Source organism: Clarias gariepinus, chromosome 9, assembly GCF_024256425.1.
Source record: "Clarias gariepinus isolate MV-2021 ecotype Netherlands chromosome 9, CGAR_prim_01v2, whole genome shotgun sequence".
Lineage (NCBI taxonomy): Eukaryota > Metazoa > Chordata > Actinopteri > Siluriformes > Clariidae > Clarias > Clarias gariepinus.
In genome coordinates this window covers 34,780,019-34,924,197 of record NC_071108.1, presented here as the reverse complement: position 1 = coordinate 34,924,197, position 144,179 = coordinate 34,780,019, and the positions used below count along the sequence as shown (strand labels likewise).

The 144,179-nt window shown below is 40.4% G+C and overlaps 4 protein-coding genes across 7 annotated transcripts; all 4 read left to right on the top strand.

Annotated features, from left to right (window-relative positions):
- Nucleotides 1–49,837: 49,837 nt before the first annotated feature.
- LOC128530192 (H-2 class II histocompatibility antigen, A-U alpha chain-like) lies at nt 49,838–120,690 on the top strand. 2 transcript variants are annotated; one of them, XM_053503960.1, is made up of 5 exons: nt 49,838–49,949; nt 51,253–51,501; nt 52,989–53,270; nt 53,998–54,127; nt 120,605–120,690. In XM_053503960.1, exons 1-4 carry the CDS (start codon nt 49,892–49,894, stop codon nt 54,117–54,119), a joined length of 711 nt encoding a protein of 236 aa, XP_053359935.1. In that variant the 5' UTR covers nt 49,838–49,891; the 3' UTR covers nt 54,120–54,127; nt 120,605–120,690. The 2 variants fall into 2 exon arrangements, with proteins under 2 accessions (XP_053359935.1, XP_053359936.1); XM_053503961.1 differs by lacking the exon at nt 120,605–120,690 and adding an exon at nt 54,224–54,316.
- LOC128530196 (H-2 class II histocompatibility antigen, I-E beta chain-like) lies at nt 57,197–71,174 on the top strand. Of its 2 annotated transcripts, none has more exons than XM_053503966.1 (6): nt 57,197–57,220; nt 57,367–57,639; nt 57,911–58,192; nt 58,454–58,567; nt 70,293–70,333; nt 70,457–71,174. In XM_053503966.1, exons 2-5 carry the CDS (start codon nt 57,426–57,428, stop codon nt 70,313–70,315), a joined length of 633 nt encoding a protein of 210 aa, XP_053359941.1. In that variant the 5' UTR covers nt 57,197–57,220; nt 57,367–57,425; the 3' UTR covers nt 70,316–70,333; nt 70,457–71,174. The 2 variants fall into 2 exon arrangements, with proteins under 2 accessions (XP_053359941.1, XP_053359942.1); XM_053503967.1 differs by having other exon boundaries at nt 70,448–71,174.
- LOC128530194 (H-2 class II histocompatibility antigen, A-R alpha chain-like) lies at nt 117,510–120,720 on the top strand. 2 transcript variants are annotated; one of them, XM_053503964.1, is made up of 5 exons: nt 117,510–117,642; nt 117,998–118,156; nt 119,974–120,255; nt 120,374–120,503; nt 120,605–120,720. In XM_053503964.1, exons 1-4 carry the CDS (start codon nt 117,585–117,587, stop codon nt 120,493–120,495), a joined length of 621 nt encoding a protein of 206 aa, XP_053359939.1. In that variant the 5' UTR covers nt 117,510–117,584; the 3' UTR covers nt 120,496–120,503; nt 120,605–120,720. The 2 variants fall into 2 exon arrangements, with proteins under 2 accessions (XP_053359939.1, XP_053359938.1); XM_053503963.1 differs by having other exon boundaries at nt 117,908–118,156.
- Nucleotides 120,721–125,016: 4,296 nt separating this feature from the next.
- Nucleotides 125,017–127,742, top strand: LOC128530190 (H-2 class II histocompatibility antigen, E-S beta chain-like). Its single transcript, XM_053503958.1, has 6 exons — nt 125,017–125,089; nt 125,252–125,524; nt 125,754–126,035; nt 126,311–126,424; nt 127,050–127,090; nt 127,204–127,742. Exons 1-5 carry the CDS (start codon nt 125,032–125,034, stop codon nt 127,070–127,072), a joined length of 750 nt encoding a protein of 249 aa, XP_053359933.1. The 5' UTR covers nt 125,017–125,031; the 3' UTR covers nt 127,073–127,090; nt 127,204–127,742.
- The last annotated feature ends 16,437 nt before the right edge of the window (nt 127,743–144,179 follow it).

Sequence of the window (144,179 nt, the reverse complement as noted above, 5' to 3'; positions counted from 1 at the left end):
CTTGTGATTTCTTTTGAATTTTTTGTGAATAAAGGCTTAAAAGCAACTGACATTTACAGATTGTAATCACACTTTGGTAATGAGACTCTTAGCTGCAATAAAACATTTGAATGGTTCGAATGTTTTAAAGAAAGCTGTACATCGATGATCCTGACCAAGGTGACTCTGAACTCTCAGTAAGGTGACTCTCGTGAACATTCAGTAAGTGGAACGCCTGATCGATGAAAATCCTTGTCACCAACTTGTGGAAGAGACACATCTGTCGGTGTGTTTACATTATACCATTACATGTAAATGTTTACAACATTACAGAAAATTGGCTTGCACAGTACATTCCTGACCTTGCTCCAAGCCATTTTCACATTTTTTGGCTATTAAATGAGTTCCTGGGAGGCCAGTGTTTCAGACATGAAACAGGCAGTCCGATCATGGCTTCGATGTACTGGCACAACTTTAGTTAGTTAGTTAGGTATAATTAAATTATGCAATTTTAAAAATCACACTGTGTGAATTTGTGTGAATGGTAACCTATACTGGATTGGTGTCTGATCCAGTGTGAATTCTTAGAGTGTGTTGAATAAAAACCCTTCAGCTTGAGTACTATCATAAATTTCATCAATAAAACAGTTGCTGAAGTTGAATTTATAAGACATAAAAAGGATATCTCCATTATTATATCCCCTCAGCTAACATCCTGGAAGAGCAAATAAAACTATACAAATTATTTTATAGTAATTCATAGCATTCAAAAGCAATTATACTGTATTTACAGTTTTTTTTTTCATTAGTGTGGTCCAGTACAATGTTCAGGTAATTTGTGTAAATGTTAACATTGTTATACTACTTTCACAAAAAGAATATAAGGTTTTGAGCTTTCAGATTTTTGTGCTAATGAAAATCTTAATTGTAATTTTTAAAGTGAAATATTTGACATGACAGTGTGTGTGCAATTCTTCTTTTTACATCTGGTTTTTTTTACATACAGTATGTCTGTCAGATCTGCACCAGATCTCAAATGTTAAGCAAGAGAATAAAAGGAATTGTGTATTTTTCTTCACCTGTGCAGAATTCAATGACAATTAATTTTAAGGTGCCCATACAATCTGTTTTAGATTTACCACTCGTTGTTGGTAAAGTATCAAATGGACAGTATTTGTCCCACTGCAGATTCTGGTAAATTCTGCCCGATGCTCTCCATGTTTTGACAGCATATGTTGCCATCAGGAGAATGATGGATGCATAGAAGTGAACCTTGACCATAAGTGAGATGTTTTGCAGAACCATATAGTGCAGTGTGTATGTGTAAACATTGCTTTAAATAGATGCTTTCTTTAAAGAATACTATAAAAAATAGATAGTGTATACAATGTATCTCAATATAAACATAACTGTTCCTGGAAAAATCAAAAGATATGAAACTTAAAAAATTTATCAGCCCTACATTTAATCCATTATAAAAATTAATTTGTCACATGAAAGAAGAAACATGTAAAGATGTGATTAGTGAGAAAAGCAATCAAGAGGTGGTTGTAACTCAAAATAAGATGGACAGATTCATAGATGTTCATAACCCAAAAACATACTGTACAGAACCTAAAAAAGAAATCACAAACCTAAAGATTTCACAAACTGGACAAAGTTAACTGAACTGGACTAAGGAAAAGCAACAAGAAAAAAAAATTCTTGGAATTGGGATTGGGATTCTCAGTTCCAAGGAGATTAAAATGAGACTATCATTAGCACAAAGAGCTACATTTAGGAGAAACCCAACAGCTTGTTGACATGGATGCATCATTGTGGGAGTATTGACATGATGTGGGGATGTATTTTATCAGCAGAGACTGGGTAATTGTTCAGGCTGATGACCAATATGAGGGCAATATGATGTTTGGTCTTTTAAACAAGCTGTAGTTTGCACATCAAATAATAAAACATACGAAAATATGGAAAAGCTTGAGGTTGTTCGATACTATTGTATAACCTACGTATGTGTGCCTGTTCTCATATGACTATTGTTCATTATACAAGCATAGCCTGTCAAAAGAGTCATACAGTATATTTAATGATGTCTTACATTTAATAATGTTATTATGTATCCAATAAATCTGTATCTAATAGTTTTTTTAAATGATGTACCTACTCTTTACAGTATAAAGCTGTAATGTTACCAGCAATGTCATGAACAAATGACTATGGTCCCCTGTTTTCTTGATTGATGTGCATGTATGTACAGCATTAACACACTACACCATGTATATTGCGTTATTACATCACATGAAGCTACTATTTCTGACATTTCAATTGAAATTAGCTTAATTAAAATGTTGCTTATTTTCATCCTCATGTTTCATGCCAAATCTTTCCAAATATTATTTCCTCGGAGACTAATAATGTCATAATTTTTCTCCCTTGTAATTGGTACACACTCAGAAATGTACATCAGCAACAGGGTTTGATTGTTGTGGTTTCAGTAGGTTTTTGGCAGTGTTTCAAAATTGTTTGGTATGAGGGATGTTACCTATTGTACACTTCACAATCAATAATTGACTCATCTATTTAGAATGGTTGTAAGGTAACTTTATTTAAGCTGCAGCAGTGGTATCTCAGTGTGTTAATACACGATCAGAGGTGAAGGGGTTTAAGCCACAGCTCAACCGATCTGCCACAGACTATGGGTGACCGGGGAAAAAAAAGCCCCGACTGAAGCATAAATACAGAGGCTGTATACAGTTGACAGAGTTGGCTCTATTTTCTGAGAAAACATATATGCTTTGGTGTTTGCAAGTCACTTGTTAATGTGTTCTATCAGTCTGTTATGGCTAGTGTGATCTTTTGGTCATTGGAAACAGAGCTTTTGGAAAACCCCTTCCAAAGTGAAGATTTTCCAAAACTCTGTTTTCAGTGGTGTTGTGTGGACAGGGGAAACTAAGATTTTGGCTTATTGTAATGTCACCTTGTGTGCTGATGATGTCATTGTCCGTGTGCCAGTCTCCTTGATTTGACTTTAGCTTTGTTTATAAGAATATTTTTGCAATTCCAGACTTAAGTACAATAAACTAGTGACTGGGTTAACGTTGCATACTGGACTTTTTACTTTTTCACACCCAATTACACACATTACATTAAAGAAGAGAGGTGCCTGAACGTACTATGAAGCTTACTGCTGCTACATACAAATCTCCGAAGACACAGACAGCGACGACAATTTTGGATGAGACCCAGTCGGACATGGCAGAACCGGTAATGACGTTTTGTTTAGGCTTCTGATTGGCCCCCTGATTAGGGATGCTCCTGACAGCAATTAACAGGGCGTTTTGCATTTTCATGTGGACAAAGTATTTTTAACACGTAGGTCGTGTGGACAGAATTATATAAATATTATATTGGATTGGCTGAGAGAGATGCTGCTTTTTTCCGAGCTCCACCAGACTGACCAATTTTTCACCTGTTTCGAAGAGTGAACATATAACAGATAAGTATTTTATAGTATTTTATAATATACTCACTCGAAACACCTGTTATATCGCTAAGCTTCAATTGTTTTGCAGCACACCGCTTTTAGCTGGCTATCCCATTAGCACGGCTAGCCCGTTAGCCCGGCTATCACGTTTGTTTAAGCTTTTTAACACCGATTATCTCCGTTTTTAAACACCATGCTGGTTGTGTCTCTGAATCTGAGTGTAGGTAAGGATACATCAGAGCTATGCGACCTACAGGTGAAGCTGGCCCAGCTCCAGCAGCGGAAAGCCAAGCTGGAATCATCACGGACCGACGCTCACCTGTCCCAGGTAAATTCTCGTCATGACACAATTTCTTCGACAACCTCAATCCCGCGTGTTTCTCAGCCCAGGCCCAACGCACCACGGACACGGCCCGCTCAGGTTTCCTTCAGCCGGGCGCTGGGATACTACGAAGCCTGGATACAGCAGCAGAGAAAGACGTGCGCCAGGCCCCGGATGAGGACATCTCCCTCTCTGCCGCCACCCGTCTCCGAGATCGCAACCCGAAACCGCTTTCTGTACATACAGTATACAACCAATATATATATATATATATATATATATATATATATATATATATATATATATATAAATAAAATTGTCATTTGTAAAGTCTCTTCACCTAGTCTTCTTCTTTGTCTTTCGCTGGTTCCCTTTCAGGGGTCGCCATCTAATGCTTTCATCTAATTCTATTCTCTGTATCCTCTTCTATTACACCAACTGACTTCATGTCCTCTCTCACTGCATCCATAAATCTCCTCTTTGGTCTTCCTCTAGATCTTCTGACTGGTAGTTCCAACCTCAGCATCCTTCTACAGATATATTCACAATCTCTCCTCTGAACATGTCCAAAACATCTTAGTCTGGCCTCTCCAACTTTATCTCCAAAACATCTAACAGAAGTTGTCCCTCTGATTAACTCATTCTTGATCCTATCCATTCTTGTCACTCCCAAAGAGAACCTCAACATCTTCAGCTCTGCTACCTCTAGCTCTGCCTTCTGTCTTTTCTTCAGTGCCACTGTCTCTAAGCCGTAGAGCATTGCTGGTCCAGAGCATACCTCTACCTCTCAAAATTTTCCTCTACCTGTTCCCTGCTGTCGCTACAAAGCACAATGTCATCTGCAAACATCATAGTCCATGCAGATTCCTGTCTTACCTCATCTGTCATCCTGTCTATCACCAAAGCAAACAAAAAGGTGCTCAGAGCCGATCTTTCATGCAGACCCACTTCCTCCTTAAACTCTTCTGTCACACCTACAGCACATCTTACCACTGTCTTAGTGCTCTCATACATGTCCTGCACCACTCTAACATACTTCTCTGCCACTCCAGACCTTCTCATACAACACTCTCTTGGCACCCTGTCGTACGCTTTCCCTAAATCTACAAAGACACAATGCAACTCTTTATTACCTTCTCTGTACTTCTCCACCAGCATCCTCAAAGCAAATACTGCATCTGATGTACTCTTTCTAGGCATAAAACCATATTGCTGCTCACAAATGTTCACCTCTGCCATTAACCTAGCTTCCACTATTCTTTTCCACAGCTTCACTGTCTGGCTCATTAGCTTTATACATCTATAATTGGCACAGCTCTGCACATCTCCCTTGTTCTTAAAAATTGGCACCAATTCACTTCTTCTCCATTCTTCTCGAATCCTCTCACTTTCAAGATCTTGTTAAACAAACTAGTCAGAAACTCTACTGCCACCTCTCCTAAGCATTTCCATACCTCCACAGGTATGTCATCAGCACCAACAGCCTTTCCACTCTTTATCCTCTTCAACGCCCTCCTCACCTCACTTTTACTAATATTTGCTACTTCCTGTTCCACAACAGTCACCTCTTCTACTCTTCATTCTCTTTTGTTTTCCTCATTCATCGACTCCTAAAAGTACTCCTTCCATCTTCCCATTACCCTCCTGGCATCTGTCAGTACATTTAAAGCTCTATCTTTAATCACTCTAACCTGCTGCACATCCTTCCCATCTCTATCTCTCTGCCTCGCCAACCTGTACAGATCCACCTCTCCCTCCTTACTGTTCAGCCTAGCATACACGTCCTCATATGCTCTTTGTTTGGCTTTTGCCACCTCAACCTTCACCTTACTCTGCATCTCCCTGTACTCCTGTCTACTCTCTTCAGTCCTCTCAGTGTCCCACTTCTTCTTAGCTAGCTTTTTTCCCTGTATACACTCCTGGACTTCCCAATTCCACCACCAAGTCTCCTTGTCCACTTTTCCCTTACCTGATGATGCACCAAGTACCCTCCTACCTGTATCCCTGATCACATTGGCTGTACTGTAGTTGTCCAGTCAACTGAAAGCACCTCCTGACCCCCCATAGCCTGTCTCAACTCCTCCCTGAAGTCTACACAACATTCTTCCTTTCTTAGCTTTCACCACTTTGTTCTCTGCTCTGCCTTTGTCCTCTTCACCTTCCTCACCACCAGGGTTATTTTACACACCACCTTTCTTCAAGTTCAAGTTCAAGTTCAAGTAGGCTTTATTGTCATTACAACCATATACAGTTAGTACACAGTGAAACGAAACAACGTTCCTCCAGGACCAAGGTGCTACATGCAACATAAATTTACAACATAAATTACCATAGACACTAAACTAGCTAACCAAGAGGCCTAGTTAGCTGGCTAGCAGAGACAGGACAGATAGACCTAACATAAATTACAACATAAATTAACAGTAACTAACTAGCTAAGTAACATTTTTATAGACAACATAAAGTGCACGTGCAAATGTGCAAACAAGAGCAACAACAAAGTGACAGTGCGCAACCACGACATAACAGAACATAAAATATGGTGTTGAGGTAGTGGGTAAACATAAACATTCCTTAAAACAGCAGCAAGAATTGAGGAATTAGTGCAAAATGTAGTCCAGTAATGATCATTGTGCAAAAGATTGTTAAAAACAGTGAAGCATTTACAGGTTGGTGTGTACGATAATTTGGTGGTGTAGGTCAGTGTGTCTGCACTTGTGTTGATTAGTCAGTCCAGTCTCAATATTTTGAGGTAGTTGAGTTAAGCTGTGTGATAATGTTTGTGTTTGTGTGTGTGTGTGTGAGTGTGTTTGTGTTTATCAGTCCAGTCCCTTTTTGTTGAGGAGACGGATGGCTTGTGGAAAAAAGTTGTTGCACAGTCTGGATGTGTGTGCCCGAATGCTTCGGTACCTTTTTCCAGATGGCAGGAGTGTGAAGTGTGTGTGAGAGGGGTGTGTCCGATCAGCCACAATGCTGGTGGCTTTGCGGATGCAGCGTGTGGTGTAGATGTCTTCAATAGAGGGAAGAGAGACCCCGATGATCGTCTCCGCTGTCCTCACTATCCGTTGTAGGGTTTTGCGGTCCGATATGGCACAATTCCCAAACCAGACAGTGATGCAGCCGCTCAGGATGCTCTCGATAGTTCCTCTATAGAAGGTGGTCAGGATCGGTGGTGGAAGCTGGGCCTTCCTCAGTCTTTTCAGAAAGAAGAGACGCTGTTGGGCTTTCTTCTGTAGGGAGCTGGTGTTGAGGGACCAGCTGAGGTCCTTCTCTAGGTGGACACCCAGGAATTTGGTGCTTTCGACGATTCCCACAGAGGAGCCGTTGATGCTCAGCGGAGAATGGCCGCCTCGTGTCCTCCTAAAGTCAACAACCATCTCCTTTGTCTTGTCAACATTTAGAGACAGGTTGTTGTCTTTACACCCCAGTAGGGGCCCCAGTGCTCAGTGTGGTGGTGCTGGAGGTGCAGTTCCCGATCCGTACTGACTGAGGCCTACCGGTCAAAAAGTCCAGGATCCAGTTGCTTTGAAGACAGAGTCTCTGGTCCTCAGAAGTGCACGCACCTCCGCAGTAATCCACGGTTTCTGGTTGGGTCGTGAGATGATGCTCTTGGAGACAGTGACGTCATCGGTGCACTTGTTGATGTAGCTGGTCACTGATGACGTGTACTCCTCCAAGTCAGTGAAGTCGCCGTAAGTTGCAGCCTCCCTAAACATGTTCCAGTCAGTGCACTCAAAAACAGTCCTGAAGAGCAGGGATGGCTCCTGCTGGCCAGGTTCTCACCTGCTTCAGAACCGGTTTTGAGCACCTGACGAGTGGTCTGTATGCTGGAATTAGCATAACAGAGATGTGAGGTGGGGGCGGGGCTCTGCCCGATATGCGCCGGGGATGTTTGTGTAAACAAGATCCAGCGTGTTTTTCCCTCTCGTTGCAAAGTCCACATACTGATGGAATCTAGGAAGCACTGACTTGAGATTTGACTGACTTGAGCATGGTTGAAATCTCCAGCAACAATAAACAGTCCATCCGGGTGTGTATTTTGCAGTTCACTGATCTTTGTATACAGTTCCCATAGCGCTTCCTTAGCATTAGCGCTAGGTGGAATGTACACTCCGATAATGAAAACAGTGGTGAATTCATTATCGGAGTGTACATTTCTGTGCTGTCTGGCTACACTCTCCCCTACCAACACTTTGCAGTCACTGATCTCTTTCATATTACAACGTCGACACAATATGTAGTCGACCTGAGTGCTTCTGCCTCCACTCTTATATGTCACCCTATGTTCCTGCCTCTTCTGGAAGAAAGTATTTACTACTGCCATTTCCATCCTCTTTGCAAAGTCCACCACCATCTGTCCTTCTACATTCCTGTCCTGAAGACCAAACCTGCCAATCACATTTTCATCACCTCTGTTCCCTTCCCCAACATGTCCATTGAAGTCTGCACCAATCACCACTCTCTCACCTCTGGGGATGCTCTGCATCCCTTCATCTAATTCACTCCAGAATGTCTCCTTCTCTTCTAACTCACATCCTACCTGTGGGGCATAACCACTAACAACATTGAACATCACCCCTTCAATTTCCAACTTGGGACCCATCACCCTATCTGATACTCTCTTCACCTCTAGAGCATTCCTTACAAACTCCTCTTTCAGAATAACTCCTACTCCATCTCTTTTTCTATCCACACCATGGTAAAACAATTTGAACCCTGCTCCTAAGCTTCTAGCCTTGCTAACTTTTCACCTGGTCTCCTGGACACACAGTATATACACCTTCCTTCTCTGCATTATATCAACCAACTCTCTTCGCTTCCCTGTCATGGTCCCAACATTCAAAGTTCCTACTATCACTCCTAAACTCTTGCCTTTCCTCTTCTCTCTCTGCTTTCGAACACACCTTCCTCCTCTCCTTCTTTGACCAAAAGTAGCCCAATTTCCACCGGCACCCTGTAGGTCAACAGCACCAGTGGCGGTCGTTGTTAACCCAGGCCACGACCGATCCAGTATGGGAATTATATTTGTGATTCGCATAATTAATCTGGGAATTGTTTTACGTCGGATGCCCTTCCTGACACAACCCTCTGCATTTTTCCGGACTTGGAACTGGAACAAGAAGACACTGAATTGCACCATCAATGCTGGATAACTTGCTAAATCTAGTTTCACTAGTTTCTTTGGATGTCAATATAGGCTCACACAGCGAGGAATAACACTTACGAAGAGATTTTCTAGACAGCATTTATGTTGTCCTGCTTGATGCAACACTTGACAAGACTACATTTACTAAAAAGCAGTAATGGCTTTTTAGTTCTTACATATCATAGCCATAACATATCACGATTACTACATATTTGTATTTGTTGTGCTCAGAATATTTGTTGTATTTAGGTGAAAGTGGATCTTTAGATTGATCTTATTAGGACAAACATAAGCATAAATGGTCCTTGGAAACATGAAATGAAAGTTGAAAGAAAATGCATGAGTAGAAGTTATTTCATCTCCCTTCTAGACCAAGAAAGTATTCAGCACTGCACTATCAGTGAAAAGGTCAAAATCTATAGACACATTACAGGGAAGTGTGAATTAAGTGAGGTGACTAGAAAATGATGCGCCACAAAAATGGAGGAAAAATGAAAGTCTACCCTAAACCCAGGTCATCATGCACAGTGGAACTGCTAGTTTTAAATCTCTTGTACCATTAATTAAATGAAATTCACACCTGCTTTGCATGGATGTTTTTAGCACTGACGTTATTAGACTAGAAAGAGTTTACCAAGTATCTAGAGCACTTGTTGATCGCAGGCAGGGTACAAAGCTGTCATCAGGGTAAATGTGGCTGCTACATTTAAAATATGAAACATACAGTATTTTTAACACTTCTTTGTTTGCCATATAGTTATACATATTTTATCAAATCTCCTGTATGAAAATGTTTAGTAAAATAAACCTAGAATGAACCTATATTACCCCATCTGCCCTGAACACCCTGTGACATGCTCTAGGCTCCCTAAGTATATGTCTGCTGCCTTTGTTACAAGGTTTTTGATGGTCTGAACCCCACATTTACATTTAGGCCCCATCTTTGCCTCTTCTTTGAGAAAACATTGCATGAGTGTTGTGTTTTCTTGGTTTCTTTTCACAGTTATGGTAGTGGAATGTTGGGTGTTTTTAAAAGAAAAAAAGTACCTGGTTTGAGCTTAAGCATGTACAGCTGCTGCACCTCACCTAGGCAGCTATGTACCATGGGGTAGTGTGCCTTAAGAGTCAAGGGCTACAATTGCTGGCAACCCAAGTAATTGTGTGCTCAATTTCCTAACCATTTTAAGTCTTTTCAATTTCCTGCTTGGCCTATAGTCAGTTTCACTCTGGTGAATCCAGCTACGCCCAGAGGAATTAATTCAAGACCAAGTAAAGGTTTCTCAGAATTCGAACAAGCTGGTGTGTACAAAAAAAAAAAAAAAACTAAAAAGATTGTTAAAAACAGACTGTGGAATATGTTCGCTGTTCAAGGTTCAGCATTTGATGTCACAGAGCCAAGAAAGAAATTCTTCTCTTTCTCCTCTATGTCAAATACTGTTTTGTCCATGAAATACAGTGGTGTGAAAAAGTGTTTGCCCCTTACTGATTTCTCTTTTTTTTTTTACGTTTGTCACACTTTAATGTTTCAGATCATCAAAAAAATTTAAATATAAAAGTCAAAGATAACACAAGTAAACACATCATTCAGAGGGAAAACAAAATCCTAAACCACATAGCCCTGTGGAATGAAAAAAAAGGTGAAAGACAATGACTAACTAAACTCAGGAGCCTAATTAGGACAATTATTAAGAAAAAAAAAAAAACCTGAGCACACATGTGACACAAGAACTCAAAAACAATAAACACCTATCATTAACAAACCTACAAAAACATCTGCAGGGCTACCATGTGCTGCTAGGGAACTACCCTGACATGTTTTCTCATATGTTATGCTTTTCTTAATATAGATTATATTAGCTTATTATACTATTCTCATAATCAGCAATTAAAAAGTGATTTGGGTTGTTTGTTTGTTTATTTTGTTAGTGTTTTTTGTTGTTTCTTTTTGTAATATAGTGCATTAGTTCTTCCAGTTAAAGGCTAGAATCAATCTGACAAATGCTTCAGATGATCAGGTGTCTGTCTGTAAATAAACATTCTGACACCTGAACACACCAAGGCATCATTTTAAAATTTCCAGCAAAACAAAAAAGAGATGTGCTCTTATTATCATTTTTAACGGTTTAACTGGTCTGATTTTTCTAATGAGGAACAAAGTAGAATTTCTTTTAAAAAGCAGAAACAAAGTTGCTCAGGTGACCTTGAACTCGACTGTTCTCCAGCCATATCACTTTAATCAATGATGCTATAGTGCAATATAGAGTTCTCATTCATTTATAAACATTCAGGGGAACTTACACACAATATATTCATTTCCTCATTCTCGTGCTAAAGTTTGGTATGCTGTGTGGGATTTTTCTAAACCGGTATTACCCGACTTAGTTTACCACATGGTACCTTTATACAGTATAACAGATATATGTTTATACACAGAATTTCCTCATTGTTTGGGTTATTGTGTCATGCTTTGTGATTGTTAAATAAAATTTCTTCCTGTTGACTGCTTTAAAGGGTTCAACCTCTTTGAGTAGGGCACATCATATTAAAATAAATTTTCAAATAAGAATTACTTTATTTACTTTATTTACAGGAATATACATTAGCTTGGAAGATTAATGTAAGAACAATCCGACATTCAGACATACAAAAATAAGCCTTTACACACCACAAACTATATTAGAACAACTGTAAATCTCTATGTTCATTCAAGCAGCATCTAATCTGCCAGTTCTTTGGCAGAATAAATAAAATACAGTAAATAACAGACAGTGAATAAAATGCAGACACATTTCAACAGCTTCAGTAATGTAAACCTCTGGTAAGGAAATTGAGCTATCAATGACTTTGGTTGTGTCATGGCTATTGATTAGTATTCAATTAATATTGATTAGACATTCAAGAGTCTTTGCGGAGAAAAAAAATCCAGCAAGCAGCACTTTTAGAGATGAAAATGCTTTATTTGTGAGGAGACTGGTCTGAGTTGACAGGAACGCCATGAAACAGAGCAACAAAAGCTCAGGTAATCTCAATTGGTGAGGACTTAAAAGAAATAATTTTGTGCAGTTGCACATGCATTCCTATTAATTTCTTACACACACTTACACACACAGTCATTGGGGGAGTCATTGGTAGCTCAGTATGTTAGGGCTCTGAGTTACTGATTGGAAGGTCAGCTTAATTTTAACATTTAACTTAAAAAAAATTCCTTGAAGGAGAGAAAAATACGGCATGGGAGGTGAAAAATACATAGTACTAGTCCCCTTACTTCTACAATTTGCTCAAGCTGTCTCAATCTTATGTGAAAATCATGGCAAGATCCGAACACAAACTGAATGTTTTTACATTATATATCATTTCAGACCAAACTGATGGTAAAACCCAACGATTGTCTTCATGCTAACATGCTTTTTACACTAATCTGTATATAATTCTTCTTCCTGTTTGCTTGTTCTTCCTCTATTTTTGTTGTTGGCATTTGGCAACCAGCTTTTAGGTGCAACCTGCTGGACTTCGTCTTTAAGGATCAAACTTCTGGTCAAGGATTGAATTTTGCAGATAGCTTTTAGGCATATTACTGCCATCTGCTGGACTCATCTGTTGCAAGATCTTATAAAAAAAAAAAAAAACACTTATTTTTTCTTGCAAAAAAAAATCAAGATTTAAAATTTAACTCAAAAGTGCTCTGTACTACATGTAAATGAATAAATTATAAAATTTATGGGCAGACAAGAATGGGCATGTGTACACACACACACACACACACACACACACCGTGGGGATTTTAGAAACACCAGTTAGCCTAATAAACATGTCTTTGGACTGTGAAGAGAAAACACACCAAGCACAGGGATTACATGCAAACTCCACACACACAGAACTGAGTCAGGAATTGAACCCACCACCCTGTGTGTGTACACAAACGATGGCGCTCGTGAGGTCGGCTGTCGTCACGACTGCTTCGACCACCTTTTCTCTGTATTTGTTTTTTAAGTTAGTTTTTAGTGTTTTAAAATCGGCAAAATTACCACCATGGAGTAGATTAGTTATGATAGAGACACTCTTGTTTCTATTGGTATACAATGTACTCACAATTCGACGTTTTTAACTCCGGATCCAAGCTGGCCGAGTGAGATCCTGAGGGAAAACAAAGGACGCGGCGCGAAGCGGCGGCCCCGAGGGAATGAGCCGGCGTCAGGAACAGGCTGAGAGCCCGTGAACACCGCACACCTCTGCCTAGCATCCTGCTCGCCAACGTTCAGTCACTGGAAAACAAGCTCGATGACCTCAGGGCCAGGATAAAGTTCCAGAGAGACATTCGGGACTGCAATCTCCTCTGCTTCACCGAGACATGGCTGAACCCAGCGGTGCCGGACCACGCCATCCAGCCGGCCGAGTTCTTCTCGGTTCACCGCATGGACAGGACGCGGGACTCGGGGAAGTCAAAGGGAGGCGGCGTGTGTTTAATGGTGAACAGCAGCTGGTGCAACAGCGTGAGCATTGTTCCTCTCACACACTCCTGCACACCAAATCTGGAACTACTGTCCATCATGTGTCGTCCTTTTTATCTACCTCGGGAGTTCACATCGGTCATAATCAGTGCCGTTTATATTCCACCACAAGCCGACACGGACACTGCCTTATGCAAGCTGCATGAGGCACTCACACAGCACCAAACACAACACCGGGACGCTGCGCTTATTGTGGCGGGGGACTTTAATAGTGCGAACCTCAAACGCGCAGCGCCGAACTTTTATCAGCATATCACCTGCCCCACCAGGGGCGAAAGGACACTGGATCATTGTTATACAACGGTCAAGGACGGTTACAAGGCACAATCTCGTCCTCCGTTTAATAAATCCGACCACGCCGCCATCTTCCTCATGCCAAAATACAAACAAAGGCTGAAACAGGAAGTTCCGGTTCAGAGGGAGGTCGCGCGCTGGACGGACCAATCGGTGGCCGCGTTACAGGACGCAGACTGGGACATGTTCCGAAACAGCTCCGATGATGACGTCAGCGTGTTTACGGAAGCGGTTGTGAGATCTCGCACCGCTGCCTACAACACGGGACTCGCATCGGGGGACATGGAACCGTACAAGGCTGCGTCATACAGCGTCCGGAAGGCGGTAAAAGAGGCAAAGCAGTGCTACGGGAGGAAACTAGAGTCACAACTCCAACAGAGTGACTCTAGGAGCCTGTGGCAGGGATTAAGGACAATTACAGATTATAAAGCAACAACATCCGGTATGACGAACGCGAACGCGACTCTGGCAGACGAGCTGAACACTTTCTATGCTTGCTTCGAGGCTGCAGCTAAAGACGCTAGCGATGCTAATGCTAACGGCTGCAGGCAGGAAGTCACTGCTAGCACCGGAAGTGCGTTCATCATCACCGAGCATGACGTGAGGAGAGCCTTAAAGAGAGTGAACACCAGGAAAGCAGCAGGACCAGACGGCATCTCAGGCCATATCCTCAGAGCCTGCGCAGACCAGCTAGCACCTGTGTTTACTGAGGTATTCAACATCTCTTTATCTCAGTCGGTGATCCCCACATGCTTCAAAGAGTCCATCATTGTTCCTGTCCCAAAGAAACCACATCCTGCTTCTCTCAATGACTATCGCCCTGTAGCCTTCACTTCAGTAGTGATGAAGTGCTTTGAACGCCTGGTCAGGGACTTCATCATTTCTTCACTACCAGACACACTGGACCCACTACAGTTTGCATACCGCCAGAACCGTTCCACAGACGATGCAATCTCTCATCTCCTCCACACATCACTAGGAACACTAGGAAAGGGAATTATGTTAAAATTCTCTTCATCGACTACAGCTCTGCATTTAATACCATAATTCCCTCCACACTCACCACCAAGCTGGAGCACTTGGGACTCAGCTCTTCCATGTGTCAGTGGATCTCCAATTTTATGACTGGCAGACCACAGGCAGTAAGGATGGGCGGACATGTCTCAGCCTCACTCACTCTCAGCACTGGAGCCCCCCAGGGTTGTGTTCTGAGCCCCCTGCTGTACTCTTTGTACACCCACATCAAGTTTGCTGACGACACTGTCGTGGTGGGCCTGTTCACCAACAATGATGAGTCGGCCTACCTAGAGGAGATTGTAAATCTGGAGAACTGGTGCCAGAGGAACAATCTCCTCCTGAACGTCAGCAAGACAAAGGAGCTGATAGTGGACTTTAGTACAAAGCAGGAGAGGAACTACCAGACCCCCATCATCAATGAGAACCCAGTGGAGAGAGTGGACAGCTTCCAATACCTCGGTGTTCACATCACGCAGGACCTGTCATGGTCCTGTCACATCAACACAGTGGTAAAAAAGGCCCGGCAGCGTCTCTACCACCTCAGACGCTTGAGAGACTGCCCTCTAAGGTGCTCAGGAATTTCTACTCCTGTACCATAGAGAGCATCCTGATGGGAAACATTACGACCTGGTTTGGAAACAGCACCATGCAGGACAGACGAGCTCTACAGAGGGTGGTGCGATCAGCTGAGCGCATCATCCGCACCGAGCTCCCTGACCTGCACTCGATCTACAGCAAGCGGTACTGGACCAAGGCCAGGAAGATTGTGAAGGACCTCAGCCACCCCAACAATGGACTGTTTTTCTCTGTTGCGGTCTGGGAAGCGATTCCGCTCCCTGAAGGCCAACACAGAGAGACTGAGGAGGAGCTTCTTCCCGCAGGCGATAAGGTCTCTCAATCAATTCAATTAAATTCACTTCAATTTTATTTGTGTAGCGCTTTTAGCAATTTTTCATTGCCGCAAAGCAGCTTTACACAGTCAAAAGAATTATTTAAGTTTGTATGAAATGTGAATTTGTATGAATCAAAATGGTCACTTTGTCTCTGGTGAGCAAGCCGAGGGCGACAGTGGCAAGGAAAAACTCCCTGAGATGGTAATAGGAAGAAACCTTGAGAGGAACCAGACTCAACAGGGAACCCATCCTCATTTGGGTGAAACAGAAAGCAGTAAATGATCTGCATTTATACAGTGTGTAGGGTGGGAGGCAGTTCAGCTATAATAGCTGATGTTAATTTATGTTAATATGGAGTCCTAACCCTAACCCTGGGTTATTGAAGACCCAGGTAGACTTGTAAGAAGTTCCAGTCATGAACTATCGAACTGTCAAGTCCCCAGAGAAACAGTTGCCAACACCAGTCAAGGCCAGAACCATTTTCTAGGTAGAGAGAATCATTCCCAGACACCAGACGCATCCCAGAGAGACACACGGGGCATCCATGTGACGAGATCTTCAGCCAGAAGCGGGGCACCAGGATGGGTCAGACAGGTCCGGAGGGCAGAGGGAGTCTGGATCACTGGCAGCTCAGGAACGACATGTGTAGCTCGACAGAGAGAGAGAGAAAGAGTGAAAGGGGGAGACAGGAGGAGAGAGGAAAGAGAAAGTGGGGGGGAAAGAGAAGAAGAGGAGAGATGGCAGTTAGGTATGGTCACAGTCACACAATGTATAATGTGAATGTATATTAACTGTAGAGTGCAAGCAGAGACTCCGGCAGAACTAACTATGACAGCATAACTAAAAGGGAGAGCCAGAAGGAAACACAAACAATCACCTCACCGTCAGCAAACCTGAGTGATCAATGAGAGTGAGGAAGACATCATCCAAACATACCAGTTCACCATAATACTCTACGTCCATGAGTCCCCCAGATCTGCTCCTTTACCTATGGCAAATCTATTTATAAAAATGCTTGGCTAAATAAATAGGTTTTTAGCCTAGACTTAAACACTGAGACTGTGTCTGAGTCCCGAATACTATTTGGAAGACTATTCCATAATTTTGGGGCTTTGTAAGTAAAAGCTCTGCCCCCAGCTGTATTTTTCATAATCTGCGTTACTGACAAGCAGCCTGCATCCTTTGATCGAAGTAGGCGTGGCGGATCGTAAGACACTAGCTGTTCGCTCAGGTACTGCGGCGCGAGACCATTTAATGCTTTATATGTCAAGAGTAGTATTTTAAAATCAATGCGAAATTTCACAGGGAGCCAATGGAGTGAAGATAAGATAGGGGTGATGTGTTCATATCTTCTGGTTCTAGTGAGGACTCTCGCTGCTGCATTCTGGACTAGCTGAAGCTTATTTATGCATCTAGCTGAACAACCAGACAGTAAGGCATTACAATAGTCCAACCTAGAGGTGATAAAAGCATGAACTAGTTTTTCTGCATCGTTTAGCGACTATAAATAAATTTCTTATCCTGGCAATATTTCTGAGGTGAAAGAATGCTATCCTGGTAATATTATCTATATGTGCTTCAAATGAAAGGCTGGAATCAATAATCACACCAAGGTCTTTCACTGTTGCATTTGATGGAACAGAAAGGCCATCTGAAGTTACGGTGTGATCTAAAATTTTACTCCTAGCTGTATGCGGTCCTATGACTAGAACTTCTGTCTTATCCGGATTTAGCAGAAGGAAGTTAATTAGCATCCAATTTCTTATGTCCTGCACACATTGCTCAATTTTAATAAGCTGTTTTTTCTCATCAGGTTTTGCTGAGACATATAACTGTGTATCGTCAGCATAACAATGAAAACTAATACCATGCTTACGGATTATGTTGCCCAGAGGAAGCATGTAAAGGGAAAAAAGCAATGGACCTAAAACTGAACCCTGCGGAACGCCAAACTCCACTAGAGAGCATGCAGAATAATCACCATTTAAGTCTACATACTGATAACGATGGGTCAGATAGGATCTGAGCCAGGAGAGGGCTGTACCATTAATTCCTACTACATTTTCTAATCTGTGAAGAAGAATACGCTATTCTTCTTCACAGATTAGAAAATGTAGTAGGAATTAATGGATCAACGGTGTCAAAAGCTGCACTGAGGTCAAGTAATACAAGCATAGTTACACAACCCTGATCAGAGGCCAATAGAATGTCATTTACTACTTTAACGAGGGCTGTCTCTGTACTGTGATGAGGCCTAAATCCTGACTGATACAGTTCATGTATGCCATTTCTATGTATATATGAGCATAGCTGCTCCGCTACTATCTTTTCCAGAATCTTAGAGATAAAGGGGAGGTTTGATATTGGCCTGTAACTGGACAGCTGACAGGGGTCAAGGTCAGGTTTCTTAATTATTGGTTTGATAACTGCTAATTTAAAAGATTTTGGAACATAACCAATGCTGAGTGAAGAATTAATTATTCTCAACAGGGGTTGTTATTGCTGGTACTATCTGTTTAAGAAAATGTGTCGGTACAGGATCTAATATACAGGTTGATGAATTTGAAGAAGAGATGAGTAAAATGAGTTCATTCTCTTCAAGCGGAGTAAAGTATTCTAGGTTCTGATCTGACATGGCTAGATTAACATCTGCATCAATTACATTGTTCGGTTTCAAAACCTCAATTTTATGCCTAATATTTACAATTTTATTATTAAAAAAGTTCATGAAGTCCTCACTATTGCATGATGTTGTTGTGGAGATTTCTGCAGTGGTCTTATTTCTGGTTAATTTGGCTACAGCATTAAATAAGAATCTAGGATTATTTTTGTTATTTTCTATAAGAGTGGAGAAATATGTTGATCTAGCTACACTAAGAGCTTTTCTATAGTTCAGGATGCTCTCCTTCCATGCTATTTGAAATACTAGTAATTTAGTTTGACGCCATTTACGTTCTAATTTCCGAGCGGTCTGTTTTAAAGTGTGCGTGTGATCGTTATACCAGGGAGCAAGTTTCTTATCTCTAATCATTTTTCTTTTAACTGGAGCTAAATTATCTAAGGTATAGCGAAATGTCGACTCTAAATATTCAGTCACCTGATCGAGTTCTGTGGGGTCAGACGGTGATCTAATCGAAGTTGGGAACTCTGGGAGATTACTGATAAAACTCTGTTTGGTAGTTGATGTGAATGTACGTTTCATACTGTGCGTACATTATTACTGTGACACACTTGAATTGAGACAAGATAGTGATCTGAGATAACTTCAGATAGTGGAATTGTGAATAAATTTCTTATTCTTAATCCGAATAATATTATTAAATCTAAAGTGTGACCTGCTTTATGAGTGGGTCCTACTACACACTGATTTACTCCTACCAAGTCCAGTATGGACATAAATGCTGTTCTCAGAGGGTCTTCTGGGTTTTCAAAATGAATATTAAAATCTCCAGCAATTAACACTTTGTCTACAGAAACGACTAGGTTTGAAAGAGTACGGCCCTGGAGGTCTGTAAATGACAATTAGCGGGATCGACTGAGCTGACTTAATATAGTTAAATACACTTATGTTACTATAAAGAATTTCAAATGAATTAAATTTGTGTCCGTGTTTTTGTACAATAGTCAAATTATCATTGTGAATAACTGCGACGCTTCCTCCTCTACCAGTTAACCGAGGCTGGTGTATGTAGCTGTATCCAGGAGGACTAGCTTCATTTAGAGCCACATACTCGTCCTGTTTAATTCAGGTTTCTGTTAAACAGAGTATATCAAACTCCTGATCTGTGATAATTTCATTAACTATAACTGCTTTAGATGCGAGAGATCTAATATTTAACAGTCCTAGCTTCAGATCAGAGGTGCCAGCTGCGCATTCAGTTTGATCCGAGTTTGTGGTCTTTATGTTAATTAAATTATTAAAACAGACTTTCTGAGTCTTTCTAAATTTGTTTTTAGCTCAGGAAACAGACACAGTCTTAATACAGTGAACCCTGGGTACGACTCTATGCAGCTAGCAGACGGTTGGTTTAGTCTGTCTGTCTGCTCCCTGGCCTGGGCTCTGGATTGTCACAGATTAACTAGGCCTCTTCTGAGACTATGAGCTATACTGCAAGAAATGAGAGCAGCACCTTCCCGAGTGGGATGGACACCGTCCCGCCCTAACAGGCCAGCTTTGCCCTCAAAGGTCTTCCAATTATCAATGAAGCCCATGTTGTTTTCGAAGCACCACCTGGACATCCAGCGGTTCAGCGACCATAACCTGCTGTAAGTTATGTCACCACGTCTCATTGGGATGGGACCAGAGCATACTACTCCATCGGACATCGCCTTCGCTAATTTAAACACCTCTATAAAGTTATTCTTACTAACCTCTGACTGACGAAGGCGTATATCGTTAGCTCCAGCATGTACCACTATCTTAGAGAACCTATGCTGTCCTAGAGCCCTAAGATTACCTGCTATGTCCGGTGCTCTGGCTCCCGGGATACACCTAACCACTGCCGCTGGCGCCCCTAAAGGCTTAGCTAATTTCACGTGTCTCATTATAGAGTCTCCTATAACCAGAGCTCTTTCAGGTTTCTTAGCGGGTGCATCACTGAGGAGAGCAAACCTGTTGGACACGTGAAATCACGTCACATCACACAGGGGTAATGTCTTTTAAACATTGACAATGACTGGACAATCATGGACACATTCATGCAATACATATTTACATATCTGAAGCCATTGCACATATCACTTTATAGAATACATGTTTACCTGCCATTGCACATGACACTTTGCCACTCTGACACTTTAAGACATTTCAATGCCACTTTAAAACATTAAAAAAAAAATTATATATATATTTCCCCCCCATATTCCCATATTCTATTTTTGTGATATGTTTACATGCCCTTATTTGTACAGTTGTTAATTTTACTAGTTACATTTATTTTCCTTTGTATTTTATTTCTTTATTAATATTTATTCCTTATATATAGTTTTTTTATTTTCTTTTTAAGGTCACCGGCGGTCGTATAAGCATTTCACTGCATATCGTACTGTGTATGACTGTGTATGTGACAAATAAAATTTGAATTTGAATTTGTAGTAAGCATGTTATCCCTGTGCTTAGTGTGTTATCTTCCACATGGTGTGTTTTTATTCCACAAGACACAGTGCTAACCTTTACACCATGTGGTTATTGGAGCCTGCTTCTTTTACTCATTAAAATATAAACTAAATATTCTACATTGTATTTCATCATATATGTATCTTTCTAAATGAATACTCATAGAACTATAAGCTTTGTTCAAATGTAGCAGCAGCTGCATTTAGAAGTAAGTCAAACTCATAAGCAGGAGTCCTTAACAGTAGAATGTCCACATTTTCCTATAGTATTTACGACACTTAATGTATGAACACAAGTGCTGTAATGATGTGGGTTTGCGCGAGGGGCAGAATTGTGCATAAACTGTTCAGAACTAGCAGATCCGCAGGCTGCTACCACGCAGAGTTCTGAACAGGCAAGGGTGCAGCCATTTATACACACGGTTGCCAGGCTTTTGCCGGAGTTTTGTTTGTGCTTTGTACACTTTATGTACTGATTGTCACCGTAAGGCATCTCTCTCGAAGGAGTTTTATAGGCTAGCCGTCTTCGTGAGCGTCAGCCGGACGCTCTGGCAGCACCAGACGGGGAACATCTCCACAGTGTAGGTGCCTAGCCAGTCACTCTATAGGCCAGCTATAGGCACGAAGCCTTACCTCTGCTCATGGAGACATACAGTAGCCTGAGGCTTCATATCTGGTCCCTGATTTAGAGCCTAAAGAACTTGAGCTGGAAGACATGGGAGAGCCCATGCAGATAGGTGTCGCTAGGCTTGTCCCTCAGCGTAGCAGCTCACGGGCCTCCCAAAGGGCAAGCAATGCCTGAGACGCACGTCAATGCTGATATGTGAAGATGAGCCGCAGTCGGCAAAGGACGAGCAAATCCGTCAACAAAGCAAACAAATCCGAGTTGTGAAGCAAAAGAGAAAACGAGGAATGAGATAAACTTGGCAACGTGAAGACGTTCAAAATAAACGCAAGAGAATTGGGTTAGGGCACTCAATAATCTGGCGAAGAGACAGCATGCTGCACTTCCTTTTAATCAGAGGAAAATCAGCGCCGGATGAGAAACCAGTGTGTAGACAGAGCGCTCCACAATGCACACCACCATGACTAGACAAATTGAGACAGCAAGTATGTTTTTTGTGCAGATTGACACAACACAAGACATCAATGAGAGGCTTGTTGCAGTGGTGAAATGGAAAGCATCCACAGGACAGTATGTTCTAAAAAAGGATGAAGCTACACTTGAGCATTTGCATTAGCAATTCTAATTAGGTGCATGTATAGTGCTATACTCATGTGTTGAACTTGGTCTTGGCAGACACTACAGAGATCATGTTGGCAAGTGGATCACTTTTTTATATTTTGAATAGAAATTATGTTTTTCTTCGAGAATCATACCAGAAAATGAGATCTGGGAAAATAAAAGCAAAGACCCCAAACACAAACAACCTGGCCCCATTGCAGAACCAAGGTGGTGATTGAAACATAGCATGTTGAGGAAGATAGTTGAGGATTTTGGTAAGCCATGCAATGCAATGTATGTTGCTCTTCTCTTTTCAATTTCAGCCATAAAAGATCAGACAAATTTCAATACAAGTGCACGGGTACTGGCAAAAGGCTTCATTGAAGGCCATCTAAAGTACGAGACTATCCTCACAGCCAAGATCTTCCTGACGATAACTTGATGTAACCTTTCCAATCTTTAAATATCTGAAGACAAGTGGCATGGAACAGCTGAAAAAAATTAACAACATTCGATCAGAAAAGATCAACATTCGAGGAATACACAAGCAGGACAGGATGTGCCCAGTGTAGTGGGGGCCACCCCCCGTTGCGGCCCCAGACCATGTAAAAGCTGCTCTAACTTACGCCACTAGCTGATGCGGTAGACGCAAATCTGAAGAGCACGTACTGGACAAAGTAAGTGAAGTCTTTCCTGCTCCGAGGCTGTAAAGGCGGAGGACAGAAGGCTTCAAAACAATAGGATGCATGTTGGCAAATGTGTGCGGAGAGGACCAACCCTCCGCATCACATACTTGCTGCAAGGGAATACCTCTTGCTAGTGCAATTGATGAGGCGATTCCCCTGGTTGAATGAGCCCTGATTCCTAGAGGCGAAGTGAGCCCACACGCCTCATAGGAGAGGGCAATAAAATCTCTCACGCAGCTTGTGGCCCCGAAACATGTAATAGCTGCTCTGACTTACGCCACTGGCTGATGCGGTGGACATAAATCTGAAGAGCACGTACTGGACACAGTGAGTGAAGTCTCTCCTGCTCCGAAGCTGTAAAGGCGGAGGACAGAAGGCTTCAAAAACAATAGGGATGTCCGAACCTCTTAGAGAGGTAACACCATTTAGAAAAACCATCTTAAGGGTCAGACACCTGAGGCGCTGACTCTAGTGGTTCAACAAGGGGCACAAGCCAGAGGACAAATTTTTTCTGCAGAAACTCCAGCACTGAAACAATTCGGCAGTGGACTGGGTCTACCTGCTTCGTCATGCACCAACTTTCAAATATATTCTATTTGAGGGGAGGCAGTCCTAGTACTTAGAATAGTCTTAATTACGCTGGCTGGAAGACCAGCTTGACTTAGAGTCAGAGAGTAGTAAAGGGGACATTTGCTGATCTTGCGAGGCAAAAAGGGTCCACCTCCGCTACATGAAATTTTCCCAGAATGTAAATCGCCCTGAGGGACAGGAATCTGGTGCGCTAGCTATTTAGCGGCACGAGCACAGTCCGCCCTGGCGATTAATATATGAGACTGCCATAGTGTTGTCCACCCGCACTAGGACATGGTAGTCTCAACTGCTGGAGGAAGTGCTTTAGGGCCTGAAATGAAGCCATGATTTTGAGGCAATTGATGTGCCGCGCAAAAAGATGGCCTCTCCAGCTCCCTTGGGCTGGACGGTCATTTAAGACCCCAGCCCATGAGGGAAGCGTCTGTCGTTAGCACCTGCGACGACAAGACGGACTTAGAGTGGGACCCAGAGTCAGAAACCGGGGTCTGAACCACATACTGTATATATCAAGATCAGTTGTTCCTATCGCGGGTTTACCTTTCCTCCATGGCACGGGAAAGGGTCTGCCAAATATAATTTCATGTGGGGACATGTGCACGTCTTTTCTTGGTGTCATTCTCATTTCAGCCAGAACAGCAGGTAACAGACCAACCCAGTTTTTACTCCCCATGGTTTGCATTGCTTTAGTAAATTTTTCTTTCAGTGTCCTATTTGTTCTTTCTACTATACCTGATGACTGTGGATGATAAGGAATGTGAAAATACCAGGACAGTGAAAGATATTTACACAAATTCTGTGTTACCTGAGATGTAAAAGGTGTTCCTTTATCTGAGTCAATAGCATGAGGCACGCCATAACGAGGTATTATTTCTTTCGCTAAGACTCGGGTCACCACCTTTGCATTCTCATGAGCACACGGGAAAGCTTCCACCCACCTAGAAAACTTGTCTACCAAAACCAGAAGATATTTAAATGTGCCACATGCAGGCATATGCGTAAAATCATTTTGCCACTCTGCAAATGGGGCAGTAGGTAATGGAAGACTTTCGTGTTTACCTAAACCCTTTGTCACATTATTCTGAGCACACACCAAACATCTAGATATTAATGAATCAATTGTTCCAAGCATGTTGGCTATGCAAAAGAGTTTTTTCATATCTTCCTTAACCCCCCTTCGCGCGCGATGTGTAACACCGTGGAACTCGCGCATGAGGAACGGAAGACAATGAGATGGCAGGCACAAACGACCATCAGCACAATACCATAAACCATCAGAAGCAACGTAGGCACCTTGAGCTTGCCAAAAAGAGAAATCATTTGGCGTGGCTAAAGCTTGCAAAGACCATAAATCTACATCAGGAATCAAAGAGCTAGCAAGAAAGGATGTATTGATCAAATCAGAATCAGAGTCAGGAAAGAAAATCTGTTTTTGAGCTGCTTTTTTAGCAAAACAGTCAGCTAGAGAATTACCTCGCACTTCCATAGAGTCACCAGAAGAATGACCCTTAGTTTTTACAATAGCGAGAGTACTAGGTAGATGGCATGCGTCTATCAAATCCTGAACTAGAGAAGAATGAGAAATTGGCTTACCCTCAGCAGAACGAAAACCCCTGGATTGCCAGATGCGGCCAAAGTCATGAGCGATACCAAAAGCGTAACGAGAATCAGTGTATATAGTGACATCTTTACCCTCAGAAAGAACACACGCACGAGTTAGAGCAAAAAGTTCAGCCCACAGACTGCTTGGCACACATTCAAGGGCGGCAGGAAGAGAGCTGTTCTGTGAAGAAAGGAAACAATTATTTACATGCATATTAGTACGGTGGGAGAATGAAACTGAATCAGGCACTTCAACAGTGAGTTTCGCGCCAGAAAAAGTCAGGGACATGTGTAGCCTGCTCATTAAAACACGACCTAACAGATTACATTGTGGCTCCCATATCAACCAAGAAAGAGAATACGGAACCATCTATACATAATTCTATAAAGGGCAACTCATTAACCTGAGGTGACTCGAAAGTACAAAGTAACATCGCGGGGCTGGAACTCTGCGGGCATCCCTATGCATCATATGCTCCTACCTGCATCCCTGAGAAGGGATTGGGTCTATATTGCTGTTTTTGTTGTTGTTGTACTCGCTGTGGTGGCTGCTGGGAAGGATTAGGAGAAAACACCTCATTAGCATCATTCAATTGATTATACACATTTTGTCCACTACGTCCCTCATCTCGGGCCTTCGTGTGACATTCACGAGCCCAATGACCTTCTTTATAACAATAATAACAATAACCAGATCTACGGGGTACACTCTGACCCTGCAGACCTCCTCTACCTCTTCCACGGCCTCCTCGGCCTCCTCTACCTCCCTTTTTTCCACCTCTGTGTCCTTCACTTTCCACAAACAAACATGCCACTTGTTTATTTTTTAAAATACCATCTCCTTCTAGTGTTCTCACACGCTCACCTAATTTTTTTAATAGTCATTGTAAAACGATCTGACAATTGAAACTTTAAAATTTTCACGATTTCTGGTCGACAATTATTCAAGAAGGTGGTAAGGTAAAGTGGGTTAGGGTTTTCTTCAGGGAGGGGCATACCACCCAAAAGGGTCCAGGTCTCTCGAAACCGCTCAAGAAACCTGGATGTAGTCTCACTCTTTTCTTGTCTACAATTAGTTACCTCTGACTAGCTTGTTGACGTGCAAGAAGATAAGTAGTTAGCTCATCTTTTAAAAGTTTCATAGCCTCATTAGAATTACCCCAATGAAAGTCATATTCCTTCTTTTTCCGTCTTCCCCCACCCTCTACGTCAAATCAGCCTCATCGTACCCATCTCCCAAAACCGCAAAATAAAGCGGTAATCCGCACCCACGAGCTGACAGTGACTTAGAAGCCTTTATCAGCATATCAACAAAATGCAAAGGTTTGTTGGGAGAAGGGAGCATCTTAATAATGTCCTTCAGCGTGCTTACGGATGGTGGAAGGATTTTTGGACCCTTTGGTCCCATAGAGAAAACAAACGCAGTGTTTTCTTGTCGAGGTTTGGGGCAAGACCTCTCATCTGGACCTTCATCGTCCGAATTATCATCATCCTCACCATCAGTATCCTCGGGATCATCCGATAGAGGGCTGTCAGGAGTTTGTCCTGACACCTTCTTGGGAGTCTTTCCCTTTCCTGAGGCACACACTTCCGACGAAGGTGAGCACGGTTTTGTGGGTTCGGGGGAGACAGGCACAGATGGGCAGCTCACAAAAGGATTAGTGGGATTCAAATTAGGATAGATTTTCTCAATAATTAGTTGGTTAGATGCTGACGTTACTATGTCAGGATGATATGGAGGAGGGATCGGAAAGGTTGAGTGAACAGGCGGCTTGAATTTAGTTTCAGATGTGACCTTTGGAATCTTTTTCTTCTGTATTTTAGTTTCTTTTATGTCTAAATATTTATCCCAAAGAGCTTTCATTTCTACCCATTTTTGATAACATGAATCCATGTAAGGATAATCCCAACCTGGATCACCCATACTCTCATATATCTGAGAGTAAGCAGAGGCTAGATATTCAGGCTTAAAAGTACCTTCTCGTGGATAGGTTAAAAATTGAGATTTGATGGTTCAGTCCACCCTGATAAATTATCAAGCCATGGTGTGGTAAAGTAAGTAAGTCCACACCTATTCACCCAGTCACGCGGAACCTTTTCTGGGTCCGGCTTTGGATAAGTAGTTGTGTTCTTATTACCCATTTTATAAATGTGAATTAACCCGCGACAGAAAAAACCAATATCTTCAACAAACAACACACAATACTTTAACAAAGACAACAACAAAGAGCTCAACAAAGACAATAACAAAGAGCGGGCAACAGAATACAGCTTCCACACTATGCTTCAGTTCAAGGAACCTTTCAGAAGCGAGCGCGCGCTAAACAGGCGTAAAAGCCCCAAGACAATCCTCCCCCGTACTGTATATGGTCCAGATACCAAAAACCAGGGAGCGTGCTTGCTCTATGCTTATAGAGAAAAAAATTTAAAAGCAGCACTCACCTGATCAGAGGTATCCCGGACAGAGCCCCCAAATTGTAAGGATTTCTTGAATTTTGGTAGACCTCCTTTTGTCTACTCGGTGCTCAGCCTGTATTCTGTCTGTCCCGCCTGGTACCAGGGAACCCCTCAATGATACACACAAGTCAGTGCTCAGTGAGACGTTCAAAGTTTATTGTGGGAGACAGGAGTATATATACGCACACACACAAAGAACCAAAGAAAAGGTGGATGCAGAAGTGTTTACATCCAGTCTGGAATGCTTTTAAAAGATAAGGTAAGGAAGAACATAAATTTAGGAGTAGCTCTACATTTACGACCTTTAACATAAACTACTATAGAATGTGTTTATTGAAAGTACAGCTTGTGTCGTGAGAAAAGGAAGAAAATCACTATGTTCTCATGCACACAGAATACAATGAAACATACTAAAAATCAAATATTCCGTACAATTCCCCCCTTTTATTCACAAGAAATATCGTTGAATAAAACTCAGAGCTTTCAAGAAGTCGCCGGCGGATAATAGGTCATCGGACGCGGCGCAGGAACATAACCAGAAACATACTTATACAAAAGATTTTGCACACAGCGAAAAATGCATGGACCTAAAAGACACAACAACAATAAAATCAAATATTCCCTACAGGACACATTTGACAGATAATTCGAGAAGACATATATTCACTTATATATTCTTAGCAAATACTTTAAAAAAGACATTGCTCCTTAATAGCAAAACTACTCTAGCTCAGATCTGGTCCAGACATTTCTCAAGATCCCAGAGATCTGGTAAGAAAATTTGGCCCAGCTTACATTTTGCACGTGCTGACATGCCCCATACATTTTCAATGGGGTGACGTCATGCACAGTCGGCATGCTTCGCCATTTTGACTTGCGCCAGCAAGGGGTTTTAAACCAAGTTTTTTTTTTTTTTAATACAGCACATGGAGACCTGTAGTCAATCTATACAGAGATTAGATACAGTACATATGCATTAGAGATACAGTGGCTTGCAAAAGTATTCGGCCCCCTTGAACTTTTCCACATTTTGTCACATTACAGCCACAAACATAAATCAATTTCATTGGAATTCCATGTGAATGACCAATACAAAGTGGTGTACACATGAGAAGTGGAACGAAAATCATACATGATTCCAAACATTTTTTACAAATAAATAACTGAAAAGTGGGGTGTGCGTAATTATTCAGCCCCCTTTGGTCTGAGTGCAGTCAGTTGCCCATAGACATTGCCTGATGAGTGCTAATGACTAAATAGAGTGCACCTGTGTGTAATCTAATGTCAGTACAAATACAGCTGCTCTGTGACGGCCTCAGAGGTTGTCTAAGAGAATATTGGGAGCAACAACACCATGAAATCCAAAAAACACACCAGACAGGTCAGGGATAAAGTTATTGAGAAATTTACTACAAAAAGTTTGCTACAAAAAGATTTCCAAAGCCTTGAACATCCCACGGACCACTGTTCAAGCGATCATTCAGAAATAAAAGGAGTATGGCACAACTGTAAACCTACCAAGACCTAAACTCACAGGCCGAACAAGGAGAGCGCTGATCAGAAATGCAGCCAAGAGGCCCATGGTAAATCTGGACGAGCTGCAGAGATCTACAGCTCAGGTGGGGGAATCTGTCCATAGGACAACTATTAGTCGTGCACTGCACAAAGTTGGCCTTTATGGAAGAGTGGCAAGAAGAAAGCCATTGTTAACAGAAAACTATAAGAAGTCCCGTTTGCAGTTTGCCACAAGCCATGTGGGAGACACAGCAAACATGTGGAAGAAGGTGCTCTGGTCAGATAAGACCAAAATGGAACTTTTTGGCCAAGATGCAAAACGCTATGTGTGGCGGAAAACTAACACTGCACATCACTCTAAACACACCATCCCCACTGTCAAATATGGTGGTGGCAGCATCATGCTCTGGGGGTGCTTCTCTTCAGCAGGGACAGGGAAGCTGGTCAGAGTTGATGGAAAGATGGATGGAGCCAAATACAGGGCAATCTTGGAAGAAAACCTCTTGGAGTCTGAAAAAGACTTGAGACTGGGGTGGAGGTTCACTTTCCAGCAGGACGACGACCCTAAACATAAAGTAAGGGCAACAATGGAATGGTTCGAAACAAAACATATCCATGTGTTAGAATGGCCCAGTCAAAGTCCAGATCTAAATCCAATATCGAGAATCTGTGGCAAGATCTGAAAACTGCTGTTCACAAACTCTGTCCATCTAATCTGACTGAGCTGGAGCTGTTTTGCAAAGAAGAATGGGCAAGGATTTCAGTCTCTAGATGTGCAAAGCTGGTAGAGACATACCCTAAAAGACTGGCAGCTGAAATTGCAGCAAAAGGTGGTTCTACAAAGTATTGAAACAGGGGGATGAATAATTACACCCTAAAAAATGCTGGGTTAAAAACAACCCAATCTGGGTTGTTTTTAACCCAGCTGCTGGGTAACTATTGGACTAACTAAATTCTGGGTTAATTTAACCCAGCAAAATGGGTTATTTTTTTAACCCAGCAAAATGGGTTAAATATTTAACCCAAATGCTGAGTCATATTTAACTATAATGCCGGGTTAATTCTACCACATAAATTGGTCAAATGTTCATTTTAACTGGAATGTTGAGGTAATTCTACCTCACAAATAGGTTATTATTATTTTCATGTTTTACAGTGAATCTGTAAAAAAAAAAAAAAAAAAAAAAAAACTACCCACATCTATTAAACAGTTAAATTACTTTGATATACTGGTTTATTACAACAAAAAAAAAAACTTAAAAGTTTTGCAAACCATACATATATGCAATAAACAACATCCTATTAAATGTTCATAGAAAAACGTTTATTTTTCAAAAGCACAAGAACAGATAATCAACAGTGACATCATTACTATACTATTACTCACAAGGGCAGGATAGAGTAATAACACAAATAGGCTGAGGCAGCTTCTACAGAGCAGGATCTCTCTGTGACATTAGATATCTTTTCTGCAGAACAAAACTATCCAGCCCTGGTCTCATTGTAACATACAAACACTGTCTATGACTTTTCAAGTAGGCCTTGCTATTTCATAGCAACATTACAAAAACTCCTATACAGGTGCACACTACTTTAAATAGTTAATGTCAAAAATATAAAATGCCTTGAAGCACACATCCACCGCCCCAAGTAGTGTGCATTGCTCCAGAGCCTGTCCCACCAGAATGACGAATGCCTAAGAGCAGCGCTGGTCATCATCTCTCAACGTCAGGATGTACAGTAGGGGTACGGCCTTGACACTTCAGCCTGCTGGAGGTATTCCACCATGTTGGTGCCAACCTTAGAAAGAAATGAAAGAAAGTTAAAAATTTGTTAAATAACAAAGATTAAACTGAATAAGACTATCAATTTAATGCGTAATAGGATTTATACTAAATAAAAAAAATGACAAAGCTAGGGTATAGGTAACCTGAAACAAAAACATAGAGACAGCTACTACCAAAAATAAAATAAGCAAAATAAGCATGGCTTTTGGGATAAAGCTCATATAGATATTAGCTTTATCAGACTAGTTGGTCTTGTGGTCTGTGTTGATTTTAAGCTAATTACCGAGGAGATGCATTGTCATATCTGGGGTCATACTGGCACATTATAATCACCCAAATATTAATACTTCCATCTAGTAGTTATCTGTACAGCTGACTGATAGTTAATTTAGCCTGAGTCAAGCAACTTTGGTTAAAGAGGGCTACCTGGTTAGCTTACATGCAACAGTCATATTTGCATAATACTTGCCAAAGGGGGAAAGGTGTAAAATATTGTTATACCTCGGGATAAACGCGGGCGACTTTTGACCGCGGAGTAAATTACTAGCTAGTGAAAAACGGGAGGATTAGCAGGTGTGTATATTTGTGAGAGGGTCAGTGTTTTGTAACACCCCAGCATTTTATTGTCTCAAACTTCTTCTTCTTCTTTGTCTTTCGGCTGTTCCCTTTCAGGGGTCGCCACAGCGAATCATCTGCCTCCATCTAACCCTATCCTCTGCATCCTCTTCTCTCACACCAACTAACTTCATGTCCTCTCTCACTGCATCCATAAATCTCCTCTTTGGTCTTCCTCTAGACCTCCTGCCTGGCAGTTCCAACCTCAGCATCCTTCTACCGATATATTCACCATCTCTCCTCTGAACATGCCCAAACCACCTCAATCTGGCCTCTCTGACTTTATCTCCAAAACATCTAACGTGGGTTGTCCCTCTGATAAACTCATTCTTAATCTTATCCATCCTTGTCACTCCCAAAGAGAACCTTAACATCTTCAGCTCTGCTACCTCCAACTCTGCCTCCTGTCTTTTCTTCAGCGCCACTGTCTCTAAGCCGTAGAGCATCGCTGGTCTCACCACTGTCCTGTACACCTTTCCTTTCATTCTCGCTGATACTCTTTTATCGCACAACACACCTGACACTTTTCTCCACCCATTCCAACCTGCCTGTACCCGCCTCTTCACCTCCTTTCCACACTCTCCGTTGCTCTGGACCGTTGACCCCAAGTACTTAAAATCCTGCACCTTCTTTACCTCTGCTCCCTGTAGCCTCACCGATCCTCCTGGGTCCCTCTCATTCACACACATGTATTCCGTCTTGCTGCGGCTAACCTTCATTCCTCTGCTTTCCAGAGCATACCTCCACCTCTCCAAATTTTCCTCCACCTGTTCCCTGCTCTCGCTACAGAGCACAATGTCATCTGCAAACATCATAGTCCATGGGGACTCCTGTCTTACCTCATCTGTCATCCTGTCCATCACCAGAGCAAACAAAAAGGGGCTTAGAGCCGATCCTTGATGCAGACCCACCTCCACCTTAAACTCTTCTGTCACACCTACAGCACATCTTACCACTGTCTTACAGCTCTCATACATGTCCTGCACCACTCTAACATACTTCTCTGCCACTCCAGACTTCCTCATACAATACCACAGCTCCTCTCTTGGCACCCTGTCATACGCTTTCTCTAAATCTAAAAAGACACAATGCAACTCCCTGTTACCTTCTCTGTACTTCTCTGCCAGCATCCTCAAAGCAAATACTGCATCTAATGTACTCTTTCTAGGCATAAAACCATATTGCTGCTCACAAATGCTCACTTCTACCCTTAACCTAGCTTCCACTACTCTTTCCCACAGCTTCATTGTCTGGCTCATTAGCTTTATACCTCTATAATTGCCACAGCTTTGCACATCTCCCTTGTTCTTAAAAATTGGCACCAATACACTTCTCCTCCATTCCTCTGGAATTCTCTCACTCTCCAAGATCTTGTTAAACAAACTTGTCAAAAACTCTACTGCCACCTCTCCTAAGCACTTCCATACCTCCACAGGTATGTCATCAGGACCAACAGCCTTTCCACTCTTCATCCTCTTCAACGCCCTTCTCACCTCACTTCTACCAATATTTGCTACTTCCTGTTCCACAACAGTCACCTCTTCTACTCTTTGTTCTCTTTCGTTTTCCTCATTCATCAACTCCTTAAAGTACTCCTTCCATCTTCCCATCACCCTTCTGGCATCTGTCAGTACATTTCCATCTCTATCTTTAATCACTCTAACCTGCTGCACATCCTTCCCATCTCTATCTCTCTGCCTTGCCAACCTGTACAGATCCCCCTCTCCCTCCTTACTGTCTAGCCTAGCATACAAGTCCTCATATGCTCTTTGTTTGGCCTTTGCCACCTCTACCTTCACCTTACTCTGCATCTCCCTGTACTCCTGTCTACTGTCTTCAGTCCTCTCAGTGTCCCACTTCTTCTTAGCTAGCCTCTTTCCCTGTATACACTCCTGGACTTCCTCATTCCACCACCAAGTCTCCTTGTCCACTTTCCCCTTACCTGATGATACACCAAGTACCCTCCTACCTGTCTCCCTGATCACATTGGCTGTAGTTGTCCAGTCAACTGAAAGCACTTCCTGACCACCCATAGCCTGTCTCAACTCCTCCCTAAAGACTTCACAACATTCCTCCTTTCTCAGCTTCCACCACTTTGTCCTCTGCTCTGCCTTTGTCCTCTTCACCTTCCTCACCACCAGGGTTATTTTACACACCACCATTCTGTGTTGTCTGGCTACACTCTCCGCTACCAACACTTTGCACTCACTGATCTCTTTCAGGTTACAACGTCGACACAAGATGTAGTCCACCTGAGTGCTTCTGCCTCCACTCTTATATGTCACCCTATGTTCCTGCCTCTTCTGGAAGAAAGTATTTACTACTGCCATTTCCATCCTCTTTGCAAAGTCCACCACCATCTGTCCTTCTACATTCCTGTCCTGAAGGCCAAACCTGCCCATCACATTTTCATCACCTCTGTTCCCTTCCCCAACATGTCCATTGAAGTCTGCACCAATCACCACTCTTTCACCTCTGGGGATGCTCTGCATCACTTCATCTAACTCACTCCAGAATTTCTCCTTCTCTTTTAACTCACATCCTACCTGTGGGGCATAACCACTAACAACATTTAACATCACGCCTTCAATTTCCAGCTTCAGACTCATCACACTATCTGATACTCTCTTCACCTCTAGAACATTCCTTACAAACTCCTCTTTCAGGATAACTCCTACTCCATTTCTTTTCCTATCCACACCATGGTAAAACAATTTGAACCCTGATCCTAAGCTTCTAGCCTTGCTACCTTTCCACCTGGTCTCCTGTACACACAGTATATCCACCTTTCTTCTCTGCATCATATCAACTAACTCTCTTCCCTTCCCTGTCATGGTCCCAACATTCAAAGTCCCTACTATCACTCCTAAACTCTTGCCTTTCCTCTTCTCTCTCTGCTTACGAACACGCCTTCCTCCTCTCCTTCTTCGACCAACAGTAGCCCAATTTCCACCAGCACCCTGTAGGTCAACAGCACCAGTGGCGGTCGTTGTTAACCCGGGCCACGACCGATCCGGTATGGGAATTATATTCTTGATTCGCATCATTGATTTGGCAAATGTTTTACGTCGGATGCCCTTCCTGACACAACCCTCTGCATTTATCCAGACTTGGGACTGGCACAAGAAGACACTGGATTGCGCCCCCCCGTGGTTGCATTTTTATTGTCTCAAACAGTAAGATTAATAAAGTTCTAATGTTAATGTGGTTGCTAACGCTAGTAACCTAACTAAATGCTAGCGTCATGCTAATACTACAGTTACAATTTCGTCACCCTGCAAACATTCTACAGAGAAAGATAAAAAGCTCAGACATCTTATCCGTTTCTTTCACACACAGGTGGGGTTCTTTGGCTAACTATAGCAGCTATTGTCAGCTAAATTATCTTACCTCAGACCAGCCTGAAAGTTTAAGTGTAACCTTAACACGGTAATAGTAATAAATCTCACATATAGTAATAATTTTTCAGTCATATGTGACTTAAGTGAGTGAACATGTGTATACAGACCTTGTATTTAACGTAATTTTCCATTAAATGAACCGTCATCGGCGGTGTGGGAGCTGAAGAGAGACACGAAGCTCTGACTGACAGCCGCTGAATCCACCGGTGAACTTTGGGGGAGGAGCCAATCAAACTTCTACCCAGCAGCTGGGTTACACAAAAACTACCCAACTCTCTGTAAATAACCCAGAAAAATGACCCAACAGAGGCAACCCAGCACTTGGGTAGAAAAAACAACCCAGCGTTTTTTAGAGTGTAGGCACACCCCACTTTGCAGTTATTTATTCGTAAAAAATGTTTGGAATCATGTATGATAATGGACAACTGATGACGCCTCGCAGCTGGGATACGTGGAAAGTGGGGTGAATCCGTCGCATGGACGAGGGGAGAAGAAGTCGGACCGCGCATGGGTTGATTATCCTAGTTATCGTGAAAGGACCGACGAAACGGGGGGAGAGTTTGCGTGAGAGAGTCTTCAAGGGGATGTCCTTTGTGGCGAGCATGACTCGGTCTCCCACACGGTACTTGGGGGCTTTGATGCGGTGGCGGTCCGCCTGTTTCTTGTAAGAGGAGATGGCACGTATTAAGGTTCGTCTAGCGTGTAGCCATGTTTGCCTGCAGCGGCGGACGAAGTGTTGGGCTGACGGGGTCTCCACCTCTATTTCTTGGACTGGGAAGAGTGGGGGTTGGTAGCCTAAGCAGCACTGAAACGGGGACAAGCCTGTCGAAGCGGAAGGCAGAGAGTTGTGGGCATATTCGACCCAAGGGAGAAACTTGCTCCAGGCTGCCACGAATCTGGGCACGTCCTTCCTCAACGTGGACCACCAGAATCGTTGCTGGACGATGTAGAGAGTTCGGGCAGCGCCTGGGTGACACGATAGCTTGGATCCATGGGCCCACTCCAGAACTTGTGAGCGCAGGCGAGGGGGAACGAAGAGACGGTTGGGTGGGACATTGCTTGGTCCGGGCTCCTGGGTCAGGGCCTGCCGAACCTTGCTCTCTACGTCCAGTTCCATGGCGGCGACGAGGCAGTGGGACGGGAGGATAGTGTCCTCCAACGTGGGTTCCTGGGAGGGTAATGGGAGCTCAGTCCCCTCTAGCCTGTGTCTCCACTCCTCCAGGGCTAGCTTGATGGCCAAGAGTTCTCGGTCTCCCACGTCATAGTTCCTCTCAGCTGGGGTTAGCCGACGGGAGTAGAATGCGCATGGGTGCATCTTGTTATCTTGGGTGGACCTTTGGGAGAGGATCCCACCCACCCCAGTATTGGAGGCGTCAACCTCCACCACAAACTGAAGAGATGGGTCAGGGATAGTGAGAATGGGAGCAGAGGTGAATCTTTGCTTGAGCCTAGCAAAGGCTTGATCAGCTTCCTTATCCCAGCGGAACCGGGTCTTTGTTGAGGTTAGCGAGGTCAGGGGAGCGGCAATGGTGCTGAAACCTCGTATGAAGCGGCGGTAGAAGTTGGCAAACCCCAGGAACCGTAGGAGGTCTCGCCGTGAGGTTGGTGTGGGCCAGCTAGTGACAGCCTGGACCTTGGCTGGCTCCATCTCCAACATGGACGGGGAGATGACGAACCCCAGGAAGGTGGTGGAAGATGTGTGGAACTCACACTTCTCCGCTTTGACATAGAGGTTATTCTCTAAGAGTCTCTGGAGGACCTGGCGAGCGTGGTGACGATGTTTCTCCAATCCTTGGGAGAAAATTAAAATGTCATCCAGGTAAACAAATACAAAGGAGTTGAGGAAGTCGCGGAGAACATCATTAATGAGAGATTGGAAGACGGCTGGGGCGTTAGTGAGGCCAAAGGGGACCACCAGATATTCATAATGTCCCGTAGGAGTGTTAAAGGCTGTCTTCCACTCGTCTCCCTCACGGATACGGACAAGGTGGTAAGCATTTAGTAGGTCAAGTTTTGTAAATGTGTCGGCCCCCTGGAGCAGTTCGAAGGCGGTCGCCATGAGTGGAAGTGGATAGCGGTTCCTGACGGTGATTTCGTTGAGGCCCCTGTAATCTATGCATGGACGAAGGGACCCGTCTTTTTTTTTTACGAAGAAAAAGCCTGCCCCCGCGGGAGAGGAGGATGGGCGGATGATTCCGGCAGCGAGGGCCTCTGTGATGTAGGTGTTCATGGATTCTCTCTCTTGGCGAGACAAGGAGTACAGTCGGCCTTTGGGTGGAGAGGTGCCGGGGAGAAGGTCGATGGGGCAGTCGTACGGGCGATGAGGAGGAAGCGACATGGCTCGGGTCTTGCTGAAGACCTGCTGGAGGTCGTGATAATGAGCAGGGACGTTGGCGATATCTGGGGTGTACTCGGCCCTGGCGGTGGTAGGGAGTGTAGGGAGTGCAGAGTGAAGACATGACGTGGCGCAAGAGGGGCTCCAACCCGTGATCACATGTTTGATCCAGTCAATCTGGGGACTGTGAAGGGCTAGCCACGGAAGACCGAGAACTAAGGCGGCGTGGGACTTGTTAATAACGAAGAAGGAGATCTCCTCAGAGTGGTTCCCAGATGTTCTTAGGGTGAGTGGAAGGGTTCTGTGAGTGATGGCTGGAAGGGGGCTTTCATCTAGAGCTTGGACGGACAGGGGATGATCCAGCGGCATGCAGGGGATCCGTAACGCCTTGGTCGTCGCAGAGCTGATCAGATTCCGATCAGAGCCGGAGTCGATGAGCGCCTGCATGGGATGAGTCTGGCCGCTGATGACTAGGGTTACCGAGAGCAGTGGGCGTGGTTCTGGGAGTTTATCGGGAGGAGCGCCCTCTAGGGCTCCCAGTCTGACTAAAGGGCGCCTCCTTTTAATGGACAGTCCCTCAGCATGTGACCTGAGCCCCCGCAGTAAAAGCAGGCTCTTTCTAGGCGGCGGCGACGTCTCTCCTCATCGGAGATGTGGGTTCTGCCCAGCTGCATAGGTTCCTCCTGATTAATCTGCGCGCGAGGAGAGGAGGGACGGGGCGCCCTGGGGGGCGAAGGTCTTCTGGTTGGTGGCGACCTCTGGGTTGGCTGCCTTGAGCGAAGGCGCGAGTCAATCCTGCGAGCGAGATCCATGAGCTCGTGGAGGTCAGAAGTAAGCTCACGAGAAACTAACTCATCCTTGAGTGCCTCCGACGGACCTTCCAGGAAGACGTCGGAGAGTGCTCTGGCGTTCCATCCGCTTGAGGCAGCTAAGGTCCGAAACTCGATGGCATAGTCATAAGCAGAACGCGACCCCTGGCGGAGGCGTAGTAGCTTGGTGCCGGCTTCTCTGCCGACGTGAGATCGGTCAAAAACCCTTTTCATCTCTGCAGAAAAGTCAGCAAAAGTGTCACAGCATGGGTCATGTGCGTCCCCAGGCGGTGCTCCATTCCCGGGCCCTACTTGTGAGAAGAGTGATCACGTAGGCGACCCTGGATCTCTCTGAAGAGAAGGTGGAGGACTGCAGTTCAAAAATCAGAGAACATTGTGACAGGAAAGATCTGCATGTACCTGGCTCTCCGCCATAAGTGGGAGGGGCTGGCAGGCGTGGCTCTCGTGGAGGGTCCGTGGAACGTGCTACGGGCATCTGAAGACGTTGCATTTGGGCGGTGACGTCAGCGAGCGTCTGTCTGGTAGTGACCAGTTCCTCCTGATGTTTACCAAGGAGAGCGCCTTGATTCTCCAGCTCCTGCCTCATCCTGTCTAATCCTGCTGGATCCATCGTATGGCCAGATTATTCTGTCAGGACGATGATCACGGAGAAGGGAGATGTCCGTCGGTGCGTAGAGGCGGGTCCAGACGCAGGTGCAGGAACGAGGCGTTGTCTGGTCGAGGATGAGAGAGAGCGAGCAGAGCAGAGAAATCCGTCAGCGTGGCATTTGTGTTGAGCGTGAAGATAAGCCGTGGTCGTGGAGGCGCGGGTTGGGTCGTGAGCCGTAAAGTCCGTCAGCGTGGTGTCTGTGCCGAGACGTGAAGATAAGCCGTAGTCAAGAGAGCGCGCGTTGACTCGGGAGCCGTGTAATCCGTCAGCGTAGCAATCAAATCAGAATCGAAAGGCGAGGAGGGGAAAAACGAGAATCGGAAACAACTTGGCAACGTGAGGGCTATCAAAGTAAACGCGAGAAAACTGGTACAAGAGACACAATAATCTGGCGAGGATCCAGTGCGCTGCGCTTCCTTATAAGCACAGATAAATCAGCGCTGAATGAAAAACAGGTGTGCAGGCGGGGCGGAGCGGGGGCGTGGAAGTGACATGACAGCGTGGGAAAACAAGGGCGCGTGATGAGGAGCTTGACAGCGTGGGAAAGGAAATGTCAATTGACAAGAGCGGTCTTAGATCAGCGCGGAGCGCTGAGAGCATGACACAAGCGTTTGCGATAACTTACAACGAGTCTTTTACAGCGCTCTGGAGGAATTTTGGCCCACTCATCTTTGTAGAATTGTTGTAATTCAGCTTTATTTGAGGGTTTTCTAGCATGAACCGCCTTTTTAAGGTCATGGCACAACATCTCAATAGGATTCAGGTCAGGACTTTGACTAGGCCACTCCAAAGTCTTCATTTTGTTTTTTTTCAGCCATTCAGAGGTGGATTTGCTGGTGTGTTTTGGGTCATTGTCCTGCTGCAGCACCTAAGATCGCTTCAGCTTGAGTTGACGAACAGATGGCCGGACATTCTCCTTCAGGATTTTTTGGTAGACAGTAGAATTCATGGTTCCATCTATCACAGCAAGCCTTCCAGGTCCTGAAGCAGCAAAACAACCCCAGACCATCACACTACCACCACCATATTTTACTGTTGGTATGATGTTCTTTTTTTAAAATGCTGTGTTACTTTTACGCCAGATGTAACGGGACACGCACCTTCCAAAAAGTTCAACTTTTGTCTCTTCGGTCCACAAGGTATTTTCCCAAAAGTCTTGGCAATCATTGAGATGTTTTTTAGCAAAATTGAGACGAGCCTTAATGTTCTTTTTGCTTAAAAGTGGTTTGCGCCTTGGAAATCTGCCATGCAGGCCGTTTTTGCCCAGTCTCTTTCTTATGGTGGAGTCGTGAACACTGACCTTAATTGAGGCAAGTGAGGCCTGCAGTTCTTTAGATGTTGTCCTGGGGTCTTTTGTGGCCTCTCGGATGAGTTGTCTCTGTGCTCTTGGGGTAATTTTGGTCGGCCGGCCAATCCTGGGAAGGTTCACCACTGTTCCATGTTTTTGCCACTTGTGGATAATGGTGTAGGTGCATGTTATTCACAAGTTCTGACGCGTGTCTTTAGTTACACAGTGTCACTGACGACATCAGATGTTTCGTTGATTTCTTTGTCTCTTGTTTATTTTCAACATCAAAAACAACGGTTGTTACAGTTTCTTGCATAAATCCACTGTAGTCACGACAAGTCGCTTGCTGTGTTCTGTAGCTTTGATAGATTACAGTTACAACAACTTATTTTAGTGTATTCCTTTTAGCTTACTGTCTCACGTGGCTCTTTACAATCTTAAATCACTTATCTTCATTTCTGCGACGGAGCGAAGCTTTTGACTTTAATGAAGATAAGTGATTTAAGATTGTGAAGAGCCACGTGAGACAGTAAGCTAAAAGGAATACAGTAAAATAAGTTGTTGTAACTGTAATCTATCGAAGCTACAGAACACAGCAAGCGACTTGTCGTGACTACAGTGGATTTATGCAAGAAACTGTAACAACCGTTGTTTTTGATGTTGAAAATAAACAAGAGACAAAGAAATCAACGAAACGTCTGATGTCGTCAGTGACACTGTGTAACTAAAGACACGCGTCAGAACTTGTGAATAACATGCACCTACATTAAAGTCAAAAGCTTGTGTGCTCCACACCTTTCTGTATCCTTCCGTGTCTTAACAACAACTACAACTAACGTGCGTGATAGACATGGAACTGCATAACTGTGGGATGATGTCACAGAACAACACATGAAATGATGTCACAATACAAATTATATGTATGATACTTAATGCTTAATGCTTAACTAATAAACTGAAATAAGATAAACATAACAACAAATCACAAGAATGAAATATGGCCCTTACAAATGGCTCTCACTGTGGTTTGCTGGAGTCCCAAAGCTTTGGAAATGGTTTTATAACCTTTACCAGACTGATAGATCTCAATTACTTTTGTTCTCATTTGTTCCTGAATTTCTTTGGATCTTGGCATGATGTCTAGCTTTTGAGGTGCTTTTGGTCTACTTCTCTGTGTCAGGTAGCTCCTATTTAAGTGATTTCTTGACTGAAACAGGTGTGGCAGTAATCAGGCCTGGGGGTGACTACAGAAATTGAACTCAGGTGTGATAAACCACAGTTAAGTTATTTTTTAACAAGCGGGGCAATCACACACAGGGCCATATAGATTTGTTTTTTTTTTTTCCCTTAACAATGTAATCCTTCATTTAAAAACTGCATTTTGTGTTCAATTATGTTATCTTTGACTAATAGTTAACGGTTTTTGATGAGCAGAAACATTTAAGTATGACAAACATGCAAAAGAATAAGAAATCAGGAAGGGGGCAAATAGTTTTTCACACCACTGTATTTCCCTTATCCTTACAACCACACGTACCTTTTCCTGAGCCACATGCTTTCTTTCTCTCTCACACATACAATATATTGCCAAAAGTATTCCAATTCTCAATCCATAGGGTTTAATATGATGATGGCCTCGCCCTCTTTTAGCTATAACAGCTTCAACTCTTCTGTGAAGGCTTTTCACAAGGTTTAGGAGTGTGTTTATGGGGATTTTTGACCATTCTTCTAGAAGTGCATTTGTGATATCAAACACTGATGTTGGACAGCGGGTGTCTAGCAGTCTCTGCTCTAATTTATCTCAAACATGTTCTATGGCGTTAAGGTCAGGACCATCAAGGCCAGTCATGTCCTTCCACACCAAACTTGCTCATCCATATCTTTATAGACCTTGGTTTGTGCACTGGTGCGCAGTCATGTTGGAACAGGAAGGGGCTGTCCTTAAACTGTTCCCATGAAGTTGGGAGCATGAAATTGTCCAAAATGTCTTGGTATGCTGAAGCATTAAGAGTTCCTTTCACTGCTGAGTCTAAGTCCTGAAAAACAATCCCACACCAGTTCAACTACACTACTGCACAAAGCAAGGTTCATAAAGACACTAGGTGCTGAGGCCAGCCCGAAAGGGACGCTTGTAATAAAGTCCATCATGTGTAACACAAGCTGTTAGATCCCGTCAGGTGGGAGCAGCACTATGACAGACTCCTGCAAAATGTCCAAATCTACCACACTGTCTGCATTTTGACTGATTAACTGGGCATTTAGGGTAGTTTGCTAAATGTGATGAAGTGCCACAACGGAAGCATGTTTTTGCATTTTGTGAGTTATTTGATGACATCTGATGGATGAAGCTGTGGAACAGATTCTTGATTCCACCGCTGTTTTGCTCCTTCATGTGTGCCAGTATGCATCGATTTAAATGAAGTTTAAATCGATATATATATATTATATATATATATATATATATATTTTTTTTTTTTTGTATAGGTTTAGCTTCAGCTACTGCAGACTTAATTTGTCCCGCGATAGTAATTGCTTTTTGCAGAGTGAGGTCTGTCACCAACAGCAGACATTCCTATATACATGCAGAGAATGTGTTCTCTACAGTCTGATCTCTACAGTACGTATATCATCAAAGCATTCCAAAGTTCAGCAACAGGTCACACAGAGCAGCCACATACTGCACGGTAGGTTCACTGAGTCTCTGAGCATGCTGGCAAAATTTATTTCTCCCATCTGTCATGTTGGCGGGTCTTGTGTTGGTGTGTACGGCGATAAGTCTGCTTAGTCTTTTTATTGATATATTAAAGCAAAACAAAAGCTCTTTTCGAGGAGCACTTAGAAATCTTTAATATAACATTATTACTAGAAACCAACCATCAACAAAAAACATAACAATAACTAATGCTAGACCCCTGACTGAACTTCAGTCAGGCTATTTATAATAATTAACTTAATTACTTTCCTCGGTTCAGGTGGGTGTTCCCCTCACCTGACCGAGGTGCAGTCTGGGACATGAAGTCCAACTTAAACAAAACCACATATAAATAATCAGTGGGCGTTCGGCGCCCTCTAGGGGTTAACCCTTACATCATCGACCATATTCGCTTTTTGTACAAAAAAATGCCCATAAAACAGCTTTTTTGAGCCAGGCTCATATTTGTCATTGTGAGTGTAAGTGTATAAAAATCCTCAGTCCTTCTGTACCCAAGCAATGAATTTCAAAGCATGCTTTCTCTTCTCCAGAATTTCCTCTGCAGACAGTGCAGTCATGTAGTTATCCAACATACAAATCCATAAAAGGATATGGTCTGCTCACCGGGAGTTTCCAAAAAAGCAGAAGGGGCCAATATCATTGCCAATATGTTGTGTATTTGCAGTGATGAATCTCAGGACTGGAGTAGTGAACTTACAACTGTTTATTTCGACATCTTACATAGTGAATGACTTCTTGCTTCTTTCTCCTTCACATAACCAGTGCAACAGCAACACCTCCTGTTACTGTATGTATGTATTTTAATACATCACAAGCACCTTGACACTCCACGGCGGTATTTGCAAAATGTTTTGTGCACTGATGAAACTAAGACTGGAATAGTTGGAAAAAATGTCTGTACATCAGCTGTAGAAGTTGGGCGATACAACAGGACTGGAGCAGACAGAACGGCATCAGAAAAACAAAACCTTCTGGAGTGGCCGAGTCAAAGCCCAGACCTCAACCCAATAGAGATGCTAGGGAATGACTTGAAGAGAGTCATACACATGAGACATCTAAAGAATATGACAGAGCTAAAGCAGATCTTCCAGGAAGAACGATGTGCAGGTCTGATCCACAGCTACAGGAAGCACCTGGTTGAGGTTACTGCTGCCAAGGAACCAGTTATAAATTCCCAAGTTTCACTTACTTTTTCCACTATTGTTTTTTAGTTGTTCAATGGGTGCGTTCAATAAAGACAATGACTTTGAAGAAGATTAAATCACATTTTTGATTGTGTAAAGCTACTTTGCGACAATGAAAATTGTTAAATGCTCTATACAAATAAAAAAAATTATTTATGACAAATTAATGCAGAAAACCATGAAATTTCAAAAGGTTCATATACTTTTTCTTGCCATTGTAAAGCAATTATTTAAATATAGTTGCAAGCAACAATGAGCAGGCCCAAGCACCCTGCGCCTTCACAACCCTGGCACTCCAGACAGTGAGCACATTAAGACAATTTTAAAAAAAGGGGAATTTTATGTTAAGACATACAAAAAGCCCCAGATGTTGGGAAAAAAAGCATCACACTATGATGTCACTCAATGTAATGTCACACAAAGTTATTAATGACTTTCGGGATACATTTAAGACGTTATCACGGCTGATCCATTTGAGATCAAAAATCTCTACAATTTTGCTTTATCAATGTCTTAAGATCACATAGGCCCGGTTGTGTATGAGTGGTGGTGGTGGTGTGTGTGTGTGTGTGTGTGTGTGTGAGACATGTGAGTGTAAGTGTTTGTGAGAGATGTGTGTTTGTGTGTGTGAGATGTGGGTGTCAGTCTGTGTGAAATTAGTGAATGTGTTTGTTCGTGTTTGTGTGACATGAGTATTAGTGTGTGTGAGAGAGGAGTGTATCTGTGTGTGTGTGTGTGTGTGTGTGTGTGCGCGTGTGCTTGTTTTGTGTGTGATCTACGAGTGTGTATGTGCATGCGTTTGGGTGTGTCAGTCTATGTTTGACAAGTAAATGTGTCTGTGCATCTTTGTGTGTGTATGACAAGTGACTTGTTAGTGTGTGTGTGTTGCATGTAAATATTTGATCTGCGAGTGGTTGTGCGCGCGTGCGTGTGTGTGTGAGGGATGTGAGTAGGTGAGTGTTACCATTTTTGTTGTGTGAGTGTGTAGAATAGGGGGACTTTTTTCTTAAGACCTCCAAAAAGCCCCAGATGTTGAAAAAAAAATATTCATCACACTATAATGCAACTCAATGTGACTCAACTTAATATTATGTCACTCAATAAAATGTAAAAAAAAATTATTATTCACTTTTAGATTTTAGAAATTTAAGGCATTATCACGACTGACCCGTTTGAGATATCAAAAATCCCTCTACAAGTTTGCATCCTCAATGTCTTTAGATCACATCGGCCCAGTTTGGTGGCGATCGTATAAATTCCCTAGGAAGAGGATATCAAAATCCAATGCATTTTGCAAGCGACCCAAAATAACTGAATTCCCTTTGAGTTGAGCCCATGACATGCAATGTGACATGCAAAGTTGTTCGCCTCAAAATATTTGGAAGTGTGTATGTGTGAGAAAAATGTGTCTAGATAATAATAAGATGAATGAATGATGAATAAAATGTCTCTGATGAGCAAGCCAAGGGTGACGGCGACGGTGGCAAGAAAAAACTCCCTGAGATGGCAATAGGAAGAAAGCTTGAGAGGAACCAGACTCAACAGGGAACCCATCCTCATCTGGGTGATAACAGATAGAAATAACATCATGTGTGTTGTGCAGGTGAAAGTTTAATATAACAGAAGTTGTGTAGATTAACATGAAGTCCAGTTCAGCACAGGGAGTCAGTAGGTGCAGAGGGCAGATGGGGTCTGGATCACTGGAAGCACAGGAGCAGCATGCGAAGCTCCAACCATCAATCATAAAGCGGAATCCAGCTGGAGCAGGTCCTTTTCTGGATGCCTTAGAAACCTCGCAGGGTTGGCCTTTGTCTACTAAAGCTGGCACAATCACCAGATGCCTCGGGATGGGTAGAAAAGTACATAACAGATGGAGATAATTAGCGTAGTTGCCATTCAGGATAGATGTACTGAAGTATGAGGTTATGGGATGAGTTACGCGTATGCCAGATTAAAGAGATGCGTCTTGAGTCTACTTTTAAACTGGGAAACTGTGTCTAAACCCCGAACACTGTCTGGAAGGCTATTCCAAAGCTTTGGAGCTAAATATGAAAAAGCCCTGCCCCCTTTTGTAGATTTTAAAATTCTGGAAATTACAAGAAGTCCAGAGTTTTGTGATCTTAAGTGACGTGGTGGATTATAGCGTTTCAGAAGACTGGTTAGGTATGTGGGAGCTAAACCATTTAAAGCCTTGTATGTAAGTAATACTATTTTGTAATTAATTCTAAACTTAACAGGTAGCCAGTGCAGAGATGATAATATAGGTGTTATATGATCATATTTTCTGGATCTAGTGAGAACCCTGGCAGCTGCATTTTGGACTAACTGTAGCTTGTTTATTGAGGATGCAGGACAACCACCTAGTAATGCATTACAATAGTCCAGTCTGGAGGTCATGAATGCATGAACTAGCTTTTCTGCATCAGATACGGATAAGATGCTCCTAAGTTTGGTGATATTTCTAAGATGTAAAATGGCTGTTTTTGTGATATTGGAAATATAATTTTCAAAGGACAAGTTACTGTCTAATATTACGCCCAGGTCTTTTGCTGTTGAGCTGGTAGTAACAGTACATCCTTCTAAACGCAGGCTGAATTGTGAAAGCTGTTGTGTGCTGGTTTTTGGGCCGATAAGTAATATCTCCGGCTTATCTGAATTTAGTAAAAGAAAGTTATTGGTCATCCAATCTTTTATGTCCTGGACACACTCAGTTAATCTAGACAACTTGGGTATTTCATCTGGTTTTGTTGAGATATATAATTGGTTCTCCATTCAGACGGTTCTCCATTCAGATCTACAAAATGGTATCGATCAGACAGGTATGGTCTAAACCATTTCAATGCCTGTCCCTGAATACCTATGTGATTTTGTAAGCGATCTATGAAAATATTATGATCTATAGTGTTGAATGCAGCACTAAGATCAAGTAAGACTAGTATTGAGATGCAGCCTTGGTCTGAAGCTAAAAACAAGTCATTTGCAATCTTAACTAGTGCAGTTTCTGTACTATGATGGGGCCTGAAACCTGACTAAAATTCTTCTAGGATGTTGTTTTTCTGCAAGAATGTGCATATTTGAGCTGCTACTACTTTTTCTAATATTTTTTATATGAACGGAAGGTTTTAAATCGGTCTGTAATTTGTTATTTCATTCGCGTCCAAATTAGATTTTTTAAGTAGCGGCTTAATAACTGCCAACTTGAAAGGTTTAGGGAGGTGACCTAGACATAATGAAGAATTAATAATGTTTAGAAGTGGCTCTCCAACCGTATGCATCACTTCTTTTAAAAATCTGGTGGGGATTGGGTCTAAAAGGCACGTTGTTGATTTAGCTAAGGTGATAAGTTTATAAAGCTCTTCCTGTCCTACACCTGTAAAGCACTGAAAATCTAAATGTGAAGCTTTAGGCTGAACTAGATCATGAGATGCTATTAGAGGTTGAACCTCCGTTATTTTCTTCCTGATGCTATCGATTTTATTATTAAAGAAGTCCATAAAGTCTTCACTACTAAAATGTTGTGGAGTACTCTCTGCAGGCATCTTAGGTTTTGTTAGGCGGGCTACTGTACTAAATAAGAACTTGGGATTGTTTTGGTTTCTTGCTATCAGTTGGCTAAGATGCTCGGTCCTAGCAGTTTTTAGAGCCCGTCTATAGCTGCACATACTGTCTTTAAACACAATTCGAAAAACTTCTAATTTAGTTTTTCTCCATTTTCGCTCGAGGTTACGGGTTGCTCTCCTTAGGCTGTAAGTACAACTGTTGTACCATGGTGCAAGTGTTTTATCTCTAATTTTTTTTATCTGATGGGAGCAACAGTGTCTAATGTACTGGTAAAAATATTGGCCATGCTGCTAGTCACTTCATCCAGATCGTCTGCATTTAGGGGTTGTGAGGGCTAGCGATCTGTTTATTTCCTTTCATTATGCTTCTTCTTCTTCAAGTGTGAGCGTGTATTGAACTCGAATAACATCCAAAGTCCAGTAATTTTCTTTTCCTTTAAGTTTAATAACAAAATAACTGGAAATGTTACACGGTCAAAAAACTGTAGCGCTCCAATCTGGACATGCAGAATTCTAACAGCCCTTGCCGGAAATGACATCAACGTCATTTTCAATATTTACATAAAATGTATTAAATTGTTTAAACACAATTATTTAACAATTACTTAACCCAAACAATAACTTATTTCTTTTCTACATAAATAAACAAATAACTTAATTGGCTCTTACAGGGGTCAAATAAAAAATTGGGACAGATCCAGCAGATTACTTGTGAATCTGTCTTCAGTAGTCGGATTCATATTTCTAACAAATCGATAAAGTGGGGAGACACAGCTAATCTCTCTTACGGGTAGAGTATATATCAGGAGGTGATGATCTGTTATATCATCACTTTGAGGTAAAATCTCTATATTAGTGACATCTATACCATGAGATATAATTAAATCTAGCGTATGATTACAGCGGTGAGTTGATCCATTTATATTTTGTTTAACCCCAAAGGAATTTAATAAGTCCATAAATGCGAGGGCTAAAGTGTCATTAGCATCATCTACATGAATGTTAAAGTCTCCTACTATCAACACTTTGTCAGAGTTAACCAGTAGGTCTGATAGCAGATGTCCAAATTCTTTAAGAAAATCAACATATGGCCCTGGGGGTCTGTACACGGTGGCCAGAGTAAAATATAGCGCGGGTTTATTATGTATTTCATTAAGTGCAACATTGATGACGAGCACTTCAAATGAGTTAAACCTGGGCCTTATTTTCTGAGTAACAGTGAGTACATCATTGTAGATAGTGGCGACACCACCACCGCGACCAGTTAGACGGGGCTCGTGCTTATAAAAATATCCTGACGGAGTAGACTCATTCAGACCAATATATTCATTTGGTTTAAGCCAGGTTTCAGTGAGGCAGAGTGCGTCAAGGCAATAATCTGATATCATTTCATTAACAATAAGTGCTTTAGGCGCAAGGGATCTAATGTTGAGAAGTCCAAACTTTAGAGGTAGACTTCGATTACTTATTTGGTAGCAGACACATCTCACCATTAACTGTTCAAAGGAGATTAATGCATTTTTTGGACGCCTTCAGCATTCCTTTACAATGTAAAAAGAAATAAAAATCAGGAACCATCATGGAGTTAGAAAGTGACCCCAAACTTTTGAATGGTAGTGTACACAACTTGCACATGTGCACTGCGGGGGCGAAACGATATCACAGGAACATGTTGGAGGTTTAGCTATCAAGATGAAAAGTCTCTGATTTTGCATCCAAAAAGATTTATTACGCTTTGTGTTTTTTTTTGTTTGTTTATGATATTATTGCCACTGAATTTGAGATGTAAAGGGGATCACTGATGCTCCCACCGGTCTTCAAGAGTTAAACATCTTCAAAAACACCCGAACAAACAAGAGAGAACTTATACATAGGAACAGGAACTCTCAGCATAGCTTTAGCATAGCATTAGCATGAGCATAACTGCCTCTTGATAAACTATGAGCAGAAGCACACGACCTCAACACATGGGACGTGAAACAAACATAACTGACAATCACTGTGACCCAAACTAGACCAGAGAACTAGACTGTGGGAGATAATCAGAATTCAGCTAGAGTATGTGATGACAGCAAAAACATGTGACCCCTGACCTCTGACCTATAGTGCATACTGGGAGCAGTAGTTTAGCAACTACTGTACATCATTATTATAATGGCATGAGGCCCAGATCCATTATCTATAGCGTTTATCCTGAGCAGGGACACAGGGGGTCTGGAGCCTATCGTAGGGAACTTAGGGCACACAGTGGGGTACAGTACAATGGGGTGCCAACCTCTCACAGGGCACAATCTTTCTCTCTCTCTCTCTCTCTCTCTCTCTCTCTCTCTCTCACACACACACACACACACACACACAATGAGCAATTTGAGAATGCCAGTCATCCCATCCTGGACTGTGAAGGGAAACTGGAGAACCCGGAGGAACCCCACCAGCCATACAAACTCCACACACACAGAGACCAAACCTGGACCCTGGAGTTTAAGTGAAGTGAAGTATGATGAAGTGTGAATCTGAGGTGAGACTCTGCCAGACACAGCTGACTCACAGAGAGAGAGAGGGGATCTGATTGGAGGATTTATTCTGTACCTCTTTCTCTGCTCTATTACTGTGTGTGTGTGTGTGTGTGTGTGTGTGTGTGTGTGTAGTCAGTGACAGGAGGATTCATCAGAGCTGCTCAGTTACTCACACACACTTCAGGATGAAGTTGTTTCTGCTCTTTTTTACACTAATGTGTGTGACGGATACAGAGGCAGAGTGTAAGTCTGATACACTTTATTTATTTATACAGTATAAAAATTACAGTTTATAGATTTTTTCTCCCCAAAGGTTTTGCAAGTGGAAAAGTGTGTTATATATTTTATTTTATTGGGGTGTTTGGCGGGGGGGTTGGGGGCAGAAAAAACCTATATAAACATAAATGTTTTAATATAGGTTTGATATGGGTTTTTAATATATGTGACATATATAAAATTGGCCGTTTTCCTATATTATATGTACATATATGCGTACATATATGTGTACATATATACTTGCATATATGTACCTATATAGGTCCATGTATTCATGTATATACGCTGAACAAAAATATAAACGCAACACTTTTATTTTTGCTCCCATTTTTCATGAGCTAAACTCAAAGATCTGTAACATTTTCTACATACATAAGAGACCCATTACTCTTAAATATTGTTTACAAATCTGTCTAAATCTGTGTTAGTGAGCACTTCTCTTTTGCCGAGATAATCCATCCCACCTCACAGGTGTGGCATTTTAAGGTGCTGATTAGACAGCATGAATATTACACAGGTGTGCCTTAGACTGTCCACAATTAAAGGCCACTCTGAAATGTGCAGTGTGATCACACAGCATAAAGGCCTGTCTTTGTGTGTGTGTTTTTCATGCCGGTGTTCAGGGGCGTGGCCTAGTATGTAAATTACCCGGACTGATTTCCGTGTGATTGGCGTGTGGGCGTGTCCTGCCTCGGGTCATTAGCAGATAATGAAGTGCGACAGAAATTCTAACATGTGTATTTAAATTTCATAACATGCCAATTACACATGATACCAATTTCACGTGTTTGCACATAAGTTTTTTGCAATTTTTTTTTAGTTAGTCCTTAGTTATTGCCTTGATAATAGAAAATATGAGCTAGGCATCATGTATGACAGTTGCCAAAGTGAGATATGAGCTAAAATGACCAGATCCTGCCATGAGCTATATAGGAGACATATCTTGTATGTACATATAGGGCTTATATGTGGATATAAAGAAGCAATACAGGAGACCTATATGGCCTGTATATGCACATCAATTTTGCCTATATGCAGCATATATATTATTATATATATATGCATATATACTGCATATAGGTTTCATATATGCGCATATATCCTCATATAGGCTCTTTCCATGTGGGAGGGTTATAATATGCAGCTCTGTTTAATTGAAATAAAATAAAGTTTATTTTGTCAGACTTTGTTTTTCTTAATAAAACTAATTTGAATAACAGGAATTTGAAGTAACATATCTGTGTGTGTGTGTGTGTGTGTGTGTTTACAGCCAAACACAATGATTTTATTGTGAATGCATGCTCAGACACGGATACGGAGTATATGATGGAAGTTGAACAAGAGGAGGTTTATCACGCAGACTTTGTAAAGCAGCAGGTGGTGAAGATGCTCCCACCGTTTGGGGATTCGGCCGGGATTAGGGAAGGAGCGTACGAGAACGCCGTGACAAACAATGAGATCTGCAAAAAAAGCTTGGGAGCGATGAAAAAAATATATAAGGACCGAGAAGAACCTAAAGGTGAGTGTGTGAGTTTACTGAGGGAGGAATTTTACATGTAACTCTAAATATATTTAAACGTGTGACTTTATGTTTGACTGACTGGAAATTATAGAATGAAATAAAAAGCGGTGTGCGCACAGCCTTCAACACCGAACACCGGGGGCTGATGGGAAATGTAGTCCATAGTCCCGGTCAGCGCTGTGCGGTGATTGATAATTACATATACTTTTGTAATATCTTGTGACTGAGGAACGAGCGGTAGAAATCTGGATTTCTGATATCAGGAGTTTCACTTAAACTTTTCACTTTGAACAATTAGCGTGACCCGACACACAACCGCTAAGTTATTATTATTTTTTTTCCCTCTTAAGTTTCCTCACTCGCTTCTCCCTGTAAGGACAATTTCATGACTCGCCTTAGTAATTAGCGCCCCCTGCTGACACTCTGAAAACCTCCTGCCTGTAGCTCTTATTTTACCACCAGCTACAATTTGCTTAGCAGTGAACACTAGTGGATCAGTGGTACTGTAGGTGTTTCATGTCATGTGAAAGGCCCTGGTTTGATTCCCAGCCAGCGTCCAAACCTCAGCCAACAATAAGCCCGGATAAAAAGGGAGGGTTGCATTAGGAAGGGCATTCGGCATAAAACCTGTGCCAAGCTTGTACTGTAATGTGGTCTATGGACCCCTTGCCGGGAGCAGCCGAAAGACCAACAACATCAACAATTTGCATTTCAACAATTTCAAGTAGTTTATTAATAGTAATTAAATTAAATTGTGGATGCATGTGTATATTTATTTATTATAGTGGTGAAAATTTAAGATTTTTATAGATTATTGAATGTGCAAAAAATATTTTTCTCCATTATTCTGTTTATTATTCTTCTTCTTATTATTATTATTATTTTGATTATTATTATTATTATTACTAAATGTATATTTATTCTGACATTGGTCAAACTTCATGAAACACTGGAATGATAAAATATTCCATGTGAACTCCCTATAGGGCAGCACAGCGATGTAGTAGTCAGCGTGGAGTTTGCACGTTCTCCCCGTGCTTGGTGGGTTTTCTCTGGGTTCTCCAGTTTTTTCCCACAATCCAAAGACCTGTAGATTAGGTTAATTGGCGTTCCCAAATTACCCGTAATGTGTGAATGTTGACCGGAGGTCCTAACGTGGTTGTAAAAAAGGGAATAGGGAATACAATGTTAACCATGGGCCTCCATAGTCCCTAGTTGAATACAGAGGTTCCTGGATGGATGAATGGATGGAACACATATAGACAGAGCTGAAATAATTTAGCTCATTTAAAAATATATTTCCACTTCTGATCTTTCTAATTTTTAAAAAACATCTTTTTTCTTTATTTAAAAAAAAAGCCATTCCTTAGTCCAAGGTTATCAATTTTACTAGTAATAGAGGAAATTATAGAGATTAAAGAAATTGCAAATCTTCTCATCGCTTTAGAATAACAGTGCTATATGTGTTTTATATTTGCCCACAGATGTTCCACAAAACTCTATCTATCCCCGGGATGATGTGAATGTGGGGACACAGAACACACTCATCTGTCACTCAGTGCGTTTCTTCCCCCCACCTGTCCGAGTGCGCTGGACCAAAAACGGTGAAGATGTGACTGATAAATCCTCACTCAGTCAGTACTACCCGAATGAAGACCAGACGTTCAACCAATTCTCCCACCTGACCTTCACTCCAAAGGAAGGAGACGTTTACACCTGCACAGTGGAGCACAAGTCCCTGGAGACCCCCGACACCAAGACATGGGGTGAGACAGAGTGTGAAACTTGGCAAAAATAACTAAATCAAAGCATTTAAACAGAAATATTACACTGTTGTGTGCAGATCGAGGTGGAAAGAGTAATAAAATGTTGTACTTAAGTAAAAGTACTGTTACTTCAGTGAGCTTTTACTAAATTACAAGTGAAGTTACCCTTATAAAAATCTACTCAAGTAAAAGTAAAAATTAACTCATTAAAAATTTACTTAGAGTAAAAGTTACTGAGTAACTTTTTTTTTAACAGCGGGGCGGGGTGGGGGGGGGTGGCTTGGAACACCCTTGCATAATACTGTAAATCTGTTCCCTTTGTTGTGTTTGAAATCAAAGTAGTGGCTTAAATATGACCAGGGGTTTTCTTCATAAGAATTTGTTTCACTTTCAGCTGTGTCTGCATCACTGGCATCTGTTTTGTCCGTCTCCATCGTTCTTGTGAATTTAACGCGTTTGTTCTTCATCAATCAATTAGTGCAGTGATTTCTGGGGTGCAATTTTTTTCCTTCCCCCGTTGTATTATTTTTCATTTTCATTCATTTATTTTTTACTCAGTAGCGAATGTGATTTAAATGTAGTGAAGTACAATACTTTAAATAAAACATACTTAAGGGAAAGTAAAATTACATATTTTAAAAACTACTTTAAAAAGTAGAAGTACACAAAAAATCAACTCAATTACAGTAATGCGAGTAAATGTGTGTGTGTGTGTGTGTGTGTGTAGAGGTGGATGTTGAGCTTCCCAGTGTGGGTCCGGCTGTGTTCTGTGGAGTGGGTCTGGCTGTAGGACTGCTCGGAGTCGCTACTGGAACTTTCTTCCTCGTCAAAGGAAACCAGTGTAACTGACGCTTCAGGTAAACTTACTGAATTCACTTTAATTACTTACTAAATATTATGTTTATATAAAGCGATATATAATGTTCCTAACGACTCTTTATTTCTCCTTTCAGGTAAAAGAGTTACAAGCAATGTATTTTAGATATTTACTTTTAGGTTCCTTTGAAGACGTCTTCCTTCAAGTTTTTTCCAGCCACTTACTGACATGTTAATGATTTTTTTTTTTTGTAAAGATTGATTTATTTATTTTTTTATTGTACAATTCTGTTTATAAAGCAGAAGCATTATGTGCTTTTGAGATCAGAGTAAATAAAATTTACATACTGAACAAACACACACTCTCAGTGCTTTCATGGTTTTATTCTGGTTAATAATAATCTAAAGTGTAATACTCATAGACTTGTCTTAAGTTTATATTTTTAATGTAAAGAAAAAACTTATTCAGTATGAATATATGATTACAGAAACAGAAGTCATTTAACATTTTATTATTGTTAGTTTTCATGGATATATTTTTATAATCGGTATCTGAAATAATCATAATGTCAGTCTGTAGTGATATTTTATAGTGTAATATAAAATAAAGTTACTATAAAAAATAGAAAATACATCACATTTGTTTTTCATAAAACCTTTAAAGGGTTAAAGTAGGGGCAGGGGTATCTCTGGGGTTAAGGCATTGGACTACTGATTAGATCGAATTGGTCTAAACCCCACCACTGTCAAGTTGCTGCTGTTGGGCCCTTGGCCAAGGCCCTCATCTGTATAATTTGATTGAAAACATAAGTCGATCTGAATAAGTATGTCTGTCAAATGATGTGATGTAGAGACTTTATCCTTTTTCCCAAAACAGATAGCGAAACCACTGCAGTGATGCAGCAGTGTGGTATGACATGGTTCGAAAAATGTGTTGTACTGATAATTAGTTTAGATTAGACGATTATTTTACAGTTACTGTTTTTATAAAAAAAAAAATAATTGGACAGAGACTCCTAAACATATTTGGACATTAAAGCCACACATTCAAATGTATTAATTCTACTGCATTAGTAAAACAACTGAACCAAGTGTCAATTATTTTAAAGATACCACAAGTGCACCTTTCAGGGAAAACATTCGTTTTTTTTTTTTTTTTATGTTTAAAACATATGGAAATAATAGACATGTAGTCCCCAAGGATGTTAAACTATTTTATTAAAACACTAAAACTAATTTTTATTAAAACTGTAATCCACTACTGGGTGTTTGGGCACTGGTGGCTCAGTGGTAAGTTTCTGGCCTGCTTTACGGAAGGCCTGGGTTTGATTTCCAGTCAGTGCCCAAACCCCAGCTACTGCAGTGCCGGCCCCAAGGCGGGTTAAAATGGGAGGGTTGCGTCAGGAAGGATAGCCAGCGTAAAAACCTGTGCCAAGTTAATGCATGTCCGCTGTGGTGACCCCTCAACAAGAGCAGCTGAAAAGCTAACAAGACATGTTGTCCATAAAATTCGACAAAAACTATTCAGACACCCAGTAGAGGATTACTTAAAGTATTTTAATAAAATAGGTTACCATCCTTTTTCATGTTACCATCCTTTTTCATGAGAACTTATGGGCCTACAATCAAGTTCTTTAATGTTTGCGTGGAAAAATTTCTTCTAAGTTTCAACCAAACTTTCAGTTAATTCACACCAGAGTATCAATAATCTGCTCATTTATAATTTTTACAGTAAACAACAGTTGCTTTGATGGTTTTTAATGCAGTGTGATCATGACTTAAGCATTCCAATACTGTTGGAGGCCACTGTATGTGCTGACTGTGTTCTTACTTGTCAGGTATCTCACTCACTCATCATCTATACCGCTTTATCCTGTATACAGGGTCTCAGGGACCTGGAGCCTGTCCCAGGAGACTTAGGGCATGAGGTGGTGTACAACCTGGACAGGGTGCCAATCCATTGCTAGGCACACACATACACACTTACATACTTATTCACACACTATGGGCAATTTGGGAGTGTGGGAGGAAACCCACCAAGCACTGGAAGAACATGCAAACTCCATGCACACAGACCCTGAGGAGGAAATCAAACCCGGTCCCTGGACAGTGCCAACCACTAAGACACCATAGCGCCTGATCTTGTGATCTGAGGGTCTTAAATTCATATCTACAACTTAAGGTGTATTTCTAATTAATTTACTATATTGACAGACAGGATTAGGATTAGACAGATGTGTGTCCAGTCTTCCAAAAGCCCATAAAAACGTTGTTGACTTATCCAAAAATATCCCAACAAATCATTATGGAAACCTTTCACAGGAGAATTTTAAGCATTACGTTACTTGATCAATACCTGCAAAAGAAAAATCTATCAAAAGCCTTAACCTACTCAGAAAAGAACACGCAGCCCTGATTTTTTAATCTATGGTCCTAATTTCTTCTTTTTAAAATGATAGATCTTAGTAACAACAACAACAATAAAATGCAGTGTAATCACACCAGGAGGTAAATATAGGGCAGTTACTGTATCAGTGCTCTGCATAAAACTATACAGATGCAGACATTCTGCTGTTGTAACTCATTCAAGTCATGGTTTAATATTCTGAGATGTTTTTCTGTTTATGGCACTTGTAAGGGGCGGTTATTTGAGTCATTGTAGTCTTCCAGCTTCCACCTTGGTTTTCTCATCAAGAAAATCTCTAATTTTTTCACATTCATTAATAATGCTGTTAAAACAGATTTGTTATAAAATTCTATGTTGTTAATAATCTACTATCAGGGCAGCAGCACTGCAGATCTACACATTTTTGTTTTACTTCACATTAGTGTAGTGTAAAGGAAGTACTTAGAGATGTGCTCTTATTGGAAAATAATAAACTAAAATAAGTTCAGTAACTCTTCTCTCCTATAATGTAATTAAATTGTGACAGTAATGTTAGACTGTACTGACTGTATGGGCAGATAAACAGTATTGGTTTAAATTCTGCCTGGCAACATGTGACTGTGTGTGTGTGTGTGTGTGTAGTACAGGATTGATGTGTGTGATCAGACGTGTGTGTTTGAGTAAAGCATCTTCACACACACTCTCCTCACTGAGTGAATCGTCCTGCTGGGAGTTTACAGTACAGTGGGTGAGTAGAGTGTGAACAGGCTTTACTGTAAAGTTTACACTAAGAACTTTAATGTGTTTAAAACTAAAGTCATGCCAGGTTTAAAGTTCACTCGTCATGAGCGCTTTAGGAACAGATTGGCTGATCTCCAACATTCTGTTTATTAGATGGACATTTTCACTGGTCTAAACGGGGCTGCAGGTACAGCTCTGAGGATCTACATGACATGGAGTTCATAGAGAATTACATTTACGACAAGATTATGTACCAGCAGTTTAACAGCACTCTGGGGAAGTTTATAGGATACACTGATTATGGCATCAAAAACGTAGAGAGACTGAACAAAGACACCGCAGACCTGGCAGCGCGGAAAGCCAATGTGGACGGTTACTGTAAACATAACGTTAAGATTTTCCAAGATCTCATCTTTGATGAAACGGGTGAGTGAGACAATTTTATAACACAAAACTGTTCTAAATATAAAATATACAATTTCATGAATATGTTATTAGATTGTTCAGTATTTAATAACTACATTATTTATTACTAATTTAATCACACACACACAAGTCTTATAATAAACACATGTGTGTGTGTGTGTGTGTGTGTGTGTGTGTGTGTGTTTCTTCTTCTTATTATTATTATTATTATTATTAGAAGAAGAAGAAGATATATTAAGTGTTTTATCACATGTTCTTGTGATTTGTTCAGTTGAGCCTCAGGTGAAGGTTCACTCAGTGAAGAAGTCAGACGGCACTCACCCGGCCATGTTGATGTGCAGCGCTTACAGCTTTTACCCAAAGCTCATTAAACTGACGTGGATGAGAAACGGTAAGGAGATTGAAGGAGGTGTGACGTCCACGGAGGAGATGACTGATGGAGACTGGTACTATCAGGTCCACTCACATCTGGAGTATAAACCTGAATCTGGAGAGGAGATCTCCTGTGTGGTGGAACACGCCAGCTTCAAAAAGCCCATGAGCTATAAGTGGGGTGAGTCTGATCATTTAGATCCACATTTCTGAGTCTGCTGTGATATATTGCAATTGAACAAGATCACATATGCTGATATTTATTCACTATGCATTCAGTGTTAAAATGACAAGTATTTATAATCTTCTCCCTGACATGAAGAGTGTATTAATTAAACTGGATATACTGTCACATCTCAGACAGCTGGTCTCAAAGGCACTGGATGTGAGTATTTTTTATGTTTGTGGTTGTGTAATAAAAACAAAAACTTAAACTTTACAGATCGCTCCATGTCTGAATCTGATAAGAGTAAGATCGCTATCGGGGCTTCAGGTCTGGTGTTGGGGGTCGTGCTCTCAGCTGCTGGGTTCATCTACTACAGGAAGAAATGCTCAGGTCAGCTTATTTGTTTTGCTGTACTTTAATAAACACATAAAGGGAATATCAGGATTGTGCAGTATAGAGTGATGTGTCCATTTTTCAGCACAAAATTTGCAATCTGATGAACAGAAATTTAGTTCATTTTAACCAACTATATGTAGCCTGGCAAAAATGAACCAGCACAGGACACAGAAATGTCTTTTGGGTTTTTTTATTCTGAAAATAAAAATTGGGGTTTCATAAAAATAAAATGATAGTCTCTGGGAATCCTCCCCTATACGCACAATCACAACCTGAGAGGCGTAGCAACTGAACCTCAGCTCCTAGTACAAATACATTTCAAATTGGAAACTAACCAAAATTGCTAGTACCAAACCATTAAAAGAAGAGAAAAGAAAAACAAATGCTGTTCATTTAAAACATACAAAAATAACTGTGGTGGCTCTTCCTGATAACACAACAGAAATAACACATTCCACTGTCAACAATCTTACATATCACAGTGTTCGTATAAAATTTACTTTATACCAGTGAATGCATAAATCTTCCCAAAATACTGACTTTTCCATGCATCCACTTAAGCACAGGTTATCTGTTGGCAGACTTCTTCACGCGTCATACTGTAAACATTTCCGGACATATCTGTTGGCATCCAACATAAACAACAATAGTAGCCACTAACATCCAACACTATTTCTGTATAACACACTCTTTAACATTGTCAACGAAAGATTTTGATGCAACAGGCACACTTTCCAGCATATTCACCTGATAAAACAATCAGATGCACCTGGAACATAACATGCTTCAATTGCTGCAGCCGACGGTCTGTCTTCCCGTGCTTTCTCTTATTCACCGTTACCGCTCCATATCCCCAAGTGTGCCCCCAAATGGCAGTGCCATCTAGTGGCGGACATAGAAATTACATGTACTATTCCCACCTGGCTACATTCTCCCCTGCTAAGAAGTCATCATCCTCGGTGACTTAACTCAAAATTTTTACCTCATTTACTGCTTCCCTAAAAAATGCAGCACCCATACTTGTCAAAAGCTGTGACAGTACCTCAGGACTTAATGTTATGGCATTACATGCTGACTTAGGGATGTGATGTGGGTTAGAATGCACTCCTGCATTTACTCTCTGACTCCGGCGTGGTGCGAGAATGGGTGCGGTAACCTTATCTTCCCTATCAGATCTGCTGTGTTTTGCTGGGACATGCAACTCTGGTTGAGACACCATTTCAGTAACAGATGGTGCAATGTCTCCAGTTCCCTAAGGTCCACAAATTCGGAAACCTCACTGTTCTCATCAGGGACTTCATCTCTCTCTCCCCTCTATCTGGTCCAGATCCAGGCACGTGGCTTCTTCCAACACCACATACTCCGGGTCTAGATCTGGGAGTTCTACTACACTCTCAGTAGAAGGGGTGGTCATAGTAATGGGAACATTACTTCTCGACTTCCTGGGTGTTGGAACAGGCCCAGCACAAGGCCTAAGGTTGGCTCGGTGGACTCTCTTTGTTGGACCACCCTCTACTGGCTCTACTGTTTGCGTACTGCCCTGAACCTCAACAACCCTGTATTTGGTAGGGCCCCAAGCATCTTGAATTTTGTTTCTCCCCTGTGGCCAGTGACGTAGGTAAACTAGCTGACCTACTTCTACCGGGGGACAATATACCTTGCCCTGCTCCTGCTGGACTCTCTCTTGAGCTTTCTGCTCAGCAAACTGCTTCGCTCTATGGTGTGCTTCTTTTAAGCGCTCCTGATGGACTGTGAGCCAGTCCTGTTTCTTATCCAGCACCTGTTCCTGACCAAGCAAAGCATCTACTGGAAGGTGCGGGTGTACCCCAAACATGAGGTAGTAAGGCGAGTGCCCTGTCGTGGCATGAGGAGTTACATTATAGGCATAGACAATTTCTGGCAAATGTTCAGGCCAACGGCGTTTCTTTTCCGGTGGCAAAGCGCGCAAAAGGTCGTGAAGCGTCCTATTAAAACGCTCACACTGTGCGTTGCCCTGCGGATGGTAAGGTGTGGTGCGAGTTTTCTTCACCCCATATAACTTGCACAGCTCCTGAATGACTTCACTCTCAAAGTTTCTGCCCTGATCTGAATGTAACCTCTCAGACACACCATACTTTATAAACCACTCCCGGAGGAGGACCTTGGCCGTAGTATCTGCTTTCTGATCACGTGTTGGAAATGCCTGTGTGAACTTGGTAAAAACATCTGTTACCACCAAAACATTCTCTCGTCCATCAGAGGCACGTTCCAACACACTAAAATCTACAGCAACGACTTCAAGAGGCCGTGAAGCTAGAAAGGGCTTCATGGGGGCACGTATCCTTGGCTGGGGCATCTTGGTAAGGATGCATCTCTGACACTGCTTAACCCACTGTTCCACCTCTTCATACATCACAACCCAGTAACACCTCTGCTTCAACAGGTTCTGTGTGCGCTCTACTCCCTGATGCCCCATGTGATCATGTACACACTCAAGTACAGCTTTCTTTAGACATGCTGGTAAAAGGAGCTGTTGACATTCACCCACATGCACATCGTCAATGACGCGATGTAGTAATCCATCAACCTCCCTTATTCTGGGCCACTGCCTGAGCAAAGAGATGACCGGTTTGGACAGACTCTTTCTCTGATGATAGGTGGGCTTTCTCTGCCAGTCCCAGAAATGTCTAAAGGACTTAAGCGTTGAGTCATTTCTCTGAAACTGTTTCAACTCGTCTTTGGTGTAACCCGGCAGAGTTGGTGTATTACCTTGGGAGTCAGTGACCTCAGTACCCTGCTTAACTACACCAGCACGAACCTTCCTAACTTGACAACACTTCACACCTGCACTGACTAGATCTGGCTCCAGAGCTGTTCCCTTTCTGACCACATTACAAATGGATATACACCCATCAAACTCTTCATCATCTCTAGCCTGTAGCTGCTCCCCTGCTAAAGGCTGCCTAGAGAGGGTGTCAGCTGCGGTGTTACATCGGCCAGGCCGATACTGTACTTCAAAGTCAAAAGGAGCTAACTGAGCAACCCAGCGTTGTTCAATTGCCCCAAGTTTTGCTGAATTGAGGTGACACAAAGGGTTATTGTCCGTTATTATAGTAAACTTAGACCCTAACAAGTAACCCCGAAATTTCTCTGATACAGCCCACTTGAGTGCAAGGAGCTCCAGTTTCATGCTGCTGTAATTCCTGTCATTTTTCTCAGCATTTCTCAACCTCCTACTCACATAAGCTATAACCCGTTTTTTTGCCTTCCTGGTACTGGTAGAGAACCGCACCAAGCCCCAAACTGCTGGCATCAGTCTCAACAACGAATGGGAGGGAGAAGTCTGCATAACCAAGTCGAGGAGCACTGGTGAGTCTCTCCTTCAGTTGGTTAAATGACTCTTCACACGTTGGTGTCCAAAGGCATTCAAACAGGCTCTTGGACCTACCAGGGCCGTTTTCTTTAATGTATGCGTTGACCACATTATGCAAAGGACCTGCCAGTTGGGAAAACCCCTGCATAAACCTCCGGTAGTAGCTGCAAAATCCCAAGAATGATCTTAAGTCTTTGACTGTAGCAGGTATTGGCCACTGCTTCACTGCTGCTACCATATTGGGGTCTGTGCCAATGCCGTCAGCTGAGATTTGGTGACCAAGAAAACATACACTGGGCTGAAGAAAATTGCATTTCTCTACCTTGACCTTCAAACCTGTTTCTTTGAGTCTCTTCAACACTGTCTGTAGTCGCACTAGGTGGTCCTCAAAGGTTGGTGAATAGACTAATATATCATCCAAGTATACAAGCATTACCTGGAAGACCAAGTCACTCATGGTGGCCTGCATGAGCCATTGGAAGGTTGCTGGCCCATTGCAAACACCAAAAGGAAGTCGGGTGTACTCAAATAGTCCAAATAGGGGTTGTAAAGGCAGTCTTGTGTTGATCCTTCTCACGCACAGCCACCTGGTGATAGCCACTGGCAAGGTCTATGGTCAAGAAATACTTTGCCCCATGCAACGCATCAAAGCACTCATCGATACGTGGCAGTGGAAAAGCGTCACGTCTGGTCTTTGAGTTTAGTCGCCTGTAATCCACACACAACCTTAAGTTGTTATCGGCCTTCCTCACAAGTACAATAGGTGAAGCATAAGCACTAGTGCTCTCTTTAATGACACCCTTTTTTAGCAGTTGTGCTATGTGCTCTCTAACCTCTTTGTACTGAGTTGGTGGTATTCGTCTGTAAGGTTGAGTGACTGGGACATCATCCACTAGATTTATCTCATGCTTGACCTTGTCGGTGTAACCCAAGTCCTCATCTTTGAATGCAAAAACATCGGCATACTGGGCTAACAGGGCTGCTAACTTAGCTTGTTGATCTGGTGAACCACCCATATTCAGCTGACCCATTAATGATTGCAGCTCACCATCTGTCTTCATCTTCTTTGTGCCTATAGACACTTCCTCATGGTCAGCAGATATGCGATTAAAGTGTACCTCCACTGCTCCCTCAACACACTCAACCACACTGAGGACACCAAGTCTCATTCTGGACGGCAACCACAAATCTTCCTGTGAGAGATTCACTACTTGGACTGGGTACACCGGTTTGTTAGGCTTTACAAGAGTCGGGACAACCACAAGACCACTGGGTAACGGTGCATTATTAAGCTCCAATAACCTCAAAGTCTGATCATTCAGGCCCCTCCTGAGTCCCTTTGCATACACCGTAGCAACTGAAGCTGCTGGTACATGTACAGTGTTTTTACCAGCTATCCTGGCTGCCCTTGTCTTTCCCACTAGGTCCCGTGTTTGTACTCCCTGAAACGCTTCTCTCCAAACCAAGTTTAGCTCCCCACCAAAGACTCGAAAACTGACTCTATAGCCTATAGGAACTGACAATAGCCAACTCTCTACAACGCTTTATCACATTCATTTCTATAAGTACTGGGGGTGATTTTTCAGGCTTGGACGATTCTTTCATTCTCTGCTGCCCAGCACCCATCCTTTCTGCCCTAGAATCTTCTGAAACTAAGTCTCCTGGGGCTAAATCCCGGACTACTGGTACAATTAACCCCATAGCTCGCACACCCAACTCAATATAGCCTATATACGGGATTGGCAAGGAGTTAGCGGCAGTTAGCTTTAACCATTTGGCTGTAGGGGATATGTCCTCATTCTCACCGAGCAAGTTTTGTCGGAAAAATGACTCAGAGATGGTGCTAACCTGGCTTCCCGTATCCAACAAGGCTTGAGCCTTAGCTCCACCCACCTCAACTTCCACTTCTGGACATCTACCAACTGCTCGTTTAAAAAATCTTTCACGAGTAAGGGTCTTTGAGCCTTTAAGCCCCCCTCGGATTGCCCGGCTCCCAGCAATCGAGGGAGCTAGTTTCCCTGAAAATGTGCATCGCTGGATGTGGGCCTACTCTGTGGCTTGGGACGTTTGCACTCCCTGGCAATGTGTCCTACTCCCTTACATTTGAAACAGACAGGCTTCCCTTCCTCTGTGAACTCAAACCTTCGGCCAGGCCTCCCACCTTTGTCTGGCTTGTCCCGAAGAGCAACACTCTGCCTCACCACATTGACTAACTCTCCAATAGCCTTGCCTTGCTCCGTAACAACTTTAAGGATTTCCTTTAGTGTAGATGCTTTATCTTGGGTACTACCTGTACACTGACCTTTCTCCACTACACTGTCACACACTACGCTCCTGCTCTTGGCAACTCTGGTGTTACTGGGTCTCTCCACAAGAGACCATGCGATAGCTTCCTGACGCACATCTAAAAGTGTGGACTCTGGCTTATCCCTGACCATTTTCCGAAGCTCCCTTCTGAGTGCAGGATCCTCGACTCCCTCTACAAACTGGTCCCTGACTGCCACCTTTGCATCAGACACGGCATCTGGTTTTTGTTTAAGAGCTGAGCGAAGGATCTGGGATAGTGCGTGTGAGCATTCAAAGAAGTCTTTGCCTTCTAGTTGGTAACGGCTATAGAATGTCTGTAAAATCTGTGCTACACTGCGCTTTTCACCATATGCTTCTCTGAGAAAACTGAAAATTTCATCAGGATCACTTAGCTCCTCATCCATGCACAATCTAACTTCTTCCAGTGGTGAACCCCTGAGGAGAGAGAGAATGAAGTCAACCTGGTCACTGTCATCCAAGCCCCTAGACCTAATAGCCCTGTGTACCTCATCAAGAAACTCATAAACGGAACGACCATCGACTGCAGCATCACCACTGAAAGGCTGGACCGGGCGTTCTCTGGGCAAGTACACATAAGATCTATTAGTGCCACTGCTGTTATTTTAGCCATTCAAATTCAAATTCAAATTTTATTTGTCACATACACAGTCATACACAGTACGAAATGTAGTGAAATGCTTACACGACCGCCAGTGACCTTAAAAGGAGAATTAAAACTTATAAGTAATAAATATCAATATAAGAAATATGATAAAAATTTAAATAAAAATTTAACTAGAAAAAATAGAACCTGAAAATAGAAATATATTGTATACATAGAACTATAATTTTGTGCAAGTATGCATAGAAAAAGTGACTTTGTGCAATGGTTATTAAAGTGACTTTGTGTAATGGTCCAGAATGTAAACGTGAACATGTAGTGTAGATGTGATGTGCGTGGAGTTGTCCATAGTGTCCATGGATGTATAGAGATTGATTGATTGATTTTGAGAACTGTGAAAATATTGTGTTAGTTTTGCCTAGAGATTGTTTCTCTGGCACCAGTTCTCCAGATTTCCAACCTCCTCCAGGTAGGCCGTCTCATCAATGTTGGTGATCAGGCCCACCACGACAGTGTCGTCAGCAAACTTGATGACGGTGGTGGAGTTGGTAGTGGCCACGCAGTCAGAGGTGTACAGAGAGTACAGCAGGGGGCTCAGAACACAACCCTGGGGGGCTCCAGTACTGAGAGTGATGGAGGCTGAGACATGGCCGCCCATCCTTACTGCCTGTGGTCTGCCAGTCAGAAAATTGGAGATCCACTGACACATGGGTGAGCTGAGTCCCAGGTGCTCCAGCTTGGTGGTGAGTGTGGAGGGAATTATGGTATTAAATGCAGAGCTGTAGTCGATGAAGAGCATTTTCACATAATTCCCCCTCCGAGTGTCCAGGTGAGTGAGAGATGTGTGGAGGAGATGTGAGATTGCATCATCTGTGGAATGGTTTGGACGGTATGCAAACTGTAGTGGGTCCAGTGTGTCTGGTAGTGAAGAAATGATGAAGTCTCTGACCAGGCGTTCAAAGCACTTCATCACTACTGAGGTGAGGGCTACAGGGCGATAATCATTGAGGGAAGCAGGATGAGGTTTCTTTGGGACTGGAACAATAATGGACTCTTTGAAGCATGTGGGGATCACCGACTGAGATTAAGAGATGTTGAATATCTCAGTGAACACAGGTGCTAGCTGGTCTGCGCAGGCTCTGAAAATGCGGCCTGAGATGCCATCTGGTCTTGCTGCTTTCCTGGTGTTCACTCTCTTAAAGGCTCTCCTCACGTCGTGCTCGGTGATGATGAACGCGCTTCCGGTGCTGGCAGTGACTTACTGTCTGCAGCCATTAGCGCCGCTAGCATTAGCATCGCTAGCGTCTTTAGCTGCAGCCTTTAGCTAGCGTCTTTAGCTGCAGAAAGTGTTCAGCTCGTCTGCCAGAGTCACGTCTGCGTTTATCATACCGGATGTTGTTGCTTTATAATCCGTTATTGTCCTTAATCCCTGCCACAGGCTCCTAGAGTCACTCTGTTGGAGTTGTGACTCTAGTTTCCTCCCGTAGCGTTGCTTCGCCTCTTTCACCGCCTTCCGGACGCTGTATGACGCAGCCTTGTATGGTTCCATGTCCCCCGACGCGAGTCCCGTGTTGTAGGCAGCGGTGCGAGATTTCAGAGCGTCGCGGATGGTTTTATCCACCCACGGCTTCTGGTTGGGAAACGTTTTAATAGTCTTTTTCTCCACGGTATCATCCGCTAGTTTCCCGATGAATCCCACAACCGCTTCCGTAAACACGCTGACGTCACCATCGGAGCTGTTTCTGAACATGTCCCAGTCTGCGTCATCGAGTGCGTCCTGTAACGCGGCCACCGATTGGTCCGTCCAGCGCGCGACCTCCCTCTGAACCGGAACTTCCTGTTTCAGCCTTTGTTTGTATTTTGGCATGAGGAAGATGGCGGCGTGGTCGGATTTACCAAACGGAGGGCGAGATCGTGCCTTGTAACCGTCCTTGACTGTGGTGTAGCAATGATCCAGTGTCCTTTTGCCCCTGGTGGGGCAGGTGATATGCTGATAAAAGTTTGGCGCTGCACGTTTGAGGTTGGCACTGTTAAAGTCCCCCGCCACAATAAGCGCAGCGTCCCGGTGTTGTGTTTGTTGCTGTGTGAGTGCCTCATGCAGCTCGCATAAGGCAGTGTCCGTGTCCGCTTGTGGTGGAATATAAACGGCGCTGATTATGACCGATGTAAACTCCCGAGGAAGGTAAAAAGGAAGCCTGTTCCTGACGCCGGCTCGTTTCCCTCGGGGCCGCCGCTTCGCGTCGCGTCCTTTGTTTTCCCTCAGGATCTCACTCGGCCAGCTCGGATCCGGAGTTAAAAACGTCGAATTTTGTGTACATTGTATACCAATAGAAACAAGAGTGTCTCTATCATAACTAATGTACTCCATGGTGGTAATTTGACTGGTTTTAAAACGGTAAAAACTAACTTAAAGAACAAAAACAAAGAAAATCTGGTCGGAGCAGTCGTGACGGCAGCCGACCTCACCGGCGCCATCTTGGATATGATATTGCCTGGTCATGTTTGTTACTTAGTTCAGATAACCTGGCCTGAAGCTCAATGACAGGATCTATCTCTGTCTGTTCATTATCAGTTCCTCTGTCTGACATTTTAATTGTCTAGGAATAAACTTTAACCAAGAGCAAGATATAAAAGGTCTCTTTCAAACTTGGTCAGCTAGCTGTCCTGATGTTCTCTGCTCCTTCTCAGAAGATCTCTATCCTCGTGGCGGTCATCGGAAGTACAGCGTCGTGGTTACTGATCCCCAGCGGCAACCCCAAGAAAGCCTCAGCGCTGTAGAACTTCAACACCAGACGACGCGTGTCCCTGCCACCACAGTTAGTTTATGTACCCTAGCACTCTAATTAAGGTTTACCTAGCTTAAATTTATAAACAAAAATCTAAATATTGTACACCACCAATTTTGCAGAACCCCACTCCTGGTACCAAATTGTGTAGCCTGGCAAAGATGAACCAGCACAGGACACAGAAATGTCTTTTGGGTTTTTTTATTCTGAAAATAAAAATTGGGGTTTCATAAAAATAAAATGATAGTCTCTGGGAATCCTCCCCTATACGCACAATCACAACCTGAGAGGCGTAGCAACTGAGCCTCAGCTCCTAGTACAAATACATTTCAAATTGGAAACTAACCAAAATTGCTAGTACCAAACCATTAAAAGAAGAGAAAAGAAAAACAAATGCTGTTCATTTAAAACATACAAAAATAACTGTGGTGGCTCTTCCTGATAACACAACAGAAATGACACATTCCACTGTCAACAATCTTACATATCACAGTGTTCGTATAAAATTTCCTTTATACCAATGAATGCATAAATCTTCCCAAAATACTGACTTTTCCATGCATCCACTTAAGCACAGGTTATCTGTTGGCAGACTTCTTCACGAGTCATACTGTAAACATTTTCGGACATATCTCTTGGCATCCAACATAAACAACAATAGTAGCCACTAACATCCAACACTATTTCTGTATAACACACTCTTTAACATTGTCAACGAAAGATTTTGATGCAACAGGCACACTTTCCAGCATATTCACCTGATAAAACAATCAGATGCACCTGGAACATAACATGCTTCAATTGCTGCAGCCGACGGTCTGTCTTCCCGTGCTTTCTCTTATTCACCGGTACCTCTCCGTATCCCCAAGTGTGCCCCCCAAATGGCAGTGCCATCTAGTGGCGGACATAGAAATTACATGTACTATTTCCACCTGGCTACATATATAAACATGACTGAGCAAAAAAATGGGTCACATGGGCGAAGAAATGTAAAAATATCACAAAATATAGAATATAGGAATAATTTTAAAATGTTTTAAACTGGCATTAACTTGTCTTAAAGTGTCAAAGTGTCATGTGCAATGGCAGATAAACATGTATTGTATAAAGTGACTTATGAAAAGTGACATGTGCAATGGCTTCAGATATGTAAATATGTATTGCATGAATGTGTCCATGATTGTCCAGTTAGTGTCAATGTTTAAAAGACATTACTCCTGTGTGGTGTGATGTGGTTGAGAGACCTTATCGCCTGCGGGAAAAAGCTCCTCCTCAGTCTCTCTGTGTTGGCCTTCAAGGAGTGGAATCGCTTCCCAGACCGCAACAGAGTAAACAGTCCATTATTGGGATGGCTGAGGTCCTTCACGACCTTCCTGGCCTTGGTCCAGCACCGCTTGCTGTAGATCAAGTGCAGGTCAGGGAGCTTGGTGCGGATGATGCGTTCAGCTGATCGCACCACCCTCTGTAGAGCTCGTCTGTCCTGCATGGTGCTGTTTCCAAACCAGGTCGTAATGTTTCCCGTCAGGAAGCTCTCTATGGTGCAGGAGTAGAAATTCTTGAGCACCTTAGAGGGCAGTCTAAAGTCTCTCAAGTGTCTGAGGTGGTAGAGACGCTGCCGGGCCTTTTTCACCACTGTGTTGATGTGACAGGACCATGACAGGTCCTGCGTGATGTGAACACCGAGGTATCGGAAGCTGTCCACTCTCTCCACTGTGCTCCTGTTGATAATGGGGGTCTGGTAGTTCCTCTCCTGCTTTGTACTGATGTCCACTATCAGCTCCTTTGTCTTGCTGACGTTCAGGAGGAGATTGTTCCTCTGGCACCAGTTCTCCAGATTTACAATCTCCTCTAGGTAGGCCAACTCATCATTGTTGGTGATCAGGCCCACCACGACAGTGTCGTCAGCAAACTTGATGATGGCGGTGGAGTTGGTAGTGGCCACGCAGTCGTGGGTGTACAAAGAGTACAGCAGGGGGCTCAGAACACAACCCTGGGGGGCTTCAGTGCTGAGAGTGAGTGAGGCTGAGACATGTCCGACCATCCTTACTGCCTGTGGTCTGCCAGTCAGAAAATTGGAGATCCACTGACACATGGATGAGCTGAGTCCCAGGTGCTCCAGCTTGGTGGTGAGTGTGGAGGGAATTATGGTATTAAATGCAGAGCTGTAGTCGATGAAGAGCATTTTAACATAATTCCCTTTCCAAGTGTCCAGGTGAGTAAGTGATGTGTGGAGATACACATGTTTTTATTTTTGTTTTCAGCTGTTTCTATGACCAAAATAATAATAATATGCCCATTTTGAAAGCTTTACATTTTTGTGACATCATTCCCATATTCCAGTAGTGGTAAAATTTACATTATAAGAGTAATGATAACTTTTGTTCTACCTGACATATCTGAAATATATCTAAAGCCTCCAAGTTAACACACACCGACAAAGCTTTCATATAAGCACATTTATATTATTTATTTAATCATCATTGACCTGTGCTGTGTTGCCGGCAGTATCTGTGAGTTTTAAGTCAATCTACACCAATCCATCAAGGACTTTTGTCTAATTTTGTCTATAAATATATAACAATCATGATAATCTTTCCTTGTAGTGATGATGTTGCTAAATTGTTTTAATCCTTTGTGATTTCTTTTCGACAGGACGCATCCTGGTGCCGACATAAACACTGGTGAATCTCACTGTAGGTTTAAGTTTGATCTGTAACTCCTCTAATGCTGTGTCATTATCATCTGGGTATATCCTGCTTTAACACTGTATGGTTAAACTCACACACTATATTTCTTATTTTTTGGAGGTGTTGAAGGGGTAGCTCAGTGGTTAAGGCATTGGACTATGGTTCGGAAGATCCCAGGTTCAAACCCCACAACCACCAAGTTGCCACTGTTGGGCCCTTGAGCAAGACCCTTAACCCTCAACTGCTCAGATGTGTAATGAGATAAAAATGTAAGTCGCTCTGGATAAGAGCGTCTGCCAAATGCCTAAATGTAAAGGGGAACATGTTTGATGAGGGGGAACACTGGAGGTTTTGCTGACATTGTTTTATCTGTTCCTGCTCTGTAATGAAAAGTCCTTTCTGATCTATTAGGTTTTAATGTGTGCATCGGCCTTTACATTTTGACCAGCTTCATGTAACATAATGATGACAAATAACTGTATGAGGTTTATTGATTATATGCTTTATAATAATCCAGTGGGTCACACAGAAGAGACATTTGACAGACTGAGGAAACCTGCTTTTAAAGATAAACACATTAATGATTACTTTCCAAATAATTCTATACATAAAGATGTGCATGAATTATTACACAGCCATCATGAAGTCTTTTTTTTTTTTGTTGCCAAAATAGACTTTCATTATTGAAGCTTTAGCGCCTGGATTTTGACTGGATTGTGTTTCCTCTAAGTAATAACTTTAATTTTCTGTTGTTGTATCATCATAGCTTGTTATTGATTCTGTATGTACACTGTCTCTTATTAAACTTTAGACTTTAAAGTTGTAAAATAAATGGATGTCACTTCTTTCATGGAATAAATATTCTTTTTTAAGAAATACAATTTGACAGTTTTTCAATTGAATAACTTATTATATAAACAGTTCTGTTTAGGAGATTTATTTAAGAAAAATCTTGTATTAATGTGAAATAGTTCATTTTAAATTGTGTACTCTAAACATAAAGTTAACAAACATAAATAATAATATGCCTTGTTGGGCATGTGTAGGTGTGGTGGTGTAGTAGTCATGCACCTATAACATCTGGGGTTCGATTCCCTCCTCTGGGTCTGTGTGCGTGGAGTTTGCATGTTCTCCATGTGTTTGATGGGTTTCCCTTGTTTCCTCCTACAGTCCAAAGACATGCAGATTAGTCTAATTGGTGTTTCCAATAAAAAGTTTTTTTCCCCCATTATATTCTTCCTTGTTTATTGATGGTATGTTTATAAATTTAGCATTAAAAGTAGCAAAGGCATAAGGAAGATTATTAATGAAGCATAGATGGCTTTGATGAAAAAGCAGTCTGTGAGATTAATAAACACTTTTAGTGGCAGCATTTTTAGGTTTTAATAAAATTGTGTAAATTGTCAATAGATCAATAGCTACACAGTGTTGATGGATAGATGCTGATTTAATCTGGAAGGATATCTTGGATGATCCAATGCCTTATTATAGAGGGTGAATATGGTAAAGTTACTGTTGATTGTGTCTTACTCAAGTACCAAACTGTGGCAACATGGAGGTTGGATTTGAATTTCTAACCTAATCATAAACCCAAGCCATTAACCACTGAGCCTCCTCCAGTCCTGGGCTTTGTTTAAGGTGAGCTCAGAGCCATGTGTGAATATTTATCTAAGCCTGGACACACTGCAAATAAGCCCCAGGATTATCCCTGAACCACCAAATTTCAGTCCAATTAGTTGTCTGTTGGTCACCTAAGTGAAAAAAATATGCTACAGTAAGTACCGTATATTAAATCCTAGCATGCCAAAGCATACTTAAGTGTACTTGAAGTCTGACTAATGACTAGTACTTTAGGTTTGCTATTTTGGAACAACTAATTTTGTACTAAGTGCATTTAAGTTGCAATTAATTTATACAAAAGCACAATTTTAAGTGTATTAAGTGTACTATTGTGTGCTAAAGTGGAACAACTTTAAGTATACCTAGCACACTTAAAATATATGGCTGTTTACTATATGTACTAATGTACATACCTGACAGTTATCACTCACTCATCATCTATACCGCTTTATCCTGCATTGAGGGTCGTGGGGGGCCTGGCGCCTATCTCAGGAGACTTAGGGCACGAGGCAGGGTGCACACTGGACAGGGTGCCAATCCATCACACACATACACACACTCATTCACACACTACAGAAAATCTGGGAAGGTCAATTAGCCTAATCTGCATGTCTTTAAACTGTGGGAGGAAATTGGGAACAGAACGGTCACTGGAAGTGCAAGGCGACAGTGCTAATCACAGTATTTAATCAAATTCAAAAATATATTTAATGTATTATAAGTAGGGCACTGGTTGCTCAGTGGTAGGTGTTTCGTCTGCCATGTGGAAGGCCTGGGTTCGATTCCCAGCCAGTGTCCAAACGCCCAGCCACTGGATGCAGTTCTTGTCCCAAGCCTGGATAAAATGGGAGGGTTGCGTCAGGAAGGGCATCAGGGGTAAAACCTGTGCCAAGTTGTTGTGCGGATCGGATAGTCCGCTGTGGCGACCCCTTGCCGGGAGCAGCCGAAAGACCAACAACAAGTACATTCAAGCATTTTTATTGTATTACAAATAGATGAGTAATATACCATGAATATATTCTTATTGTAGCAGTAGCATGCTGTTATACTTCTGGCCAAATCCAAATACTAAAAAGTACACTTCATGGTCAAGGGGTCACCACAGCAGACCCTCCGCTCCGTACACAACTTGGCACAGGTTTTATGACATTCATGACACAACTCTCTCATTTTTCTACCCAGGCTTGACACCAGAAATGCATGGAGTGTCTGGGTAGTACAGTATGGTGTGTAGCTCCACCAACAGTAGAGCTCAAACCCAAATCCTCAGATTAACAACTTAGCACCTTAGACAACTGAACCACCACTCCTTTACTGCTTATAAAAAATACTTTGTTATATCATGTAGTACACACAGTCTTTTACTACTGTAATTTAAATGTGTTACCAGTGCACTAAAAAGGTTAAGGACCTTTTACAAATACTGAATGCATTTTCTACACTATAACATGTTTTTGAAACACATTACATCAGTAATGATGAGGCAGATTTCATTCGTCAGTTCAACAGATTTAATTTGCACAAGGTCACAAAAACAACAACAACAACAACAGTACTATAGTTTATTTGTCTTTAACAAAACTTTAAATTGTCTCACAAACACACACACAAATATAAACTGTTGTCTAAACAAAGTCAGGCATCATTATTGGAATATACAGTATTAGTTTAAACCTGGTGTGTTGATTCTAGCTGTTACACAGAGACTGAAAACAGGTCGAGAGCTACGGAGCCGTTATACCACAAGCAAAGTGCATAATATTTAAGAACAACACATTAGATACACATTCTATAGTTTAAACTATGTACGTAATTTCAAACTAATCAACAAAAACCATAAAATTTATTTTATTTTATTACTCTTTATTGCTCTTTATAAAAGTTTCTTTTATGCCCAAGACTTTTGCACAGAACTATATTATAATTAAAAAAAGCTTGTGCTTGCTGGAGAATATGAGTTCTTCTGGTAACTTTGTCACACTCACTCCTTTCTATTTTATACAAATCCCAGGAGCGTACATTAAGTTTTTTGTTTCCATCTTAAAACTGGTCTGTCTTGTACTATATTTCTTTCTTTACAGCCATTCATATATTCTCCTGTAATTTTATTAATTTATTAATTTTTAAGCTATATATGGGAATACATAATTATGCAGACATGATAAGCATATATAACAAAATTGGTACAGCATATAATATGGTGCCTAAGACTTTTGCACAGTACTGTATTGTACTGTATGACTTTTCTCTTATAAGTGTAAGATTTTTCCCGTGTCTGCACATGTTTTCGAGCCTGGCCAGGAATCGAACCGGGACCCTGGAGGTGCAAGGCGACAGTGCAAACCACTACAGCACCATGCCACCCATGCCGTTTTTTCGGTTTATTCGCAATTACTTTTTCCTGTGTGAAAACTCTCTTTCTGGTTTAAGTGCAAGCTAAATGCTAAAGCTAATGTGCAAGGCATTATGGGATTTTGAGGCTAACAAGGACACAGTGAACACCGAACCATGTCGGTGCAGCTTCTAGACTTATCATGGTGGAATATACATCAGTGAATTATAGCGTGATAATGTTACAATGGTGGACAGCGGGAGGTCTGAAGGTGGCTGGACTTTGAATGGGCAAAAGATGGCAGAAGGTAGGAAGTGGGGAAGAGTGAAGAACAGTACAAAGAAACAGGAAAGAAGTGAAATGCAAACATCCAAAACAACAGATAAGTGAAGTATCTAACTCAGAAGAAACTGATGAAAGACAAGGTAAAACAGGAAGTGTAGGACAAAATGAAGAATATAAAGTAATCCTGAAATTAACACAGGAAGAAGTGTCGTTTAGAGACTGGAACCCAATACAAATCACACAAACAATAACAACACTAATAGGAGATATTGTATATACATAAGTGGCAAAATATTAAGAAATGGTTTCCTATTAATAATATGCAAGAACAAACTCAACAAGGAAAAGCGAATAAAATTAATAATATTAAGGGGAAAAGAGTCAAAAGTGTGCAGATAGAAGAAAGAAGGGCGCGGGGAGAAATCACGGGGATACCAACAACAGTAACAATTAAAGAAATAAAGCAAAAACTATCAGAAGAGCAAATAAATGAGATTAAAAGAATAAAAACCACAAGAAACGGGATGAGATAGCCTGTCACTGATGATAAAATTTGAGGAAAGTAAATTACCATATAGAGTATTCGTGGGATACATGAGCTATGAGGTAGAGCCCTACATTCCCCCCTCCAACGTTTCTTTTCTTGAACTGAAAAAGCAAAACATGCTATGGAAAGGTCTATTATGCAAGCTAGACAAATTAGGAATAAGAGGCAAAATGCATAATTGGATAATGAACTTTTTAGAAAATAGGACAATAAAAGTCAGAGTGGGTACAGAATACTCAAAAAAATACAAAGTAGAAAACGGCACTCCGCAAGGAAGCGTGTGTAGCCCAATATTATTCAGCATCATGATAAACTACATATTCGATGGAGTGGAAGAAACAATAGGAAAATCACTATATGTAGATGACGGAGCACTGTGGGTCAGAGGCAGGAACACAGAGTACAGCAACATCAAGATCCAGAAAGCAATAAAAGAGGTAGAAAAATGGGCAAATAAATGGGAATTTAAGATATCTATAACAAAGACACACAGTATCTGCTTTACAAAGAGACATAAGAATATCTCTCTGAAACTATACGAACAAGAACTAAAACAAGTACAAACAGTAATGCACATATCTAGGAATGTACTTTGATGAAAAGCTAACCTGGAAAATACACATGAAGAAAATAAAAGAAAAATGCAAAAAAATCATAAACATAATGCAGTGCCTAACAGGACAGATGTGGGGAGTTACTGTAACAGAGCCTAATCTGTTAATCTGCATATGCAATGCACTCATGAGAGCTACCATAGACTGTGGATGCTTAGCATACTGTACATGTCAGCAGCAGAGTCCACCTTAAAACAAATAGACACTATGCAAGCTCAAGCCTTTAGAGTTTGTTGTGGGGCTTCAAAACATCCCCAGTATCAGCTATGCAGGTAGAAACGGAAGTAATGCCGACAAGAATAAGAAGGATAAAACTACTGATGCCAAACTGGGTTAACCTACAAATGCATAAGAAAGAACATCCAACAAAGGCTATTCATAAATAATGCTGGGAACACAGCAAAACAAACCTACACAGCTTTAGATGGATAGGGGACACTAAAGCAAAAAGCCTAGGACTCCATAAGCTCAACATCAGTCCCACAGTACCACTGCACAGCACCCCACCATGGAAATTCATAACCACACCAGTAGACGCAAGTCCAAAACAAAAAAAAAAAAATTAAGGACAACCCAACACACATCCCATGCTGACTAATAGTGCAAAACCATATAAAAACAATAGGAAATAAGTAATTAATAATATACACGAACAGTTCCAAAGACCCAGGTACGGGATGAACAGGGGCAGCGTTCTATATCCCACAACACAAAATATCAGCTAAAGAAAGAATAACAGACCAACTATCAGTATACACTTCTGAACTAATAGGAATACAAACAGCACTTAAATGGGTGGAGAAGAATCAGCAAGGAGAGACAAAAATAGCATCTGACAACATGTCAGCCATAACCAGTCTAGAAACAGGAAACTCATGTAGACAGGACATCCTATTTAATATACTGCAATTAATAACAGAATTATACCATAAGGGTTAAGGATTACCGTCCTATGGGTACCAGCACACGTAGATGGAAAAGGAAACGAAGAAGCAGATAAACTCGGCAAACAACCACTCAAAAACAAAAATGTCCAAATAAAAATCTCAATAAGCAGAGCAGAAGTTAAGAAAATAATTAAAGAACACACGAACAAAATATGGAAAGAAAGATGGGATGAAGAAGAAACAGGTAGACATATGCATAAAATTAAAAAAATAAAAAAGATCAAAAGAGGGAAAGTATGGGGCAGAAACAGAAGAGAGGAAATCATCATAGCTACGCTAAGAATAGGACACACAGGACTAAACCAAAGTCTTAAGGTAATAAGCAAACACCCAACTGGAGAATGTGAATTCTGTGGACAAACAGAGACAGTAACACATATAATAATAAACTGTAAACGATACGACAAAGAAAGACAGGAACTCAAAGAAACCATGCAAGAGTAAGGAATAGAAATGACAACAAAAAAACATACTAGGGAAGATGAACTGGAAAATATATAAAAGTCTGTTTAAATACCTAAACGACACTGGCCTAAAAGAATCTAGGAGAAGAAACTTTTTATTGTTTATTGTCTATCTGATGAGCCACACTCCAGTCCAGCAGGTGGCAGTAATGCACCTATAAGTTGGCTGCCGGCCGCCAAAAAAAAAAAAAAACAACAAAGAAGAAAAAGATAATTTTCACTAAATTTGCAACTAGACACACTTACCAGGTACTGTTTAATATATAAAATTAATTGGATGTAACTGTTTAGGGCAGTAAACAGTAGCCTTATAGCTTTGTAGCAGTGCTAATACTATTGTAGTGTTTAGGGGAATTAAACCCTGATGTAAACCATGGCGTCTCTGTAATATACATCCACATATGGGTTTATAAGCAAGTTAATATCACTATGCTAACTGCTAGCGCTTAACATAATAAAAATAGCTTGTTTATTAATTTATATTTGGACACATAGCTAATGTAAACAATTATTCATTGTTTCTGTGAAATGTCTGTCCAAATATGAAGTTATAAGCAAGCTAATATCACTATGCTAACCGCTAGCTTACTGAAAGAGCTAAGAGCAGACTATTAACTGTTTCCTAGTGCTAATTAGCCCTGAGCTAATTCTTAGCTGCTCCTGTTATGGGTAATGTTACAGATAGTTAATATATTGTTGTATACAGCTTATCAGTGTTATTGTACTGCCATATAATGTGTACTGGCCTATAATGTACTGGTATTATCATAGATCTACTGAGTAGTTAGCTGTTTTCTTACACAAAGTATGTAACAGTCAAGAAAATGGGCTTTTGTTCAGGTTCTATCTATCTATTATAAACTCATTAAATGTGCCTTCATACGGCTTATAATATGTACTGAATGCTTGTGTGTTTTCTTTTCACAGTGAACTGTATGTAAATCATCAACTGCCTGTGTATCAGCTGATTTCTACACCAGCTTTACATCCTGAGCAGAAGGTAAGTGATAACTTAAGGACTCACCTCTCTTTTCAGGAACACCACTGAACACGTCTTACTCAGGGGTCAGGGACACACGCATCTGTCTCTTCATGGACATGATGTGTGTGTTAAAATGTTAACAGTGTGTAATACTTAATGGCAGAAACCAATAATTGTACACAGCATTACTAAAACCTTGGATTTTATAAAATTCATGCAACTGTGTGCGTGTTAAACTGCATAGTAACATCATGTCTTTATTTCTCCCCTGTTGTAGATTGTCATGGAGAGGACGGACCCTTGATCCTCTGCCTTCTTGCACCACCATCACACTATACATATTTATACATGTATTTTTTTAATTTGTAAATAAAGTGTTTAATGTAATTTATAGATGAGTATTTATTTTCCAGTTTGCTTATAGTTCAACAAAACAATGACATTGAATTGAATTAGATGTTCCTTCAATCTGTGTAAGGGTACAGACTTGCACAATATTCATTACTCCACACTATGTAGGGTACAGGCTTGTACAGTATACATTAAACCTGTACACTTACACAGTGTGGAGGATACAGTACATTATACATTAATGCAATAACTCGGATCTAATGTGATTTTTTTTTTTCTGACAAAATATCATTTAACAAACTGAGTAGCAAATAATATGTACTATTTTATTTATAATACATACATTTTGTAGCTAACGTTTACATATTTTACAATTCCAGACATATCATGTTTAGATACTCTAGGATGAGAAAATAATATATATGGGGGGTCAAATCAAACTGGGGCTTGAAGGGTTGCGTAATTTAAAAGTAGACCCTTTATGAATTCTATAGATATTTTTTTTATGTCTGTGTCTGCAGTATTCATGGAGTTTCAGTTTATTTTAATGACATGTTTCAAAAATATTTTCGCAGAGACTGAGACAGCTAGATGCACTTTATTTTACAAAAGTACAATGTTTTGTGGATATTGTAAGGGTACATAAAAGTAGACCCTTTACAGATTCAAATGATGTTCTACCCTTATGTATATGATCAAAAATGACAGAGTATTTTTAGTTCTTTGCGGGGCTGGTGGCTCAGTGGTAGGTGTTTCGCCTGCCATGCGGAAGGCCCGGGTTCAATTCTCAGCCAGTGCCCAAACCCCAGCCACTGGATGCAATGCCGGTCCCAAGCCCGGATAAAATGGGAGGGTTGCGTCAGGAAGGGCATCCGGCGTAAAACCGGTGCCAAGTTGTAGTGCGGACTGGGTATCCCGCTGTGGCGACTTCTTGCTGGGAGCAGCCGAAAGACTAACATCAACATTTTTAGTTTTTTTCACAGTTACCAGAAAAAAAATGCAAGTGTACCCGCTGGCTGGTCCGCCGACTCCTAAGTCTTCAGTTTGTGGAAGATCTCTTGCTCATGCAGTCTATTGTATGGGTTTATACTAAGACTAATTGAACCCTAAAAATAAACAGGCAAAATTCTTAATATGAAAACGAAGATCTTAAACATTGAGCCACAATTTCATATTCCGTATATTTAAAAAAAGAATATTGTAAAAATGTTAAATTCCATTCTGAATTTAATTAAAAAAGTAAGTTTTTTTTGTTTGATTTTAATTTCAATGATTACAGCTTACAGTTCATGAAAATCTCAAAATATTAGGATATTTCCTAAGAACAAACAAAAAAGGATTTACAATACAGAAATTCTGAAATATTCCATTCATTGACTGTCAAATAAAATTAAACTGAAAGAAACATGGCAAAATTACTTTCACAGTCTAAACCTCACAAAACAAAGAAATACGTACAAAATGATAATAATAATAATAATAATAATAAAGAATAAAGTCCAACAAAAACGAATTAATAATTAAATTAATCAACTGCAGCTTCTCAGAACCAGGAAATCATGTAAAATTAGTTGTAGGATTACCTGCTATGACTTTGCTTTTGTGAGCTAAACAGCTCAAGTCATAGCAGAAGTTAAGTCTTAAAGGGGTCATACAGCACTACATGCACTTTTTTAAGTTGTTTGGACTGAACTGTGTGTTAGGAGAGTACGTACACAACCACTCTACGATGATAAAGAGCCGCCCAGTGGTTTTCTTTTCGTTTATTACAGTAACATCCCCCTTCTGAATCAGGCCAATCGCAAAAGCCTGTCGATGTGACGCCAAACCGACAGGGGCCGCTCCTACACAAGTTGATTGACACTGGTGTTTTAGCAAAGACCCGCCCCGAGTGAGAAGAAGCTGTCGGCTATTGTTTTTCGCCGCTGGAGCAAAATGTTGCCTAAGCGAGTGTGGTGTACAGTTGTTGGGTGTAATAGCGAACACAGCAGTCGTTATTTACTACCTAGGGTTAGTGACCTAGGGTACCTACCTAGGGTTAGGTATCCGTACTTAAATCAAACCAAAAACGACTGAAGAAAACAGGCTCGGGCTCCATAATCCATAGTTTTCCAGTTTGGACTGCATTACCCACAAAGCACTGCGTTGTGGGCAATGCTTTGTGTGTAATGCAGTCCAAAGCATTGGCCGCACTGGACTACACTTCCGTGGCTATACCCCACGTGTCACGCCCCACAGAACTCGGGGAGGAGGGGGGGGGGGGGGGGGGGCTCAGCAGAGGTCATGAGCATTTAAATTAGCATGTACTGAAACAGGTTGCTGAGAACAGAGCTAGTTTTTACCAGGTAAAAGTAGTGTTTTTTTTTACACAATCCTTTTGAATTTTTAATTAACGTATAATACAAACTTTTCATTAGGACCCTAAAGATCATATTAACATTTAATAAAAAATATGATGTGTAGGACCTTTAAGGGACTAAGACCCTTGAAGAGCAGTGAGTGCCCAGTTCCATGAACACCTTCTCAATCACCTCAAAAATGTACTTCAGATTTTTTTTGGTACTGAAAATCCAAGGCAAACAGGTCGAAGGTCAAACTGTTAAGCAACATGAGATTGCAGACCTGGAGCATCTTGCAAAACAATCCCTCTCTAACAGAACAGCAAAGTTTATGACACTGGATCATCTTCAATCACAGTAGGAACTCCTACTTTTATCCCTCTGGTCTGTCTGTCATCAGGAGTACTGTGTAATAAAGCGTACAAAAAAAATCACTTTCGAGATTCATCTTTTCTATGTTGTTATATTTCCTTTTTGTTTCATGAAAGTCTTGAATCCTACTAGATTAATGTAGACAAAATATACATAAAAATCCTTAAAATCAGTTGTTTTTGAACTATACAAGTTTGAGATCAGCTAAAGTTAAATAAAAGCCTGAGTTCAAATGAGTAAGAATTAAGATATTTTAATAATGTCAACACAAAATCTGAAGTCTACAAAAATGGCGCCAATGTTATGCATTATTACTTTTGATAAACTTGCAGTATTCATAACATTTAACGTTAGGGAGCTTTTAATGATGAGAGAAAGATTTTGAAATATGCAATAATGTTTGCGTAAAAAAAAAAGATGTGCAAGTGTCTCAGCATCAACTCTTTCTATGTCCTGTTCTCTCAATTCTACATGTGCACAAGGTAAAGTCTCAGCTTCAGGTTCACTGTTCAGCTCAGGTTCTGTTTCATCCAAGATTTTTTTTACAATTCCTTATGCAATAATCTGAACTCTTTAATGTTATTTTAATGTTTTCTTGTTCTATGGCTGCTAAAGCTTAATTCTACATTTTTGTAAGGGGCAAAATACGACATAACATCTTAAATGTTTTCCAAGGTGAGAGAAGAACTGTACTTTATAGCAGATCTCACTGAACTCGCACGAGTTTGTTCATGAAGGCTACATTTATTTGATTAGAAATACACACTAAAAAAAATGAATCTGAGATGTTGTAAATGTAGCATAATTAAATCTGTGTATTCAACAATAAATAATAAAGTTTGTACGTTTACATAAATATATCTAAGTTAGAACTTAATCTGCATTTGTTAAGAATACAAGACAATGTGCATTTTTTTCCTTAACATATATTTTTTACGTAATCCCTGACAATCTTTTTAAGTGGACGCACACAACAAGCAATAATCTTGTTCATTTTACTCTGTTTAAATAAAACTGCCTCCCCGTGGAAAAAGCATGGGAAACCCCATATCAAATCAAAAGCGTACCAAAGCCTCATTGCGGTAGGAAACAACTCTTTGGAGCGTTATGTTCACCTCGTGTGTAAAAAGTTTTAACGGGTTGTTTTTTCTACCCAAGCGCTGGGTTGCCTCTGTTGGGTCATTTTTCTGGGTTATTTACAGAGAGTTGGGTAGTTTTTGTGTAACTCAGCTGCTGGGTTGAAGTTTGGTGGCTCCCCCCCAAAGTTCACCGGTGGATTCAGCGGCTGTCAGTCAGAGCTTCGTGTCTCTCTTCAGCTCCCACACCGCTGATGACGGTTCATCCTCCTCGGGCATTTAAGGGAAAATGTTGTTAAATACAAGCTCTGTATACACATGTTCACTCACCTAAGTCACATATGACTGAAAAATTATTACTATATGTGAGATTTATTACTGTTACCGTGTTAAGGTTACACTTAAACTTTCAGGCTGGTCTGAGGTAAGATAATTTAGCTGACACTAGCTGCTATAGTTAGCCACAGAACCCCACCTGTGTATGAAGGAAACGGATAAGATGTCTGAGCTTTTATCTTTCTCTGTAGAATGTTTGCGGAGTGACGAAGATGGTGAAGTGATGAATGAACGCTAAATCGTTAACTGTAGTGCTAGCGTGACTCAGGCATTTAGTTAGATTACTAGCGTTAGCAAACACATTAACATTAGAACTTTATTAATCTCACTGCTTGTGAGAATAAAATGCTGGGGTGTTACAAAACACTGATCGTCTCACAAATATACACACCTGCTAACCTCCCGTTTTTCACTAGTTAGTAATTTACTCCGCGGTCAAATTTCTCCCGATGTATAACAATATTTTACACCTTTCCCCCTTTGATAAGTATGCAAATGTATCACCAGTAATTGCATGTAAGCTAACCAGGTAGCCCTCTTTAACCAAAGTTGCTTGTGACTCAGGCTAAATTAACTAGTCAGCGCGCCAACTACAGGAGAAAGTACCACAGCTGAACGGGTAACTACTAGATGGAAGTATTAATGTTTGGGTGACTGTAATGTGTCAGTATGACCCCAGCTATGACATTTTTTTTCGGTAATTAGCTTAAAATCAATGCAGACCACAAGATCAACTAGTCTGACATAAAGAGCTTTATCCTAAATGCCATGCTTATTTTGCTGTTTTATTTTTGTTAATAGCTGTCTCCATTTTTTGTTTTAGGTTACCTATACCTCTATCTTAATGGACAGCTTTGTCATTTTTTATATAGTATCAATCCTATTACACACTAAATAAATAGTCTTATTTAGTTTAATCTTTGCTATTCAACAAAATGTTTACTTTCTTTCATTTCTTTCTTTCTAAGGTTGGAACCAACATGGTGGAATATCTCAAGCAGGCTGAAGTGTCAAGGCCGTACCCCTACTGTACATCCTGACGTTGGGAGATGATGACCAGCCCTGCTCTCAGGCATTCGTCATTCTGGTGGGACAGGCTCTGGAGCAATGCACACTACTTGGGGCGCATGATGAATTTTTGACATTAACCATCTAAAGCAGTGTGCTCCTGTATAGGACTTTTTGTAATGTTGCTATGAAATAGCGAGGCCTACTTGAAAAGTCATAGACAGTGTTTGTATGTTAAAATGAGACCAGGGCTGGATAGTTTTGTTCTGCAGAAAAGATATCTAATGTCACAAAGAGATCCTGCTCTGTAGAAGCTGCCTCAGCCTATTTGTGTTATTACTCCATTCTGCCCTTATGAGTAATAGTATAGTAATGATGTCGCTGTTGATTATCTGTTCTTGTGCTTTTAAAAAATACATATTTTTTTCTAAGAACATTTAATAGGATGTTGTTTATTGCATATATGTATGGTTTGCAAAACTTGAAAGTTTTTTTGTAATAGACTAGCATATCAAAGTAATTTAACTGTTTAATAGACATGGGTAATTTTTTTTTTTTTTTTTTTTTTTTTACAGATTTACTATAAACAAATAACCCATTTTGCTGGGTTAAATTAACCCACCAATATTAACCCAGTATTTTTTAGGGTGGTTCTTACTTTAAGTTTTGTGCTGGATGAAGTTGCATTTCAAAGTACAAAATTACACAACTGGTGTTTTAACTATGATATATAAGAAATGCCTAACTAGATAATGTGAGTATATGTAACTTTAAAATGAGACTAGGACTTTTAATTTAAAAAAATAGGCCCCACTCCGAATAATATGAAAACTTAAAAAAAATAGTTAAATTTCAATAAAAAATACATATTTGAAACTCTTAAAGTTAAGTAGAGCATGGACACAAAAGAATGACTAGGGAAATTATTAAATTAAGTAGGGTTTACTTGCGACATTAAATAGACTTTACTAGCAAAAAATATTTTTTCTTTTTTTTAAGTAGATCAGGCTGGATATTTTTATCATTGTATTGTATAATTAATATAATTATATAATATTGTATAGGATATTGTCTTATATATTGATATTGCACAGCCTCCTACTATAGACAAGAAATGTTAAATAAAATTAAATAATTTATGGATTAATTGGATTAATAATTAGGAAACTCAAAAGACATTTAATTCAATTCAATTTTATTTATATAGCGCTTTTAACAATGGTCATTGTCTCAAAAGCTTCACAAAGATTAAAGAAATAAAAAATAAATAATAATAATAAAATAAAAAAATAAATAAAATAAAATATTAATAATAATAATAAATTGTGTATGTGTGAGAAAAATGTGTCTAGATAATAACGAGATGAATGAATGAAATTTCTCTGATGAGCAAGCCAAGGGTGACGGCGACAGTGGCAAGAAAAAACTCCCTGAGATGGCAATAGGAAGAAACCTTGAGAGGAACCAGACTCAACAGGGAACCCATCCTCATTTGGGTGATAACAGATAGAGATGATATAACACCATGTGTGTTATGCAGCTGAGAGTACAATAAAACAGAAATTCTTTAAATTAACATGAAGTCCAGTTCAGCATAGAGATGAGTCAGTAGGTGCAGAGGGCAGATGGGGTCTGATCACTGGGAGCACAGGAGCAGGATGTGTAGCTCCAATCATAATAAGGCAGAATTCAGCTGGAGCTGGTCCTTCTCTGGATGCCTCAGGATCCTCACGGGGTTGGCCTTTATCTACTGAAGCTGGTACAATCTCCAGATGCCTCGGGATGGGTAGAAAAGTACAGGACAGATGGAGAGAATTAGCGTAGTTGCCATTCAGAATAGATGTACTGAAGTATGAAGTTATGGGATGAGTTACGCGTATGCCAGATTAAAGAGATGCGTCTTGAGTCTACTTTTAAACTGGGAAACTGTGTCTGAGCCCCGAACACTGTCTGGAAGTCTATTCCAAAGTTTTGAAGCTAAATATGAAAAAGCCCTGCCCCCTTTTGTAGATTTTGAAATTCTGGGAACTACCAGAAGTCCAGAGTTTTGTGATCTTAAGGAGCGTGGCGGATTATAGCGTTTCAGAAGACTGGTTAGATATGTGGGAGCTAAACCATTTAAAGCCTTGTATGTAAGTAATACTATTTTGTAATTAATTCTAAACTGAACAGGTAGCCAGTGCAGGGATGATAATATTGGGGTTATATGATCATATTTTCTGGGTCTGGTGAGAACCCTGGCGGCTGCATTTTGGACTAACTGAAGCTTGTTTATTGAGAATGCAAGACAACCACCTAGTAATGCATTACAATAGTCCAGTCTGGAGGTCATGAATGCATGAACTACTGTAGATTTTCTGCATCAGATACAGATAAGATGCTCCTAAGTTTGGCGATATTTCTAAGATGGAAAAAGGCTGTTTTTTTGATATTGGAAATATGATTTTCAAAGGACAAGTTACTGTCTAATATTACGCCCAGGTCTTTTACTGTTGAGCTAGTAGTAACAGTACATCCTTCTAAACGCAGGCTGAATTGTGAAAGCTGTTGTGTGCTGGTTTTTGGGCCGATGAGTAATATCTCTGTCTTGTCTGAGTTTAGTAAAAGGAAGTTATTGGTCATCCAATCTTTTATGTCCTGGACACACTCGGTTAATCTAGACAATTTAGGTATTTCGTCTGGTTTTGTTGAGATATATAATTGGGTATCATCAGCATAACAATGGAAACTAATCCCATGTCTTCTAATGATGTTACCCAGGGGAAGCATGTATATTGAGAACAGCAGAGGTCCTAAAACTGACCCTTGTGGGACCCCATATTTCACTGGCATTACACCAGACAGTTCTCCATTTAGATCTACAAAATGGTATCGATCAGACAGGTATGATCTAAACCATTTTAATGCCTGTCCCTGAATACCTATGTGATTTTGTAAGCGATCTATGAGAATGTTATGATCTATAGTGTCGAATGCAGCACTAAGATCAAGCAAGACTAGAATTGAGGTGCAGCCCTGATCCGAAGCTAAAAACAAGTCGTTTGCAATCTTAACTAGTGCAGTTTCTGTACTATGATGGGGCCTGAAACCTGACTGAAATTCTTTAAGGATGTTGTTTTCCTGCAAAAATGTGCATATTTGAGCTGATACTACTTTTTCTAATATTTTTGATATAAAGGGGAGGTTTGAAATCGGTCTATAATTTGTTATTTCATTTGCGTCCAAATTAGATTTTTTAAGAAGCGGCTTAATAACTGCCAACTTGAAAGGTTTAGGGACGTGACCTAGATATAATGAAGAATTAATAATGTTTAAAAGTGGCTCTCCAACCGTATGCACCACTTCTTTCAAAAATCTGGTTGGGATTGGGTCTAACAGGCACGTTGCTGAATTAGCTGAGGTGATAAGTTTATAAAGCTCTTCCTGTCCTACACCTGTAAAGCACTGAAAAACTAAATGTAAAACTTTAGGCTGAACTGGATCATGAGATGCTATTAGAGGTTGAACTTCCGTTATTTTCTTCCTGATGCTATCGATTTTTTCCTTAAAGAAGTCCATAAAATCTTCACTACTAAAATGTTGTGGAGTACTTTCTGCAGGCATCTCAGGTTTTGTTAGGCGGGCTACTGTACTAAATAAGAACTTGGGATCGTTTTGATTTCTTGCTATCAGTTGGCTAAGATGCTCGGTCCTAGCAGTTTTTAGAGCCTGTCTATAGCTGCACATACTGTCTTTAAACGCAATTCGAAAAACTTCTAATTTAGTTTTTCTCCATTTTCGCTCAAGGTTACGGGTTGCTCTCTTTAGGGCGCGAGTATGACTATTGTACCAAGGAGCAAGTGTTTTATCTCTAACTTTTTTTAATCTGATGGGAGCAACAGTGTCTAATGTTCTGGTAAAAATAGTACCCATGCTGCTAGTCATTTCATCCAGACCGTCTGCATTTAGGGGTCTAATAAGAATTTGGGACAGATCCGGCAGATTACTTGTTAATCTGTCTTTAGTGGTCGGATTCATATTTCTAACAAATCGATAACATGGGGAGACACAGCTAATCTGTTCTACGGGTAGAGTATATATCAGGAGGTGATGATCTGTTATATCATTACTTTGAGGTAAAATCTCTATATTAGAGACATCTATACCATGAGATATAATTAAATCTAGCGTATGATTACAGCGGTGAGTTGATCCATTTATATTTTGTTTAACCCCAAAGGAATTTAGTAAGTCCATAAATGCGAGGGCTAAAGTGTCGTTAGCATCATCTACATGAATGTTAAAATCTCCTACTATCAACACTTTGTCAGAGTTAACAATTAGGTCTGATAGCAGATGTCCAAATTCTTTAAGAAAATCGACATATGGCCCTGGGGGTCTGTACACAGTGGCCATTGTAAAATTTAGCGCGGGTTTATTATGTATTTTATTAAGTGCAACATTAATGACGAGCACTTCAAATGAGTTAAACCTGAGCCTTATTTTCTGAGTAACCGTGAGTACATCATTGTAGATAGTGGCGACACCACCACCGCGACCGGTTAGACAGGGCTCGTGCTTATTCATTTGCTTTAAGCCAGGTTTCAGTGAGGCAGAGTGCGTCAAGGCAATAATCAGAGATCATTTCATTAACAATAAGTGCTTTAGGCGCAAGGGATCTAATGTTGAGAAGTGCAAACTTTAAAGGTAGATTTCGATTACTTATTTGGCCTCTTTCTGGTTTAATGGGTACCAGATTGTTTCGGCTGGATTTAACGAATTTATTCTTTTTTCTCACTATTCGGGGAACAGACACAGTTTCTATAGTACAAGGTATGTGTGTGCGTCTATTAGTATGGTGGGTTGTATTGTGGCTGATATCTAAAGAATCTAAGGTATGACTTACCGCCAGTCAGATGGTTCGTAGTGTCCTGGAGATGTTGTCTGAAAGGACCGCTGCTCCAGCTCTGCTAGGGTGCAGGCCATCAGTGTGGTAGAGCCTAGGACGCTCCCAGAAAACATTCCAGTTATCAACAAAGGGTAATCTCTGTTGTTGACACCAAGATTGTAACCATTCATTAAAGGCAAATAATCTACTGAACCTCTCGATTCCTCTCTGAAATGTCGGAAGTGGTCCAGATACGACGATCTTTGTCGTGGGTGATGTGCTGCGGACCTTCTCGACCAGGCTCCTGAAGTCCTTCTTTAGGATCTCCGTCTGCCTCAGCCTGATGTCTTTCGTGCCAGCATGAAGAACCACAGCTCGAATGTTCTTCCTCAGGGCCGCATGCACCTGTGCAGCAACATCAAGAACACGTGCACCAGGTAAACAGCGCGTGTACGCCTTACCTTTAGCCTTGGTGGCACGCACGTGCTGGACGATGGAGTCTCCGATTACCAGCGCGTCGTGTGCCGTCTCGCGGAGAGGAGCGAAGTGGTTTCGGGTTGAGATCTCGAAGACGCGTGGTGGCGGAGGGTCTTCTGGCGCGCGTCTTCCGCTGCTGCAGTATCCAGGCCTCGTGGTATCCCGGCGCCGGGGTGAAGGAAACCTGGGCAGGCTGCGTCCTCGGTGCGTTGGACCTGGGCAGAGAAGCACGCGGGGTAGAGGTTGTCGGAGGACACATTGTACATGTGTGCATTTGTATGAAAGTGGAGAGAAAGACAGGGTCATGGTTCTGATAGATTATCAAACTGTACTATATTTGTGTAATATAAGAGTGCACTGTTCCTCATAGTCCTAATATTCTGTCTGAAAATATTATATGATTCCATTTAAAAACAGGATGCTTGTGCTATTGTTTTGGTCCTACCTTGATTGAAGCCATTTCCGCAAGCTTTACATTTTATTCTTTTAACCTTTGCATGTTGTAACACCTAAACATTTTTAAAACTTTCATTACTTTTATCTGTTTAACCTCCTAAGATCAGTGCCTGTATTTACTAAGCGTATCAGAGAAGAACGCAGTAACTCAGTTTTGGTCTGACTTTTAGGAGTAGGAGCAATTTATTAGAAGAAATGTAGGAGAGCTCTAAACTGGTTAGGAATTGTAAGGAATATACTTTATATTGTATATAATGTATATATAATTAGTGTACACAACTGTTTTTTTAAGCAGCACTTCATCGCTTCATTAAAATGGCATATCCTCGTGTTACGAGCAGCAAACTAATGGGTGACACTGATGCCTTCACAAACTACCATCCACTCACGGTTTATCTTTAGGGGGGTAAGGGTAGGGGCAGAATTTTCCTTTCTCCAGTTTCACTTCTTTTTCGAAGTCATGTTGATCAGATTATGTCGGTTCTACACAGCTCTATTATAGGGGCTTTAAAAATATGTGATTGGAGCAGTCTGATTAGGATGATGTCATGCAGCTTTCACACATCTACAAGTTTTTTTGCCGCTGATTTCACCATTTCACTTTGCCAATGTTTAAAACTACAAAAATGTGTAAAAACTACAACACCTACTATAATGTGCAAACTACTTTATGGCTTTCAGTATCGTAAACAGTGAAGTCACCTGCTTTTATAGGAGCAGTCCTACTCCTCTCTGAAAATATGAGTAGGAAGCTTCATAAACAACTTTTATGTCCTACTCTGAGGTAGGAAGATTTTCAGTCTTAAATTAACTTTGTGGGTGATTTCTAGGAGTGATTCTGATGAGTCTTTTAATGATGGTAAACAGAAAAGTATACGTAAAGACTCCAACAAACAAAAGAACAAACAAACAAATAGCTTGGTGCTAACAGGGGCTCTCTGGCAGGACACAAGCAGACGGATGAATAACACGTCCTGTGGCGAGACACAGGCAGAGGGACACATGACAGGACATACAAACAATGCGTGGAGCTGAAACTGGACACTAGAGGAAGACAGGAGACGCTAGAGGGAGACAGAAAACACGTAGAGACCAGGGGAGACTCGTAAAGAGACAGGACTAAGGCTAAAGACATGGCAGTCAGCTAGGCATGGCTTTTAGCTAAACATGGTTAAGATTGCTCTTAACCATGGCAGTTAGCTACACATACACCTAGCCAAATATGTCTTCAGCCCCAACATGCACTAAGCTACACTTACCTAATAGCTCACACACACTAGGGAACTAGGGGGCACAGAAACAGAGACGGAGGATACCCAGTGGCTAGGCGAGGCGGCACCCCCAGGCTAGGCGAGGCGGCACTGAAACGCTAGGCGCACTTGGACACTAGGGAGGTAGGAAACACTGAACAGCTAGAGACACAAAGGGGCTATGGCTAGAAGCATGCTAGTTAGCTCAACATAGATTTTAGCTAAACACACTCCTAGCCAAACACACACCTAACTACTTACCTGACTCTAGCTAAACACAGAAGAACACAGGAGGAAAAAAACACAGTACCAACATGTCAGGACAGGACTGAATCAGCTCCACTAACACAGACACACAGAACATACACAGAAACATGGGCCAATATGAGAGCCAAAGTCAACACAATTAAAATCAAAATATGAACTAAACACAGAACAAAATTCCCAAACAACTGACAGTGCTTAAACCAAAAATGCTCGACCCAGTTTCCCAGACTAAACAGCTATTTATAGATGGATTAACGGCTACCTCGTCTCAGGTGTGCACTCGCATCACCTGACCGAGGTGCCTGCTGGGAAACTGAGTCAGCCAACAAAAACTACAAATAAAAAAACAGCGACCTCTGGTGGTGGACCCTTACATCACTGTTTCTTGTTATAAGCACCTGATACATAACTATGAACCTAATCAACGTATATAAACAGGAAGAAGTTCTGCAAAATAATTATACCCATCAGTTATTATACAAGGACATAAAGACAATGAAGTTGGAAGAAAATATAATGTCCTCAAATGAGAGCATTCAGGTTTCAAGAGGTTACAATTCAGTATTTTAATGTCGGTACCAAGGAATTAATATTGTGCTGATTAACTGTTTTAGTGTGTTTACCTGCTAATGGGATTAGTCAAGACAACACAAAGCTCATCCAACTTACTGTACACTTGTTGTGTGATTACGACAGTCAAAAACCTGTCCACTAATACACATTGAACTAAAAGGTGTGTCAAAACTTTGGCACTGTATTAAACATCCGTGTGCTGTTACCATTCAGGTTCAATGAAGGTTCAATATAGACAGTTAATGCAGTTTATGCAGCATACAGTTATTTTGCACTTATCTACAGTGGTTACTCGCGCGGAATGTCTATGACTGCCACGCACTCTGTCGCGGCAAACGGCAACAGAAAAAAATAAATCAGTCGCAATTCAAATTAATTTGTGAAATGACCGCCAGGTGGCGCAAAGGGACATTTTGCAAACGGCTGCAATTTATTTTGTTTAGACAGACTCTGTTTCTATCTGTCTATTGTTATTATTAAAGAAAACAGCACAAACAACAGCTCAAGGGCTTGTAAAAACATTTTTATTTTAAACGATAAAAATGTCAATTTTGGAATCCACAGACGCTTAGTGGTCTGGACTAATGATTATGAATGCGTCGGGGAAAACAGCAAGGAAACTGACTGGCCAAACAAGCACTAACAACAGCTCAAGGGCTTGTAAAAAATATCTTATTTAGACTAGCTAATTAAGTTCACTAGCCAACGATTTTATTTGTACAAAGAATGAACTGTTATATAGCTTCTGTTTGTATCGGTTTATTGTTATTATAAAAAAAAATACATTTAAAGACATCACAATTTAAATATAAAAAACTAAGAAAATAGACCTACAGAATAGAACATTTAATAAATAAACTAAATATACACTTTTATCATTTGTATAATATGGTTATAGTATAGTATATCGCGGCTGAAATTCTGTTGTACTAAATAATATTTATCCAGTATAATCGGGACTTCTTATTTCTATTTACTTTAGGTTGTTGTTTTTGCAGTGAGTGTGCTTTGCAATGTCAGACACATTCAAAAGCAAATAATACACCCTCCCCAGGTGTGAATCGGCTGTTCTCACCTTTACACTCGGAGAAACTAAAATGCACCCCTCCACACTGTGCATGGTTTCAGCAAAGTGGAGGATCTTAGATCTTGCTTCAGGCCTCTTCTTAAATTTGTGTAAATTTAAAATCTTCTGGATTCTACATTCTAAAATTGACATTGTTACCGTTTTTAATCCATGGAATGAGATTTTTTATCATAACATGCATGTTATTAATTACTCTACACTGTTTTTAATTCAACTACAATGTTTTAATTTGAGATTTTATTAAAAAAATAAAATATAAACCAAATAAACATATTCCATTTGTATTTTCCCCTCGTAAAAAAGCATAAAAAATGATGGGTTGTGTATCGAGCGATTAAAAACAATACAAGGCGTGTTATAATAAGGAAACTTTCTATCTCTTCCATTCCAGTGATTAAAAAACAGTAAAAAATGTAAATTTTGGAATCCACAGACGCTTAGTGGTCCGAGCACAACGTAATAATCTTTGTATGATAAAATGACTCGTGGCATGAATCTACACGAAGGGCTTCAGGTTCAAATAATCATTCAATAACATGATAATAATCAAAAGTAAAATAATATTGTTCTTTTTGCTGTTTATGTCCACCATTTAATAATTATTTAATTATCAATAATTAAAGCTGCTCATATCGCGCGCTTTCACTTTAAAAAAAAATGCAGTGTTTAATCAAGTATATGTCCCCTCTCTTTATGAAATGATATAAGCTCGTGTCGGCAAAAATGTGTCGGTAAAAGTGTGTACAAACAACATAGCACAATGCATGTGTGTGAATGGCCGAAATGTGGTTGTGAATTAATCTTTTAGTGAAAGTAAAATGTTCGCGTGAACCCGCGGCGCGCGCGTGCGCTCTTTCACTTTGACGAGTTTTGATGTCAGATGAACGCATGCGCCAATATGAGAGATTTATAAGAAATTTCTCTTTCCCAGAAATATAACAAACACACATTTATACGTGTTAAATAAGCGCTGTCTTTGCGGCGCTGTGCGAAACGCACGCCGATGTAAGCCGCCTTCCTATCTCAGTCATAATATACAAATATGTTTTAGCTGTGTAGTGGACCGCGCGCACACAACCTCTCGCGGTCGAGCCTCTGAATACGCCGTTTTAACGGGGGTGGGGATAAGAAACACCGCACCGGCAGAACTAGACTAATGATTATGAATGCGTCGGGGAAAACAGCAAGGAAACTGTCTGGCCATTTTAATAATTCATTAATAAGTTAGTGTCTTTTCGTTTCGGCTGTGAGTGGATGCGCTGTAGTAATCCACGTTTCATACGAATTACATAAGCTGATTTTTTCCCCCATTAGTTTATATAAAAGCAGACATTTTGCTTTCTGTAAGCATATTTTTCACGTCTGTGAGGCGAGTATACACGGAGTTTCGGTTTATTTTCTGACGCGCTCAAGTTCACAGAAACCGATACAGATCAGCGCTGTATCCCTGTTTGCTTTCATTATTTTACAACATCATAACGTTTTGTCATCATTGTGCATTATAAAGGCTATGTAGCTTATATAGGTTTATTATATAGTTTTTGCCCATTAATCTGACAACACCTGTGACTCACCCACGTTTTCTGATACACACAGCCAGAGTTTTCTGGCTACGCGAGTGTTACACATGATAAAATATAAAGTCTCACTGTGTTAACATTTAAGCCCAATCCCAATTCTATTTTCTACCCCTTCCCCTACCCCTCGCCCCTTCCCCTTGTCCCTTGAAACGAAGTGGAAAGGGGAAGGGTTAAAATATTTCCCCTAAGAAATAGGACACCACTACAACACTGTTATACGTCATCATACGTATCCGTTCATTTACATGTACACATACAGTATGGCCGTAAGCAAAACAAACAATGCGTTATCAAAAGCTCGGCAAACTGCCGTGCTACTGAACTTTTATATTTGTTTGTAGCATGCAGTAAAGTGTATATGACATAAAAATATATTTTTGTAATATCGGGCAATCGGTGCTATCCGCTTGCAAACTTTAGCGTTTTTTTTGCAAACGTTTTTTTACAAAACATCACCATAAACACAAACACAAGACTAAAATTAATATACATATAATGAAAACTTGTCATAAAAATCCTTATAAATGGCAAAATTCGTTAAATCTATGGGTCTGCTTGCTCGAGTGAGCCCTTCGTTTGAAGTGAGGTCCCGAAAAATCTTCGTTTGGAGGGCTATCTGGCCCTTCCCCTTCCCCTCCAACCAAAAGAGAAATGAGACACCCCTACCCCTTCACAAGAACGCGCCAAACGGAGGGGTAGGGCTAAGTGTAGGGGTAAGGGGTAGAATTGGGATTGGGCTTTACTTTGCTTAAATTCGATGGAACTAAGAAACCCCTATATTTAAGTTCTAAATTTGTACTGTAATTTTAGTACGGTGATGATAAATTCGTTTTATGATACTCTTGTATTTTATAAGGTTTTCGCCGGCAGTGATACAGCGCAACGGGGGTGCTGGGATGTGAAAATGTAATTTGTTAAAATGTTATTATTTATTAATTCTTATAATAACGCAAAAACACATCGACATCTGCTGACGCAGTAGCACGGCCTGACAATGTTTTAATTTTTATGGTAATTAATTTTCGTTTTTTTCAGTTAATAAATCTACTACAAATTTAAAGAACACAAAATATAAGATAACGAAAAACATACATCCCTAGCTTTTCTAATTACACATGATAAAATCTAAAGGCTCACTGTGTTAACGTTTACTTTGCCTAATAAGATTTAATTTAAATTCTACATTTGTACTGTAATTTTAATACTGTGATTATGAATTCGTTTAACTCCAACGTTTCACTTTTTTTTTCTCCGCTACTATGTGCAGCTCTAACGGCGCGCGGCTCATTAATTCTTGAGAGAATGAACTGATGCCCGAGGCGTCAGTCTATAGTTATATAGCGCCACTCAGCGGTAGAAGCCAGCAAACGCACAAACCGAAATGCCGCCACCGTGAGGCGTGATGGTAAAAACAGAATACCGCATGAGTAACATCTGTACACTTGAGCAGTTGCATTAGCAGTTCTAATCAGGTGCCTGTATAGTGTGCAAGTGAATCATTTTTTTTTACATTTTGAATAAAACTGATGTTTTTTTTCGAGAATCATACCAGAGAATGAGAACTGGGAAAATGAAAGCAAAGACCCCAAACACAAAAACCTTGCCCCCATTAAAGAAACAAGGTGATGGTTGAAACACAGCATGTTAAAGAAGATATTTTGGGGATTTTGGTAAGCAAGGCAATGCGATGTATGTTGCTCTTCTCGTCCCAATTTCAGCCATAAAAGATCAGACAAATTTCGACACAAGTGCACGGATAACAGCAGAAGGCTTCATTGAAGGCCTTCTAAAGCACGAGACCATCGTCACAGCCCAGATCTTCCTAACGATATTTGATGTAACCTTCCCAATCTCTAAATATCTGCAGACAAGTGGCATGAAACAGCTGAAAAAAATTATCAACATTCGATGAGAAAAGATAAACATTTTATGAATACACGAGCAGGACAACAGAGGATGTGTCTGAAGAAGACGGTGCGGTGGAGATTGTGTATAAAAGCTGCTCATCTTGCAAAAACTTTCCAGTGTGTGCTTACTGTATTCTTGGTCAATACAACCTATTGATCAATGCATATTCCATTTTGGGACTTGCTTACAAGTTCTTACTTACACTCTCGGTCACCAAGGTAGCTTGCGAATGAAGTTTCTCCGCTCTTAAATTCATAAAGAGTAGGCTCAGGACCTCTCACACAACATCATCTAGAAGTTTTCATGCTCTTGGCTTATAGTGATCAGATCAAAAATAGCATTGCTGAGAGAAGTGAGCCAGTACGGAAATTGCTCACCTAATTAAAAGAAAAAGAAGGTAGTCATTTCTTTACATTAACAAATAATTTATAAGAAAAATAAATACTTATCTGTTTTGTCTCCTTCACAGGAATCCTTTCATTATCGCTATATCTTACACTACATCAAGACCCCCTGACTGGCTAAAATGTTGTCTTTATACTTTTATATGTTGTTTGTCTTAATGTTCTTTCCTTTGCGTCTTTATTCTACAAATATGACCCAATACTGAACATGTTCAGTGATACTTCAAATATATGTTTAAATAGCATTTATTTCTGTATTGCGTATTTTACTATTTTTATGCTAGTAAGTGGTGTTGAAAATGAATCTCCACATTTTCAACACTTTTTGGTCTCAGTCCACCCCTGGCCCCAGATACAAAAATTTACAATTATAAACAATGTTTTTTTTTAGCATGTAAGGGAATGTATAAAACCACTAAAATTCAGTATATTGTATGTGTGCGTGCCGAAGAAATGTGTTGGTTTTAATGACTCAGTCTGAGAACATGGTGATAAAAAATCTGTTAAAAACAAACTAACCTGCAATTTTCCTTTAAAAAAAAATAAATAATAAATCCCGACAGATAAGTGTTTCTGTTATTGTTTGTGCGCGCACATGCTGTAAAGCAAGACGAGAGGAGGAATCTTATTTGATGGAGCTACTGTGTGGGATGACTTTCACACACACACACACACACACACACACACAAAAGTGCAGGTTAATTTGTTTTATTTCTACTTTATATTTTGTATTAATGATTTTTATGTATTTATTTTTTTAGTTGTGGAACAAATCATCATGTACAGTGGTTACTCAAGGGAAATCTCTATGACTGTCGCGCACTCTGTCACGGCAAACAGCAACAGCCAAAATAAATCAGTCGCAATTTAAAGTAATTTGTGAAATGACCACCAGGTGGCGCAAAGGGACATTTTGCAAAACGGCTGCAATTATTTTGTTTAGACCGACTCTGTTTCTATCTGTTTGTTTATTGTTATTATTAAAGAAAATAGCACAAACAACAGCTCAAGGGCTTGTAAAAACATTTTTATTTTTAACGGTAAAAATGTCAATTTTGGAGTCAGTGGTCCGAGCACAACATAATGATCTTTGTATGATAAAATGACTCGTGGCATGAATCTACAAGAGACGCTTCAGTTTCAAATAATCATTTATTGCTGAACACAAACAGCAAAAGAACATGATATAAATAATCTAAAAAAAAAATTATCATCTTGATTTTAGCTGTTTATATCCAGCATTGAATAATTATTTAAAGGGGTCATACAGCACTACATGCACTATTTTAAGCTGTTTGGACTGAACTGTGTGTTAGGAGAGTGCGTACACAACCACTCTACGATGATAAAGAGCCGCCCAGTGGTTTTCTTTTCGTTTATTACAGTAACATCCCCCTCCTGAAATCAGGCCAATCACAAATGCCTGTCGATGTGACGCCAAACCGACAGAGGCCGCTCCTACACTAGTTGATTGACACTGGTGTTTTAGCAAAGACCCGCCCCGAGTGAGAAGAAGCTGTCGGCCATTGTTTTTTCGCCGCTGGAGCAAAATGGCGCCTAAGCGAGTGTTGTGTACAGTTGTTGGGTCTAATAGCGAACACAGCAGTCGTCATTCACTACCTAGGGTTAGTGACCTAGGGTACCTACCTAGGGTTAGGAATCTGAGCCACTGAGGAGGCAGTGGCTGAATTTAGTTTTTAAAGCTAACGTCCCCGCTGATTTACCTAAATGCGTTCATGTTTGCGATAATCATTTTTCACCAGACTGCTTTATAAACACGGGTCAATATAAAGCAGGTTTTACTAGGAAGCTGCTCCTAAAAATGGATCTGTACTAACGCTTCGTGTTCCTGCTTCATCTTTACCAGGCTCGGTGAGTGTGATTTATTTTACTATGACTCTTTGCAGATCGCCTTTTCTAATAATCACGATGAATGCGGAGTGTAAGTTAACTTATACTCTCATAGAACATGGTTATGGCTTCTTCTCTGTGTACATCCGTCTCTATATAATCCCTAATCGCCCGTTTATAATAAACAATGCATTAAGGTGATTGTCTAGTTGCAAACTGTGTACGTAGTCGGAAAACTATATTATGCTTACCTTTGTTACGTTAGATGGTTTATAACGATGTCTGTCGAAGATTAAGAAGTCATGTAAACACATCAGTAAACACATCGCGTCCGTATCTCTCTCGGTAAGTTTCTCCGCTTTTCTTGTTGTTGCTCGCGGCAGCGCAACAGCCCGTTAATTCATGCACATGCAGTGATGAGAAAGACAAACAGGTCGATGCATGTCCATTCTTTTAATTTCTGCGTTGTCAAGCGATATTACAAACTTCCGCGTAGGTTCCGTACTTAAATCAAACCAAAAACGACTGAAGAAAACAGGCTCGGGCTCTATAATCCATGGTTTTCCAGTTTGGACTGCATTACCCACAAAGCACTGCGTTGTGGCAATGCTTTGTGGGTAATGCAGTCCAAAGCATTGCCCGCACTGGACTACACTTCCGTCGCTATACCCTACGTGTCACGCCCCACAGAACGGGGGGGGCGGGCTCAGCAGAGGTCATGAGCATTTAAATTAGCATGTACTGAAACAGGTTGCTGAGAACAGAGCTAGTTTTTACCAGGTAAAAGTAGTGTTTTTTTTACACAATCCTTTTAAATTTTTAATTAACGTATAATACAAACTTTTCATTAGGACCCTAAAGATCATATTAAAATTTAATGAAAAATATAATGTGTAGGACCTTTAATTAATAATAATTAAAGCTGCTCACATCGCGCGCTTCACTTTAAAAAAATGCAGTGTTTAATCAGCAAGTATATGTCGCCTCTCTTTATGAGAGATAAATATTTTGAATGAAACAAAGCTGCTCGTGTCGGCTCAAATTCGGGAGCATTTTGAAGGGGAGATGAAAAGTGAAAGTGGGTACCAACAAAATAGCACAAAGCATGTGTGTGAATGGCTGAAATGTGGTTGTGAATAAGCCTTTTAGTGAATGTAAAATGTTCGCATGAACCCCGGCGCGCGTGCGCTCTTTCACTTTGCCAAATTTTGATCTAAAGTCAGATGAACGCGCGCGTAGATATGAGAGATTTATAAGAGATTTCTCTTTCCCGGAAATATAACAAACACACATTTATACGTGATAAATAAGCGCTGTCTTTGCGAAGCTGTGCGAAACGCACGCCGCTTTATTTCAAATGGTTGTGTATCGAGCGATTAAAAACAATACAAGGCGTGTTATAATAAGGAAACTTTCTATCTCTTCCATTCCAGTGATTAAAAAACGGTAAAAATGTCAATTTTGGAATCCACAGATGCTTAGTGGTCCGAGCACAACATAATAATATTTGTATGATAAAATTAGTCGTGGCATAAATCTACACGGAGCACTTCAGTTTCAAATAATCATTCAATAACATGATAATAATAATCAAACATAAAATAATATTGTTTATGTCCACCATTTAATAATTATTTAATTATCAATAAATAAATAAAAAAAGTGACTCACCCACGTTTTCTGATACACACACCCAGAGTTTTCTGGCTACGCGAGTGTTACACATGATAAAATATAAAGGCTCACTGCGTTAACATTTACTTTGCTTAAATTCGATGGAACTAAGAAACCCCTATATTTAAGTTCTAAATTTGTACTGTAATTTTAGTACTGTGATGATAAATTCGTTTAATGTTTCACTTGTATTTTATAAGGTTTTCACCGGCGGTGGTACAGCGCAACGGGGGTGCTGGGATGTGAAAATGTAATTGGTTGAAATGTTTTTATTATTTATTAAAGAACATTATGATGATCATAACAGCCTACTGCATTTAATTCTTATAATAACGCAAAAACACATTGACATCTGCTGACGCAGTAGCACGGCCTTGACAATGTTTGAATTTTTATGGTCATTTATTTTCGTTTATTTCAGTTAATAAATCTACTACAAATTTAAAAAACACAAAATATAAGATGACAAAAAACATACAAGCGTAGCTTTTCTAATTACACATGATAAAATCTAAAGGCTCACTGTGTTAACGTTTACTTTACCTAATAAGATTTAATTTAATTTAAATTCTACATTTGTACTGTAATTTTAAAACTGTGATTATGAATTTGTTTAACTACAATGTTTCACTTGCTATATAAAAATAGTTAATACAAAATATAAAGTTAAAATAAAACTGATTTACCTGCAAATCTTTTGGAAAGAATCGTGGCTGAAGTAAGACAAGAGAGAGGTGAGGAGGAGGCGGGGGTACAGTGTAGGACAACTTTTACACACACAAACAGACAAACACATACACAAACGTACGTGCACACACAAACAGACACACGTGCACAAACACACACACACACACACACACACACACACACACACACACACACTCGGCAAACTTTTTTACCAGTGAACCTCCCTAAATGACACTTATTGTGCCTCCTTTTGAGGATTTTGTGGAAATGTGACGTTACACCGTCATTAAACAGATTCTCCTGCACTGCTACAGACTTTTTAATTTTTTTCTTCCTGGAGGTCGTTGTTGCAGTACAGTTACTAAAGAGCAGTCACTACACTTGGACACAAAATAAACAAGATGATGTTTTACGCACACACACACACGGTCACAGTGTTATAGTAAACAGTACATGCGTTGACTATATGAGTGACGCACAGACACTGGGACTAAGCAGGGGAGACGATTACCCACAATTCCGCAGTGTGTGAGAGAGGAGAACCATTGGCTCAGTTGTGATCACGTGACGCTCGGCAGACAAAGCGTATAAGTACTGCTCATACTGTATATCAAGACCTCGCTCATTTATTAAGTTGAAGTGTGGCTGTTATTTATATATATATATATATATATATATATATATGTAGGGAAGACGTAATATTGTCTTCCACACACTAGAGGGAGCTGTGTTTATTTTTTGTAAGTAAATGTGTGATGAGGCCCCTTCTCTAAATTGTTGAGCTTGTTGTTTAGCCTCAGTTGTTTTGTTCTTATGAGAAGATTGCCTGTTTGTCAACCGAGGCCTGGTGTGGGGAAAAAGCAACTAAATAAAGAGAGAGAGCTGCCCTGCTGTCGATCCAGCCACAAATGGTGTCCTCCCTTCTTCTTAATACACCTAACACAACGCAGAGACTCGTTTCGGAGCACATAAAGAGGGTTACATCTTTGGTGCCGTGACCCGGATGGCTGGTTTATATGTCGACTAAAGTAAGCTCTCTGGTCATAAAGCAGTTTCTGAAGAACTTTTTTTTTTTTAAGTGGCAGTGTTTAATATTAGTGTTTTTGGATTAAACTGAGTTTAAGTTTTTTTTTTTTTTTTTTTTTTCCTCCCAATTGTTTGCTTACATTTTCGATAATTCTTTGACTGATACTTTGTGAAAAAAAAAAAAAACAATACACAATACAGTATATTAACTGACTAAATTAATCTTTACTATACTTTATTGCTACATCTTTACATTGGCGAACATTACACAAAGTATTGCACACCTCATATGCATTGAGTCGCACAAGAAGAGTTAAAAAAGGAAAAAAAGAATGCAAGCACTCCCTGAAACCACCACCCCGCATCGACCACTGCCTCATACACTAACGCCATTAAACAGCCCTTCGGGGCTACTCCATGGTTATCAGTAAAGCAGGACAAGACCCCACAGTATGAAATAAACATGCCTGTTGATTTAAGTACTGAAAGTCAGATGGGACATACCTAGCCAAATAATAACCACCAACAGTCTGTCAGGCCAAAGACATCACAGTTAGCAACACACACACAGGATGCAGTTATCCCGGCTCAATCTGTCAATGTCTTATGGTCTTACAAATAGCGTGCACATATCTAGCCCACACCTGTTAAATGTGCCTACTGTTTTATTCCAAACTATCACACATGATGTCAATATCAATGAGGCTTCGACAGACTTTGCCGATGAAAGGCCAGCTGACATGTGCCCTCCTACAACTGTCCCGTATTCACAGTTCAATAATGTATACAATTTTCCATATAACCTGCAGGTTCCTGCTGCAACTGCCATTTTACCCCAAACTAACGTCCCTGGCCATCGAACGACTATGCAGGCCCCTCAACTCTCAGGCTATGGCATTTCTAATACCCTGTATTCAAAACCACCTAACTTGTTTCTGTGCCCACCACCTCCTGTCTTTCCTGAAACAAGAAAAACTGAGTTTTTTCAAAGGTCAGACCCCATTAAATCACACCAAACTCCCAATGATCCAACACGCTCCCTAAAGTCAAATTGTATCGTTTCATCCTCATCTACACCCGTGTATGCACCTTTGACGCTGCCAGCAGATGCTGGAGCACGTATGTATCCACAGCAACCCATTCTAGTACGGCAACCTCAGACGTCACAATTTCATGTGGCTGGTCAGCAAGGAGTAAACATCCAAGCTTCTGCGATGACAGCACAACAACCCAGCTTTACACAGACGCACCAAGTCCGAAATGTGCAAGTATTTAGCGGTGGTCCTGAGTGCAAAATACTTATTGAAGACTGGGTACGGGATATGCAGTATCTTCTTGATGCTGGTGGAATGCCTGCAAATTTGTGCTTTGCCACGATAGTGCGACATTTGAGTGGTGAAGCCCGGAGGCTCGTTCTGAATCTCCCTCCATGTGAGCAGACTGTCAGCCGAGCTTTTGAAGAGCTACGAGCTGAGTACAGTGAAATGCAGACATCTCATGACCCATTGGCTGATTTCTATGAGAGATGCCAGCGCCCTGGTAAATCAGCATGTTCTTACGCCATTGCCCTGGAGGCTGCTTTACGTTCAGTGGAAGAGGTGCAGCATCGAGGCCACCCTTTTCCGGATCGAGATGGCAAACTGACTCATCAGTTCATGAGAGGACTGAGTGATGAAGAGGTGTATCAAAGGCTAGCACCGATCGCAATCTTGCTCGGGAAACCAGGAGGACTCAGACACAGCCGAAGGCCAAAAAGACATATGCCCAGGCTCAGTTTACCACTCCTAATAATGCCCAGAATGGGGAAAATATGAGAACAGAGAAAGTAAATAAACAAAATACTGATCTAACTGAACTCACAGCTCTAGTAAAGAAACTTTTGAGCAGCCAGGAGGATCAGGTCAATAGATTGACAAAGTTGGAAGCAAGAGGAAGCAAGGAGCTAGTGACACAGCAGAAAGGGGGGTAGTGTGCTATCGTTGTGGGAAACCAGGACACATTGCACGCCTGTGTCGGACAATGTTAAATGATGAGGCAGCCCAAGCTGAAAATGGGGCAGGGACCAGGCAGGATTTAAATGTGTAGGGCCGGTGGTTACCGGGGCAACCACAGGCATGCAGCAAAGTCCTCAGCATCAGGAGATGGGCAAGTCCAAACCAGCTGATACTCCGCTGGTAGGTCCCTGTAATGAAGGGGTGGTTGAGGTGAATGGAGAGATGTGTAAAGCTCTCATTGACTCTGGCTCTCAAGTAACCACAATTACTGATGAGTTCTGGCGCAGTCACCCTGTCCTATGTACTCAGAAACTGCAGCCGTCAGACATCCCCATTGAAGGTGCCGCTGGTCAACCAGTATCTTATGTTGGTGTGCTTTGTATTAGCCTCAAGCTCTTGGAAAGAGTCTACTCAAATGTTCCCGCTTTTGTTATCCCTGTGACGGAGTAAAGATAAAGTGTTCCATTGCTCATTGGAACTAATGTCATACGGGTTTCCAGAAACAGCCTCAAAGCTTCATATGGCAGAAAATATCTGGCCAAGGTGAAGCTGACTAATCCTGAGTGGCACTCTGCAATGATGGCCATACATAAAAGTGAACCTGGTGGGGCTAAAGGCAAAATGGGTCAAATACAGTATGCAGGCCACAGAATACAGATACCAGCTGGCAAGAAGCAAGATGTTATCGGCAGAGTGATGGGTGGACCAAAGAGAACACAGTACACAGTTCTGGTGGAGAGCCAGTCCCCTAGAAGGATACCAGAAGGCATTGTGGTGGCCAGGCTGCTTGCTGATGTTGAAAACGGTTATGTTCCGGTCCGTCTCTTGAATCTGTCTGAGAAGGATGTGGCCGTCAATCCAAGAACCCTGCTTGCGGATGCTTTCCTGGTCCAGAATGTCATTGAAGAGGGAGAAATGCCATGCCAGAGCCAGTTTGTGTGTCAGGGTCAATGTGGAAAGAACTCAGTGGCTACCTCTTGCCAAAGTCAACAACAGATTACCAGCACTGAGTTTGAATGTGACATGTGGAGTTAATGTTGGTGTTGCGGCAGTGGAAAATAAGGAGCAGCTGGCACTACTTAAGGGCTTACTGAGGCGAAATGCTGATGTCTTCTCCAAGCAATCAATGGACTATGGACATACCACTGCTGTGCAACATGAGATACCCCTGGTAGACCCCAAACCTTTTCGTCTCCCTTATCGAAAAATACCCCCCTCTCAATACCAGGAGGTGTGGAAGGCCTTATCACAGATGGAAGAGGCTGGAGTCATTCGTCCAAGTAAAAGCCCATATGCATCCCCAATTGTTGTAGTCTCAAAAAAAGATGGTTCCTTAAGGATCTGCGTGGACTACAGAAAACTGAATTCCTGCAGCACCAGAGATGCTTTTCCACTTCCAAGAATAGAGGATGCATTGGAGGCATTGGGACAGGCAAAGTTCTTCTCAACTCTTGACCTTACATCTGGTTACTGGCAAGTTGAGGTGGCTGAACGTGACAAGCACAAAACTGCATTCAGCACCCCCATGGGTCTATATGAGGCTAATAGGATGCCTTTTGGCCTTCAAAATGCTCCATCAACCTTCCAAAGATTGATGACCTGCTGTTTTGGTGACTTGAATTTTGAGAGCCTCTTGATCTACCTAGATGACATAATTATCTTCTCTATGAATTTTGAAGAACACCTGGCAAGGCTGGACATAGTGTTCAGCCGACTCCGTAACCATGGTTTAAAGCTGAACTCTCAAAAGTGCAGTCTGCTGAGGAAGGAAGTCCGGTATTTAGGGCATGTGGTGTCAGCAGGAGGTATATGTACTGATCCGGAGAAAATAAGTAAAGTCAGTGACTGGGAACGGCCATCAAACGTAAAGGAAGTGCTGAGGTTTCTTGGCTTCTCAGGGTACTACAGATTCATTAAGGATTATACCACATTGGCAGCGCCCCTGTATACACTGACATCTGGTGACCCGAAGCAGAAAAAAAGGGGGGCAAAAGGAACACCTAGACTGGGAAAACCATTTATATGGTCAAATGAATGTAAAATAGCTTTTGAAGCATTAAAGGAGAAATTGACAACAGCCCCAGTTTTGGGCTGCCCCGACTACAGTTTACCGTTTTTGCTGCAAACTGATGCGTCAAGGCATGGGCTGGGGGCAGTCTTAGCCCAAATTTAAAATGGTACAGAATGAGTGATTGCATATGGGAGCCAGGGGTTGAGGCCACCTAAAACCCGCTACCCAGCACACAAGTTAGAGTTCTTGGCTCTGAAGTGGGCTGTCACTGATAAATTTTACGATCATCTCTACGGGCATAAATTCTCTGTTCTTACTGATAACAACCCACTTAAATATGTGATGAGTACTGCCAAATTGGATGCCACTGGACAACGTTGGGTGTCACAGCTGGCCATATTTGACTTTGACATTAAGTATAGGCAAGGAAAGTGTAATTCAAATGCTGATGCTCTGTCAAGGATGTCCAGCCAAGAAGTCACAAAAGCCCTTCAGTCTTGCCCACAATGGATCTCATCACAGCAGCAGGAACAGGACCGTGAAACCAGATGTGGAATGCAGGGAGAGGATGATAGTAAGCAAGATGACAGGACTGTAAAAACCACAGGTGAGCTTATGGAGGAGGATAACAAGCTTGAAGATCAATTTAAGGGAGCTGGAACTGATGCACTTCCTGCAATGACTAAGCTGGAGATTCGGAGACACCAGAAAGAGGATCCTGTTGTTGGTGCAGTCCTACACTACAAGACATTGAACCAGAAGCCAAGACGAGGTGAGCGGTTGAACACTGGGAAACACACACTGCTTCTTTTAAAAGAGTGGAGGAGGTTGGTGGTCAGAGATGGAATTCTGTACAGACAAGTTAGAGATGCTCAGGGAAGGTCCATCGCTCAGCTCATCTTGCCAGAAAAACTACGACCTTTGGCTAAAACAAGTCTCCATGATGACTCTGGCCATTTGGGATTTGAGCGCACCCTAAGTCTATTCCGGGAGCGTTTCTTTTGGCCAAAAATGTGTGGTGAAATAAAGTCCTGGTGTGAGCAATGTGAAAGATGTTGCCTGAGGAAAACTCCCATAGCTGGAAATAGGGCTCCGGTGGTGAGCATTCATACTAGCGCCCCTATGGAACTCATCTGTATGGATTTCCTTGTCCTGGAAAAGTCCAAGGGGGGAATAGAGAATGTTCTGGTGGTCACCGACCATTTCTCACGATTTTCCCAGGCCTACCCCACAAAAGACCAAAAGGCAGTCACGGTGGCAAAGGTGCTGTGGAATAATTTTTTCTGTCGCTTTGGATTCCCAGCGAGACTCCATGCAGACCAGGGTCGCAATTTTGAAAGTGCAGTGGTGAAGGGGTTGTGCAAGTTGGCTGGAATTACAAAGACACATACCAGACCGTACCACCCACAGGGCAATGGGATCACTGAGAGATTTAATAGAACTCTGTTGAACATGTTGGGCACTCTTGATCCTGATCAAAAACCTCGGTGGCATAAATATGTTGATGCGTTGACGCATGCTTACAATTGTACACAGCATGACTCAACTGGTTTCTCTCCATACTTCTTGATGTATGGCAGACACCCCAGACTTCCTGCTGATCTCATCTTCGGTTTGTCAACTGCAAAAGATCCTTGTGAATACAGTGAATATGTCCAGACCCTGCAGAAGTGCTTAACCTATGCTTATGATCAAGCAGATAGGATGTCGAGGCATGCTAAAAATCTACAGAAAAGGCATTATGATAAAAAAGTCAGGAGTGATGTGTTTCAGACGGGTGATCGAGTGATGGTGAAACTATGTTACGTTGAGGGGAAGCAGAAGCTGGCAGATAGGTGGGAACCACGTCCATATGTAGTGGTGAAGAAGCAGCCAGGAATTCCAGTGTATGTTGTTCGGCCGGAAGACGGTGACAGGGAAAGAGTGGTTCACCGCAATCTTCTGTCCCAGTGTATGTTTTTCCCAATGGAAAGGTCTCCTCCAACTCAAGAAGAGTCTGACACTGAGGAAATGTGTGAAAGCAGGTCCAGTGTTTCTGAGGCAGAACAGGTAGATTTGGAGACAGCAGAGGAGAGGGAAAGTAGTGCTGTAACACCAACTACGTTTATGGATTCATCTGATGCTGTGGGAGTAGGAAAAAATGATCTGGACCAGTTGCAGGAGACACTGAGTGAAAAGGAGATGCATGAAAATCAGACACTGGCAAAAGCTTCCAAACCCAAGGTGCCAGAACAGAGGTATCCTATGCGGGAAAGAAGGCCTCCAAATAGACTCTGCTTGGAGATGTATACACCCCAAAGTGAAAGTGACAAGGAGAAGATAGAGAGAGGAAAGAAAGTGTGGGAAAATGCTAAAGTAAAGAAGGGGAAGCTCTGCCTTAGCAACCCACAAACATGCACACCCCGCACATACATGTGAATGAAAATCTTAAGGTTTTAAGCTGCCTTTTTTTTTTGTCTTAGGGGTTTATGTATTTGGTGGATGACTGGGACGCCATCATCCAAAGCGGGGGTGGATGTAGGGAAGACGTAATATTGTCTCCCACACACTAGAGGGAGCTGTGTTTATTTTTTGTAAGTAAATGTGTGATGAGGCCCCTTCTCTAAATTGTTGAGCTTGTTGTTTAGCCTCAGTTGTTTTGTTCTTATGAGAAGGTGAGATGGCAGTTCTTTTTGTGCTCATAATAATCTGTATCTTTGTGCTATCTACAGATGTGGCCATTAAGACTGCGTGTGTTTTCCTGTGGGATGCCTCAATTTATCGCGCGGCGCGCCGCAACTTGCCGTAAGCAACATTTGGGAATTTAAATAAATGTGTTGTGCTTCACTGAATATCCGCCAGATGGCGCATGGAAGGACTTTATTTAAATGCCGGACCAAGTACTGTACAACGAAGAATTGTGTATAATTACTTAGTCTAAAACAATATTGTTCCCAATGCTGAAGCAAACATGAATTTTATTTTGCTTTACAACAGATCTTTCATGATAAATGCGTGTTTATGTGCTTCATATTTTTTTCATAATGATGAAATAGGATGCCCAAATTCGTGCTTTAAAATTCTTAATAAGTTTCTTATATATTTTTTGTTATGTTTTAACAGGGACAAAACAGTAAAAGACATGGCAATGTCTCGGTTTACATGGTGTTGAAATTAATTTAATTTCCTGATAGTAGGCTATCTGATAGTCTTAACTATGCGAATGTCCTGATTCGTGAATATGCCAACATATCTTATTTAAAACGTAAAAAATGTGTCGACATCATCAGAAGACATGAATGAACTATATATATTATATTATTAAGTAAATATTATTTTATGACCACGAGCTTCTTCAGGCATTTTATAATAAGCATTATATTTGCTGTTTGTGTCCAGCATTTAATAATTATTTCATACATTATTTAACCATGGCTGAAAATAATAGCTGGAGTGTGATGTGATTGTGAATTCATGACTGAAATAAAGCAGTTTGTCTTTTGTAAAGTACTTTCACTTTACAAAAGGCAGCGTTTTTATAAAGCGTTTTTTAAAGCCAGCGGTTTTATGTAGGTTGATAAACGTGTGTTGTACGGTATATACACCGCGACAGCGCGCGCAGTTACTCACTTCTCACCTTTCATGTAGGTCTGCTCGGACTAATTCGTTTTAAACCCCTCAAAAATGTGTGTGTATACAGCCCCAAACCTCCATCAGTTATTAACAATAGCATCTATTTAGAAAAAATGCCCCAGTGATTTCGGAGCTTCAGGAAATCTCTCGGCGCTCTGCGCATAACACCGGGCCAACTCATGTCGAAAAGAATTTATAAACGGTTTCTAAATGTGGGCTATTGTTTTTTTTTTATTACTTATAGTATTTGTTAATTTAATTTAAATGAGGTTTGGGCTCAGGACTTCGATTCGGCATCGTGATTCCCCTCTTTAATTTACTCCATAGTTTTAATCAGCGCTCAGCCGCATGCATTAAGTTTTCCAGAGCGCACCGGCAGAAGTAGACTAATGATTATGAATGCGTCGGGAAAACAGCAAGCAGACTGACTCTGACCATTTAAAAAAAACGTTTGCGTTCATTTTCTGACGCGCTCAAGTTCACCAAAAACAATACAGAGCAGCGCAGCTTATTTGCTTTCAAACATTTATAAAATCACGTTTTTTCGTTATTGTGAGTGCGCTTAAATAAAAGTTGAGTCTTATAAAGGCATGTAGTCTTATATAGTTTTATTATATAGTTTTTGCACATTAATCAGAGTCCTCATCTGTTACGTTTTGAGGACAATAGTTTTTTTTCAGCCTGTCACGGCGTGCGCCCAAATCAATATCGCTCCTCGCTCACTAGTTAGGCCGCCTCCCCTTCGGGGTTTGTTGGTTTACAGTGGATTTTACCACGCGGTGTGAGTGAGACGCGCGCACACAACGCGGAAGTGCGGCATGCAAACGGAGCAAATGAAACGCGGCCCAGAGACTTCAAAGAAGAGCCAGCGCGAGCGGACTGAGGCAGGAGCTGCTGTCCGCGGATGGCCGTCGTACTCGTATTTTATAGCGCAGGGTGCAAACCCGGGATCATTGGCATGGATGAGCTATGTCCAGCTCTGTACCAGCATGTCATGTGGGCATTATAAGACTAAAAAGTGGCAGTTGGCACGCCTAAAAATAGACGCAGGTTAATTTTTTTATGATCTAAATTAAAATCCTCCTCTTTAGTGCCTCCTATTCCTATTAATCCTATTGTTCTTTTAGTGTCACTGCGTGTGCTTACAATGCCAGACAACATTTAAATGCAAATTATTCACTCTCCCCAAGTGTGAATCAGCTGTTCTCACCTATACATATTAACCTATACGTTCTCACCTAAAGTGTTTAGGTGAAATTCCACCTATACAAGTGTGACAAATATGAAAAGAAAAAAAATAGGAAGGGGCAAATACTTTTTCATGGCACTTCACATGTAGTCAGATTGTTCCACTGGGCTGAAACTGTAGCAGGTGGAGTTATAGCACTTTTCAAATCACACTTACTATACACTGATAAGAAATAACTTTGAATGATGAATTCTACGTTAATATGATCTCGGGCTTGCTCCACATTATAAAAGCAAAGCGCGGAGATGGAGATCAGGGAAGTACGTGATGTGGTGGAAAATAGGCAGTGGCGGTTCTACACTGAATTGCTCCCCGGGCGAGACTCCCTCCCGCCCCCCGTCAGCGCCACTTCTAACCAACCAAACCCCCTGTCTGAAGTCTGCTCGGTCTTGTTAATTTGTTTTAAAACCCCCAATTCTGTGAATTCCCCCAGCAGCGAAACCGGTTTGATGACTTCACACCTGTAGTAAAGGTGAGATGGGGGATTACAGTAACTGTGGGTGCGCTTCACCTCGGAGCGCGCTGTCGCGTTGTATTCAATGAATAGACTAAAACAAAATCATGTTTGCTTCAGCATTGGAAACAATATTGTATTAGATTAACTTTATTAAAGATTATACACTTTTGTATTCTTTGTCCACACACGTGGGCATCTTTAAATTTTTAGATATTGATCCTTTCTCGATGCAGCGAATTTTCTGAGCAAATTAATAATAATTTCCACGAATGAAAAGCAGGAAGAAGAAAAGGTTACGCGAAAATAAGAAAAAGCTTTGGAGGTAAATGCTGTGAAATGCTTTAAATGAACAGATTCTGCCTATAACAGGTCAGGGACAGTAAGGCTGGACCCAGCAGCGCACCACATCCCACATCATAATACATGCTGATGATGACCAACACGTCTCCCCTGATCTACCAGAGCCAAGTAAAAAGAATGGCAATCAAACAGAATAAAATTAGTAGCAGCATTAACTTGTGCTAGTTATTATGATGGTGGTCAATATTAATTGAAATAATGTTTCTCAGCATTATTTCGTGTTAATATTGACTACCCTAATAATTAAAATGAATAACTAGTTTACTAGCGTGAGCTACTGCTGCTACTGATTTTATTTCAGCTTACCTGTTCAGTTTTATTGCCATTCCTTTTAAAATATTGTCTTTATAGATTTATATGTTGTTTGTCTTGATGTTCTTTTTTTTTCGTTTCTTTGACCCAATATATGTTCAGTGATACTTCAAATAACTAGGGCTGCAACTAACGATTATTTTGATAATCGATTAGTTGGACGATTATGTTTTCGATTAATCGGATAAAACCTAACCGCTTCTTAAATTTGATATTTTGCTTATAACTATTAAAAAAAAACATAAATCAGGGTATTATTTATGTATAAAAATAAACTTTTAAAAATGCAAAAGCCACATATAGAGTTTAATAATCTTTAATTTTGACATTTTAAACCTTAAATGAAATGTAGTATATAATATATACAGTTTATATATATATATATATATATATATATATATATATACACACACACACACACACAGTATATATATATATATATATATATATATAGTTTAAAAAATACACTGATATATTCAGTTGATAAGATATAAACAGCTAAAATAATGTAATTTTGTATAATAAAACTATGTATGTATAAGTAAAACCACAGTAAATTACAAGTTAACTTTGTAGTGGACTATAAAAAAAACTGTAGAAATGCAAAAAGCTAATAGTCACAAATGTACTGTTATTTGCGTTCGCTGAAAACCACAACAATCACTAAATGTAATATTCTACTGTTATTTGCACTGTGTAATTTAAGATAATTTAAAGTAGCGCCATTTAACTAATCACTATTGCTCATGAGATGATTGCGCAATGTGATGCTAGCAAGTAGCACGTGAACAGATCTAGCGCACCTGTCCCGAAGTTAGCCAACAGTTTAAAAAAAACACTTAAACTATACCACTTTTACACGATGAAGAAATACAGTTTTTACCGACCCTGCTGACGTTTCGCCATCCGTAACACCAACAGTGTTCGTGCATGACATGCCGTGAAAGCTCGGTCTTGCATAGCGTGCAGGTTACCGTCTTTTTAGAGGCGTTTAATGTGAACTGCTATCAAACCTTGATTACAGCAACTGTGAGGTGAGTGCTAATGTGTTTCATAGCTTAAGAAAAAAAATTCTCAATTGCAAACATGCATTTAGTACTGAAGCATAACTTGATAATGTAATGGCTATATCGTGGTATTTTAGCGAATAGCACCGGAATTTTAAGCACTGGCTAGGAATCGAATCCGGGTCTCCCGCATGGCGGGCGAATCACCTACCACTGAGCCACCAGTACCCGTCTGTGTTTAAAGCGCATAAATATAGGCTAATGTCATACATCTTTGTAGTCCTTTTGCACACGCGCGGGTGCGTTCCAATAATAATAATAAATTTGGAGAACTACTACTACTAATAATAATAATTCTGAATGAAAATGATGAATAAATACATAACAGTTTGAGCTTGACACGTTTATGAGCTCTGTCGCTTGCCGTCAATGGGCGCCTAAGAGACATAACATTTTTCGGCTTCAGTAGACACACAATACTTTAGACTGAAACACGACTGCCCCCTACAGGTATTGAAGGGCATTTTCACAGCTTGCCGCGCGCACTCGCGGCAAGTCGTGGGATCCCTTTTCCGAAAACGTGCGTTTTTAAAGGCCAGATCTGTAGGTTAACCATCTACAGTATTTAAAGTAATTATTTTGATGATGGAATGTTTATTGAAAGAGATGTGGCATTATTTTTATCATTTTGAGAGATCTGTGTGGTTTAATTTGAATTAGTATAGTTGTGGCTGTATTTGTGGTATTTTGTTTTACTATTTTGTTGTACTTGCATTCTATGTTTAATTGAAAGAAAATTGCTTCAGTTGTTTTGTTCTTATGTGAGTTGTTTTGTTCTTATGAGAAGATTGCCTGTTTGTCAACCGAGGCCTGGTGTGGGGAAAAAGCAACTAAATAAAGAGAGAGAGCTGCCCTGCTGTCGATCCAGCCACAAATGGTGTCCTCCCTTCTTCTTAATACACCTAACACAACGCAGAGACTCGTTTGGGAGCACATAAAGAGGGTTACATATATATATATATATATATATATATATATATATATATAGTTTCATTCTTTTTTTTTTTTTTTAAATAAACTTTAACTTAATAAATGAGCGAGGTCATGATAGGTCTTTTCCCATAAGAAATAATGGAAACTCAAATTATTCGTTCCACAGCCCAAAAAAATAAATACATAAAAATAATTAACACAAAATATAAAGTAAAAATTAAACAAATAAACCTGCACTTTACCTTTAAAAAATAAATTTTCTGTTTTGTGTGTGTGAAGCTAAAGTAAGAGAAGAGGAGGAATCAGCCCCTCCCCATTCCCTCTTCTTGTCTTACACAGTAACACTTCCTCCTCTCTTATTTGAGTTTCTCACACACACACACACACACACACACACACAAACAGAAACACTGCCTTATCAGGAAAATTAACATGGAACATCGACAGAGAACAGAGAGAGAAAATAGATATTTATCCTCTATAATGAGACTTTCTTTTGCATTACTCGCGCGCTGTACACACACGCATACAGACACAACATATATATGGCCATAAAAGAAATGCACCAGAACACCCAGTGCACCACAGCCCAAGGCCGCCGATCCGGCCTCCAAACTCCCTTGATACCAGCCTGGTCAGTCCACATGGGATTCACCGGACAAACAAGTCCCATTCTACAACCCACAGCACCAAGAGGATCCACTGCTAACATCCTGATATCAGACACCACAGCACCGCCAGAGGCCCAGCAAAGCCACATTACAAGGGGGCAGATGTGTCCTGGTAACACGGATACTGGGCTTAATGTTTACAACGTAACGTCAGGGTGGATCAGTGTATCTGACTAAACTCCACCCCCAAACATCTGTCAATCGATCAATAAACCAATAAGAGATTTTCTATTTATTACATGGTACCCATTACAATCCATTTTCAAACATTTTACTTTGTTAAAAATAAATACTGTTAGAGCATCAGAATATTAAATTAATGTAAAATGCTTTAAACCACACAGTCTAATATATTTCATATTTTCGCTTAGCTTCATACATTTACAACACACAATACATCTGCTATGACAACAGCGATGTGTATGACCACACACACACACACACACACACACACCTCATGGAAACTCACCCTCCTGCCTGCTGTCTTCCAATTCAGGCCCTTTATGATCAGACTTTGTAACAGTTTCTTCCCACAAGCCATCAGACTTTTTAACATCCAGGTACTGGACTGACATCCCCATCACACACACACACACACACACACACACACACACAAAGCAATGTTTACACATATGATTTTTAAAATACTACTCGACTGTAAATATATTATTATACTGTACTGACCGCCTGCATTACTGCAGATAATCAACAAGTTATTGTTACATTTAGTGTATTTATTATAATATCACAACATCCTTTACACATTTTTCACTCCTGAACTGTGCACTGGTCAGTAATGTGCTGTTATTATCTGTGCCTACTGGGTTGTTTTTTGTATTATTGTACTGTACCCATGCACTTTATGTAGTCCAGTGTTACAGTATAATGTATGTATGTGTCGTCCTCTGTAGTGTAAGTGTTGGTTTATGGAGCTCCACAGTTCGTAGTATTGCTGATATACTGTACTGTATATGGTTAACGACAATAAAAACAACCTGACTTAAACCTCAAAAGATCTACATTGTTCATCTGTTTAAATAGAATATAATTTTTTTTAATCTTATTTAAATAGATATCTAAACAAGGCAAATAATAAACAGTTTGTCATCCTGGGAATGATAAAATATGTGTTTGGGATGATCAGAGATGTTCCCTCGGACGGCTCAAGGACGAAAGTCACTTTTGTATTTCTACAGTCTGTGTTTGAGTACGTTTATCGTCTGTTCTGTACACAGGTGCATTTCACAGAGAAAAAACATGACAGAAATAAAAAAAACTTTTTAAAAAGTCTGTGTGTGTGAGAAAGAGAGAAAGATAGCACGTGCAGGACTGCAGTGATAAAGAGAGTAGAGAATAAAACGCTGTGGATAACGGAGCACCGGAGAAAGCGTGAGAAGATAAATCGTGACATCACTGCACACGACAAGCGTAGTAGTATACGTGCACAACCCAGATCTCAAGAGCATGCATTTTATTGTTTTGGTTTTGAAATGCATGGTTGTGCAATTTGTGCCACAATGTTGTGTGCTTGTGACGTCACCGAACGCGCCAAACACGGCAGTAACATAACTAGATCTCTACGGCATACACCGTGATGACGTCTTGTGCATGAAAGGACACGTAATGTTTTTTAATGTTTTTGTTGGTAACGTATATATACACTACCGTTCAAAAGTTTGGGGTCACTTGCAAATTTCTTTGTTTTTGTTTAGGGATTTATTTTCTACATTCTACAACAATACTGAGGATTTCAAAACTATTAAATAACACATATGGAATTAGGTAATTACGTAACAACAAGAAAAACAACAGTTAGTTGTTATTTTAAGACACAGAGGTCAGCCTTTCTGTAATAGTTCTTGCAAGAACAGTATCGTCAAGTGCATTTGCAAAATCCGTCAAGCACCATAATGAAACTGGCTCTCATGAAGGCCGTCCCAGGAGGGCGAGACCAAAACCTACCTCTGCCGCAGACGAGAAGTTCATTTAGAGTTATCAGCCTAAAAAATGACCAATTTACATCACCTCATATTAGAGGCGTTATGAAGTCTTTACAGAGGAGAAGTAGCAGAAACATCTCACCATTAACTGTTCAAAGTAGATTAATGCATTTTTGGACGCCTTCAGCCTTTACAATGTAGAAAGAAATAAAAATCAGGAATCATCATGGAGTTAGAAAGTGACCCCAAACTTTTGAATGGTAGTGTACACAACTTGCACATGTGCACTGCGGGGGCAAAACGATATCACAGGAACATGTTGGAGGTTTAGCTATCAAGATGAAAAGTCTCTAATTTTGCATCCAAAAAGATTTATTACACTTTGTTTTTTTGTTTATAATATTATTTTCACTGAATTTGAGATATAAAGGGGATCGCAGATGCTCCCATCGGTCTTAAAGAGTTAAACATCTTCAAAAACACCTGAACAAACAAGAGAGAACTTATACATAGGAACAGGAACTCTCAGCCTAGCTTTAGCATAGCATTAGCATGAGCATAACTGCCTCTGTGATAAACTATGAACAGCAGCACGCGACCTGAACACATGAGACATGAAACAAACTGACTATCAAACAAGACCAGAGAACTAGACTGTGAGATATAATCAGAATTCAGCTAGAGTAGATGATAACATTGAAAACATGTGACCCCTGACCCCTGACCTATAGTGCATACTGGGAGCAGTAGTCTATCATTATTATAATGGGATAATCATTCATAATACAGAGGCCCAGATCCATTATCTATAGCACTTATCCTGAGCAGGGACACAGGGGGTCTGGAGAATATCCTAGGGAACTTAGGGCACACAGTGGGGTACACTACACTACAATGGAGTGCCAACCTCTCATGGGACACAATCTGTCTCTCTCTCCCTCTCTCACACACACACAGGAAGGAAACTGGAGAACCCGGAGGAAACCCACCAGCCATACAAACTCCACACACACAGAGAACGAACCCGGACCCTGGAGGTGTGAGGCGAGAGCGCTCAGTTACAAGTGAAGTGAAGTATGATGAAGTGTGAATCTGAGGTGAGACTCTGCCAGACACAGCTGACTCACAGAGAGAGAGAGGGGATCTGATTGGAGGATTTATTCTGTACCTCTTTCTCTGTCTCTATTACTCTGTGTGTGTGTGTGTGTGTGTGTGTAGTCAGTGACAGGAGGATTCATCAGAGCTGCTCAGTTACTCACACACACTTCAGGATGAAGTTGTTTCTGCTCTTTTTCACACTAATGTGTGTGACGGATACAGAGGCAGAGTGTAAGTCTCATACACTTTATTTATTTATACAGTATAAAAATTACTGTTTATAGAGTTTTTTTTTCTCCCAAAAAGTTTGGTATGTGGAAGAGTGTGTTATATATTTTATTTTATTGGGGGGTTTGGAGGGGCAACAAATATGCAGCTCTGTTTAATTAAAATAAAATAAAGTTCATTTTGTCAGACTTTAATTGTTTTTCTTAATAAAACTAATTAAAATAACAGGAATTTGAAGTAACGTGTGTGTGTGTGTGTGTGTTTACAGCCAAACACGGTGATATAAAGGTGATTGCATGCTCAGACACGGATAAGGAGTATATGTTGGAAACTGATCAAGAGGAGATGTATTACGCAGACTTTGTAAAGCAGCAGATGGTGAAGATGCTCCCGCCGTTCGGTGAATCTATCGACCCTCCTGAAGGAGAGTACGGGCGCGCCGTGACAAACACTGGGATCTGCAAAACCAACTTGGAAGTGGGGAAAACAGAATATAAGGACCTAGAAGAACCTAAAGGTGAGTGTGTGAGTTTACACAGGGAGGAATTTTACATATTTAATCTCGTGACTTTATGTTTGACTGACTGGAAATTATAGAGTGAAATAAAACGCGGTGTGCGCGTGCCGGGTGTTATGCGCTAAAATGCCCCCCTGCCATGGATTGCCCCCCCTACATAATCGCTATCAAATATTGTGTTAGAACATAAATTCATAGGTTAATGGTTTACAAATTACAAATTACATGAGACAATAAAATAAAATAAGCAATATGAAAATAAATATGTTGTATATGAAAAAATAGATTTTTTTTATATACTGTACAACATGTATACTTTTGGATTGTTTATTTTATAATAAAAATACTTTACTCAAATTTTTCATCATGAACAATATTTATTTTTATTGTATATAAATGCTTATTTGTATATTCATGACAAAGTCCTTAAAAATAAATGTGCCACAAAATAAACATTATACAAGAATTTGTATTCATGGTTCACATAACTAGGGTTAATTATAATATTAATATCATATTTGATAATAATAAACCTATGAATTTATGTTCTACTATAATATTTAATAGCGATTATGTATGGGGGGGAAATCCATGGCAGGGGGGCATTTTAGCGCATCTGTTTAACACCTGTTTGTGTGTGTGTGTGTGTGTGTGTGTGTGTGTGTGTGTGTACATCCCTCAGGGAACTGGTTCCAGGATTATCATCATATTTACATTTATATTACCATATATTTCTAATATTTTAACTCTATATCGTGTCTGATTATGTCCTTACCTGTGTATCTGATAGACCGCCTTCAACACTGAATGGGAAATGTAGTCCATAGCGCTGATTAATAATTATATATACTTCTGTAATATCTTGTGACTGAGAAACGAGCGATAGAAATCTGGATGTCTGAGATCTGGAGTTTCACTTAAACTTGTGTTTTATTCACATTGAACATTTAGCGTCACCCGACACACAACCACTAAGTTATTATTTTCCAAATGGTCTATGCTGGGAGCAACCGAAAGACCAACAACAACAGCAATTTGCTTAACAATGTTGACATTACCACAATTTTAAGTAGTTTATTAATGGTAACTAAATAAAATTGTGAATGTGTGTGTATATTTATTCATTTATTGTATTGGTGAAAATTTAAGACCTTTATGGATTATTTTTCTCCGTTATTTTGTTTATTATTATTATTATGATTATTATTACTAAATGTATTCATTCTGACATTGGTCAAACTTCATGAAACACTGGAAGGATAAAATCTTCCATGTGAACTCCATATAGAGCAGCACAGTGGTGTAGTAGTCAGTGCTGTCTTCTTGCACCTCCTGGGTTGAGGGTTTGATTCAGGTCTCTGTGCATGGAGTTTGCATCTTCCCCCCATGCTTGGTGGGTTTCCTCTGGGTGCTCCAGTTTTCCCCCACAGTTCAAAGACCTGTAGATTAGGCTAATTGGCGTTCCCAAATTGCCCGTAGTGTGTGAATGTTGACCTGAGGTCCTAACATGGTTGCAAAAATGGGAACAAATACAATATTAACCACAGGCCTCCATAATCCCTACTTGGACTACAGAGGGTCCTAGATGGATGAATGGATGGAATACCATATGATTTAGTTCATTGAAAAAAAAATCCACTTCTAATCTTTAAAAATTTTGAAAAACATCTTTTTTCTTTATTTAAAAAAAAGCCATTCCTTAGTCCAAGGTTATCAATTTTACTAGTAATAGAGGAAATTATAGAGATTAAAGAAATTGCAAATGATCTCATTGCTTTAGAATAACAGTGCCATATGTGTTTTATATTTGCCCACAGATGTTCCACAAAACTCCATCTATCCCCGGGATGATGTTAACGTGGGGACACAGAACACACTCATCTGTCACTCAGTGCGTTTCTTCCCCCCACCTGTCCGAGTGCGCTGGACCAAAAACGGTGAAGATGTGACTGATAAATCTTCACTCAGTCAGTACTACCCGAATGAAGACCACACGTTCAACCAGTTTTCCCACCTGACCTTCACTCCAATGGAAGGAGACGTTTACACCTGCACAGTGGAGCACAAGTCCCTGGAGACCCCCGACACCAAGACATGGGGTGAGACAGAGTGTTTAATTACTGCTGTCTTTAAAGAAACCTGGCAAAAATACTAACCAAATGAAGGCATGTAAACAGAAATATTACACTGTGTGTGTGTGTGTGTGTGTGTGTGTAGAGGTGCATGTTGAGCTTCCCAGTGTGGGTCCGGCTGTGTTCTGTGTAGTGGGTCTGGCTGTAGGACTGCTCGGAGTCGCTACTGGAACTTTCTTCCTCGTCAAAGGAAACCAGTGTAACTGATGCTTCAGGTAAACTAACTGAATTCACTTTAATTACTTACTAAATATTATGTTTATATAAAGTGATACTGTATATAATGTTCCTAAAGACTCTTTATTTCTCCTTTCAGGTGAAAGAGTTACAGGGCAGATGTATTTTAGATATTTACTTTTAGGTTCCTTTGAAGACGTCTTATTTCAAGTTTTCTCCAGCCACTCTCAAACACTCTCAGTGCTTTCATGCTTTTATTCTGGTTAAAATAATCTAAAGTGTAATACTCATAGACTTGTCTTAATTTTATATTTTAAATGTAAAGAACAAGCTTATTAAACTTATTCAGTATGAATATATGATTACAGAAACAAAAGTCATTTAACATGTGATTATTGTTAGTTTTCATGGATATATTTTTGTAATCGGTATCTGAAATAAACATGATGTCAATCTGTAGTGATATGCTAAAGTGTAATATAAAATAAAGTTACTATAAAAAATAGAAAATACATCACATTTCTTTTTTCATGAAACCTTTAAAGGGTTAAAGTAGGGGCAGGGGTATCTCTGGGGTTAAGGCATTGGACTACTGATTAGATCGAATTGGTTCAAACCCCACCACTGTCAAGTTGCTGCTGTTGGGCCCTTGGCCAAGGCCCTCATCTGTATAATTTGATTGAAAACATAAGTCGATCTGAATAAGTATGTCTGTCAAATGATGTGATGTAGAGACTCTATCCTTTTTCCCAAAACAGATAGCGAAACCACTGCAGTGATGCAGCAGTGTGGTATGACATGGTTCGAAAAATGTGTTGTACTGATAATTAATTTAGATTAGACGATTATTTTACATTTACTGTTTTTATTTAAAAAAATTGGTACAGAGACTCCTAAACATATTTGGACATTAAAGCCACACATTCAAATGTATTAATTCTACTGCATTAGTAAAACAACTGAACCAAGTGTCAATTATTTTAAAGATACCACAAGTGCACCTTTCAGGGAAAACATTCGTTTTTTTTTTTTTTTTTATGTTTAAAACATATGGAAATAATAGACATGTAGTCCCCAAGGATGTTAAACTATTTTATTAAAACCCTAAAACTAATTTTTATTAAAACTGTAATCCACTACTGGGTGTTTGGGCACTGGTGGCTCATTGGTAAGTTTCTGGCCTGCTTTACGGAAGGCCTGGGTTTGATTTCCAGTCAGTGCCCAAACCCCAGCTACTGCAGTGCCGGCCCCAAGCCCGGTTAAAATGGGAGGGTTGCGTCAGGAAGGATAGCCAGCGTAAAAACCTGTGCCAAGTTAATGCATGTCCGCTGTGGCGACCACTCAACATTGCTCGTTGGCGTCCCCTCAACGAGAGCAGCCGAAAAACTAACAAGAAGACATGTTGTTCATAAAATTAGACAAAAACTATTCAGACACCCAGTAGAGGATTACTTAAAGTGTTTTAATAAAATATGTTACCATCCTTTTTCAGGAGAACTTATGGTCCTGGAATCACGTTCTTTAATGGTTGCGAGGAAAGATTTCTTCCAAGTTTCAACCAAACTTTCAGTTAATTCACACCAGCGTATCAATAATCTGCTCATTTATAATTTTTACAGTAAACAACAGTTGGTTTGATGGTTTTTAATGCAGTGTGATCATGACTTAAGCATTCCAATACTGTTAGAGGCCACTCTATGTGCTGGCTGTGTTCTTACTTGTCAGGTATTTCACTCACTCATCATCTATACCGCTTTATCCTGTATACAGGGTCTCAGGAACCTGGAGTCTGTCCCAGGAGACTTACGGCACAAGGTGGTGTACACCCTGGACAGGATGCCAATTTGGGAGTGTGGGAGGAAACCCGCCAAGCACGGGCAGGACATGCAAACTCCATGCACACAGACCCTGAGGCGGAAATCAAACCCGGTCCCTGGACAGCGCTATCCACTAAGACATCGTAGCGCCTGATCTTGTGATCTGAGGGTCTTAAATTTATATCTACAACTTAAATTGTATTTCTAATAAATTTAATATATTGACAGACAGGATTAGGATTAGACAGATAGGATTGTTTCCCCTGTGCCCAGTCTTCCAAAAGCTCATGAAAACGTTGTTGACTTATCCAAAAATATCCCGACAAATCATTGTGGAAACCTCTCACAGGAGAATTTCAAGCATTATATTACTTCATCAATACCTGCAAAAGAGAAATCTACCAAAAGTCTTAACCTACTCAAAGAAGAACACACAGCCCTGATTTTATTTTAATTTATGGTCTTAATTTCTCCTTTTTAAAATGATAGATCTTAGTAACAACAACAATAAAATGCATTGTAATCACACCAGGAGGTAAATATAGGGCAGTTACTGTATCAGTGTTCTGCATAAAACTATATACAGTGGTGTGAAAAACTATTTGCCCCCTTCCTGATTTCTTATTCTTTTGCATGTTTGTCACACAAAATGTTTCTGATCATCAAACACATTTAACTATTAGTCAAAGATAACACAAGTAAACACAAAACGCAATTTTTAAATGATGGTTTTTATTATTTAGGGAGAAAAAAAATCCAAACCTACATGGCTCTGTGTAAAAAAGTAATTGCCCCCTGAACCTAATAACTGGTTGGGCCACCCTTAGCAGCAATAACTGCAATCAAGCGTTTGCGATAACTTGCAACGAGTCCTTTACAGCGCTCTGGAGGAATTTTGGCCCACTCATCTTTGCAGAATTGTTGTAATTCAGCTTTATTTGAGGGTTTTCTAGCATGAACCGCCTTTTTAAGGTCATGCCACAACATCTCAATAGGATTCAGGTCAGGACTTTGACTAGGCCGCTCCAAAGTCTTCATTTTGTTTTTCTTCAGCCATTCAGAGGTGGATTTGCTGGTGTGTTATGGGTCATTGTCCTGCTGCAGCACCCAAGATCGCTTCAGCTTGAGTTGAAGAACAGATGGCCGGACATTTTTCTTCAGGATTTTTTGGTAGACAGTAGAATTCATGGTTCCATCTATTACAGCAAGCCTTCCAGGTCCTGAAGCAGCAAAACAACCCCAGACCATCACACTACCACCACCATATTTTACTGTTGGTATGATGTTCTTTTTCTGAAATGCTGTGTTACTTTTACGCCAGATGTAACGGGACACGCACCTTCCAAAAAGTTCAACTTTTGTCTCGTCGGTCCACAAGGTATTTTCCCAAAAGTCTTGGCAATCATTGAGATGTTTTTTAGCAAAATTGAGACGAGCCTTAATGTTCTTTTTGCTTAAAAGTGGGATGCGCCTTGGAAATCTTGCCATGCAGGGCGTTTTTGCCCAGTCTCTTTCTTATGGTGGAGTCGTGAACACTGACCTTAATTGAGGCAAGTGAGGCCTGCAGTTCTTTAGATGTTGTCCTGGGGTCTTTTGTGGCCTCTCGGATGAGTTGTCTCTGCGCTCTTGGGGTATTTTTGGTCGGTCGGCCACTCCTGGGAAGGTTCACCACTGTTCCATGTTTTTGCCATTTGTGGATAATGGCTCTCACCGTGGTTCGCTGGAGTCCCAAAGCTTTAGAAATGGCTTTATAACCTTTACCAGACTGATAGATCTCAATTACTTTTGTTCTCATTTGTTCCTGAATTTCTTTGGATCTTGGCATGATGTCTAGCTTTTGAGGTGCTTTTGGTCTACTTCTCTGTGTCAGGTAGCTCCTATTTAAGTGATTTCTTGATTGAAACAGGTGTGGCAGTAATCAGGCCTGGGGGTGACTACAGAACTCAGGTGTGATAAACCACAGTTAAGTTATTTTTTTAACAAGGGGGGGGGGGGCAATCACTTTTTCACACAGGGCCATGTAGGTTTGGATTTTTTTTTCCAAAACCATCATTTAGAAACTGCATTTTGTGTTTACTTGTGTTATCTTTGACTAATAGTTAAATGTGTTTGATGATCAGAAACATTTTGTGTGACAAACATGCAAAAGAATAAGAAATCAAAAAGGGGGCAAATAGTTTTTCACACCACTGTAGCTCATTCATGTCATGGTTTAACATCTGGAGATGTTTTTCTGCTCATGGTTGTTGTACAGGGTGACATTTGAGTTACTGTAGTCTTCCAGCTGTTTAAAGAGAAAAAGTCTGGCAAGTCTGATCTTGGTTTTCTTATTAAGTTTCTTTTCTTAAGTTTTTTTTTTTTTTTTTTTACATTTATTAGTAATGCTGTTAAAACAGATTTGTTATAAAATACTATTCTGTTAATAATTTACTATCAGAGCAGCAGCACTGCAGATCTACACATTTTGTTTTACTTGACATTAGTGTAGTGTAAAGGAAGTACTTGGAGATGTGCTCTTATTGGAAAATAATAAACTAAAATAAGTTCAGTAACTCTTCTCTCCTATAATGTAATTAAATTGTGACAGTAATGTTAGACTGTACTGACTGTGTGGGGGATGAACAGTATTAATTTGAAATCTGCCTGGTAACACATGACTGTGTGTGTGTGATCAGAAGCGTGTGTTTGAGTAGAGTGTGTTCACACACTCTCTCCTCACTGAGTGAACACTGTGTGTGTGTGAGACACGATGGCGAAACTCGTGAACCTTCTTCACCTCGTCCTGCTGGGAGTTTACAGTACAGTGGGTGAGTAGAGTGTGAACAGGCTTTACTGTAAAGTTTACACTCAGAACTCTAATGGGTTTAAAACTAAAGTCATGCCAGGTTTCAAGTTCACTCATCATGAGCGCTTTAAGAGCAGATTAGTGATGCCGTGCTGTAAATAATGTTTAACATTCTGTTTATTAGATGGACATTTTCAGTGGACTGAATTCCATTGCTTGTACAGCTCTGAGGATCTACATGACATGGAGTTTATAGAGAAATTAATTTACAACAAGCTGATGGACCTGCAGTATAACAGCACTCTGGGGAAGTTCATAGGATACACTGAGCAAGGCGTCAGACACGCAGAGAGATGGAACAAAGACACCGCAGACCTGGCATCACGGAAAGCCCAGGCGGAAACCCTGTGTAAATATAACACTAAGCTTAACCAAGATCTCATCTTTAGTGAAACGGGTGAGTGAGACAATTTTATAACACAAAACTGTTCTGAATATAAAATATATAATTTCATGATTATGTTATTAGATTGTTCAATATTTAATAACCACATTTTTTATTACTAATTTAATCACACACACAAGTCTTATAATAAACACATGTGTGTGTGTTTCTTCTTCTTCTTCTTCTTCTTATTATTATTATATATTAAGTGTTTTATTGTATGTTATTGTGATTTGTTCAGTTGAGCCTCAGGTGAAGGTTCACTCAGTGAAGCACTCAGATGGGTCACATCCTGCTATGTTGATGTGCAGCGCTTACAGCTTTTACCCAAAGCTCATTAAAGTGACCTGGATGAGAAACGGACAAGTAATTAAGGGAGGTGTGACGTCCACAGAGGAGATGGCTGATGGAGACTGGTACTATCAGGTCCACTCACATCTGGAGTATAAACCTGAATCTGGAGAGGAGATCTCCTGTGTGGTGGAACACGCCAGCTTCAAAAAGCCCATGAGCTTTAAGTGGGGTGAGTCTGATCATTTAGATCCACATTACTGAGTCTGCTGTGATATATTACACTTAAACAAGATCACATATGCTGATATTTATTCACTATACATTCAGTGTTAAAATGGCATAATTTGTAAATATTTATAATTTCCTCCCTGACATGAAGATTGTATTAATTAAACCGGATATACTGTAAAATCACGTCTCAGGCGGCTGGCATCAAAGGTACTGGATGTGAGTATTTTAAATGTTTGTGGTTGTGTAATAAAAACAAAAACTTAAACTTTACAGATCCCTCCATGTCTGAACCTGATAAGAGTAAGATCGCTATCGGGGCTTCAGGTCTGGTGTTGGGTCTCGTGCTCTCAGCTGCTGGGTTCATCTACTACAGGAAGAAATGCTCAGGTCAGTGGAGTGGCCCTTAAAGCTCAGAGCATTTGAGATATTGTTTGTTTTGCTGTACTTTAATAAACACATAAAGGGAATATCAGGATTGTGCAGTATAGAGTGATGTGTCCTTTTTTCAGCACAGAATTTGCAATCTGATGAACAGAATTTTAGTTCATTTTAACCAACTATATAAACATGACTGAGCAAAAAATAAAAAATGGGTCACATGGGCGAAGAAATAGCACAGATACACATGTTTTTATTTTTGTTTTCAGCTGTTTCTATGACCAACATAATAATAATAATATACCCATTTTGAAAGCTCTACATTTTTGTGACGTCATTCCCACATTCCAGTAGTGGTAAAATTTACATTATATGATAACTTTTGTTCTACCTAACATATCTGAAATATATCTGAAGCCTCCCCGTTAACACACACCGACAAAGCTTTCATATAAGCACATTTATATTATTGATTTAATCATCAGTGACCTGTGCTGTGCCGCCTGAGTTTTAAATCAATCTACACCAATCCATCAAGGACAAATTTGAGAAATATATAACAATCATGATAATCTTTCCTTGTAGTGATGATGTTGTTAAATTGTTTAAATCCATTGTGATTTCTTTTCGACAGGACGCATCCTGGTGCCGACATAAACACTGGTGAATCTCACTGTAGGTTTAAGTTTGATCTGTAATGGCTCTAATGCTGTGTCATTATCATCTGGGTATATCCTGTTTAACACTGTATGGTTAAGCTCACACACGATATTTCTTATTTTTTGCAGGTGTTGAAGGGGGAACGTGTTTGATGAGGGGGAACACTGGAGGTTTTGCTGACATTGTTTTATCTGTTCCTGCTCTGTAATGAAAAGTCCTTTCTGATCTATTAGGTTTTAATGTGTGCATCGGCCTTTACATTTTGACCAGCTTCATGTAACATAATGATGACAAATAACTGTATGAGGTTTATTGATTATATGCTTTATAATAATTCAGTGGGTCACACAGAAGAGACATTTGACAGACTGAGGAAACCTGCTTTTAAAGATAAACACATTAATTATTACTTTCCAAATAATTCTATAAATGAAGATTTTCATGAATTATTACACAGCCATCGTGAATTTTTTTTTCCCAAAATAGACTTTGATTATTAAAGCTTTAGCGCCCCCTACAGACTGCTTTAGTCTGGATTGTGTTTCCTCTCAGTTATAACTTTAATTTTCTGTTGTTGTATCATCATAGCTTGTTTTTGATTCTGTATGTACACTGTCTCTTATAAAACTTTAGACTTTAAAGTTGTAAAATAAATGGATGTCACTTCTTTCATGGAATAAATATTCTTTTTTTTTTAAGAAATACAATTTGACAGTTTGTCAATTGAATAACTGATTATATAAACAGTTCTGTTTAGCAGATTTATTTAAGAAAAATCTTGTATTAATGTGAAATAGTTCATTCTGAATTGTGCACTACACAAATTAACAGATGTTAATAATGATATGCCTTGTTGGACATGTGTAGGTGTGGTGGTGTAGTAGTTTTGCACCTATAAGGTCTGGGGTTCGATTCCCATCTCTGGGTCTGTGTGCATGGAGTTTGCATGTCCTCCATGTGCTTGGCGGGTTTCCCTCGTTTCCTCCTACAGTCCAAAGACATGCAGATTAGTCTAATTGGTGTTTCCAAAAAAAAGTTTTTTTCCCCATTCTATTCTTTCTTGTTTATTGATGGTATGTTTATAAATTTATCATTAAAGTATTCAAATTAAAATATATATTTAAGGTATTATAAGTAGGGCACTGGTTGCTCAGTGGTAGGTGTTTCGTCTGCCATGTGAAAGGCCCGGATTTGATTCCCAGTCAGTGTCCAAACCCTCAGCCACTGGATGCAGTTCTGGTCCCCAGCTTAGATAAATTTGGAGGGCATAAACCTGTGCCAAGTTGTTGTGCGGATCGGATAGTCCGCTGTGGAGACCCCTTGCCGAGAGCAGCCGAAAGACCAACAACAAGTACATTCAAGCATTTTTATTGTATTACAAATAGATGAGTAATATACCATGAATATATTCTTATTGTAGCAGTAGCACGCTGTTATACTTCTGGCGAAATCCAAATACTAAAAAGTAAACTTTGTGGTCAAGGGGTCACCACAGCAGACCCTCTGATCCATACACAACTTGGCACAGGTTTTATGGCCTTCATGACACAACTCTAGAAAGGTCTATTATGCAAGCTAGACAAATTAGGAATAAGAGGCAAAATGCATAATCGGATAAAGAACTTTTTAGAAAATAGGACAATAAAAGTCAGAGTGGGCACAGATACTCAAAAAAATACAAAGTAGAAAACGGCACTCCGCAAGGAAGCGTGTGTAGCCCAATATTATTCAGCATCATGATAAACTACATATTCAATGGAGTAGAAGAAACAATAGGAAAATCACTATATGCAGATGACGGAGCACTGTGGGTCAGAGGCAGGAACACAGAGTACAGCATCATCAAGATGCAGAGAGCAATTAAAGGGGTAGAAAATGGGCAAATAAATGGGGATTTAAGATATCTATAACAAAGACGCACAGTATCTGCTTTACAAAGAGACATAAGAATATCTCTCTGAAACTATACGAACAAGAACTAAAACAAGTACAAACAGTAATGTACATATCTAGGAATGTACTTTGATGAAAAGCTAACCGGTAAAATACACATGAAGAAAATAAAAGAAAAATGCAATAAAATCATAAACATAATGCGGTGCCTAACAGGACAGACGTGGGGAGTTACTGTAACAGAGGCTAATCTGTTAATCTGCATATACAATGCACTCATGAGAGCTACCATAGACTATGGATGCTTAGCATACTGTACATGTCAGCAGCAGAGTCCACCTTAAAACAAATAGACACGAAGCTTAAGCCTTGACAAGCCTTGGCAGTTTGTTGTGGGGCCTTCAAAACATCCCCAGTATCAACTATGCAGGTAGAAACAGAAGTAATGCCAACAAGAATAAGTAGAATAAAACTACTGTTGCCATACTGGGTTAACCTACAAGGGCATAAGAAAGAACATCCAAAAAAGGCTATTCATAAATAATGCTGGGAACACAGCAAAACAAACCTACACAGCTTCAGATGGATAGGGGACACTAAAGCAAAAAGCCTAGGACTCCATAAGCTCAACATCAGTCCCACAGTACCACTGCACAGCACCCCACCATGGAAACTCATAACCACACCAGTAGACGTAAGTCTAAAACAAAATAAATTAAGGACAACCCAACACACATTCCATGCTGACTAATAGTATAAAACCATATAAAAACAATAGGAAATAAGAAATTAATAATATACACGAACAGTTTTAAAGACCCAGGTACGGGATGAACAGGGGCAGCGTTCTATATCCCACAACACAAAATATCAGCTAAAGAAAGAATAACAGACCAACTATCAGTATACACTTCTGAACTAATAGGAATACAAACGGCACTTAAATGGGTGGAGAAGAATCACCAAGGAGAGACAAAAATAGCATCTGACAACATGTCAGCCATAACCAGTCTAGAAACAGGAAACTCATGTAGACAGGACATCCTATTTAATATACTGCAATTAATAACAGAATTATACCATAATGGTGTAAGGATTACCGTCCTATGGGTACCAGCACACGTAGGTGTAAAAGGAAACAAAGAAGCAGATAAACTCGACAAACAAGCACTCAAACAAAAATGTCCAAATAAAAATCTCAATAAGCAGAGCAGAAGGTAAGAAAATATTTAAAGATCATGCAAACAAAATATGGCAAGAAAGATGGGATGAAGAAGAAACAGGTAGACACATGCATAAAATAATAAAAAAAAAAAAGATCAAAAGAGGAGAAGTATGGGGTAGAAACAGAAGAGAGGAAATCATCATAGCTACGCTAAGAATAGGACACGCAGGACTAAACCAAAGTCTTAAGGTAATAAGCAAACACCCAACTGGAGAATGTGAATTCTGTGGACAAACAGAGACACGCACCCTGTTATGGGTAATGTTACAGATAATTAATGTATTGTTGTATACAAATTATTGCAGCTTATCAGTGTTATTATAGTGCCATATAAAGTGTACTGGCCTATAATGTAGTGGTATTATCATAGATCTACTGAGTAGTTAGTTATGTGCTTACACAATGTATGTAACAGTCAATAAAATGGGCTTTTGTTCAGGTTCTATGTATTTTATTATAAAGTCATTGAATGTGCCTTCATACGGCTTATAATAGGTTTGCTTGTGTGTTTTCTTCTCACAGTGAACTGTGTGTAAATCATCCACTGCCTGTGTATCAGCTGATTTCTACACCAGCTTTCCGTCCTGAGCAGAAGGTGAGTGATAATTTCGGGATTCACCTCTATTTTCAGGAACAGCACTGAGCATGTCTTAATCAGGGGACAGGGACACACACGTCTGTCTCTTCATGGATATGATATGTGCGTTAACATGTTAACAGTGTGTGTGATACTTAATGGCAAAAGCCAATAATTGTACACAGCATTACTAAATTGAATTGATTTATTCAATTTTGATAATTGACACTGAATTGAATTAGATGTTCCTCCAATCTGTGTAAGGGTACAGACTTGCACAGTATTCATTACTCCACACTATGTAGGGTACAGGCTTGTACAGTATACATTAAACCTGTACCCTTACACAGTGTGGAGGATACAGTACATTATACATTAATGCAATACCTCAGATCTAATGTGATTCTTTTTTTGACAAAATATCATTTAACAAACTGAGTAGCAAATAATATTTAGTATTTAATTTATAATACATACATTTTGTAGCTAACTTTTACATATCTTACAATTCCAGACATATCATGTTTAAATACTCTAGGATGAGAAAATAATATATATGGGGGGTCAAACAGGGGCTTGTAGGGTTGCGTAATTTAAAAGTAGACCCTTAATGCATTCTATAGATATATTTTTTATGTCTGTGTCTGCAGTATTCATGGAGTTTCAGTTCATTTTAATGACATGTTTCAAAAAAATTTTCGCAGAGACTGAGACAGCTGGATGCGCTTTATTTTACAAAAGTACAATGTTTTGTGGATATTGTAAGGGTACATAAAAGTAGACACTTTACAGATTCAAATGATTTTCTACCCTTATGTATATGATCAAAAATGACAGAGTATTTTTAGTTCTTTGCGGGGCTGGTGGCTCAGTGGTAGGTGTTTCGCCTGCCATGCGGAAGGCCCGGGTTCAATTCTCAGCCAGTGCCCAAACCCCAGCCACTGGATGCAATGCCGGTCCCAAGCCCGGATAAAATGGGAGGGTTGCGTCAGGAAGGGCATCCGGCGTAAAACCGGTGCCAAGTTGTAGTGCGGACTGGGTATCCCGCTGTGGCGACTTCTTGCTGGGAGCAGCCGAAAGACTAACATCAACATTTTTAGTTTTTTTCACAGTTACCAGAAAAAAAATGCAAGTGTACCCGCTGGCTGGTCCGCCGACTCCTAAGTCTTCAGTTTGTGGAAGATCTCTTGCTCATGCAGTCTATTGTATGGGTTTATACTAAGACTAATTGAACCCTAAAAATAAACAGGCAAAATTCTTAATATGAAAACGAAGATCTTAAACATTGAGCCACAATTTCATATTCCGTATATTTAAAAAAAGAATATTGTAAAAATGTTAAATTCCATTCTGAATTTAATTAAAAAAGTAAGTTTTTTTTGTTTGATTTTAATTTCAATGATTACAGCTTACAGTTCATGAAAATCTCAAAATATTAGGATATTTTCTAAGAACAAACAAAAAAGGATTTACAATACAGAAATTCTGAAATATTCCATTCATTGACTGTCAAATAAAATTAAACTGAAAGAAACATGGCAAAATTACTTTCACAGTCTAAACCTCACAAAACAAAGAAATACGTACAAAATGATAATAATAATAATAATAATAATAATAATAAAGAATAAAGTCCAACAAAAACGAATTAATAATTAAATTAATCAACTGCAGCTTCTCAGAACCAGGAAATCATGTAAAATTAGTTGTAGGATTACCTGCTATGACTTTGCTTTTGTGAGCTAAACAGCTCAAGTCATAGCAGAAGTTAAGTCTTAAAGGGGTCATACAGCACTACATGCACTTTTTTAAGTTGTTTGGACTGAACTGTGTGTTAGGAGAGTACGTACACAACCACTCTACGATGATAAAGAGCCGCCCAGTGGTTTTCTTTTCGTTTATTACAGTAACATCCCCCTTCTGAATCAGGCCAATCGCAAAAGCCTGTCGATGTGACGCCAAACCGACAGGGGCCGCTCCTACACAAGTTGATTGACACTGGTGTTTTAGCAAAGACCCGCCCAGAGTGAGAAGAAGCTGTCGGCTATTGTTTTTCGCCGCTGGAGCAAAATGTTGCCTAAGCGAGTGTGGTGTACAGTTGTTGGGTGTAATAGCGAACACAGCAGTCGTCATTTACTACCTAGGGTTAGTGACCTAGGGTACCTACCTAGGGTTAGGTATCCGTACTTAAATCAAACCAAAAACGACTGAAGAAAACAGGCTCGGGCTCCATAATCCATAGTTTTCCAGTTTGGACTGCATTACCCACAAAGCACTGCGTTGTGGGCAATGCTTTGTGTGTAATGCAGTCCAAAGCATTGGCCGCACTGGACTACACTTCCGTGGCTATACCCCACGTGTCACGCCCCACAGAACTCGGGGAGGAGGGGGGGGGGGGGGTGGGGGGCTCAGCAGAGGTCATGAGCATTTAAATTAGCATGTACTGAAACAGGTTGCTGAGAACAGAGCTAGTTTTTACCAGGTAAAAGTAGTGTTTTTTTTTACACAATCCTTTTGAATTTTTAATTAACGTATAATACAAACTTTTCATTAGGACCCTAAAGATCATATTAACATTTAATAAAAAATATGATGTGTAGGACCTTTAAGGGACTAAGACCCTTGAAGAGCAGTGAGTGCCCAGTTCCATGAACACCTTCTCAATCACCTCAAAAATGTACTTCAGATTTTTTTTGGTACTGAAAATCCAAGGCAAACAGGTCGAAGGTCAAACTGTTAAGCAACATGAGATTGCAGACCTGGAGCATCTTGCAAAACAATCCCTCTCTAACAGAACAGCAAAGTTTATGACACTGGATCATCTTCAATCACAGTAGGAACTCCTACTTTTATCCCTCTGGTCTGTCTGTCATCAGGAGTACTGTGTAATAAAGCGTACAAAAAAAATCACTTTCGAGATTCATCTTTTCTATGTTGTTATATTTCCTTTTTGTTTCATGAAAGTCTTGAATCCTACTAGATTAATGTAGACAAAATATACAGAAAAAACACCCCATAAATCCTTAAAATCAGTTGTTTTTGAACTATACAAGTTTGAGATGATCTGCTAAAGTAAAATAAGAACCTGAGTTCAAATGAGTAAGAATTAAGATATTTTAATAATGTCAACACAAAATCTGAAGTCTAAAAAAATGGCGCCAATGTTATGCATTATTACTTTTGATAAACTTGCAGTATTCATAACATTTAGCGTTAGGAAGCTTTTAATGATGAGAGAAAGATTTTGAAATATGCAATAATGTTTGCGTAAAAAAAAAAGATGTGCAAGTTTGTGCTTAAGTGTCTCAGCATCAACTCTTTCTATGTCCTGTTCTCTCAATTCTACATGTGCACAAGGTAAAGTCTCAGCTTCAGGTTCCCTGTTCAGCTCAGGTTCTGTTTCTTCCAAGATTTTTTTTACAATTCCTTATGCAATAATCTGAACTCTTTAATGTTATTTTAATGTTTTCTTGTTCTATGGCTGCTAAAGCTTAATTCTACATTTTTGTAAGGGGCAAAATACGACATAACATCTTAAATGTTTTCCAAGGTGAGAGAAGAACTGTACTTTATAGCAGATCTCACTGAACTCGCACGAGTTTGTTCATGAAGGCTACATTTATTTGATTAGAAATACACACTAAAAAAAATGAATCTGAGATGTTGTAAATGTAGCATAATTAAATCTGTGTAATCAACAATAAATAATAAAGTTTGTACGTTTACATAAATATATCTAAGTTAGAACTTAATCTGCATTTGTTAAGAATACAAGACAATGTGCATTTTTTTCCTTAACATATATTTTTTACGTAATCCCTGACAATCTTTTTAAGTGGACGCACACAACAAGCAATAATCTTGTTCATTTTACTCTGTTTAAATAAAACTGCCTCCCCGTGGAAAAAGCATGGGAAACCCCGTATCAAATTAAAAGTGTACCAAAGCCTCATTGCGGTAGGAAACAACTCTTTGGAGCATTCTGTTCACCTCGTGTGTAAAAAGTTTTAACGGGTTGTTTTTTCTACCCAAGCGCTGGGTTGCCTCTGTTGGGTCATTTTTCTGGGTTATTTACAGAGAGTTGGGTAGTTTTTGTGTAACCCAGCTGCTGGGTTGAAGTTTGCTTGGCTCCTCCCCCAAAAATCACCGGTGGATTCAGCGGCTGTCAGTCAGAGCTTCGTGTCTCTCTTCAGCTACCACATCGCTGATGACGGTTCATCCTCCTCGGGCATTTAAGGTAAAATGGCGTTAAATACAAGGTCTGTATACACATGTTCACTCACCTAAGTCACATATGACTGAAAAATTATTACTACATATAACATTTATTACTGTTACCGTGTTAAGGTTACACTTAAACTTTCAGGCTGGTCTGAGGTAAGATAATTTAGCTGACAATAGCTGCTATAGTTAGCCAAAGAACCCCAGCTGTGTGTGAAAGAAACGGATAAGATGTCTGAGCTTTTTATCTTTCTCTGTAGAATGTTTGCGGAGTGACGAAGATGGTGAAGTGATGAATGAACGCTAAATCGTTAACTGTAGTGCTAGCATGACGCAGGCATTTAGTTAGATTACTAGCGTTAGCAAACACATTAACATTAGAAATTTATTAATCTCACTGCTTGTGAGAGTAAAATGCTGGGGTGTTACAAAACACTGATCGTCTCACAAATATACACACCTGCTAACCCTCCCGTTTTTCACTAGCTAGTAATTTACTCCGCGGTCAAATTTCTCCCGAGGTATAACAATATTTTACACCTTTCCCCCTTTGATAAGTATGCAAATGTATCACCAGTAATTGCATGTAAGCTAACCAGGTAGCCCTCTTTAACCAAAGTTGCTTGTGACTCAGGCTAAATTAACTAGTCAACGCGCCAACTACAGGAGAAAGTACCACAGCTGAACAGGTAACTACTAGATGGAAGTATTAATGTTTGGGTGACTGTAATGTGTCAGTATGACCCCAGCTATGACATTTTTTTTTCGGTAATTAGCTTAAAATCAATGCAGACTACAAGATCAACTAGTCTGACATAAAAAAAAAATATCCTAAAAGCCATGCTTATTTTGCTGTTTTATTGTTGGTAGTAGCTGTCTCCATGTTTTTGTTTCAGGTTACCTATACCCTATCTTATTGGACAGCTTTGTCATTTTTTATTTAGTATAAATCCTATTACACACTAAATTAATAGTCTTATTAGGTTTAATCTTTGCTATTCAACAAAATGTTTACTTTCTTTCATTTTTTTCTTTCTAAGGTTGGAACCAACATGGTGGAATATCTCAAGCAGGCTGAAGGGTCAAGGCCATACCCCTACATCCTGACGTTGGGAGATGATGCCCAGCGCTGCTCTTAGGCATTCGTCATTCTGGTGGGACAGGCTCTGGAGCAATGCACACTACTTGCTGATGTGTGCTTCAAGGCATTTTATATTTTTGACATTAACTGTCCAAAGCAGTGTGCTCCTGTATAGGACTTTTTGTAATGTTGCTATGAAATAGCGAGGCCTACTTGAAAAGTCATAGACAGTGTTTGTATGTTAAATCGGAACCAGGGCTGGATAGTTTTGTTCTGCAGAAAAGATATCTAATGTCACAAAGAGATCCTGCTCTGTAGAAGCTGCCTCAGCCTATTTGTGTTATTACTCCATTCTGCCCTTGTGAGTAATAGTATAGTAATAATGTCGCTGTTGATTATCTGCTCTTGTGCTTTTAAAAAAATAAATATTTTTTTCTAAGAACATTTAATAGGATGTTGTTTATTGCATATATGTATGGTTTGCAAAACTTGAAAGTTTTTTTGTAATAGACCAGTATATCAAAGTATTTTAACTGTTTAATAGACATGGGTAATTTTTTTTTTTTTTTTTTTTTTACAGATTCACTATAAACAAATAACCCATTTTGCTGGGTTAAATTAACCCACCAATATTAACCCAGTATTTTTTAGGGTCGTTCTTACTTTAAGTTTTGTGCTGGATGAAGTTGCATTTCAAAGTACAAAATTACACAACTGGTATTTTAACTATGATATATAAGAAATGCCTAACTAGATAATGTGAGTATATGTAACTTTAAAATGAGACTAGGACTTTTAATTAAAAAAAATAGGCCCCACTCCGAATAATATGAAAACTTAAAAAAAAATAGTTAAATTTCAATTAAAAATACATATTTGAAACTCTTAAAGTTAAGTAGAGCATGGACACAAAAGAATGACTAGGGAAATTATTAAATTAAGTAGGGTTTACTTACGAAATTAAATAGACTTAACTAGAAAAAAATAAGTAGACTTTACTAGCAAAAAATATTTTATCTTTTTTTTAAGTAGATCAGGCTGGATATTTTTATCATTGTATTGTATAATTATTATAATTATGTAATATTGTATAGGATATTGTCTTATATATTGATATTGCACAGCCTCCTACTATAGACAAGAAATGTTAAATAAAATTAAATAATTTATGGATTAATTGGATTAATAATTAGGAAACTCAAAAGACATTTAATTCAATTCAATTTTATTTATATAGCGCTTTTAACAATGGTCATTGTCTCAAAGCAGCTTCACAAAGATTAAAGAAATTCAAAAAAATAATAATAATAATAAAATAAAAAATAATAATAAAATAAAATAATAATAATAAATTGTGTATGTGTGAGAAAAATGTGTCTAGATAATAACGAGATGAATGAATGAAATTTCTCTGATGAACAAGCCAAGGGTGACGGCGACCGTGGCAAGAAAAAACTCCCTGAGATGGCAATAGGAAGAAACCTTGAGAGGAACCAGACTCAACAGGGAACCCATCCTTATCTGGGTGATAACAGATAGAGATGATATAACACCATGTGTGTTATGCAGCTGAAAGTACAGTACAATATAACAGAAATTCTTTAAATTAACATGAAGTCCAGTTCAGCATAGGGATGAGTCAGTAGGTGCAGAGGGCAGATGGAGTCTGGATCACTGGGAGCACAGGAGCAGGATGTGTAGCTCCAATCATAATAAGGCAGAATTCAGCTGGAGCTGGTCCTTCTCTGGATGCCTCAGGATCCTCACAGGGTTGGCCTTTATCTACTGAAGCTGGTACAATCTCCAGATGCCTCGGGATGGGTAGAAAAGTACAGGACAGATGGAGAGAATTAGCGTAGTTGCCATTCAGAATAGATGTACTGAAGTATGAAGTTATGGGATGAGTTAGGCGTATGCCAGATTAAAGAGATGCGTCTTGAGTCTACTTTTAAACTTGGAAACTGTGTCTGAGCCCCGAACACTGTCTGGAAGTATATTCCAAAGTTTTGAAGCTAAATATGAAAAAGCCCTGCCCCCTTTTGTAGATTTTGAAATTCTGGGAACTACCAGAAGTCCAGAGTTTTGTGATCTTAAGGAGCGTGGCGGATTATAGCGTTTCAGAAGACTGGTTAGGTATGTGGGAGCTAAACCATTTAAAGCCTTGTATGTAAGTAATACTATTTTGTAATTAATTCTAAACTGAACAGGTAGCCAGTGCAGGGATAATAATATTGGGGTTATATGATCATATTTTCTGGGTCTGGTGAGAACCCTGGCGGCTGCATTTTGGACTAACTGAAGCTTGTTTATTGAGGATGCAGGACAACCACCTAGTAATGCATTACAATAGTCCAGTCTGGAGGTCATGAATGCATGAACTACTGTAGTTTTCTGCATCAGATACAGATAAGATGCTCCTAAGTTTGGCGATATTTCTAAGATGGAAAAAGGCTGTTTTTGTGATATTGGAAATATGATTTTCAAAGGACAAGTTACTGTCTAATATTACGCCCAGGTCTTTTACTGTTGAGCTAGTAGTAACAGTACATCCTTCTAAACGCAGGCTGAATTGTGAAAGCTGTTGTGTGCTGGTTTTTGGGCCGATGAGTAATATCTCTGTCTTGTCTGAGTTTAGTAAAAGGAAGTTATTGGTCATCCAATCTTTTATGTCCTGGACACACTCGGTTAATCTGGACAACTTGGGTATTTCATCTGGTTTTGTTGAGATATATAATTGGGTATCATCAGCAAAACAATGGAAACTAATCCCATGTCTTCTAATGATGCTACCCAGGGGAAGCATGTATATTGAGAACAGCAGAGGTCCTAAAACTGACCCTTGTGGGACCCCATATTTCACTCGCATTACACTAGACAGTTCTCCATTTAGGTCTACAAAATGGTATCGATCAGACAGGTATGATCTAAACCATTTTAATGCCTGTCCCTGAATACCTATGTGATTTTGTAAGCGATCTATGAGAATGTTATGATCTATAGTGTCGAATGCAGCACTAAGATCAAGCAAGACTAGAATTGAGGTGCAGGCCTGATCCGAAGCTAAAAACAAGTCGTTTGCAATCTTAACTAGTGCAGTTTCTGTACTATGATGGGGCCTGAAACCTGATTGAAATTCTTCAAGGATGTTGTTTTCCTGCAAAAATGTGCATATTTGAGCTGATACTACTTTTTCTAATATTTTTTATATAAATAGGGGAGGTTTGAAATCGGTCTATAATTTGTTATTTCATTTGCGTCCAAATTAGATTTTTTAAGAAGCGGCTTAATAACTGCCAACTTGAAAGGTTTAGGGACGTGACCTAGATATAATGAAGAATTAATAATGTTTAAAAGTGGCTCTCCAACCGTATGCACCACTTCTTTCAAAAATCTGGTTGGGATTGGGTCTAACAGGCACGTTGCTGAATTAGCTGAGGTGATAAGTTTATAAAGCTCTTCCTGTCCTACACCTGTAAAGCACTGAAAAACTAAATGTAAAACTTTAGGCTGAACTAGATCATAAGATGCTATTAGAGGTTGAACTTCCGTTATTTTCTTCCTGATGCTATCGATTTTTTCCTTAAGGAAGTCCATAAAATCTTCACTACTAAAATGTTGTGGAGTACTTTTTGCAGGCATCTTAGGTTTTGTTAGGCGGGCTACTGTACTAAATAAGAACTTGGGATTGTTTTGATTTCTTGCTATCAGTTGGCTAAGATGCTCGGTCCTAGCAGTTTTTAGAGCCCGTCTATAGCTGCACATACTGTCTTTAAACGCAATTCGAAAAACTTTAAAATTTAGTTTTTCTCCATTTTCGCTCAAGGTTACGGGTTGCTCTCTTTAGGGCGCGAGTATGACTATTGTACCAAGGAGCAAGTGTTTTATCTCTAACTTTTTTTAATCTGATGGGAGCAACAGTGTCTAATGTACTGGTAAAAATAGTACCCATGCTGCTAGTCATTTCATCCAGACCGTCTGCATTTAGGGGTCTAATAAGAATTTGGGACAGATCCGGCAGATTACTTGTGAATCTGTCTTTAGTAGTCGGATTCATATTTCTAACAAATCGATAACATGGGGAGACACAGCTAATCTGTTCTACGGGTAGAGTATATATCAGGAGGTGATGATCTGTTATATCATTACTTTGAGGTAAAATCTCTATATTAGAGACATCTATACCATGACATATAATTAAATCTAGCGTATGATTACAGCGGTGAGTTGATCCATTTATATTTTGTTTAACCCCAAAGCAATTTAGTAAGTCCATAAATGCGAGGGCTAAAGTGTCGTTAGCATCATCTACATGAATGTTAAAATCTCCTACTATCAACACTTTGTCAGAGTTAACAATTAGGTCTGATAGCAGATGTCCAAATTCTTTAAAAAAATCAGCATATGGCCCTGGGGGTCTGTACACAGTGGCCATTGTAAAATTTAGCGCGGGTTTATTATGTATTTCATTAAGTGCAACATTAATGACGAGCACTTCAAATGAGTTAAACCTGAGCCTCATTTTCTGAGTAACCGTGAGTACATCATTGTAGATAGTGGCGACACCACCACCGCGACCAGTTAGACGGGGCTCGTGCTTATAAAAATATCCTGAAAGAGTAGACTCATTCAGACCAATATATTCATTTAGTTTAAGCCAGGTTTCAGTGAGGCAGAGTGCATCAAGGCAATAATCCGAGATCATTTCATTAACAATAAGTGCTTTAGGCGCAAGGGATCTAATGTTGAGAAGTGCAAACTTTAAAGGTAGATTTCAATTACTTATTTGGCCTCTTTCTGGTTTAATGGTTACCAGATTGTTTCGGCTGGATTTAACGAATTTATTCTTTTTTCTCACTATTCGGGGAACAGACACAGTTTTTATAGTACAAGCTATGTGTGTGCGTCTATTAGTATGGTGGGTTGTATTGTGGCTGATATCTAAAGAATCTAAGGTATGACTTACCGCCAGTCAGATGGTTCGTAGTGTCCTGGAGATGTTGTCAGAGAGCACCGCTGCTCCAGCTCTGCTAGGGTGCAGGCCATCAGTGTGGTAGAGCCTAGGACGCTCCCAGAAAACATTCCAGTTATCAACAAAGGGTAATCTCTGTTGTTGACACCAAGATTGTAACCATTCATTAAAGGCAAATAATCTACTGAACCTCTCGATTCCTCTCTGAAATGTCGGAAGTGGTCCAGATACGACGATCTTTGTCGTGGGTGATGTGCTGCGGACCTTCTCGACCAGGCTCCTGAAGTCCTTCTTTAGGATCTCCGTCTGCCTCAGCCTGATGTCGTTCGTGCCAGCATGAAGAACCACAGCTCGAATGTTCTTCCTCAGGGCTGCAGGCACCTGTGCAGCAACATCAAGAACACGTGCACCAGGTAAACAGCGCGTGTACGCCTTACCTTTAGCCGTGGTGGCACGTGCCGGACGATGGAGTCTCCGATTACCAGCGCGTCGTGTGCCGTCTCGCGGAGAGGAGCGAAGTGGTTTCGGGTTAAGATCTCGAAGACGGGTGGTGGCGGAGGAGGAGAGGTCCTCGCCTGGGGCTTGGCGCGCGTCTTCCGCTGCTGCAGTATCCAGGCCTCGTGGTATCCCGGCGCCGGGGTGAAGGAAACCTGGGCGGGCTGCGTCCTCGGTGCGTTGGACCTGGGCAGAGAAGCACGCGGGGTAGAGGTTGTCGGAGGACACATTGTACATGTGTGCATTTGTATGAAAGTGGAGAGAAAGACAGGGCCATGGTTCTGATACATTATCAAACTGTACTATATTTGTGTGATATAAGAGTGCACTGTTTCTCATAGTCCTAATATTCTGTCTGAAAATATTATAGGATTCCATTTAAAAACAGGATGCTTGTGCTAATGTTTTGGTCCTACCTTGATTAAAGCCATTTCCGCAAGCTTTACATTTTATTCTTTTAACCTTTGCATGTTGTAACACCTAAACATTTTTAAAACTTTCATTACTTTTATCTCTTTAACCTCCTAAGATCAGTGCCTGTATTTACTAAGCGTATTAGAGGAGGACGCAGTAACTCAGTTTTGGTCTGACTTTTAGGAGTAAGAGCAATTTATTAGAAGAAATGTAGGAGAGCTCTAAACTGGTTAGGAGTTGTAAGGAATATACTTTATATTGTATATAATGTATATATAATTAGTGTATACAACTGTTTTTTTTAAGCAGCACTTCATCATTTTATTAAAATGGCATATCCCTGTGTCACGGCAGCGGCAAACTAATGGGTGACACTGATGCTTTCACAAACTACCATGCACTCATAGTTTATCTTTAGGGGTAGGAGTACAATAGGACAGAATTTTCCTTTCTCCAGTTTTATTTCTTTTTTTAAGTCATGTTGATCAGATTATGTCGGTTCTACACAGCTCTATTATAGGGGCTTTAAAAATATGTGATTGGAGCAGTCTGATTAGGATGATGTCATGCAGCTTCCACACATCTACAAGTTTTTTTGCCGCTGATTTCACCATTTCACTTTGCCAATGTTTAAAACTACAAAAATGTGTAAAAACTACAACACCTACTATAACCTGCAAACTACTTTATGGCTTTCAGTATCGTAAACAGTGAAGTCACCTGCTTTTATAGGAGCAGTCCTACTCCTCTCTGAAAATATGAGTAGGAAGCTTCATAAACAACTTTTATGTCCTACTCTGAGGTAGGAAGATTTTCAGTCTTAAATTAACTTTGTGGGTGATTTCTAGGAGTGATTCTGATGAGTCTTTTAATGATGGTAAACAGAAAAGTATACGTAAAGACTCCAACAAACAAAAGAACAAAAACTCAAACAATACTTAATAGCTTGGTGCTAACAGGGGCTCTCTGGCAGGACACAAGCAGACGGATGAATAACACGTCCTGTGGCAAGACACAGGCAGAGGGACACATGACAGGACAAACAAACAATGCGTGGAGCTGAAACTGGACACTAGAGGAAGACAGGAGACGCTAGAGGGAGACAGAAAACACGTAGAGACCAGGGGAGACTCGTAGAGAGACGAGACTAAAGACATGGCAGTCAGCTAGGCATGGCTTTTAGCTAAACATGGTTAAGATTGCTCTTAACCATGGCAGTTAGCTACACATACACCTAGCCAAATATGTCTTCAGCCCCAACATGCACTAAGCTACACTTACCTAATAGCTCACACACACTAGGGAACTAGGGGGCACAGAAACAGAGACGGAGGATACCCAGTGGCTAGGCGAGGCGGCACCCCCAGGCTAGGCGAAGCGGCACCCCCAGGCTAGGCGAGGCGGCACCCCCAGGCTAGGCGAGGCGGCACCCCCAGGCTAGGCGAGGCGGCACTGAAACGCTAGGCGAGGCGGCACTGAAACGCTAGGCGAGGCGGCACTGAAACGCTAGGCGAGGCGGCACTGAAACGCTAGGCGCACTTGGACAATAGGGAGGTAGGAAACACTAAACAGCTAGAGAGACAAAGGGGCTATGGCTAGTTAGCTCAACATAGATTTTAGCTAAACACGCTCCTAGCCAAACACACACCTAACTACTTACCTGACTCTAGCTAAACACAGAAGAACACAGGAGGAAAAAAACACAGTACCAACATACATTTAGGACAGGACTGAATCAGCTCCATCAACACAGACACACAGAACATACACAGAAACATGGGCCAATATGAGAGGCCAAGTCAACACAACTAAAATCAAAATATAAACTAAACACAGAACAAAATGCCCACACAACTGACAGTGGTTAAACCAAAAATGCTCGACCCAGTTCCCCAGACTAAACAGCTATTTATAGATAGATTAACGGCTACCTTGGCTCAGGTGTGCACTCGCATCACCTGACCGAGGTGCCTGCTGGGAAACTGAGTCAGCCAACAAAAACTACAAATAAAAAAACAGCGACCTCTGGTAGTGGACCCTTACATCACTGTTTCTTGTTATAAGCACCTGATACATAACTATGAACCTAATCAATGTATATAAACAGGAAGAAGTTCTGCAAAATAATTATACCCAACAGTTATTATACAAGGACATAAAGACAATGAAGTTGGAAGAAAATATAATGTCCTCAAATGAGAGCATTCAGGTTTCAAGAGGTTACAATTC

What these genes read in the sequence shown, in the direction of transcription:
- LOC128530192 (XM_053503960.1), top strand. Translation starts at nt 49,892, where the DNA reads ATGAAGTTGTTTCTGCTCTTTTTTACACTAATGTGTGTGACGGATACA. An exon ending in GGACCGAGAAGAACCTAAAG is followed by an intron (nt 51,502 to 52,988) that starts GTGAGTGTGTGA and finishes ATTTGCCCACAG; the next exon opens with ATGTTCCACAAAACTCTATC. An exon ending in CCCCGACACCAAGACATGGG is followed by an intron (nt 53,271 to 53,997) that starts GTGAGACAGAGT and finishes GTGTGTGTGTAG; the next exon opens with AGGTGGATGTTGAGCTTCCC.
- LOC128530196 (XM_053503966.1), top strand. Translation starts at nt 57,426, where the DNA reads ATGGAGTTCATAGAGAATTACATTTACGACAAGATTATGTACCAGCAG. An exon ending in TCTCATCTTTGATGAAACGG is followed by an intron (nt 57,640 to 57,910) that starts GTGAGTGAGACA and finishes TGATTTGTTCAG; the next exon opens with TTGAGCCTCAGGTGAAGGTT. An exon ending in GCCCATGAGCTATAAGTGGG is followed by an intron (nt 58,193 to 58,453) that starts GTGAGTCTGATC and finishes TAAACTTTACAG; the next exon opens with ATCGCTCCATGTCTGAATCT.
- LOC128530194 (XM_053503963.1), top strand. Translation starts at nt 117,585, where the DNA reads ATGAAGTTGTTTCTGCTCTTTTTCACACTAATGTGTGTGACGGATACA. An exon ending in GGACCTAGAAGAACCTAAAG is followed by an intron (nt 118,157 to 119,973) that starts GTGAGTGTGTGA and finishes ATTTGCCCACAG; the next exon opens with ATGTTCCACAAAACTCCATC. An exon ending in CCCCGACACCAAGACATGGG is followed by an intron (nt 120,256 to 120,373) that starts GTGAGACAGAGT and finishes GTGTGTGTGTAG; the next exon opens with AGGTGCATGTTGAGCTTCCC.
- LOC128530190 (XM_053503958.1), top strand. Translation starts at nt 125,032, where the DNA reads ATGGCGAAACTCGTGAACCTTCTTCACCTCGTCCTGCTGGGAGTTTAC. An exon ending in TCTCATCTTTAGTGAAACGG is followed by an intron (nt 125,525 to 125,753) that starts GTGAGTGAGACA and finishes TGATTTGTTCAG; the next exon opens with TTGAGCCTCAGGTGAAGGTT. An exon ending in CTACAGGAAGAAATGCTCAG is followed by an intron (nt 126,425 to 127,049) that starts GTCAGTGGAGTG and finishes TCTTTTCGACAG; the next exon opens with GACGCATCCTGGTGCCGACA.